Source organism: Patagioenas fasciata, chromosome 8 (genome assembly GCF_037038585.1).
Source record: "Patagioenas fasciata isolate bPatFas1 chromosome 8, bPatFas1.hap1, whole genome shotgun sequence".
NCBI lineage: Eukaryota > Metazoa > Chordata > Aves > Columbiformes > Columbidae > Patagioenas > Patagioenas fasciata.
This window is the reverse complement of record NC_092527.1, coordinates 39829479-39951374: the sequence shown is the minus strand read 5'-3', so window position 1 is coordinate 39951374 and position 121896 is coordinate 39829479. Positions and strand designations below refer to the sequence as shown.

At 39.8% G+C, this 121896-nt stretch overlaps 5 protein-coding genes across 12 annotated transcripts; 3 read left to right on the top strand and 2 right to left on the bottom strand.

Moving 5' to 3' along the window:
• Positions 1-1541: 1541 nt before the first annotated feature.
• On the top strand, positions 1542-25438 carry DHX32 (DEAH-box helicase 32 (putative)). The gene is made up of 11 exons (XM_065843409.2): positions 1542-2281; positions 4898-5091; positions 6590-6962; positions 9129-9374; positions 11510-11609; positions 11754-11912; positions 19984-20175; positions 21460-21609; positions 22693-22883; positions 23773-23954; positions 25217-25438. Exons 1-11 carry the CDS (start codon positions 2015-2017, stop codon positions 25407-25409), a joined length of 2247 nt encoding a protein of 748 aa, XP_065699481.1. The 5' UTR covers positions 1542-2014; the 3' UTR covers positions 25410-25438.
• Positions 25439-25638: 200 nt separating this feature from the next.
• Positions 25639-36326, bottom strand: BCCIP (BRCA2 and CDKN1A interacting protein). The gene is made up of 7 exons (XM_065843410.2): positions 36158-36326; positions 33012-33086; positions 32313-32393; positions 31102-31194; positions 30374-30561; positions 29121-29298; positions 25639-26052 (listed from the first exon to the last, which is right to left on the bottom strand). Exons 1-7 carry the CDS (start codon positions 36269-36271, stop codon positions 25882-25884), a joined length of 900 nt encoding a protein of 299 aa, XP_065699482.1. The 5' UTR covers positions 36272-36326; the 3' UTR covers positions 25639-25881.
• Positions 36293-55339, top strand: UROS (uroporphyrinogen III synthase). 8 transcript variants are annotated; one of them, XM_071812233.1, is made up of 13 exons: positions 36293-36503; positions 37492-37551; positions 39900-40003; positions 41397-41471; positions 42580-42669; positions 43424-43507; positions 44430-44526; positions 46229-46303; positions 46874-46948; positions 51597-51680; positions 52015-52100; positions 53876-53974; positions 54559-55339. In XM_071812233.1, the coding sequence occupies exons 5-13, from the start codon at positions 42607-42609 to the stop codon at positions 54703-54705; spliced, it is 810 nt and encodes a 269-aa protein (XP_071668334.1). In that variant the 5' UTR covers positions 36293-36503; positions 37492-37551; positions 39900-40003; positions 41397-41471; positions 42580-42606; the 3' UTR covers positions 54706-55339. The 8 variants fall into 8 exon arrangements, with proteins under 8 accessions (XP_071668334.1, XP_065699484.1, XP_071668335.1 ...); XM_065843412.2 differs by having other exon boundaries at positions 39827-40003; XM_071812234.1 differs by having other exon boundaries at positions 37292-37551.
• Positions 55340-58055: 2716 nt separating this feature from the next.
• On the bottom strand, positions 58056-82053 carry EDRF1 (erythroid differentiation regulatory factor 1). Its single transcript, XM_065843957.2, has 25 exons — positions 81908-82053; positions 80890-81098; positions 79403-79469; positions 78484-78609; positions 77855-77979; positions 77241-77400; positions 75891-75992; positions 75478-75599; positions 74718-74829; positions 73837-73984; positions 73654-73762; positions 73205-73316; positions 72415-72675; positions 70939-71010; positions 70673-70823; positions 68249-68437; positions 66974-67174; positions 66394-66612; positions 65032-65255; positions 64447-64605; positions 64013-64162; positions 63226-63379; positions 62819-62934; positions 61750-61913; positions 58056-58854 (listed from the first exon to the last, which is right to left on the bottom strand). The coding sequence occupies exons 1-25, from the start codon at positions 81971-81973 to the stop codon at positions 58683-58685; spliced, it is 3690 nt and encodes a 1229-aa protein (XP_065700029.1). The 5' UTR covers positions 81974-82053; the 3' UTR covers positions 58056-58682.
• A 2917-nt stretch (positions 82054-84970) lies between these two features.
• TEX36 (testis expressed 36) lies at positions 84971-93874 on the top strand. The gene is given in 5 exon segments (XM_065842854.2): positions 84971-85180; positions 86750-86881; positions 89372-89452; positions 90744-91436; positions 93819-93874. Coding segments are annotated over 4 exon segments (672 nt in total). The 3' UTR covers positions 90993-91436; positions 93819-93874.
• Positions 93875-121896: the final 28022 nt, after the last annotated feature.

Below are 121896 nucleotides of genomic sequence, written 5' to 3'. Positions count from 1 at the left end.
ATAATGTAAAGTAGTTAACAACCCGCTCTGGTAAAACATCCATTATCAGGAAAGGAATACTAGCTTAATAACATTTGGTTTTCAAATAGTAAAGGTTCTTTTTGATTTGGTAACTTATTTAAATTTGCTTTCTTCCATTATAGGTACCCAAAGGAAAAACAAAGAAATTGCTGCAGTATGACCATTCAGATTTGTTCAATCAAGCAGAAAGTACTGCTGTCCAGTTCCTATGTTTTGAAGAAACAAGCCTACACTGCAAGTGAGGAAAGCAGAGAGCACATACTGTGAGTGCTGCTAAGCACATGAAAAACAAACTAGATGCAGCATAACAGCAATTCACCTGTTTGTTTCATGTCATCTTAAGGTGGATTTCACAAAAAACAATGTCTGTAGGATAGCGCTGTCAGTCCCCTCATATGCCTGAGTGATTTCAACCACATCCGAGAGAGGCAGAGATCCCAATGGCAGTGAGTTTGCAACAATAAATACGAAGGATGCAACAGAAAATCAGATACAACAGTAGACATCAAGGGGTCCACTAAGGTCACAGGAAAATCGACTTTCAAGTTCAGCTGAATGTGACATAATTCAGTGTCATCTTCACAGAAGTCATGACATGTCACCCTACCATCTTCAGAGATATCAAGAACATCCCACTCATGGTTAGTCCAAAGCCTATTTTGCAGTACTGTAACAGCAGACAGATAAACAAATAAATCCTTTTGCCTTTCAGAGATGCTCTTCCAGAAGATCATATTTGGTTTTGGCCCTGAAAGCAGGCAGTTTGTCGGTCTTTGCTGCCAGCCGCTCTAAGTGCCGATAATCAGCCTGTTCTGTGAGCAGCGTCTAATTAGACCGATCTCATTTGGATTGAGATATTCAGACTGTTGAACAAAAGATTTTCTCCTGCTTCTCTTTGCTGCTGTCATCAGAGAATGCATTAATCACATTGTAACCAATAGCTATGACACAAGGAAAATTTGTAAGAAAAAGCAGTAACTTATTATATTAGTACAGAAAAAGCTTAATACAGAAAAGGCACACAAGCATTGTGCTCATAGTTTGTTCATCAAGGCATTATCAGCACCACTGTTCAACAGAAGACTTGCCAAAAAAAAAATGTTACCTAATATTTGTGTTTGAATCCAGATCAGACAAAATTAGGAGACTATTTTGCTACTTTTGAGTCCTAAGACTTGGAGTTACATCAGTAATTTGTTCTTCCCCCATGTTTCAAGGTCACTTCTGGTGCCTTTGAAGGATCAGAATTGGCATCTGCTTTTTTTAATATATTCGGTATATTTTAGGTTGTTAATTGCAGCAAAAGCCATTAAAGCCATTAATACACAGAGTGGGTAAAGAGGTACTTTACCGCCTTGACTTTCTAAAACATGACAAACAACACACAATAAAAACATTGGCCCTTCCTGACACTTTGGGGCAGCAGCTCCCCCGTTAACCACTCGCCCGCAGCCCCTGCGCTGGTTTTGCTGCACCCAGGGGCTGAGCCCGTTGTGCCGGGATTAGCAGCCTCATGACCATCCCTGCCATCACAGCAACCGCCCCATCGCTCCTGTTCACGGCCGCCAGAGTCAGAAAGCCCAGGCTCAGCATGTTCTTTCCCAATTATTCTCCAGCCCGGCTGAGCAGCAGCAAAGAGCCCGAGCAAACACACCAGCTGGTGCCCGCAGTCTGGTTTTAACATGCGACTAAAACCTAAAAGTTACTCAGCTTCTGTTTAACATCTTGAGCTTTAATCGCTGCTCTTTTGAAGTGTTTGGATCATTTTTTAGACGTATTTTCTTGCGGCTCACACCTGAAGTGCGGCAAAGAGACCACGAAGAAGGCAGCTGGAGCCCAGGACTGAACTTCTAAACCAAAGAGCTGGGAAATACTAATCCTGACGCAAACAGAAATGGATTTCCCCTGGTTCAGGGGGCCTGAGTGATTGATCAGTACCAAGAACTCCTTCATTACTCATGTGCTTTTGCTGGGAATAATATATGTAAGAAAAATGGAATTTCTAACCTTTTCTCCAGAGATCCACCACTTTTCAGAATTACTTGACTGCAGTGATGGTGACGAAGAAGAAATATTAATATGTGGAGATTTAGAGCTTAATCCTTTTGATGGCTTGCCTTACTCTTCCCGTTATTATAAACTTACGAAAGAAAGAGAAGAACTTCCCGTATGGAAAGAGAAATGTACTTTTATGGAAAGTCTCATTCATAACCAAATTGTGATTTTGTCAGGAGATGCAAAGACTGGCAAGAGCTCCCAGGTCAGTGCAACATACTTGGTGGGGTGGTTTTATTATTTTTAGAACATTTAATATTGTACACTTTTCTGAGTTATTATTACCATTTTACTAATATTACTTATTTTTAAAAGAGAAGAAACTTTTTGTCATCAATTTACTATTCACTGCTCTTGCCCTTTATTTGTATTAAGCACATCAATCTCCAGATGTAGATTATACTTGTAGCTGGCTGCTGTTTCTATGCTGAGTGCTGTATAGGATTGCAATAACATAACAGCAGTTCAGAGCTGCGGTGAGTTTAGCAGTTCTCAGTGCAGAAACAGATGTGCAGCATCTATTGTAATCTGAGTTATCAGAGAGGGAAAGTGACACAAAAAATATTAATGGAGTCAAATATAGATTTAAAATATATGTATAAGTATACATTGAAATACCTTTCTTCAAATATTCACCAATACTTGATGCTTACTTTATATTCGTCCATTCCAAGCCATTTTTATGTAGTTGATGATGCCTTTTGGGCTTCAGGGTAAACGGAGTACTGGAGAATACCGCTCAGACTGCGATCATCCAATACAGTGTCATAAACAACTAACAAAAACCTCAAACTACAACTTTTTACATACTAAATGCTAATTTAAAAAAATATCAGGCCCTTTCTGAACACAGAATGAAGAGGATATGCATTAACTACAGCAGTTTAAAATCCAGAAACAAAAATACATATAACCTTAGAAAAATTCGGTATAAAATACTCTTCTATCTATCAGCATGACTGTATTTTTTTCTTTGTATACCAAAACATCACACTTCAACCGGAAAACCTGTCAACCATATACTTTCAAATCTATTTATCAGACTATTTCAGCTAAAATCCTTCCCTACTAAAATTACAGGTGTATTTCCACTGTCTTCAGAGAGGTCAACCCTAAGTGTAAAATACTTTAGGGCTTATTTCAAGTCATTTTGGTATTTTATCAATAATTATTCCATCTGCATTTGGCTGGTCACTATTTTATTCCTATTGAGAATTTTATTTCCTCCTTCCTAATATTGACTGAGCTTGTCATTTTATCCTCTTTCTGCCCATCGTCACATTGAACACCCAGTGGAAATGGTGAACTCCGCAATGCCTATGTTGGATTGAATGCATATTCTTACTTGGAAAGTGTATTTCAGTTCTGATTAGTGCTATATCGGGAAAGAAATACAGTGGGTTTGCAGGCAGGTCGTAAGAGAAGGTGAAAAAAGTTCTCAGGGAATGAAAGATTGAAATCAGTAGTGCTGTTTCTCAGGGAGAAGTAATGGTCCTTCTCTCCCTTCAGCCAAGAGCAAATGCTTTGTCCAAAAATACACCATTACTTTACAGAGCTCCTGTTAAATGACTCCACTGAAGCCAACATCTCAGTTGATTCTAAACACATAAACATCCACCAGGACTATCAAATTCTGTTGTAATAATATATAACAACCTAAGTCTGTTACCACAGGAAGCAGAGAAGGATTTTCCAGCCGAAACACGATTGTTTATGACAGATCAGGAGAAAACTTTCCTGCAGGTAAAGCTGTAGGATAATTACCGTTGCAGGGCGTCTTGTACCTGCCAGACACTTTATGCTGGACACTGCTAGAGACCATATATTGAGCTAGAGACATCATATTTCTAACTGAAAATTCCTCTGTTCCTATAAATGGATACACACTCACCTGGTGCCTGGAATATTTTTTTGGAGTGCAAAGTCTTCACCTGTTTTTATGACTGTAATTTATATAAAACAAACTTGGTAGAATGATAAACTACTTGCTAAGAAATGGTAGCTTTTTAACTTGTTCTCAAACAAGTTTTATAAGATGTAACACATTGCTGGCTTTTTTTCAAACATGTTTAGAAACATAAATAAATATACAGAAATAATGACATGGGGCTGATGCACCTTGTTTGTAAATGTTGATTAAGTAAATAATTTGATACCTAATACCTTAAGTAAAATAATATTTATAATGTAATTTTACTTCCCCAGTACAGTAACACATTATTTTCTAATGTTGATTTTCTACTGTAAATTATAAATCAGAGAACTACTGCACAAGTTTCTGGAGCAGTTCAGTTTCACTTAGCTTTGTTTAGAGTAATTAATCTGAAAATTACATCTATTTAACTCTGGCATTTGTCAGTTTGAAATCCTCTTCTTCCTAGGACATGTTTGTCATGTCAAGTACTTGAATGTGATACGGCACAGGCAGCTTTACCCCTGAGTCAGCTGAGGAGCCCCTGCCAACAACTGCACTAACATTGCTGGATCAATCAGCTGGCGCTTAAAAATGATTCTGTCAGTGTCACCCGCTCCCCGGAGGCCTATTCTGTCCTTTCTGCAATATATTCAAACTAATCTGAGTCCAGTTGAGAAGTCGCCAGGTAAACCTTCTAGCCCGTGTCACTCCAACTCCTGACTGTTTGGGAGATTCAGGGTTCTGACATTTATTGAGGCAGATAATGTCTGTGTCAGGTGCAGCTCATCCAGCAGGAGCCAAGCAGACAGTGAGCAGCAGGTCTTCCCCACCTCCTACTTCTTTGCATTACAGCCTCTGCTAAATGTGTTAAATACCAAAGATATCTGCTATCTTTCTTACTTACAGATTCCTCAGTGGTGTGCGGAGTATTGCCTTTCTGACCACTATCGACACGGCGTAGTCGTCTGCACGCAGGTACACAAGCAGACAGCGGTGTGGCTGGCGCTGCGCGTCGCTGATGAAATGGATGTCAACATCGGCCACGAAGTGGGGTATTTTGTCCCATTTGAAAGCTGCTGTACAACAGAAACCATCCTGAGGTTTGTGTGTTCGGGTTTTAACGCCTTCAAACTAAGACATAGCTTAAAGTTCTTCACAAGTGCAAAAGTTTAATGCTCCAGTCCTCAGGCTCTTCATTGCACCGCTCCACTAATGTGGTCAGGACAGACAACCTGACAACTGTGGGGGAACAGTGCTAGAGTTGCAAAAGATTTTTGCATACAGTGTGAAAACAAAACAAAAAACCCCAAAACAACAACAAACAAACCAAACAAAACCCCCACCAACCAACAAACACCAAACCACACACACCACAAAACCAAGAAAAACTCCAACAATGCTTTAGAAATTTTCATATAACGTTTTAAAATGCAGATATTGGAGATTTTCTGTAAAAGGCCTGAAGGATGTATTTTGTTCTAAATTGCAGTAAAGATTTGAACAAGCAAGGTTACTGCCTGTGCAAAGCTCCATAAAGCACCTCAGTAACCTCCATTCTGCTTTTTCTTTCTCAGTTTTTTGGCACAGGAGTGTTTATAACAATAAGAGAACACGGGATAATCTACCACAAACTAAAGCTGGAATTTAAAATCATGGATAGAACAGGGTATATTCAGTAACAAGAGAAAAAAGCACTTAGGAGGATTTTTAAGAGAGAAGAAATGAAGTTAATGTATTAAATATAGGCAGGTGACGGTAGCAACACAGCAATTTAGATTTTGAGCCTCTCTCAGAGAGGAGAGTTATTTTCTCTGGTTCCTTAATATGGCAGGAACAAACTATAAAATCCAGAGCATAAGCCTCTTCCCAGCCATGTGGGGTCCCACTGATTCCCAGTGGAGAAGAGAACACTCACCACTTCTGAAAACCGTGTTCAACTGCTCTTCCTTGTGCATGCGCTTTCTCTTTCATGGAGAACTACGTAACGCTCATCCTGCAGCACATCTTCCTGCAGCTGCTCCTGACGTGAAAGGGACATTAATCCTATCTCGTCACACATCGAAACCCGGTTCAAGAGGATTCAAAGTCCTGCTGAGCAACACAGAAAACATAATATCGTTTTAAAAACCTTTCAGTAGCAGGAATAATAGGGATAAAAGTGAGGAGGGTATTACAATATGAATTAATCTCTCATTTTGGTTCTGGCACTGCCTCAGGTGTGCGTGTGCACCTTGTTTTCCTCATTTGAAAGCATTAGTTCCTCAAAAATAGGTTATGGCATGCAATATGCTTAGATAGTTCGGAAGATGAAAAGCAATCAATATAAGTTATGATCTTAGGGCAGAAGTACTTCTTCTTTTGCCTAGAGTATCCTTTCAACCATAGTGCCATTTAGTGTCATCGAATTACACTGAGTTTCTAGCTACTTAAAGATTAAACATGTAGCTGAGACTGTGATACTGTCTACAAAATAGACTCTCTGTTCTTATCCAATCTTTCTTGTTAGAACAGAAAGAGCCAAGCTGTCCCCAAGACCCTGCATTAATTTCTTACGATCAAATCTAAATATTCCAAGAACATTCTGACTGTATTTTGCAGATACTGCACAGATGATATGCTCCAAAGGGAAATGATGTCTGCTCCTCTTCTGAACTCTTACGGCGTTATCATCTTGGATGATGTGCACGAAAGAACGGTTGCAACAGATGCGTTACTCGGCCTTCTTAAAAACGTCTTGGTATCAAGGCCAGAACTGAGGCTGGTCATACTCACTGCGCCTCACATGTCCAGCAAGCTGCAGAATTACTACGGCAGTGTCCCCCTCCTCAGGGTGGAAAACAAACACCGCGCAGAGGTCGTGTACTCTTGTGGCATTCACAGAGACCACTTTTCGTCTGCACTGACACTGCTCTTTGAGATCCACCACACAAAAGAGAAGGGTGACATTGTGATCTTTCTGGCATGTGAACAAGTAAGTTATTAACCGATTTCAGTATTTCTGATTTGAATCAGGAAACAATTTGCATCTGTGTTTTTATATGGCCTATAAATACCTTGTTGCCAGTATCTAAGACACTGGACATTGCCAACAGGTTTTATCAATTCAGGCTTTTCCTGCAAATAAGTTATGGTATACATAATGCTGCATTGTATATATACTGTGTAAACTAATACAAGGAACTATCAGATTTTGTGTAGGCTTGAAGAGAGGCACCAGGTAGACCACACTTTGTGTTAGGCCTGTGTTGCAGGAATGGACACACGTCCAGTTTGCACAAATGTTCAGCTTCACCTGAATGTTTTTATCTTAAACCTGCTTACAAGGTTTCTCCACTTGCATTCTCCTTTGTGGCTGCAAACTCCCCAACCATTTGTGCACACAACAGCAGGAGGCAACTATCGCTCTGGAGATGCTGCAGAGAATCCAGGAACCTGTATGGGCCTGGCTGTCGGAAAGAGAAGCACCTTTGAATCCCCAAAGACAGCAGAGATGCCCTAAATCCACTTTATAGCTTTATTCACTTTATAGCTGCCAAAGCAGTCTCCCATAAAATAAACATTTTAAGACTTCAATTTTTTATAAATCATTATTATTATTATTATTATTATTAATTTCCTGATAGTGATCTTCAACTTTCCACTTTGTATCATTAAATCTGCTTTAGAACAATAAACTCACCTTCGCAGCTCCAGGAGATAAGGACAAAGATAAATCACCATAAAGCACCCAGGTATTAATGCTTTTCACTGTAAAGATGATTAAGAAATGCTTCATAATGCTAATAATCGGTTGTAAACTTTATAAACACAGAATTTTTTTTAATTGGCAAGTCCTACACAATACTAAAATAATAATTTATTTCTTGCTGAGAAGACAGCATTTCGTTCTCTCCCTGACGATGAACAAAACACTCATTATGAACTGTTACCACATAGTTCCCCTCCCATGCACTCTTGTTTAAATCTTCCCGTTACTAACTCAACGTTCCCCAACACTCAGCTGTGTTTTAAACTGAACAAAAGTAGGAATAAACTAAGGACATTAAGATTTATGTGTTGTCTTGGCACCAGCCTTGCTATTAGATGCCACTGTCATATCTTTATAAGAATGTTTACTGAATACATTCAACCTAGCAGCACTATGAATGTAGTGGCACTCTCCAATAGAAATTCAATCCACTTTTTCAATTTTGAAAAATGTCTGCGAATAAAAAGGTTTTAAATACCCAACAAAATCCCTTTCAAACTGAACAAGTCTACAGCTGATTTTGGTATACCTTTAAATAAATTGTTCCCAACAAAAACTATTGTATATATTTTAAAAAGACTGAAACAACGACAGCTACTACTACCTTTCATAATTTATAGTCGACCTCTGAATTTCTGGACTGTTTTCAAGGTGATATTCCATTAGCACAGCTTAGGAACATTTCTTTGACTTTATGACTTTATGAAGTCTTCACAAAGTTTATTAATCACTAGGAAAAAAAAAACAAAGAAACAAACACCCAAACCTTTATAATATTTATATCTTCTTAAACATAATAACTAAGGTAAAGTAGGGAACGTCACTCGGGCACCCCACGTGAATAACTTTGGTTCCAGCAGAGAAGAAACCACTCTGGGCACACCAGTGGGGTACCCGAGTAGCTGCTACAGCATTGCCAGCCCTACACACACCAGAAATTTGCACCAGACTCTTGGGCACTAAATCACTGATATAGATGCATCCTATGTGTCCTATATTTATAAAGTTCAGTAACCTCTTTGTAATTTCTCAGCCTTGCTATTCCTACACTGTATTTTTGCACATCTGTCTTCCCCTGGAGGCTGGTTTGGATATGATTAAAATCAGAGAAGATTATTTTGAAAATTGAAGAAGAGAAAAAGATATTGCAAAAAACAGCTTGGTGTTCCCCTGGTCTGTATTTTGCGGATGCATTCAGTAAATTCTCATGCATAGTTCCGTTTCCTTTTTTCCCCTTTAATTATTAATCATGTAAAACTTAAACGTTGTTATAGTTTGATATGTAGTTAACATTAATTTTAGAATTTAAAAGTTGTTTTAAAATTAAATATTGATATTTGTGTTCCATACTCATGAGGAAAAAAAACCCAATCTTTCTCCTGATTACAGGAAATTGAACAAGCTTACCAAATGATCAGACAGGAACAGTCTAACTTAAATCCTGACCTTGGAGAACTCATCCCTGTTCCTTTATACCCCACAAAACAAGACCTAATTCCTAAGCCAAACCAAGACAAACAGAAATGCTGCAAAAAATACAGAAGAAAAGTGCTACTCACCACAAGCTTTGGAGAACCTTTGATTTGGATTAAAAACGTAACCTTTGTCATTGATGGTGGTGTTGAAAGCAGAAAGGTTAGTGAAGTTAACCACAATCAGAATGCCAAAAAGAATTATGCATAAGCCTTTTTTACAGGGTGGGGGAAAGGGAAATGTACAGCTAATAGACTGATGCAAATGGTTTCTAGAGGATCAAATGCTTTTCTATTCTTTCATAAGCCAGACTCTGTGATATTTCTGACTAAATAACTTTAATGGATATCTCATGTGAAAACCAAGCAAAACCCCCACAATTGCTTCTTAAATTCAGTCAGAAAACATATTTAAAGTTTCTAAAGTCAGATTAACACTCCCACCTGAAACCGCCACTCGCTTGGGCACCAAACTGATGCCATTTTAAACTCTAACCCACCTTAGTTTTGGCCTATCAGTCGTAATTATGCCTTCAGTATCCTGTAGACAGTGCAAAACACAGTCAGTTCTTGGCTACCTCTTGGCAGACAAATTGGTTTAGTAGATTAATCTCATCCCTTGTTTAATAATTAAGTAATAAGCATAGTGCCACAGATCATAGAACAGCCAGAGACGCTCACACTGGGAACCACCCAAGCACCTCAAAATGCTGCAATTTATCAAATCAACCTTTGAACTTCTACAGTTCATTCGAAGTATGGCCCCAGGTCTTGTTGTCTAGATCATCCTGGGAAGGACTAGTGCAGCTGGGAAAAATACCTCTTCTTTCTTTCATTTATACAGAATTGATGTCCTAAAGAGTCACTGACTATGTAGGAACAAGGCATGACATGAATTGAAAAGCTGCACTACTACAGGCTTCCTAACTGTCCCACGTGTTTGACTACTCAAAATAAATATTCCAGTAGTAGGCAAAAGAAACAATATAATTGAGTTTCTTTATATAATCCAGAATGGAATCAGCAAATTGAAGTGTTCCTAAAAGTCTGGATTGGGGAACATTAATCCTTGGGAGCTACTACTACTACTACATCTCATTTTCATTGCAAAAAACTGTGTCTAACACTGTCATTTTTAAAGGTTCCAAAGGTTTTAAAGGTTTCTAAAAGGTTTTAAAGGTCAAGAAAAAAGTGTACTTTTGTGTGAAACAAACAAAAGCCTAAAAGCAGTTTTCAATTAGACCACACATCATTTATTTCTGAAACTCCAGTTGTCCTGTGTGATGGAAATGAATCTCACTTCCACTTCATCTGAAGCCCAAAGTAAAACTCAGCGCTTCCAGACCTCTGTGAATCAGAAAGATGAAGCAATGGGCACAAACCAGTTTCAGCACAGCCCAGCCAGCCATCAAGTCACCTCTATTGGTTGTACAATGTTTACCCTTTAATTCAATTATTTTTTCCTAACAGCTGAAGTTTAGTCCTCTAATATTAATTCCTCAGCAGTTCAAAATCACCTTCAATCCCTATGGCTGAAAGTCAGCTGAGCATAGAGGGAAGCAGCAAAGTTTTGTGCAGAACAAAATTCTGGGCAACTTTTGTAGTTGGGATACATCATTGTTACCCAGAGAAAAATAAATTTGTCCCCTGCACTGAAGCACATTTTATCTTTTTTTATTAAAACCCTGCATAGACAAAATCGATTTAGATGACATGACCGGAAAGTTGCCTTACCCAGATATTATATCTCTTGCCGTATATTTTACCACAGAAGCTTATGGACATCATCTGGTAGTCAGAACAGTGAATGAATCAGCTCCTCGGTTCCATCAAAAAAGTACAATTAAGAAAAAAGAAAGCAAGGTGTGTTCCACCTTTGATATAGCCCTTGTCTCCTGTACTGAACTGACAGATTTCAGTATTATGACAAAAATCTGGAGTTATGGGAAAAAAGTTATTAGACAATGTTGGTATTCTGCCATTGGACGAGAGAAATAATCTTTTTGATGCTTTTCTTGATGATACCATAGATACACATTTTGTGCTTTAGTAAGGTACATTTCTTCAGAAAAAGACACTTATCTTAGAGTATACTTACAGAGTTATTGCAAAACCTGTCTGTCAATTTATCAAAGTGCTGACTGCTCTCATTTCCAAGCCGGTGAAATATGTGGTATAAAAAGAAATGAAACTGCTACTGTACTTTCTGCAAAATGACCTAGACAAGAATTCAATACAGACCATTAATATTTTTGTAGTCTTCACTTATCTGATGCTTAATATCTCTTTCATTTAAAGGTGTACAATCCTAGAATCAGAGCAGACTCTGTTATAACGCAGCCTATCAGCCAAAGTCAAGCAGAGATGCATAAACAAATTCTGGGCATGTCTTCAACAGGTAGAATTATTAGCTCAAAATTTAAATCCATTAGCACAAATTATTAATAGAATCAATGTGGCAATGCAAAAAAAAAAAAAAAAAGAAAAAAGAAAAAAGAAAAAAAATGAAAGTAAAAAGTAATTTTCTTGAAATCTCTTGCAGGAAAACTTTTCTGCTTGTATCCTGAGGAATTTACACAGAAAGAAATGAAACCACATCTACCAGCCAAAATACAGGAATCAAACCTCACCAGCACGGTTCTGTTCCTCAAGAGGATGGATATAGCAGGCTTAGGACACTGTGACTTCATAAGCACGCCAGGTAATGATGATGCACCAATTTTCCATATTGTTATTATTATTTTGGCAGTTATTTAAAGATTAATTTTGACCTGTTATTCACAGTACCATTTTTTATTGAAGTACTTGTAATAATATTGCCACTGCTTTTACCACTTGCCTGCAAGGGAAGTTCACAATACAACAGTTGCACTTAGAAAAATGGTACCACGTATGAACTGTTTGCTCTGAAAGAGGCCATAGAGTATCTGAATGGAATTGGAATAAAAAACCTGAAAAGAATACTAATAAAAAAACACCAATATTCCAAATATCTGCTCATCTAGGTTCCATACTATTTTCCCAGAACCCACAAAGAAAATTTGTGCCCCATTCTACAACGCATTGTGCTGATATCTAACAAAATACATTCCTTTAATCAAAAGTTTATAACCCAAATAAACCACTGCTGTTACCCAGGCAATATATTTGGAGGAAATCAGCTGTCTTCATATCCTCCAGCATCTCCCACTTCAAATTTACAATAAGCTGTTTCTTAGGCACAATATTGTTTATAAAATAAACAGGAATAAGCTTTCATTACTCACAGGGAATACTCTGAATTTGGAGGTAAGAATGTGAAGACAGTGGCTGCTGGGTTTTTTTAACCATTTTTCTGACTCCTTATTTTAGAGCTTTTCCTAAAGAATTATATTCTCCTGTGTATTGAGCTGCCACAAAACCCAAACACCACTGCAAATTCTGCTGTTGACTTGGCACCAGTTAAGTGAGGGAAATAGCACTGATTTCACTGGTTTGGGTATCATGTGACCTATCACTAGTTTCATTTGTGATAATATTCCAGTGCAAATAGGAAGAATTCTTATATCATCCTCCTTTTCCTTATGCACCAACCCAAAATTAGAACAATTGCTTGTCTTCTATGTGTTGTGCACCATAATTAAGTGATTAGTAATAAAGACTTTAATTCCCACTGTTGGATGTTGTGATAGATTGTAAGTGGAATTTTTAAGTTGTAAGTGGAAATTTTAAGTAGAATTTATTCTGCTTTTCCCTTGTCCGCCTGTTGAGCAGAAACATGCCTAAAGAAATGTGAAAACCTTCACTAGCCTGAATGTAACTAATTCAAGAGCGATGAGAATCGGAGTATTTCGGCCTTGTGAGTGTTACTCCTGTGTTGAATCTAAGAAGCCTTCATGGAAAATGGATATGGGAAGCAGTTGGCTTCCACTCAGATTTATAAAGTATTTTAAAAAATTAAAATAATTAGTCTGTAATGTCTTAGTGCTTTTACGGGATATGAAGCAAGTTGTTCTTGAACTGTAGAATGAATTAGTAAAGTTACATTCGGAAGAGCATTCAGTATTTTTGGATTTAAAGGCACAATGGAGACATTTGGTATTCAGAGAAAATTAAATGCTAGAGGCACTTAAGGATTTCACAGATGTAAGAATTCTAAGATTTGTCTGGATTTTTGAGATAATGCAGCTGAAAAGAGCGTCTGGCTCATGTGTACAAAATTGTAAAGGCATTTGATGAATGCACCAGCTCTACTTGGACGGGCATCAAATAGGAAAAAGTTTTTGCTAAAGAGATCAAAAGTCCGAGGTCTGTGTATTGAAAGGTTTGAGGAATTACTGAAACAGTGTGAGGAACGTTAGACAAACTGTTCGAACAACGCAAAAAATCCCACTAACACTGTAGGGGGTCCACTGAAAGGAGATGAGAAAGTCTGCACCATTTCCTGGTCTCCTTCCCATATTAAGGCCCCACGTAATTAAACATTTGAAACATTGCTTTAATTGTCTAGTAAAACTCCTTTATCCTCAGATAGATCACACGTCCGCTTTCTTTGCCTTGGGGCTTCCTTTTTGCCACTTCTGAGCAGGCAACAAACCTCTTTCCTACTAAAATGTAACCTCCCTACCGCAGTTCTCCAAAGACGACTGTAAAGCTCACACAGACAATACAGAGAGTGTGAAATATGTTTGCCTGAAAGAAACAGTAATACTGAAGTCAGCAAACGTGGAAGAGGAGTGAGTTATTCTATTAGACCAACTGACAGAACTCAAAACAGATGTCAAGCTTTCAAGCACATAAAACTTTATTTTGGGCCCTTCATCCTCCTGGGAGCTTCGGGTCAATGATTTTGGCCTGTGAAAGCCCAAGTTTTCTCATTCCGTGCACGCTCTTAATATCTTGAATTAATCTGTACTTGGCAAGTACATAGGATCATAGAATCACACTCAATGCCACAGAGCTCTCCAGTGGGTAAAGCTGCACGACATCTTCCAGCAGCAGCAGGAAAGCCCTTGGAGTCCTTAATGGAAAATCGCAATACCTCTGGTACCCAGCTAAAGGGGGGCCCTGAAGCTTTTGACTACTGGCCATAAGATCAAACAGATGTTACACCTTTCTGGATGACAGACCGCAGAGCAGCACTGCGAAGGAGGCAAAGAGAAGAGCCATCAGAGATGGAAAACATCCTTTCTTAAGCGAGAGATTTTAGCTTTCCAAAAAGGCTTCACTGTCTTTGCTGCAGTCATTCAGCTGCATAAACCTTCTGTAACCTGAAGTGATGAAGAAGGCTGAGGAAGAGGAGGGGTCCCTGAGATGAGATTCACAACCTAAGTGATAAAGATGAGCAACAAAACTCACAAAACAAGCAGTGTGTGGCTTTTCAAACCCTAAGGAAACTCCTGGGCATAACAGAATCATAGAATCATTTAGATTGGAAGAGACCCTGAAGATCACAGAGTCCAACTGTTACCCACCCCTGGCACTAACCCGTGTCCCTGAGATCCTCATCTCCGTATCTGTTGAGCCCTCCCAGGGATGGTGATTATTTTCATCTACTAACAACGTACACAAAACAATTCGCCCACCCTCAACCAAACGTGGCAAAATATCAATTGGATCCCCAAACCCCCACAAAGGAGCAAACAAAAAGACACAGCAGTAATTCCGAATGCTCCATGTGACCTGGCCAAATGAAGTGCTATTCAGAGCACACAGACACTAAACCCCAAAGAGCCTTTCTGTTTCTGCCCAGGACAGGTTGGCCTGGGTTTGGCTATTCTGTGTCTCTTCATCTCCTTGGACTCCATTTCCCTTTGATTAAAGGGAATAAACACACGGCAGCAAATCCCACGTGCCACACGTGCCACAGGCTTTCCTACGTACCCTTCCTGCTTGGCTTGCACTTGCAAGTTTTCTTTGCAATTGAAACAGATGGAGGCTTCGGGTTTTGTTTTTTTTTTCAACCCAAGGCAAATTTCTCCTCAACAAAATAATGAGAGATGACAGAGCAATGTATGGACATGAACTGGTGAACAAACAGATCAAAAGCCCACTGAAATTCATAGCAAGAATTCAAAGACAAGCACTTCACAGTCTGTTCCCTGTACATATAGTAGAGAACTTAGAGCAGATAAGTAAAAAAACAAAAATTACATCAGTAAAGCATTTTATTTCTGCTCAACAATGTGCACAAGTTGTTGGGTTTTTTTCTGCTGCTCTTTGAGGAAAAATAAAAGCGTGGATTAACTCTGACTCATTACTGCATTATGAAAGCAACAAACATGTCAGGCTTACAGCTGCTGCATTTAATTCACGCGATAATCGAGATGAGCAAATGCAGCAGACTTGTTACCCTTTTTAGAATTCATGAGCCATATGAAAATGTATTTGGCACTGCAGTTCTGAAGTGCATTATTTGAAATCCTGTGCCACTATAGTCGGGATGTCTTTACATTTTTATCAGCTAATCAGTTAGATCTTTACTGTGTTACATAATGGAACAAAAGAACTCCCTTCCCTTGGATTGCAGCAACATTATGTATTCTTGTCAATCACTGGAAAATCCTTATTTAAACCATGTAAATCAGTATAAAGATGAAGCCATGTGAAAGCAATGTGGAAGCATTTTGGAGGTTCTGCATTCACGCAGAATTACCGTAAACAATTTTCAGATTAAAGTATTTGTTGATGGTCACAGGTACCATGACATTGGAGAGCTACGCCATTATAACCCCACTGAGAATATATTGCCACAATATCCATAACAACAAGAGTTGTTTCAGAAAGAAAATCTGTGTATTTTTTCGTTACAGACTGTCAAAGACAGAAACCCAATGTGCCACATAGAACAGGGTATCACAAAGAGCATCCTAACAATGGGAAGGCATAGCCCTGTACTGTGAAAGCTGAACTACTCTCATGTCACTAACTAAAGAATAACAAAGGAAACCAAAGTGATTAAAAGATTTTTATGCCATTATATAATATTCTTTACATTATAATCTTTGTGGATATGTTGCACAGTCATGTGCATGCTTTGAGGGTGACACAACACAGATAGAAAATCAGCTTCACTGAACAGTCAGTGCTACCGCTGGTGTGTGGCTGCAACTCAAGATGTTCATGGTGGGAAAACGCAGGTCAGGCTGTGTCCTGGCCGTCCCTGCTGACACAAAACCACAGTCTGGTCCATTACCAGCCAGCCTGGAGGGGTGAGGAAGCAGCATAAGGGGAAATGGAAGGACCGCAAAGTGTGAGTTTGGAGAAGTAATTTGAAATGACCAATTATAACTATAATTTCAGAATAATAGTTATAGAATTGGTAGCACTGGAGCATGGCAAACTCAAAAAAAGAACAGAAGCTATAGGGGAAAAAAAGAGAATCCAGTTAAAACCTGCACACAGAAGCTTGCAGAAGGAAAATCTATGCATAACTGGCACTAGATTTCTCCTTATCTTCAGTTTGCTATTCATGGAACAACATTAAAAAACAATAACAGAAAACCCCATTCCCCAGAACTGTTCTTCCCGCAGTAATGACTCTGGCAGTTCTTCCTGCCATTCATCCTAACAGAAGCTGGCAAAACTTGTGATTTGCCAGGCAGTGAATCAGCTCCTTAAAGACAATGTGCCTTCCCCGACATTCATTTCAGCTCTAACTTTATGACAGTTATTCCTATGGAATGAAAAGTTCTATCAAAAAGCAGGTATTTTACATAGTCAAAATTTTCACAGAGCAGGAGACCAAAACACAAGCCTTGTGATAAGCACGATATGGCAGTTAAATGGACGATTTAATAATAATGAAATTTACGTTTTGTTCCTAATACTTTTGACAAATCGCTAAATCAGTTGCTTCCTTATGCAACAAGAACAACAGTTTTGCATTTATTTTACCACACTGTGAGCGCTTCAATTTCAGCCACCTAGGACTTGACACTGAAAAGATTAAACGTGCAGCCGCATTTAGAAACATAATTTGTGTTGTTCGTGTCAGTCACAAAAAGCAAAGAACTTAAACTTAAATCAACTTGAAACCCTCGGACAAATTATTTCAGTGCTACCAATAACATTTAGCTACATATTTGCTTTAATAAGCCTAAGTATGATCAAGAGTGGGATCTTATTTATATAAAACTGGTCAGACAAGTCCAGAGCAACCCAGTCTTAAGCAGCCAAAGAACAGGCAAGGGAAAGAAGATATCACATAAGGAAATACCTTTTTAACTCCCAGGGATGTGACATTTTCTTGTTGAAAGCACAGGACACATCTTGAGAGCTTCTTTTTAACTTTGCTCCTGTGCAAGCAGCAGCTGAGTCACAAAGCGTTGGGGTTTGCCTTGATGGCACCAGTCGGCAGGGTTGCCAAGCAGCCCTAAAAATAATGATGCTTGCTTGAAATCATTATAAGACAATGGAGATATCCGTTCTCTAAAGAAAATATCTAAACATTTACATTACTTTTATCGTAGTTTTTATTTAAACATGAACCATACCATAAAGAACTCTCAAGTGAGCATTTGATGGTTTTTATTGAGTTTGCACCTCAAAATGCAAACCTATATCTGAAAGCCCCCTTTTTCTTTTACTGTTCCTTCACCTGCTTAATCTACATTTACTGTCTTGTCCTTTTAACACAATAAAACTCCAGAAGTCTTTTTTTTTTTCCTTAGGCTCATAGTAAAATAGAGAAGTAATTTGTGCTTATAAATCTCAAGGCAACTAACTCTAGGGCATAAAAATGTAAATTACTGATGCTACCAGGGGATTGAAATTGGCTGCCATATAACCATAAATTTTCTAAGTTCTAGCACAAACTACTTTGTTGATTTCTGGAAATTAGCTTTCCATGATTTCCTAGTAAGTACTATATGTCTGAAAGAGCACTTTACTCTCCCAGTATTTTCAATCACTGATACTTATTTCCTGTCACTGACTCTTATTCTTCATCCACTGTTACTTTCAATTCTTTAAACACCCTAAGTACTTTCTTCTCAGACACTTCAGCTTTTGCAAAAGCTCATCTTTTACCCCATTAAACCTCCTATATCTGACAATGAATGTTCTCTCTCTCTAGACAGAAAGCATTCACGTTGTACAGGCAGAGATATGAACTAATACTGAAATGAAACAGGTCCACAGTTTTGACTGGAATTCATAAGCGCCTGAGAGAATTTCTCTGAAAACCAATAGCATTTTGAAATTAAGGGAAAGCACAACACTACCAGATTTACATGGTGGAGAAGTTCTGTAAAAGCTCATGTAATGGGAATTAATAACCTATTTATCCCTTCAGACATTAGTAACAGAAAATGAGTTAAAAACAAGTGTTTGGTTGCTTCCCATTTTACTTTTTTCTTTAGTTCATTGTAACTAGTTAATTACAGAGTGATGCTAATAAAGTACCAGTTCACTCTCAATGAAGTAAAAACCCAAACTCAACAATATTCTTGCAGGAAGGCAGGGTGCCTCAAGTGGGGTGTTACAGCTAAACGTGACCTACCAGCTTCTTCAGGCTTTCTTGGCTTTTAGTCTTCATGACGCACAAGTAGTCTGTCAAATATAAGTTCCTGTTCATAATGAATTCAAGAAAGAAATTATTTCTAATCATCTAATAATTAAGATACAAGAACATACACACACCCTGCCTGTGTAGGTAGCTGTATTTGTTGTTGGTTTTTTTCGGTGGAGGGCAGGGGTGTGTGTGTGTGTTTGATGTTTGTTTTTTTAAATTTAGAGATTTATTTCAACATTAATCTGCAAACTGACAGCAGCCTGCAGAAGTCTGGAAAATTGAGAGTGCGGTCATCAGTTTCGCACTGCTGAGTGTGCTCGGCTGGGGAAGAGGCCAAGTCCTGCTGTACTGGAATTTTTGCCACCAACTTCAATGGGACCAGAATATAAGTCATTATCCATAAAACAGAGAGAAAATATCAAGCAGTTCATTAAAGTGGAATAAGGAGAAAGTTTCTGCAATGATATGAGAGCAGTTATGAATTTAAATTATCTGGCACTCATAAAAGATATTGACCGTTACAATAAGATCTGGAATAGAACTTTATGTTTGAAAAGAGCTGTGAGGAAAGAGCCTTCACACTTGAAGAGTTCCCCAATTTCCACCACTGTCTTTCATGCTCTAGCAACTACTCTTTGGAGTGTAGGCTTTACAAGTTGTACTCAGCTCTCAGGTTCACTCTCTTTGGCCCCAGAACTGTAGTCACCATGGTCGCACATAATGCTCTTCTATGTTTATTTTGCCAAAGGGAGCCACTTTCATCAACAGCAGATTTCCTACAGACCTTCTCAAGTTCTCATTTAAGCACTGATTTGCTTAATCCTGGCCTTTCAGACATGTTTTAATCCTCTTTCCTAGAGCTGTTGTGTATCTCCCAACACCCCTCAAAGGTGAACACCCCGCTTTAAAAAGAACAAACACGAACACAAAAATCACCTGAGGACGGCCAACAGCACAAGGAGTTTTTGCTGTAGCCTGGCTGCATTACACTATTCAGCACCCACTGTGTCTTGACTTCTGACAAAAACTGCTCTGAGAGAAAAAAGATCAGTTCTTTGCAGCCCTATCATTGTTACCTCTTATTTTCTTCCTTCAGAATGATCTCAGCCTTCCATTCATCTCATTTATTACTTATTCTTCTTATCAGTTGTCAAATGATAGAAAATGACTTTATCATTTTCACATAGGAAATACACAACTGAAATATTATAATGAGAATTCAGGCATTCATTTATATGTAGCCATTCTCAAGAATTTGAATTATCTTTCCTTTTTTCAGCTCCTGAAAGCCTGATGCAGGCTTTGGAAGATCTCGATTATCTAGCAGCCCTGGATAATGACGGAAACCTTTCTGAATTTGGAATTATTATGTCAGAATTTCCCCTGGATCCACAACTGTCAAAGTCAATTCTGGCTTCGTGTGAATTTGAGTGCGTGGATGAAATGCTCACCATTGCGGCCATGGTAACAGGTACTCAGAAATAATGTCTTACTGCACAGCTCGTGGCACCTGCCAAATCCAGCTAGATACTTTCAAAGTCTATTCACAAGGGCAACCCAAAGGCAAACTTTTGTTATTTGCATCCTGCTTTTTTCAAGGAAATTAATATCCTTGGCTGTTTTAGTCTTTACTTTAAGCAGGCAATGACACACAAGTAATGAATTCATAAGGAGCACTCCAATTCCATGCTTCAGATGCCCCATTAACTTCCAGCCTTTTGTCAGCAAGCGTACACAGAACATCCCTTCCAAATGAACCTTCTTGTCTCATATTCGTATACATTTGTTACAGAACCAAGCAGTAAATTAGGGGAAGTTCTAATTACTAACAATACTGAACTGTTGACCTACAAATAATTACTTTGTGCTTATTTTTCTCCACTTCAAATATTTCATAACGCTAACATAACCTTAAGTCTCCATACCATTCTGTCCTGATGGATCCCTCTGCTCTTACACGGCACTATGAGACAAACAGCTAGCACCAAACACTGGACATGTCAAATCTGAAACAAGAACATTTATATTAGAAGGTTACTGTAATAGCTATAGAACTTCTTTCATTTGATGTGACAGAGCTTTCAAACCAAAGCATAAACCGCAGATATTTAAAAGCTATTGATTTGGTGCAAGCTGCTATTGAAATATTAATATATCAAAGACGCACAGAATCAAAGATTTTAGGATAACTGAGAGGAGGGTGACTCCAAAAGTTCAGATAGCAAATAATGACAGTAACTTCTCAGGACCTCACCTGAGAGTGCAGCACAGAGCTGGATTTTTTCAGGTCTCAGTGTTAGACCGTGATGCTGGCTCCAGCAACATTCAGCTGTCTCCCTTCTCTCCACAGCAGCCTCCTACCCATACAGCACAATGCTACTGGGTTTTATGGCATAACCCTAGTACAGGAGCAAATTAAGGCATTACATCCATAGATTTCTTTCTACATTAAAGAAACCGTATGCTGGGATTCCGGATAAACTGGATCATGCCATTATGAAGCATTTTTGGCATCAGTGTAAGAGAAAGCTGCTCACCTTATTTTGTGTTTACTGCACAAATGAACTAGAGACTGAAAGAACATCCATATAAATAAAACCTTAGTCAATGCAATATACTCAGTTCTCCAACAGCAATCCAACACTGAAGGTTTAAGGGAACTGAGAAAGGAAAAAAACCAAAACTATCAGTGGAGTTACTATTACTGCATGCACTTACATGTCTTAATAACTGCGGACTTGATTTTTTTTCTAAGCTCCTAATTGCTTCTTACGCACACCTCCTGGAACAGAAGAGATTGCTCTTACTCGCTGGCGAAAATTCTCACACCCGGCAGGAGACCACTTGACTCTTATCAATGTCTTCAACGCCTTCAAGGAAGCCAGTGCAAAGCCCCCAAGCCAATGTGAGTGTACCCATACCAGACCGAATGAGGCACGTTGTAACCAATTTGGAAAAAAAAAAAACAAAATAAATGAATATTATTGGCATTTAGTTCATAAACCTTTTCTGAAAGTTTCTTTCTGAAATCTGCAGAGAGAAGAGAAACCCAAGATAATAGCTATTACAATTACTAGTTTATTAACTAATTGAAAGTGACCTAGGACAGCGTACCTCATCCAACAAGGATACAAGCACTATTACGATTGTCATTTGAAATGATGATGTACAAAATCAGAAAGATGGTTCCTCCTGTAAGAGCACATAATCTGGGTTTAAGATGTGAAGTGACATAAACACAGTTGAGGAGGGACTTGATTCCCCCAGCAGACTAACAATTCTGGTGGTTTTGTGACAGTTGTCAACTAAAAGGCAAGTTGAAGGGAAAAAACTGAAGGTAGTAAGGTTCACATTTACAAGAAACTAAATAAAAGCAGCGGACTGCACACCAGACAGCAGCTCTTCGCAGCATTCTCCTGTGCTCAAACTCTGGTTCATTTAGCCTGGGTTCAGTCCTTAAGACACTGAAGTGACAGATTTGTATGTACCAAGCAAAAACTGAGGCCAGGAGGGTAAGATTGTTTCACATTTGGTCATGCTGAGTGCTGGAGGGGTCCAAGAGAACCTGCTCTTTACCAGCATGCAGGATCATCACTGGCATTACAAATGTGATTTCAGTTCCATATCCTGTCCTGAATCCAGAAAGCCTGAAAAAACAGTTGCTACTCATTGTATTTAAAGCTACTACTTTTTTTACAGACTAATTAGGGAATTTTGAAGGTTTTTATTCAGAAAAATATAGTTAAAATTCCAATAAATTAAGGATATCAAGTATTGCCCACTCACTTAGCAAGTAAGATCAATGAGCCTAAGTTGTCCAAATAGCTCTGTTATCAGAATTTCAGGCCGCTTTGACACAGCTACTCAGTCCAAAGTGTTTTTTTTATCTATTGCATGATTCAAAGAGCATTTTACAGGGCAGAACCTGTGGACAGTACCTATCAGTAAGACTTTGCTTTAACTCCAAATACGTTTTTTTCCTCCACAGACTACAGTAATGAGAAATGGTGTCGTGATTATTTTCTAAGCTGTTCTGCACTGAGGATGGCAGAAGTTATCAGAGCCGAACTAGTAGAGATTATGAAGCGTATTGAACTTCCCATTTCAGAACCCGACTTTGGATCAAAAGAAAACATACAAAGCATTAAGAAATCTCTCTTATCTGGTTACTTTATGCACGTAAGGAAAAATATTGTGGTTTCGTCTTACTGCATTGTTAACTTACATAGAATGCTTCCAGAGAACTTCAGTTTGGTAGTGAAATCTTTTGATGGTCAGAAAGGATAAAAGCCATTTTTCCACAGTGCACCAGACAAACAGTTCTGCCAATTCCCGTCTTTTCTCTGGGGTTCAGCTATCACAGCACTAAGTCCACACATTTCACTGCGAGAGGAAAATTGTCAATATGCCTTTCACTCTAAGAACTCTTTCACCTCAAAAACTCTTTAGCTTGTAATATTCTCTCAGGCATTATTTCCTTTTTGAAGATGTTTTTGTGAAAATACCCTGGTAACAGAGAATTGACTTGCTGGGTATATTTAGGTTTACATGGCACATAGCTTTCTTCACCTTAACAAAATAAGGCACTTTAACTGTAACTGTAAACTTAAACAAGAAAGATTAATTTATCCACATTTGAAAACATGTTTTCCTTCACATCATTATGCTCCAACTAAATACGAGAACAATCCCTCTAAACTACACTACTTCAAGTGCTCGGCCACACATCGCGTTTTAAAGTCTCAGAATTCTTTAAGAATACATCTGTTTTCACACAGACCCTCCAAAGCCAAGCTCAGATACTTACTGTATCAACCTGCCCTCATTTGCTGCAGACAGTTTCCTTTCAAATATGCAGATGGACATTTTCTTTAATTCTAAGCCTGATTTCATAGCATCTAGTCCCTAACTTTCCTGGGGAAATCTGAGAAAAGGTTTAAGCTCTCCAGCTGAAAGTATCTGAATACAAGTTTCATTCCTGTTTTTAACAGAATACGCAAACACTGATCTATGCATCTTGTGGTACACATTCAATTAAGTAATGGATAACTCTTTGCTTTTTTTTCAGATTGCTCGTGATGTAGATGGCTCAGGTAACTATTTAATGTTAACACACAGACAAGTGGCCCAGCTTCATCCCTTCTCATCATATTCTAACACCAGAAGGATTCCTGAGTGGGTTTTATTCCATGAGTTTAGCGTATGGGAAGACAATTCCATCAGAGTCGTTTCTGAGATATCACCCGAGCTGTAAGTTAACAATGACGAAACTGTTTCTTACTCATAGCTCTACCACCAAAGCATAACCTAAGTCACAGGCAGGGTAGGAGGTGTGTGTACACTGAGAGCAATGCTTGGAGAACTCAGCCATACCCATCTTCTCATTTCCTTCATCTCGGTCATAAAAATAGCTATTTTCTGGTTCTGCTGAGAAAACATTCCAAGTATAACTGATTCACTCTAGGTAAAGATATTGGTTTACAAAAACAAAATTTAAAAATTTTTTAAAAATCAGTAAAATAAGTGTTAAAAAGACAATCTTCATACCTAGGCAAACAAGAGGAGCTGGCATCACTGGGAGGGTGAAGAAATTGTTGGTTTTCACACTTTTTATATTCACGAGTGAACATACGTGGAACAGATTTTATTTCTTTGTTGCCATTTTGTTGTGTCACTGCGTGTAGCTTTGCTTGGTATCTTCATTTTCGTTCAGGACACTCACTGAATTAGAGCTCAGAACTATCAAAAAAGGGAAGAACTGTGATCTCTCACCCTTACTACTCTTTTCATGCAAAACTAAACATCATTTAAGTCAGCCTTTTGTATTTCTTAACATGTTCAGGTACTGAAGTAAGTCTCAGGGTCTGCCACTGTAATTGTGATCAATTAATCCATTGAAAAAACACCCTACAAGCAGCAAAAGTTCTTCTCAGGTGAAATATACAGGAAAACAAAAAAGGAAGAGTTAACACAGCACTGTCCTCATAGATTCATCCAGCTGGAAATTTGTTTGTTCCCTGAAAAGCTATTTTCCAGCAAACTTTTTTCTTGACATGTTTTATGTACCCAGCAGCGAAATCACCCCATAAACTGTTTATAGATTCAAGAAAAGAGAACAGTCTTTCTTCTGCAAAAATCTCTTTACACCGAGAATATCCATTTCACTGTCCTATCTTTTCTATTTTCAATGTTTATAAGAGAGTTCTTTCATATTTTTATTGAACCAAAAAAATGTTCTAATCCAGAAAAAAGTACTATTTAATGCAATTGGCAGCACTGAGAACTGAACGCCAATCACCTCAAGCGTAGACTGAGCACATTAAGTGCAAGGGTTATGAAAGCACAAACTGCTGCTACATCTTGCAGAGATTTTTGGGTTTGAGTTAAACACAGCTTTGTAGCTATATGTATCAGCATTTGCTGTTGTCTTTTGCACAAGCCTGGAAACAGTTATTCAAACATTGCAGAATTCAATTAAAAAATAATGCTGCTTTGTCTTATTTCCTCACCAGGTTCATGGAGCTGGTACCTCAGTATTATTTTACCAATCTTCCTCCTAGTGAAAGTAAGGATATTCTGCAGGAAGTGATCAATCACTTGTCACCTGTTTCAACCGTGAAGGAAGAAGAGAAAACTAACAATGACAGCAAAGAAAATGAAAAATGTCCCCAAACTCCCACTGAACAAAGATGTGTTATTCAGTGATTTTAGACTGAACTATCATATATTGGACAAATATAAATAAAACCAGTCTATACCGTATTAGATGAGTTAAGATGAAGATGTATTATTTTGCATTTTTGACGTACATATATTTAACAGAAGAAACATATAGAAAAAGCACTTTTCTTAAGAAAAGGAGTTGCATGCATTCTTTTGTAACAAAAATATACTATTTAGGTTTGGTTGTAAACACATTGACCAGATCTTCACGTTTCCTTGTAACATTGTTTTATTATTGACTGCTTAATGATGATACCAAAATATAATAACATACGATATTTAAAAATATTACTTTGATGGATATTTTCTGTTGTACCACCTACTTGTCTTCTAAGTGTACAGAGGAAGCATTTGAGCAGCACAATTCCATTAATTCAACTGCAGTCTTCTGCAAATATTGTGAAGTCACAGTTCTGCATGGCTGCCTTATAAAAAACGGGGTCTCCAGGAAAGTTCAGAGTGAGAGATAGTCTCTGAGTTTCTCCATGATTACATCCATTCCATCAGCTGGAACTATCATAACAGTCCTCCAGGGTTTCATTGGGACATCATCAAAGGACCATCTGCCACCCAAACAGGTGTCACTTTCCTCCTGCACAGAGTAGTTGAACTTCAGAAGGGCTTTCTAAACAACAGAAATAAATGCGCTCGGATTAAAATGTTTCATTAGCATGAAGATAATACACCATCTAAACAAGTAAAAATAATGAACTTATTATGCAGATGCTTATTAAGAAGCCGTTTTCTTCCCTCTCAAAAGGCCCACCAAAAAAACCATACAAGAGAATCCACTACCAGGTGTTTTAAACTATTTGCTTTTCACAGAATTTATATAATGCATATTAATTTCTAAAATGTTTGCTATCATTATGGTTTAATATTGGAAGAAAGACCTTACGGGGGGAAAAAAAGTCCAATGTCCCCTTTATATGGTTACTGTGCATCATTTTAGATGGTTTTAAAACAGACTCTCATTCCACGTTATCAAATTAAGAAATGTCAGCTTAGAAGCTGTTGTGCCAACTAGCAGGGGCCTTTGACCACTAACAGGAATATCAGGCTCTTACTAGACATTTAACCCTGGAACAAGAGCAAACCACGAGCTGTGTAATTTTCAGAACTGGCAGATCAGGCAAAACCCAGACAAAATGAACAGTGAGAGAACACAGGTAGCACAGAGCTTGCATTGAAGATGACAGCTTGGTGTGGAAAACATGTAGAAAGCCTGCTCTTTTCGTGGCCTACTCTAAAACTGCTCAAACTTCTAAAACTTAACGTACCTGTAAGTATACGTGCTACAATAATCCCCTCCTTTACACTGCCAGTAGAAAGGCTATATTAAGGGGATGGGCACTAATAGGAATCCTAGGCAGAACTTCAAAAAGCTCTTGGAAAGCCTTTAGAGGGCTGTAGCCACTGGAAGACAGACTTATAAAGGCTGCTTCTTCAAATAGGTAGGTTGTCCTTAATGTACATTATTTCTTTTCAGTGATACATACCGAGAACCGTTCGTTTTGACTAGCTTTCCAAGACAAAATGTCTGATGCATAAGAAGAGCTTTCCTAACAAATGTTCCTAGTTCTCGCACAGGTCAGATTAAGAAGCATGAACAGAACTCCTAAGTAGAAAATCTTATCTAACCTCTTCCCTTTACAGGGAAAGTAAAGATCCAGTCTCCCCTTAGGATTGCTATTTACTATCACAAGGTTGTAAATTTACTTTTGGAAGGACCATCAAATTAACTGAGTGGTTTTGCTCAACAACAAACAATTTGAGCAATGAAGGCCCTAAACCTTTAATCAATTTCAAGTCTGGTTGTAACAGAACTTCTCTTCTGCTCCCTCACTAACATTTTAAGGAACAGAATAAAGCACAGGGAACTGACAAGTACAAAAAGGCTTCTCTCTGGTTTATATGGCTCTAAGTGCCTGCCTCACTGCATTTAACACGATTTCATGGCAACCTAATTAACGTTATGTGTGACCAGGGAGGATATGCACTCCAACACTAATTTAACACATATACATTATTAAATATAGAGACACACTTAATCTAATATCCTCCATTATGTTTAAAATAAATTGGTTAAAAACACTAGAAAGATTGTTAAAAAAAAAAGAAGTTCGGTTTGAGTCTGAAAATTATTGCAATTCAGATAAAAGCACAAAATTAGTCTTTAAAATGCCACCCAAAATAACAAAAGAGAGATAAATACAAAATAGGCCTTCTAGAACATAACACCCATGGACACACGGGCACCACAGGCTTCTCCTCTTCAGTGGTTCAATAACACATTTACATAGAGTTCAAGTTCAGTTGGTAAAGCTGCTGTGGCACGAACACAAAAGAAAATCCCAAACTTCTTACCACGTAAAGGCTGCAACAGCGTTCCCTACAGCTCCCAATGAATGCACCCACTTACATTTTTCTTCTTCCCAAGAAATAAAATTACAGCCATATCATAGCCTCCAACAGAGAATGTCATGAACGATTACACACAGAAACCTTCGCCGTTAACCATATGATACACATGCAAGTGCTCTAGCCTGTAGGCACTGCCAGAAACGAAAAATAATGGGCTCTTGACAAAGCAATAATATTGCAGAATAATATTTTTAAAGCTTTTAAAAAAATAAAGAACAATGAAAAAGTCTTTGCATTTCAAAATACATTTTTAATTTACTGCATCTTCCTCTTTCCTGATTTGGCTTGCGAACAGCAGAACTGTGTAGATGGGCTGCCTCACAAAATAGGAAGTAACATATTAATCTCAGTATTTAGGCGCTTTTTATTAATATACTTGTCCTGAGTAGAACACAGACAAAAGGGGAGTGATAGCTGCTTGACTGGATCTTCAAAAGGGGTTTATTCTGAGCATTTTCTAAAGTAACAGGTATCCAAAAGCAAACAGATAAATCAACTTTACACATAATACAACAACAACGTCACAAACGCAGGGCTTTACATCTGTTAAGTTTCATGGGAAGAGCCCTCAGAGAAATGAGAGAAATGCATTGAAACTGCATTACCAAACATAGATAGAGCCTCAAAAGCAGTTTGTTTTTTTTCTGACACAGGACTAACTACATAGGGGCATTTGATCATGCTAAAGATCTGGGCATCTCATTGACCATATTTCAACAAGTCTGCCAATTATTACATTCAGTTCAATCTCTTCAGCATTGCTATGAGGAAAGAGATAAAGCTTGTTAATTCTTTGAGGCCAAGACACTGGCCTCAAAACAAAGTAACACCTGATCTTTCTCATGAAATCTCTGCTTATTTCAGGTATTCCTTGAATTTTTCTTTTATCATCATAGCACTGGAGATCCTATCAGGTAGTAATGCTGCTACAGGTAGAACCTACACCAAACCAGCTTATAGTCAGGTTAACTGTGACCTGATACAAGTAACATATTAGTAAATTCATACCAACACAGAGGATTAATTTAATAATTTGGACTTATGGATGCCAAACGTCTCCATGATTCTCTAAATACAAAAGGTGTTGTGTTCAATACACAAAACCAGGTTGCTTACTCATCTCAGTACTATTCTAACAACTCCTAAATTTAATATAAAAGATACGTGATCTTATCTTTTTAAAAGCCCCCTTGAATTTAAGGTGAAACACCTTTTTTGCTAATATGTAAAGAAAAATAAACATTTTAAATTAAAAGAATCACGTTTTACCTCATAAAAGAATTCTTCCTCTGCATTTGCAAACATTAACTCTTCCTTTTGCTGACTTCTCCCTTCCTTCCTCTTAGAATTGCTCTTTGTGGCTTCTGTAAAGGTCTTGCTGACAAGGAGATAGTAGTGGCACTTTCCACAAGGTTTGTTTGTTCTCTGTGCCTCAGTCAACTCTTTCCTAAAGATAAATACATGTTTACATACACAATTTAACCCCCCAACAAATGTATAAGTAAACTTTATAATGTATTAATATAGAAAGGATATTCATATTGCAGCCTATTCTTTTACGAGTGACACAGAACGTAGACTTTGCACACACATTCGTAGTACTTAAACATACTATTTGCCTTTAAAACAATAAAAATATGGATGTCTTTCCACACCTCACAAAATAACCCTTTTTTCCCCAAACCCTGTTCATGGTAGAGAGTCTGAAAATTATTCTAAGTGCCTCATTTCTTTCTTTAAAAGCCTTCCTGACCAGCTCTATCTACATGTTTTCTTCCATATGAAAGTAGTAATTCCTAAAGGTCTGTTTTATTTTTTCAATGAGCCATGACAATAGTGAACTTATTCTGATTTCTAATCTTACCTCCATGAGCAAAAAGAAGAAAAAAATCTTCATTTAATTACTGGAGCTCCTTATCTAATGCAATTTCCTGGTTCTCAACATGGCACTAAAACAATGTAATGCTGCATGTCGGTGGATTTATCTACTTACTGTTACCCAGCGCATGATATAAATCCATGAACGAGTAGAGATCAAGCAGCACTTAACCTCCTTCACTCATTTACTTGACACTAATCAAAACACTGCATATGGTTTTCATGGGCCAAAACTCCTGTCCCTCAATCCAAATCTTCCATTCCAGAGCCAGACATTAACACATGAGCAGAAACATCCAAGTTGCTCATTATTGGCATGCTACGAAAAGTTCTCATTTTTAAATTTACTACATCAACATGAAAATAATCTGCAGCACAATCTACAATACACACACAACTATTTCTGCAGTAGAACAGCACATATTCTTAAATTATCCCCTCTGTCTGGAAGTTTAAATAGTTTGAAAAGCATAAAGATATAAAAAATATTTTAAAATTAACTGAAGATCTTATATCAAATGAAAATATTTTTTTTCTGTTCATGTCTTACATATATAGTATCACCTGTCTTAACATAGCTCTATATAAATAAGATTTCTGCAAAAATTTACTGTTCAACATCATGTCAAAAACCCCAAACTTACTGAAGCTGCTGATGCATGGGCAGAGCAATCTGTGGTGGGACGTTAATGAATCTTTCACTTAGTAGAAGACCCACAGGCTTAGTACCGTCATTTAGGATCTTATTCAGCTGTTCAACTACATGTTGCTCACAACTCTTCTCACATCGACTTAGAATCAGCTCTTTGATTTGTTCAGCACACTGTGTACCCTAGAATCAAAAGGTATATTTTCATTACATTACAGAACAACTATTTACACAAGAAAACCTTGAACGTGAACTTCAGGTGAATATTCTACAGGCCTACTGGCAATTCCCTTAAGCAGTCTCTAAAGCGCTGTATGATTTATCTGAATTTATTTACCAGTCCTGAAGCTGAGGGCAAACAAATGTTCCTAACTGACAGGAATGCAGCGAGGAGCTGCAACATCAGTACATTCAACAGCAGAACTCAAAAGCTGCAAAAGATGAAAGCAAAGAAATATAAGAGGCTGACAGCTCAGTTACCCTGGGAGTACTTATTAGACTCAGTTTTAACTCTCTGTTCTACTCTTTGGTTTATGTTTGACCTTCAACAAGTTATGCAGGACTAGATTCAAAGGAAAGCTGAGTGATGTGCAGCTTTAAGACCATAGTCCTCTATGGAGGAATTCAAAATCCTGATCCAGTTGTCTAAGTTTGTTACACAAGGCAAAAAATCAGGATGCAGGTTCACTCATTACTGTCTAGATGCTAATGAGGAGTACCAACCTTCCTTTCCGTTAAGTTTAAGCAGCTTATAAAACCAAAGACTTCATCATCATCTTCTTCATCGTCACTACTGTCTTCTTGGACTTCTGCTTGCTAGTTAATGAAAGAAAAAGCAACAACTCACATTGACATTCTATTTCCACTCTCTGCAGCAAGAAATGTTTTTCTTTCCAGAGGATGCTCAGCAGATGAAAACCGTCTAGGTAATCTGTACAAACAGGCAACCTACAAATTCTGGTTACGGTTATGAAAGTGCCGCATCATTGAATGTCTGCATACTCAGAGCCAGCTATGCAGAGAGCCAGGTCATGTATCTTCTACAGCAGGATCTTTCAAGAGACACTAAAATTTGATAGCTCAAATATAATGAGCAGTATCTCAGTACAACGGATGGCAGTATCTTAAGCAAAACCAATTTTCTTCAGTTTCTAATGTAGGGAAATAAACCTGCAAAGTCTTAAAATCCATAGGGCAATAGAGCTTTGATAGAGAGTGAAATAAAAAGCTCAACAAAACCCTGCAATGAAAATTTTGGGGAAAGAACTGGGGTCACGTAGTTGTAGTATAATGATCATATTAGACTCGAGTGGAAAAACTATTGGCACAGGACAAAAAGTGAATGTATAGCAAGTATGTCATGCAACATGGCACAACAGCACAACTGTGATGTGGGGGCAGCTTTTTTGGGTTTGAAGGCAGCATGGCCATGGCATGTTGAGCACTCAAGAGCACTGAACAGCTTCCCTGGTCAGGAGTCACTCTGGAGCCTTGGCAGAGTGCTCCAGTGCCATGGCAGAAGTTGCTCAGAATTCATTTTGGGATCCTTACCTATGCCCAAAGAACTGCACAAAAGGAAACTGCATGCAGGACATTTTTGATCTATATCTCTCCACATACAGGGAAATCACAAGGTCCTACTTCTTACAGAGATGGTAACAAACTTTTCTACAGCATTTACAGCATTATTACTCTACTACACCATAATTCAAAAAGAAAAGTGAAATGCCTTCCACATGTAAAATAATCAATCAAATTCCTTGTTTGGTTGAAAGTAGGCACGAAAAACTTCAGCTCCCATAGAAGAATTATTCTCAAAGCCAAAAGCAAGAAAGCATTTAAATAACAAAGACAGGAACCCCTTCTGAAAGTCTGTTATGTCATTTCAACAAAAAGCTATTGTACTTCATTTAGAAAAGTAAATTCTGTCTTACCTTGATAATACTTCCAATATGATTCTGTTGTATTAATATATCAGTTAATTCAGCTGTGTTAACAGGAGCTTTTAGAAACAACTGGAAAATAAGAAACAAGTATGAAGAAGTTTTAGACAGTAATAAAGACAGTAATTTCTCTAAGTTGTGATGCAACTCTCTGTTCCATTTTTAATATCCATGTAGCGAGTTTGTTTATTTAACTTCCTTCAATATAATACTGTAAAGATTAAAAATCAGCTCCTTGAAGTGCTTGCTCCTGTACCCTTCACAAGCTGGCATTTGGCAGAGCTGGCATCCTTTTGAGTTTGGTATGATCTGAGTGCTTGCTGAGCACAGAAACAGCCAAAAGAACAGACACATTACTTGCCTGTCTGTTTTTTAAGAGCTGTAATTTACCAAAAACCCTCCGGGAAATTGATTAACATTGAACAAAGTTTTCTAGGCACCAACTGATACAATGAAGATGGGAAGATTATACCCACTGTGGAACAACAGCCCTACAGTCCATTGGGTAAAGGTCCTGAAACCATGGTGAAGGGGACACGTTCACTGTGGCTGTAATTGTTTAATCTTCATGAGCTGAAGTGCAGTAAAGTATGAATCAATACAGATAACGTGAACTGATGATTTTGCGTAACTCTTCAGAGGTTATTTATTAATGGACATATCAACCAAGCTAACAAGAAGTCAAAGTACCTGTTGCAGTAATTTCTTTATCCCATTGTAGTCATTGTCTGACATGGAATGTGCTTCAAATTCAATATTCACTTCCTATGAAGAAGTAAAACAGAGAAAATCAAACGTACTTTGCAAGAAGCTATATCAAAACAAAGTTAAACTACAGGAAATTTGAAGATAAGTAATGGTCAACATCAGAAATGGAACATATTTCCATATTTCAGAAATGTCAGCAATTGTTACAGTAATAATTTCTTCTGGAATCTTTAGAGAGCACTTGTGAAAATAACTTTTAAAAATTAACTTACAAATTGTGCTGTGAACAAATCTTTAACGCTTTATTCCTGCAATCTGGTTCACACAATTATGTTTACTGTACAGAGGCTTGATCCAGGCAGTTAAACACTTAAAACTGCAGGACTGGAGTGTAATGCCTTGGCTAAAGATGAAGACTGCTGTGGACATTTAAATAATTACATCCAAACCCATACTTCTGCTATTTCCTCAAATCCTAATGGTATCATTAACCCCACTCTGGAAGTCTGCTCAGTAGGCACAGGATGAGATTCAGTCACAGCAAAACCAGAATGTGAACTCCTGCTTCTCCTTCCAGAACAAACACTGTGTGCCTACCGAAGTTTTACTGGTATCCTGTGCTAATAGCACCATCTGCCAAGGTTGCCTTGCCTACCTGTTCTTCTGTGAGCCACTACTCGAGATCATCCATATTTACTTTGTCTTTTAATTGTCAGTTTGGATTCTACTTTCTGAACAATCTAAATAACTGAGCCTTACTTTTGTCACCAATTAAGACCATAACTCCCCCTCCAAGCCCACATCGAGGTCATGGTCTTTATTGTCCACTGGGAGAACAGTGTTAAAGGCTCATTTACAATGTAGAAAACAGGTACACAGCCACTTAGGGGGTAATAAAAATCACGAGACTTATTTGGATATTCTTCTATGGTCTAGTAAAACATGGAAGCTCTATAGAGGTAATCAAGAACACATAATTTACTTGAGAAGCTACCTATATAAGAACACAGACTGTATCTTTGGTGCACACAGCATCCATTCCTGCCATCCAGGAACCTTTTAAATGCTTTAAAATTCAAGGCTCCCACTGAACGATTAAGCCAGTAAATTCTGAACAAAACACAGTTTACAGTGGTTCTGAACGCTGTGCAAATCACAGCCATAAAATTGATATAAACCACAGACGCACTAGATGTTCTAACACTGGTTTTGCTTCATGGCTTTTCCACTACCCAAAATAACACCCTGGTATGAGAGTTCACAAACCTTCCATCTTTCATCTATTAAAAAAAAACAAGCAAATCAAGACTTATCATATATTTTGGTGTGTCCTGTCCTGTTACTGTGCAACAATACTCTGCTACGTACAACGGTACAATGATACAGCAGTGAGCAAAGCTCTTTCACAGACACCAGGCCCCATTTGGTGATCATATTGTTGTTCTTAGATTGACAGAACTAACACACGGTCATTATTATAAAGAAAACATCTGCATAAATGAAGAGACTGTCTTTTTACGACCTGAAGTGGAAGGAGGGGAAGGGAAAGGTTAATACGGCAAAAATTAAAATGCTGAGAATTACACAGAAACGTGTACCCTTTAAGCACATGACTGCACAAACTTCTAAGTTTGTACAGTTATAGATGTTTAGCACATTTCTTTAATATTAGCAACGCGCACCTTGGTGTCTTATACAAGGACTGAGGGAAACTCAATATATCTTTATATCAAGACTTCCAAACTGAAACAGATGTAATAATGATATATCAGCTTCAAAAGCTGGACCACTGAATTAAAATAATTTATATTGCAAGTTTTACCTGGTACATACACAATTGCAAATAAAACATAGCAGTACACACCAGTACAGGATACACAGAAACCATCCTCAAACTGAAGAAACTTCATCCACAAACACTACAATACATATAAATACTATATATATATATATATATATAAAATATGCAGGAATGCTGAACACTTTAAAAAAGGTATTATTGCCATTAGCCTTAACTTCAGTGTCTAGACACCAGTGCAACATGTTGTATCAGTTTACAAACACTGAACACGACACAAAGTACTAACAATGCTAGTCAAGAACTTCATAAACATATGTCAGTTCAAACTAAGTATCCATTTAACATGGCATACATCTCTAGCAAACTGGAACCGCTTTTCCATCACCTTAGTATGACTGATAACACAATTAAACCCTGAATTCTTATCACGACACAGTTTTTTTAAGAGGCAGGGTTTGTTCGGTTTTATTTGCTAACATAAGCTAACTAAGGCCTCATCTAAAAAAAAGGAGGATAATTAACTCAAAGTGAAATGGTGGCTAAGTCAATTAAGGTAGCAAAATATTTAACTTGAAATGTACCAAGTTGAAATCGACAGATATTTCTATTTTTTGCCCAAATGACATATCACCTTATCTTCTGGGGATTTTAATAAGAGTTCAAAGTCAGTGCATATCTCTTCCATATCTCTTCCTTTACTACAAAGGCAACTCCTCTGTCAGTGTTGTGTTTCACAACTACATAATGCATTAGCACATATGTGCAGGTATGGATACACAGAGTGCTCAGAAATTAAAATTTATTTCCTTGACACCTAGCGTTTTGTTTTTGTTTTAATTTTTATTTTCCCTCCACCCATTCTTCCAGCAAAAGGAAATAAAACCAAGTTTTCTACATTGAAAGCATTATTTTCTAGGGGCTGCCTCCAGTCCCACACAAGAATGGATGTGGACAGAACACACCCAAGGGCCAAGAGTGTTCAAGTGATTGTGGCCTCGGGGATTCCAACATTCAAAAAAGAAAAAAATTAAGACTCTCCAACAACTAACCGAGCACATTTTACCTCACCGATTAACGGCACACACTTTGCCACAGGAACGGCCCCCCCGGCCCCACGCTGGGCCCGACCCACCAGGGGCTTCACAACCCGCTCCCCAACAGCCCCGGTCACGGCCTCCTCAGCCCGGCTCCTTGCTTCTAGCGTTTTCCAGCTGATTTTAGTCACAGTATGTCAGGGGACGGCCCTGAGAGGGGACACCCGGGGCCCGTGAGGGGAGGCCGGGCGCAGGCCCCGCGCGCCGCCCGAAGGCCGCGCTCCCCCGCTCACCTCATCGATCCTCTCCTCCTCCTCAGAGTCCGACTCCGGCTCCGACCCCGACTCCGAGCCGCTCTCCCCAGCCTGGGGCTGCGGCTGTGCCCGCCGCTTGGCCGGCGTGGCCATACTGGGCTGGCGCGCAGGCGCTCGGCAGCCGGAAGACCGCGGCGGAGGGAGCGGCGGCGGGCAGGCGCGGTGCCCGCTTGGGGCGGCCCGGCCGCCGGCCCTGCGCGCAGGTGGGAGCCGGGGCGGGCGGGCTCTGCTGCTCCCGGCTGCACCCGGACGGAGCGGGGTTCGCAGTGGGGCGCTCCGGTGTGTGGTACCGTAGCGCGGCAGAGCTCTCCAGGCGGGAATCGGGGTATGTCGTGCAGGGAAAGGTTGAACTGCGGAGGGAGCTGGGGAGGAAACCCGGGGTGTGTGGAGAGCGGTGGGGGAGACACGTTCCTAAAAAAAACCGGGATTCCCCGCTTTGTGCTGCTGATGCCACCTGCTTTAAAACAAGGAAGAAATTTCTTCCCGGTGAGGGTGGTAGAGCCTGGCCCAGGCTGCCCAGGGGGGTTGTGGAGTCTCCTTCTCTGCAGACATTCAAACCCGCCTGGACACCTTCCTGTGGAACCTCAGCTGGGTGTTCCTGCTCCATGGGGGGATTGCACTGGATGAGCTTTCCAGGGCCCTTCCAACCCCTGACATTCTGGGATTCTGTGAGAATATTCTGGGAGAGTCATCTGGACTCTGCCGGGACTCAAAATTGTAGGAAACGACTACCTTGCCAGTATAATAGGCCCAGGCAGATCTCTCAGCAAAGCATATTTTATTAACGATTAACCGGGTGTTCTACCTAATGGCAGGCACAAGGAATAGGGCAGAAAGCCCCTGCTTGTATCACCCTAATCCTGGCCTCAGTTTCCCTCCCCTGCTCCCCCCCCTGGTTGGTACTGCAGGGTTTACAAACCACCCGACCCTGCCTCAGTTCACCTGTCTTGTTCGTCTAATTCTAACAACCCCTTCCCCCTTATTGATTTATTTAAAATATGGGTTTCTGGCTCTCTGGCTACCCTTCCCCCTGGCTTAACTTTTAAAACTTTTAAATACAGTTGTCAGTTTGTGCTCTGGAATTAGTTCAAAGAGACTTTGTTTTACATTAAGGGTCCATAGTCGGATGTCTCTCAGTCCTTCCCTCCTCTGGGGTCAGGTGTCAGATCAGTTCTAAAAACAACATTCTTCCTTCAATGGCTCCTTACAAAATATACTTGAAAGTGATACGTGGCAGTATATATCCATGTTAATTCTGCCATGCTGAAGCGTCCTGTGTTTAAAAGAAGAAGAATAATTGTTCTGTGCAACAGGTGTCCTCACATTTCTTCTGTCCCCACCGCCGCTGTTCTTGGCCTGTTTCTGCTGAACGGGTGAGTTGCACTGTTGTAAAGAAAAGGGAGCTAAACAGGGGCTGAAATAGAGTGCTGGGGCCTGTGAGTCTGTCCTGAACATCTAATCAAATTACTGAAAGCTAAATTAAAAAGGAGCCATGTGCTTACAGCTTACTTAACAAAATAATTCTCCAACTAGTTATAGAGAATTCCAGAACAGAAACCAGCAGAAAAGGGAGTGAGGTAGAATGCAGGAAGCACAGTGTAAATGTGGCCTTTACAAAAAAAGTATAGAAGTGGCCATTGATGTTTGAGCCTCATTCATGTGGACCATGTTCCATTTAAGTCTTCCTGTCTGGTTAATGAAGAAGCGTAGCTGTTAATGAGGTCGTTTGAAGAAGACTGGGTGTTCACTGTTGCTGGCCAGAAGAAATGCAAGGCACAGGGCCTGGGATGTAATTTCAGCTTTATAAATACATCCAAATAGGTTAGAATTTGCATGTCCCTTTAAAGTGTAGAACACGTCTGTGTTTATTTTTTTGAGAGCTGTGTCTGTTCTAAGAGCAGGTAGCTCATTGCCAATACATGGTACACAGGGAAAGAATTCCATGTGGAAAAAAGATATATTGGAAAGCCCTTTACTGCTGCAGTAAAACTGCCTCTGTAGGGGTGCAATCTGTGCCTATATACAGTTTTACATTTTATTTTTGGAACTGTATCAGTTGGGAATGAGATGAATTACTAACATTGCTTTTGGTAAAAATCCATGATGTAGTAGAAGGGTCCAAGTCCTTTTATTCTTCTCTGGATTGCCATGCCAAAGAACCAGTTCTATTGTTTTGCGACATAGACACCCAAATAGTAGGAATTATTGTCAAATCTTTTGTTGTTGTTAACTGATGATGCATGTATTACATCATCTCTGAGTGTGCTGGATTTCTGAACCATACTTCATGGCAACCTTACAGTTTTTTTCCTTCTCTGGTTATCAAACCCATGTAATTGTAGTAGAAGAACATTGGTAAGAAATGCACAGCATCAAAAATCCTAGCCCAGGGATTTTTACAATTTTTTTAAAAATCATATCTCAATTGTGTGTTATAACTCATCTCCATTTACATTTATGATGGAACACCTTTTGCACTTGGCAATCAAACCTTATTTTCTGACCCATACAGTTGATTATAATATGAATAGTATTGGAGAAGTTTAATGTCTTTTGCAGCTCTTGGTGTCACTTGGCAGCAAGAAACAAAAGGACCCTTTTATTCCTTTTTGCAAGCTGTCTTCTGTGTTAAAGATAGTTCGCAATTAGTTTGGGGACAGCTTTTGAAATGGAAGTTAAGTGACCCACAGAGATGTCCTTTCTGTACAATGCTCTATACAAAAAAATCTGCAAAGGGTTTTTGTTTCTGAATATGAGAGAGTATTGCTCATCTTTACTAATATCAGGTATAGCCATTGTAATCAGCTTTAGATTTTAATTAACGGCAGAGGGATGTTGAATTTTACTGTGCGATGCTGTGAATGGGAAGCATTTCAATTATGTCTGTCAGCAGAATATTCTGAATATGCAATGTGACCTAAAATTACCCCTCCTCTGAATTAAGTAAGGTAGACTTTACCTTAAGTTTTGTGGACTCAGAAAAATGGCACCAAGCTGGTTTTAGCCATGACGTAATGCCTCTTGTAGTTTGTTATCAGAGCTAACTGGATGGTTCCCAAGCCTCAGACTAATGTAATTTATTTTTCATCTTTGTGTGCTCAAGACAGAAAAATCTCATGTCCTCTTAATAGCGGTTTGCAAACCTAATGGGTTTTAAATGGTATTTTTTTAAACATCTGAAGAACCATTTTTGCAGGGTTGTTATTGGCACTCAGGCAAACAAAGTGCTGGTTTAGTGAGCCAAAAGTGGGTGGCCGGCATCATCCTATAAGCAAAGACTTGGCAGTGTAAAACTTATTAAGGTCATTCCTACACATTTGGTTTTCCAGATACAGATTGAGCACTGCTGGACTCTGCTAAATCCATTCATTGTTCTAAATAGAAGCTTTTTATGGTTGTTTAGAATTGTGTGCCTACCTCTCTTGATGAAATATTTAAGATATAATTGCTAAATAAAAAATATAAGCTATCTAACATATATCTTTGTCTTGTAAGTACGCCCTCAGAATACATCAAAAATTACAAAAAATGCGGCTTGTCTTATTTATGTGTTTTTTCTTAATGCTCTTTTATTCAATAGGAATGTTTGTCAGGGTTCTTGACTCTACATGTATTTAGGAGAAAACTCACTGGACAATTGCATTTCAGTTATTTGTAGGGCATTCCTTAGGAACATCTCAAGGACACAAGTAAACCATTTCTGTTCCCGTTCCCGGTGCAGTGGGACCTTGGCATCATTGCAGCAAGTCACACAAACTTCCATGTATTGTTTGTGCCCACAAGAAGAATACAGCGTAAAGTTTTAACTTCTTTGTATGTGCAGTGGTAAGTTTTTGGTTTGAAAATGTGCTCATGTGTGCTTGTTCCTCTTAGGCGTCTCATCTGCCTTTTGTCCCAGTTTACAGCGATGTGTCTGAAATGGGTATATTCCACCAGTTTTTGTTCGGTCACACCTGTCACCAAACCCACATGAACCTGCCTGAACTATGATGACAGAAGGAACAGAACGGTCTGGGAGGTTTATGGCTGCGGGAAAAGAGACTAATTTTTTCAGCAGTAAAACCAAACAGAGGGTAGTTGCAGATCAAAACACACGTTATTCATGAGTGCACAAACCTACAGATTCCATAGGTTAAATTTGTCTCCTGGTGGACACTTGTAGCCCCTTTTTGGAGCGGATTAACGAGCTGCCTTCTGGTGAAATTGAAGATAAGCCAGTGGCTACTATGAGCAACGGGGCTGTGCAGTCTTGCTCTTTATAATAATGAGCCAGATGGCTGAACCCAAAATACAGTCTGTATCATTGCTTTGTACAGGAGACAGGTAGGTAGTTGCATCTTGTGGTAGTTCATTATGTTTTATGACTTTGTGATTATTCTTTGGTTTCAGTATATATTTTATATGCAGGATCTCAACAAAATAATTACTTTGATTATTGTAAGTCACCTTGTTAAGCGTGGATGTTTACCCATTTCTTATTGTTATTCATTACTTGACACAATACTGAGGCATAGGATGGGAAACTGATGGGTTTCTAATTACCTAAAGTAATTAATTAGAAGTCTGCTTTCCCCAGGTGTACCTGAATTAACTCTCATGTTATCTAGGGGATTTATTACAATGCTTTTGGAAATGGCTTTATCCAAAAAGCATTATTATAGAATCATTGCAGTTGGAAGAGACTCTGAAGATCATTGAGTCCAACCATATCTGGTATTACACAGTTCAGAAGGACTTCTTTTCCTGTATGTTTACATTTTGATGACTTTCTAATGTTATTAAACATTATATATTTTGGAAATAGGGAGATGTGGTAGGTTAGAGTTAACATCATTTTTCTTGGTGCTGTTCGACTTTACTAGTATGTGTATCAGACTTAGAGCATAAGCACCAAAGGTAGAGTTACAATAAACATAGCAACCTCAGTATCAGAACAACAATCTATGCTACAAAGAACTGTGCGCAAACTAGATTTTTACAAGAATGTTGGATTTTTAAAGACTGTTAGAGTGTTAAAGTGACTGAGAAGCCCCTCAGCCCTACCTTCTTCAAGCTACTAGTGACTGGATATTCCAGAGTATTTAGGAGTCTGACTCTTAAAAGCCATGGATGGGATCTACTTTGGTGTTTGCTCTAGTTTGAAATCATCAAGAATTATGTTTTTTGAGAACACAGCCCTTGACAAAGTCCCCGTTTCTTCTTCTTCACGTGTTTTCAGGCCTGCGAAGCCCTGCCGGTTCCTGCGCTGTGACACTGAGTGCTGGGCAGTCTGTGAGCCCTTCCCTGCCTGCTGGTAAGATGGTCAGAATCCAACACCTGAATCGTGACATCACATATTAAAACCTAGGTTGAAAAGTGTAGTTTAAAAGCCACAAAACTAAGGTAGTATCAGAGTGAGATAATGAGTTCCTAGCGTGGTGCTTTGGGTGCCCTTTTCCACCTGCATTTCACAGTGTTTGTGGTGAATGTGTGACCCTGAGCCCTGCTTGCTTGTACCCCATCCTGGTTTGTCCACTGTTGTCTGAAGCTGCCTCCATTTCCCTTGGCATTTTTGTTTGAATGGGTTTTTTGTCTTCGATGAAGTTTTGAGGGTGAACAAAATTTAAGGTGTTCTCATTTTAAGGAGAATTTGCTCATGTGTGATCAGGAAAGTAACACAGCTCATTAAGGCTCTGTGCAGTTGGAGAATGGCTTTCTGTTTGTAGTATTGCATTTGTTTGCTTTGGTCCTTGGTATATTTGCTTACGTATTATAACAGGCTTTGAATTCAGCACCAAAGTCAACTTTTAAGGAACTGAGAACTATCATCTCCCATTTTAATGGCTGAATACATTTTTTCAGTCTTGCCTTGTTTACTATAGATATATCAAAGAAGGCACATGAATATTACATGTTATATTCAGATGCATGTTTGTATTTTTAAAAAACATTTTGAAATGCTGCCCTGCACATGTTTTCCCCCGTTAAAAGGGTTAGACCCCAAATGCATCAAATTGAATCGCTTGGTACGTAAGGCCTTGCATATTCATTATGGTGAGCACAGCGTGGAACTGAAAATAATAGAATGTTTTTATAGGTAGGAGCTTATTATGTTGCTGAACATGACTGCATTGTAGGGGTTATTTCTTTTACAAAATATTCTCCTTTAAAATGTGCTCTCCTTGACAACTTCCATTGTAGTTTCTCCCTTAAGCAGCATTATCTGAAGACACCACGTTATTTGTTGCTCTTATCAGGGTGGGTATTCATGCCCAGAGAATGTACGTTAACTGCTTACTCATTGTGTAGAGAGCAGCACAACTGTTAGCAACCCAGTTTCTTTGAAACGGAGCTGTTAAAGTCACTGTTCAGTAGCAAGTCCTCTAGATCTAATTTAGATAAATTCCATTATTGTATTTCAGAGTTCTTCTGCAGTTATTTGGTAAACAATGAAGGTTCTGTTGCTGAAGGATCCCAAAGACAAAGAGTCTGGACCAGATCCGTATATTAAAGTGAGTAAACTTTTAAAATAGTAGACTATTGTGTCACTTCGTGATTAAATAATAGCATAATGCATTAAGCAACATAGGTGAATTTAACTGCAAAAGTGAAAAATGTGCTTCATCAAAATGAGACTGCATGTCTGAAATTATGCGAAGAAAAAAATATACCAGAAAATTGGCAGTTACTGAAAAAAAATATTTTAGTTATGGGGCATTGGGACAGAATTCACTGTTGAAGCTCTCAGCAAAGTACTGATATGAAGATAATTTCATTTTAATTAGTTAATACTGATTATGTTCATAGGGATACGATTAATATTACAAAAAGTATGAGTAGTCTTACTGGAAATGCACTGTGGAGAAGAGGTGTCCTGTTGCTGTGGTCCTTTCTGCCACTGCCTTTGCTTGTGTGGCAGGTCTGACTCGTTAGAGCAGTTCTACTGACTTGGAAGAATTACAGAGATGTACAAGAATATTTGCAAGATTAAGTGGTCGGTTGTCACATAGGGATTTCAGAATGACGTGCTGCTGTGTCCTGTAACTATTCAGTAGCTATGTAAGGATCCTCAGTCCCACAGCTGTTTAGTATTAGGTTGGAGTACTAAATAACTTACGAAACCAAACTAGCTTCACCAGCCAAAGCAAATGAGATGCCTTTCTGTTTTACTTCAGTAAAAAGAAATATTTGTGCTGAGTCCATTATTTGAAAACGAAGAAAATACCATTTGTAATCTATTTCAAGGGCTGTATTTTTTTTTAATAGGAATTAGAATTACACGGATTTGAAGCAACTTTGATTCCAGTTTTGTCATTTGAATTCGTATCTCTTGAAAGCTTATTTGAAAAGGTAAGTCTTGAATTATTTCAATTGTCTTATTTTCAACAGAATTTAGACCATGGTTGCCATGTCTTATCTTAATGATGCCCTTTGTGGTACCTCCTTTTGTGCTTCCACACAATGGTACAATATTGTATAGAACACAATACAGTATTGTATCAAGTTCCTTGCTTATACTTGTGGAAGAATTAAGTTAGTCAGATAGAATTCACATTTAGGTTGGTGGGCCACAGGAAGTTACATTAAAAAATTAGAAGACTGTAGTGACAACTGGAGGTTCACCCTTACATTGTACTGAAAGTATGTACTGCATCTCCTGGATACACGGAATAACATTGCATAGTCAGTGGTCTCCTTCTGCTCTTTCTTCTATGTATATATTTCATTTTAAAAGGTTGAAAAGGTGTTCTGAGGGAGGTTCCCTTTATTGACAATCTCCAGGAGCACTGAACTTCGTTAGGTGGTGGAATGTGTCATGATCTGCGTTTACAAGGGATCCAAGAACATTTCTCCATTTTTTGTACTGATTTTTGAGAGTCCCTCAGTAATTTTAACTGTTCTTTGGGGGACAGGGAGCAAGGGGCTTTCTGGGTGGAACCTCTGTGTTCCTACTCTCTGCTCTTGTATGGCTTTGTAAGTACCTCCTGTGTTGCACACCCATCCTTCCAGCTCGTTGCAGTGACAGGAGTCCTTGTCTGCTCCTACACATTCTCAGAATTAATATCATCTCTGCAAGTTTGGTTCTGAATTTGAGATTTGTTACACATTTCTCTCCTAAATACTCTGGCCACTGATAGTAGTGACGTACTCGCCCCTTTTCAGACATTTATTGAAGCTGGTTTGTTCTTCACAAGATTATAAAGAATTGATCAACGTAATTTTTTAACTTATTCACTTTAATTTTCTTCTTGACTTTACTGTTTATAAATAGCTCTCTCATCCAGAATGTTATGGAGGCCTCATTTTTACCAGTCCGAGAGCATTAGAAGCCATCAAGATCTGTTTAAAAGAGAGCAGTAAAAACGAAGGTAAGTGCGTATTTATATTCTTCAGCCTTTCTGGTTCAGTAATTTGTGAAGTTTGTCATTTTATTTCGCCATGAGTAGGTGTTTAGAATATGCCTTTTTTAAAAAAGCTTTATCTCTCAGTTTCTTGACATCATAAAGGTGTCGTGCTAAATCGAGCTGTTAAGGGTTGGGTTTTCCGCACTTAACTTTATTGTTAAATATGAAAGGAAAGAGCTTTTGGTGCCAATTGCTAATTAGCGTGAGCTTTTTCAGTTGTGGTTATCGCATGCGTAAGGAATATTTTGCTGCAGTGCTTAGTTTTGCTCGCTAAATCTTTTCCCGCCTTGTAGAGAGGAGCGTGTTACAGAAACTGGCCAGTGCTGCTTCTGTGCCTGTTTAATTCATATGAAGTCTTACAGAACAAGACATTTCTCCATCTTTAATATAAAATTTCTCAAGTGAATTAAGCATTAGCTAAAAAGCGGTGAAGAAATGGTGGTACATAAAAGCCAGCAGATTCATTGTGAGAATCCTGCGGAGTGCTAACTAGAAATTACTGTACCAGGGATCTATAAAATCCGTGTAAACTCTTCTGAATTCTTAAGCTGAGCTATAAGGTCTGGCTTGGAGTGTATTGCTGTATCTGCTGCATATTGGGGAGCAATCGCACTACTCCCTGTGGACTGAGTAAGGTCACACTCTGAGAAAGCAGTAAATACACTAAGATTATTCACTTACTTTAGCATGTTCAACAGCACAGGACTGTATTTTAGGATCTTTGGTCAAACGTAATCTCTTCTCTAGAGTTCGTCCCTATTTGTGACTAGGAATTTTGGGAGCTGCCAAAATATGTATTTTAATCAATAAAATGAGTCTTTAGCTCCCACTTGGGTTCCCTTCAAAGGTAACAATTATCTTTTTCCTTCATTAGAATAGTTTCCTTGTTTCTGCTGTAGTTTCTAACGTTTCCCCCCAAGAATACTAGAACGGAGCTGCATGTCCTCTGCTGTTTTCAGACAAGACAGTGAAAGACTTAGTGTCTGTATTTTGAGTCATTAGGATTTCAGACACAGGGATGAGGTTGCTGGAACCAAGAGGTGTCATTTAGAACCCACTTACTGCCTGCAGGAGGGAAACCATTTCCTACCAGTTATATTTTGGTGTCTGGTGCATTTTATTTCTGAGCTGATAAATTATTCTTGCTGTAAGTTTGATATATAATCCATTTCTATAATCTTGTATAAGATGGAGTTGTGTTACAGAGAACCGTAACGCTTGGGAATAGATTTTTTTTTTACCCTTTTATTTGTTGTCATATATATTTTTGCCTAAGCCTTGAGTTTGAAACCAGCAGTTTGTACAACTAAATCTGCCTTTGTCCTATGAGCTTGTTTTTCCCCATGAGTTCTGATGCTTTTTTAAAGTTCTTAATGCCTAAATGGAAATGATCTGGCATAGGGCAAGTGTGCATTAAAAAAGCTACTTAGCAGAAGCGGCTAAGAACTGTTTACCCAAATTAGGCTTTAAAAACATGTTGTAGACTGCTGTTTACACAATGAAAAAATACATTAAAAATTCATTGTGTACACCCGGATTTGCCGAAATATGTAGCGGAGTATTAGTTGTTATTTTGCTGTATTTTTAGGTTAAACAGAAGTCCAAATACTCATTTAGCATTCATATTTTGTTGCTGCGTGCTTAATTTAAACTAAATGTTTTTCAGCCTGGTCGAAATCTCTTAAACAAAGGTGGAATTCCAAGCCAGTCTATGTGGTTGGAAAAGCTACAGCTTCTCTAGGTAAGCTGGGGTTTAAAGGATGAAATCTTAGATAAATCTGTCGTGTAAGTAGAGTTTTTGGAGTATTAGCTGCTGTTCAAGGGCGCTTAGAAGAAAATATAGGTAAGATTTATAAATGGAAATATTTGAAAACAGGTAATGATACACACATTAGAACTATACGTGCTTCATCTAAGGATCTGGCTTCTGGGTTTTCATGGCTTTTATTGTAATGTGATGGCAGCTGCTTTAAGAATTTGGTCAGAAAAGAATGAAAACTGGAATTGCAGCCCGTTCAGCACAGACGGTGCTTTTTGTTTCACTGCTGCAGGTGCTAGAGCTTAAAAATAGCTGCGAACCAGCTTAGCTATCCCCAACGTTCGTATTTGTTTCATGTGTAGCTTTCTAGAGCTAAAATTGAGTTTTCGTAGCATGTTACTACTTCAAGTGCTCTCATTTTTTTGCTGTTTGAAGAAGTTTTTGTGTGTGTGGATGAGGTTGGGTCTCCCTTTTGAACCCTTGTTCCTGTGACAGTAAATCTGAATTGTTCTCAATGATGCCAATGCTTTTCTTACCTGCTTTTGGTTATAGTGGAAGAAATTGGCCTTACTCCGAAAGGAGAACAGTCTGGAAACGCTGAAAAATTAGCTGAATATATTTGCTCAAGTAAGTATCTAATATCTCCTATTTATTAAGCTAATGTACTTTCCATTGTTTCAGAATTTCCTATAAATAATATCAAGTGTACACTGAAGCAGAGGCGTACGTACTGCATATATCTCATATGCAGAACCTGTGAATTTAACTTCTGGGAATATGAGTGATATTTCTAAAAAACAATAAAAATACTTGGAAATACATATATAAAATATAAATCTACATGAAATCTTAGACTCTGTAATTGATTAAAATACCATGTGACCCAGTAGGCAAAGTGTATTTTACTCAAAATCAAAGCTGTAGTGGCTGGAAATTGCTGCCTAATGGTAAGATTGCAATGATTATGAGCTGGTCCTCGCTTCAAGCCAGTTGGCGCTGGGGATTTGTCACTGTTCATAGCTCACAGTGGCTGAGGGGGGCTCCTGTCCTCAGAATGACCACCTGCTTGCTGAGGAATCTCATTTTCGGCACCAGAAGAGGGTGGTTTTGAAGAAGTTGCAGAGCAGTGTCCTGTCCCAACAGATGGGATGGGGGATGCGTTAACTCTGAATGCGACATGTGCCCTGACTCAACAGATGAGACCGGGTGTGAGTTAACTCTGCGTTAATTCTGTGTGGTTATGTGAAGTGAACGACAGTCACTCCCGGGGTCCAATTCAATGATGAGTTTTACTAAAAGTACGTGTTGGAATGTTAGTTACAGCGAATAGTGGCTTGGCAAAAGTATTTTATGATGTCACAGAACTTATCAATACATTAACAGCAAAAATCCTACTATGAGTGATATATTGGCAACCATTAATAGCTATAATACAAAATCCAACAGCAGAGCTGAAGATTCTGTTACTCTTATATGTTCAAAAGGAAAAGAGAGAAAGATAGTGGTAAAGGGGGAAGGAAAACTAAGATATAAGAGAAAGTTATAAAGAAATAGGGGTATAGAAGAAAAACAAGAGAAGAGCAGAAAGAAAGGAGGAAAGAAAGGGGTGAGGGATCCAGCCACTCTTACGGCTCCGCAGCGTGGATGACAGGACCTGTACGATGATGTGTGACCTCCGGTCCCCCTGGCGAGGATGCTGGGGTTTTAGTTCAGGAGCGCAGCGTCCTCTGGTGTCTGGTCCAGTTTTCCCATGGTAAGAGTCCTCAGGGTGCTGTGTTCCCCACCAGTGCTGGGTTGGGTGAGCTGTTTTATAGCTCTCTGAGTAGGGGGACGTCTTGGGGGATGGAGTGATTGTGAAAGATGGACAAGTCTCGGGCCACCTTAAGGGGTCTCAGCTTTTCCCCTTTGTGTGCCAGGCTGGGCATATCAGAAGATGGGGCTGTGTGCCCTCCAGCACATCCTCCGGTATCGGAATGGCCAGCCGGCCTGGGCTGCGGCTCCTTAGCTTGTCCTTGATACGTAAATCACAGTTCTGCCTATACTGAATGTGTCATCTGTGGCTGGATGAACTGGTTTCACCACAATGTTTTCAGCCATGATCCTTATCGATACACAACAAGAGGGTTAGGTAAAACGATATTTATGTTTCGTTTAGCCATTTTGTTAATGGTTAAAGCTGTAATTCCAATCTGTTTGCTGCTTTTAAATGCATTATCAGATTGTTGGGTAATTTTAGAAGTCTGGTTTGTCGGCTTCCTCATTTTTTTTACTGTAATTAGTTAGAATTTCCAATAGTAACAAACATTTTCAGGCTTAGGGGCCGATGAGTTTTGCGTGGCTGGGTCAGTACAAGCTGTGAAGAAAGAGGCTGAATGTGAGCTGGGAGCTTCTGACGGACGTGCCGGTGCCACAGCGGATCCAGGACTGAGGTTCCTGCTGCCTGCAGAGCGTCCCCTGAAAACACATCAAACCCAGGCAGCAGCATTAGTCCCCAGGCTCCAGGAGAAAATCACCCCAAAGGTTCAATATCTCAGCAGCAACCTGTTTGCTGGGAGATCCTTTATAGCCCTGGGTACGTCCCCGCTCATCTGGGAACGCAGGGAGCTGTATAGTGGAATTTCAACCTCAAATCTAAAAGCAGAAAGAGAAACCTACATCTAGAGGCTCACATGGTGTGCACTGATTGGACAGAGAACGAGCAACGCTGTGAAAAGCTGCGTTAGTCAGCCAGTCGAGGTAAACACTCTGCCTTTGGCTAACGCTGGGCAGAGAAACAAATGACAATTAGACAATTATTCTAGATATCGGATGAATTATTGTGTCTGCTGGTCAAAGCGCCGCTGCTGTCCGCACTTTCTGAACTTGCTGAATAAGGTGCTGGTGCTTCAGTGGTGGCTGTGATGTCAAGAACCCTGACACGCTGGGTGGGGCTGGTGGGCATAACGAGACAGGAAAGAGTGTTGATCAGCAAAGTGTGCGGAATAGCAGAGATTTATAGCTAAAAGAAAAATTGATTGGAGCTGGCAAGTATTGTTTGTAATGGGCAGAGTGCTCTGTAACTCATTGGCAAATATTTTAGCTATATGTAATACTTAATGATAAAATGATAGCTGTCTACACAAGATTAAATAATAAATCCTGCAAATTAAAAATGAAATTTTCAGCGCAAGAATGCCGTAAGTGACGAATAACCAACGTCTGCTCTTTGACAGATACTTTAAAGCAAAGGATTTTAGCTGATTTTTAGTGCTAGGAGCTCTAGTTGCAGTGGTGAATTAACGTTGGCCAGTTTGCAGATGGAGGCTTTTTTTGAGAAGGAAGACAAGAAAAATACTGCTCTGTCCTGTTGTGTGAATGGGAGAGAAACTAGGAGCAGGTGTAAAGAAAACAGCGTGTGTGATACTGGGGGTGGAAAAACCCCTCTTCTTGGTTATTTTCTCAGCCCAGTTGAGGAACATCCTGGCTCTTTGGTGACAACCAATGACAGGACGAGGGGCAATGGGTTCAAACTGGAACACAAAAGGTTCCACCTAAATTTGAGAAGAAACTTCTTCTCAGTGAGGGTGGCAGAGCCTGGCCCAGACTGCCCAGGGAGGTTGTGGAGTCTCCTTCTCTGCAGACATTCAAACCCGCCTGGACACCTTCCTGTGGAACCTCAGCTGGGTGTTCCTGCTCCATGGGGGGATTGCACTGGGTGAGCTTTCCAGGTCCCTTTTAATCCCTGACATTCTGGGATTCTGTGATTCTTTCTTTCATTATTCACTTTCTGTGCTTTCAGCATAAGTGATTGGGAAAATAAAGGGATTTAGTCCTTAACTGGCTCAGCAGCTTTAGTCTCTTTTCAAGGCAAATATTTGTTGGTTTTATTCCAGTGTTGGTTACAGGAGCAGGGAGACCATGAGGCCCAATGCTGCTTGTGTTCTGCAGACCTGCTGAGGATTTCTTCTGTGCTCTGTAACCCAAGTCAGAAGGGATTAGTGTTGTGTACAGACATCACACCGACATCTCCATTCACTGACAGCAGGATGGATGCTGACATATTTAGGTTACCGTATTTACATTCTGTCCCAAGTTCATTCTTCATTACGAATATATCTATGGCTTCTAATAAAACTTCAGTGTGCCATGAGGACAGTCAAATAAATCCATGGTGACTGCTACCAGGGTCTTTCCATTTGATTTTTACTATTGCTGTTCTTTGTTATTTTCTTTCGCTGAGGCATCTCCAACACTTACTGTTACAAACTGGGAATCTACTTGCAGCACTCAAAACATTTCTTTTGCTAGTGGTCGCCTCTTAAACATACATTTGAATTAGTAATTAAATAGTGTTTGGGGGAAGTCCCATTTATTTTGGCAGGTGAATGCAAAGCTGTGTGGAATTTCATCTTGAATTTGCAAACTGTGCAAAAACCCCTCTGCTTTTAAATTCTCATCCAAAAATTAACTTCTTCAATTAAAATGCTCGTCTTGTCAGTGTTTGCGCTTTCCTGTCTCCGGCACGTGGGCACAGGGAATGGAGGAGGCGAAACCCAAGAGGTGGCAACAGGAATTAATACCTGGTGGTATTTTTTTAAGCACAACTTGTTTTACCCTGCTGATAATGTATTAGAAACATGAAAAACCTGTGGAAGCTGCATCCCGGGTGTATCACGTCCTGTTATAAACAGCCAGGTATCAAAGGTCCTTCCAATGTAACAATATTAAAGCTGGAGATTGCTCCCATTTTCCAGGAGAGGAGCAAGGGAGGATCTCCACTCCCGCTCTGGCAATGGGAGTAGGATCAGTTTTCCTTGGGGAGGTAAGAAAATAGAGCTTTGGACAGATTGAAACTTTCCAGCTTGGTGTTTCATCCTGTTCTTCGTGTGCTGGAGCATCTTCCATAGCGAGAGAGCTGGTGTGGAGAGCGCCGCTCCGGTTCCGATCTCAAATGGAGGAAGGTTGTGTTTCTGAGGAGGAGGAGACGACTTGCACAGTGCTCGTGTTGCTCTGCAGAATGCTAAGGGGAATGGAAATGCAGTTTATCTTTTGTGAGATCTTTTTAGCCAATGTATTCATATTATGGAATATTTTTTAATTTACATGCTAAGTAGCCTCTGTGCTCTGAGTTGCGGCTGCAGTTGCACTGCAGATGTTTGCAGTTATCTTTGCTGTGTCTGTGCTGAAGCATGTGGCATTTACTGCAGCGTTCAACCTTTCAGGTGTATTAAATGTATCATGTTTACTCTTTATTAAAGACATAAGTTAATTAAACTTCTTGTTTGTGTGCTTACAGGAGAGAAACCTAATTCATCACCTCTTCTTTTTCCTTGTGGAGCCCTGAAGAGAGAAGTCCTTCCCACAGTGCTGAGAGAAAAAGGTTGAGCTTCCCTCGGAGCCTCCTTTTAATTAGTCAGTTATGGGAAAAGTTGTATCTAAAGCTTGGGAACCCAATTCGGATAAGTAAACATGGAATTTGCTGTTTTCTTGGCTAGAAGTTAGAGGATGGGAGTAAAAACTGTGCAAGGTTTACCAGTTTTCCCTTTAGTACATCTTGCAACTCCAGCAATACCTACAAATCCTTCACAGATTCTCTTCTGTAACTTTTTAGCCTAAATCAGTACACTTAAGTGCAATTAGTATGTTGAGAGTGTTTTATTGAAATGCTAGAAATGAATACAACCCTGTTTAATTAGTGTCTATCCCGATTCCAGGTGTGCCTCTGGAAAGCGTTACTGTTTATCAAACAACCCAGCACAAGGACCTGCAGGGATCTTTGAGCAGATATTTCCAACAACAGGTATTGGATGCTGATGTAGTGTGAGATTTCTGAGGTACATAATAATACTCAGTAATATACTCCCTTTTTTTCCCCTGTCTGTAAATGCTACTTGTGATACATGAATATCTTGGTTGGGTTTACTGTTGATTATCAAGGGACTCCTCCAGCAAAAGTTTCAGGCAGGGAGTGAGTCCCTCAGCGACTTATGGCAATTACTTGCAAAATTCCTGTATGTTTCAGAATTACTGGGAAATAACTGCAGGTATTAATTCTATTTTCAGTTCATTCCCTTGAGCTGGACAAGATTGCTTTTTAAGTAATACCATGTCAGAAATTACATCTAGTGAGGATATTTATTAAACAGCTTTATTAGTAGTTTTTATTAGTGTAATTGAAGTATCACCGGACATCTTCGCTCTGTATTACCAATCAGAATCCACTAGGAACCTGATCTCATTTGAAGTGATGTGCTGTTGAGGAGCATATTTAGATACACCGTGTGTTTCAAAAAGATGGACCCAATTGCAGAGATGCGGTGATTTCAGATTGGGACCATGTTTTTGAAACACCCTGTATTTGCTACAATTTTTCTCCTTTTAAAACCATCTAGTAAATGTCATCAAGCAAGGATCAGTACATAGTAAAAGATTAGAATGCACTAATAATGTCTTTTACTGAATTTTCCATTTGTGGAAGCTTATATGATATCCAGGATTAATTTGATTCAAAATGCAGACTTTGCTTCTTACAGAAACTTGGCCTCTTGGAGCATGTCGCACCTCTCTTTAAATTCTGTGCATTAACATCTTGTTAAATTACGTATTGATTTTAAAGTTCTTTTTCAAGAGGTCCTAAAAGGTTATGGGATGGTCAGTCTAACGGATAAATTGTATCCTGGTGTTCTCTGGGTGGGTATTGCAATTCTGAACCTCGTGATATTTAATTTATAGCAGATATAAGAGTAATTAGTACATATGGACTTTGTGACTTTCTGAACTCTTCTTAGGAGCTCCCTGCTCTCTGCAATTAGACGTTTGTTTCAGTGTGAAGCTGTTAAAATGTGTTCTTCACGTCCTTTTAGTTCTTAACTGATGATACTGTGGTTATATATTTAGCACATGGAGAGCTGACATAGGTGACAAGTGTTAGAGCCTTGTGAGGCTGAACAGCACTGTGTTAAACCGCCAGTCTGGCCTCCCTGAGCCAGGCCTAGCTTCCAAGTCACGCACTATAACAACACATGTGGTTTGGGTGGAACCAGCGTATCTTTCTGGTCAGACGGAAAATGGTGCTAAAGGAGGCGTGTGCTTTGGGTCTGCTGCTCCAGACAGAACTTTGCTGTTACCTTTTGGCTACAGAAGGTTTGTGCTGCTTTTTTAAGGCGGGCTTGTTCTGAGACACAAAAAGCCCTTCCCGGGGGTTGCAGTTTCGAGGCATCACCTCGTCTTTGCCAGAGCATCTCAGGGCGAGCAAGCCACGAACAGGGAAACAATCTGCAGAATGGACAGAGATGGGAATGGATTTAAGGAGATAATTTGCCTTACAGCCTAAGAACACTTTGAGTACATTTATCACCAAGCACTTGTGTGACAAAGTATTTGGTTCAAGTCCCAGCTGAATTGCAGCATTCTGTGGTGGAAAGGGGCTTTGCCCCCCAGGAAACCCTTTGTGTGGCTGAACTGCTGCTTCTCATCAATAAACACACTTGAGGCCCATAGAGAGCCAGTTGAAGGGATTTCCGTGACCGCGACGCTGCTGCCAACAGTGACTAATCTGGGGTTGCTTTTACTCAGGGAGTTCCTGCAAGTATCGTCTTCTTCAGCCCATCTGGTGTCAAATTTTGCCTCCAGCACATTCAGAAGCTTTCAGGGGATTTTATCAACCATATCAAGGTATGTTCTCTTTAAAAGTGGCGAAGTGCAATAGGGAGTCAGTTTGGGATGGTGAATGAGAGATGGGAAAGCTGCTAACACCCATTACAAACCTTCATTTTCTCTTTTGTTTATATTTCTCTGAAAAAAATAAGCTATAGCAAATACAAATGTTATTCTATAGCTGAGAGTCTTTATTTTAAAAAAGGTAATTGTTTTCACTTTTTTTTTGCAATTAACTTACCCAGTTTCCACTGGGAATGTGCTTTATTTTCTCTTCATAATACGAAGGTGTGAGCAGTTCCTGTTTGAATCCACAATTACAGGCTGAGGCACATTAAAATCCATTTTCCCTGTTTTGTGGGACTAAGAGCTTTATATCTTTGTAATGGTGAGATAAACAATAATCTTTCCTAAGTAATGTCTAAGTAGCTCAGTTGATGGGTGGTTAATATTAAAGACTTCGACCTGAAAGGGTTAGTACAGTTTTGTAAGCTCGGCCATGCAAGTTGATGCGTTGACAATGTCAGTGAAGAAGGGAGGGCATGAAGGAACGAGTTCAGAGTTGATCCCACACCTGTTATAACTCAATATTGTCACCGCAGTTTGCTGCCATCGGGCCAACGACCGCGGAGGCTTTGGAAGCCGCGGGACTCCCGGTGAGCTGCACCGCACAGAGCCCGACCGCCCCGCATCTCGCCGCTGCCGTCCAGAAAGCGCTCGGCTCGCACAACTGCTCCTTGTCCAAGTAAAGCACGGCGCACTTCCAAAGGCCAATATGGTGCTGTAGGAGGGTTTTCCAGTTTGCAGGCCTGTTGTCCTGCAGGAAAGGATTTTTCAGGAATATGCAATATCCTTGTTAAGGCCTGGTGGGAGAAGCTTGTGTCTAAGTATCTAAGAAATGTGGAACTGGGCCAGTATGTTTTCAGCATCTCACTGTTCCCCTTTTTCTCATGTGTGCAGTGTAAATATTTTATGTGGATGTTCCTTGAAAAGTAGTTGTGAGAGGCTGATCTGCACCAGAGGATGATGTTGGAATCACTGTGTCACCTCAGGTACCTCTGGCACACAGGGCAGGGTTTGCATTTCTCTCTACAGTCAGTTCCACATGCACCTATTTTTCTTTTGTAGAAGGAAAACATTCTTACAATGAAGTATTTTCTATTGTAATTCTTAGTCATTCATTGTTTGCTTTTCAAATATTCGTATTTAAATAACGATTGTAGATTCTCAGTGGAATGGGGCAATTCTTGCAGTGGAGCTGCAGTGTATGGAGCTCATGGCAGCTCAGCTGTGCCCACTAAATATCTCCACAGTTTTTGGTTTCTGCTCCTGTAAAGGCATATTTATAAACAGAGAAATAAACTGGCGTATCATGGTTAATAATGGTGTTGGAGTTGTCTGGTTTATGCTTTAATTGTTTATCTGTGAAAGGAGAAGTAATCCTATTTTGCACTAATGCTACCTTGGCAAATGCTAAGAAATTCACAGAAGATTTAAATCATAATGTACTCAATTATAATCCTCATGAAATCATTCATGTTGTTAGTATGAGAAATCCTCATTTGGTGTAAAGTTCTTTATAGGGAGTATATGACCTGAATTTCCAATTAAGGAAGATGCTGCATACCTAGAAGAAGAGTCAATCTGAACCCCATTACATTAATACAAACTGAAGTAGTTTCACATTGTCTACGTGGATTCATGAGCCAGGCTGGGCACAAGAAGATGACCACTTAGCTTTATAAAGCACTTCAGTTTCTTGAGGTGAAATAGAATCTCACAAGTACACTAATTACAGAAGAGGAACACTTCATCACGGAGGAAGAGCATCCTGTGGGACAGCAGGGTCCCCATGGTAACCAGCTGGAGCTGCAGGATGGTGTAGCCATGGCCAAGGAGAGGAGGACAACAGTGACACAGCAGTTAGTGATTTCTCTGCCTTTTTTTCTTTAAATTAAGCTGTTGAGCGTTCAGATTCAGCATCATAACATAAGAGCGTGTGGTACCATTCATATTCTCATTCAAAAATAAAATCCATATCAGATTCAGGATTTGGAATTCTGCTGACATCCCCTGCAGTGCTGCTCACGGCTGAAATGGGAGATGGGCAGGAGAAGGTTTGTGGGAGCTCCCTTGTACTACACTAGCACTTCGCTATAAAAGTCACAGAGTTGTTTGGCTCACGCAGCAGCTCAGACCAATTTCTACATCTTCCCAGCAGAAACTACCAGTAGCCATCATTGCCGAGTACCATGTACTTATCACAATTAATATAACAATATTAAAATGAGTCTGCAAAGGGCAGTGGCAGGAGATGAGGTTGCCAAGCATCTGCTGCCACAGCCAGCAAGCTCCTGGAGCTGTGGCAAAGCGTAGGGACCTCAGCAGACTTGATCTGCAGAAGTGGTTTAACCAAGCGAGAACAGCTGGTCTTTGCTGGAGGAGGTGGAGGCCACACAAACAGTTGCTGTGACTCAACTGCTGGTACGTCCAAACCTGCAATTCACATGTACTGTTCATCAATGAAAAATACCAGCTCTGTACCTTGGTTTACGGTAGTATTTAGTAATATATTTCAATACAAAGAGAAAAGGGAGTAAAATTGCAGTAATTGAATGGTTTTTTATCCCTTTGCAGGCAGATCACCTGCTGGACAGGCCTGGCTTGGCTTTATCCAAGCAACCTTTCCACGGCTTCAACAACCACTCCCTGATCCCTTTTGCCACTGAGCTCCCCCAGGCTGAGAAATTCATCTTTTTAGCAGATCCATACAATACACTATAGGATCAGCCCTTGGTTATTTTACCTGCTACCACCCTGCCCTTAGAGCACTGCAGGAGCCTGTTCCCTATGTACAAATGCTGCTCTATAGCACTTTTGTTTTTTAATTACAGAAAAACCTCCCTACTGTTGTTTCCTGTCTCTACCACCTCTCTGTCCCTTCCTCTTCCTCCCTAAACCACATCTGGTACCTCAGGTTTCCTCTGGCCAAGCAGTGTTAGTGAAATGCACTCATGCAGGCAAAAATATCTTCTAAAACAGCCCATTTAGGCACCCATGAGGACCAGAGATTATGCTCTAGTGCCATTTTCTTTGGGACAGACCTTGTAGACCGTCCCTCTTGCACAAAGCAAAGGCTGCAGGAGTGCAGGCACTGACCTCTCGGATGAAACAGCTAAATCACATCCAATCAATGGGTTTTGGCTGGAATGTCCCCTTTCCAGCAGGATTCTGCCAGCAGTGCGCCGATCTCTCCAGCGTTCTCTGTTCTCAGCACCTAAGCCGCTGTTACTGATCCAGCAGACGCGCTTGGTCACCTTCACCTCCACGCCTCTGAAGAAAAGATCTGTCATGAGCGTATTTCTTGTACCCCTTGCACCCCGCTAATAACTATTTCAAGCGCAGCATTCATCATCTCACATCAGAAACTGGCTGCTCCATGTGCTGCAGCTTTGGCCTCACGAGTAGGGGGAGGTGTTGGGGATGTCTCCAGCTGGAAGGCAGGAGGAGACACAACTTTAAGCCTCCAAACTCCTTTTTCTCCAAATCAGTCATTTCAAATCAGCAGTGACAGAAAAGACACGGCCGCCGCCTCTCGTCTTTCATCCTTTCACAAGGCGCTTGTGCTGCTTTCAGGTGCGCTCATGCTCTCTGTTGCATCAGAAAGATCCCGTTTCTTCTGAAGGCAGATCTAAGGATGCACTGGTAAAACCAGGTTTAAATTGTCAGGATAGACATTTCTACAAACTGGGGTTTTCCAGGTGAAAACATGCCCCACACAAAAGAGCATCATTCTGTATCTCACCATGAGAGTAAGAAACATCTCCTCAAAACAAGCAGCTTAAATAGTTAATTCACTACTTATGTCTAAATATAGAAATATTTTAAAAATATGCATACAAGCACATGTAAAAACTCGCTACCTTTAAATAAATTCTGTTTAGTACAATAACGAACCACATTCATTTATAGAAAAACGTTAAGATATCAGATGTTATTTTGTGCTGCCTTTCAAATAGTTGAATTCCGTCAAGCACTTCGCTTTTCTGATGAGCATCCTAACAGTCATAACTAATGACAAGGCAGACCAGTTCGTGAGTTTATATTTAATAAATAAATCTTTATTTAAAAATATGCTCTCATTTATTCACAGTTTCAAGTCTGAAAAAGATAATACTATTCTTGATCAATCCAAAACAGCTAAAACCATTCCCTTTCTGGGGAAAAGGAAGTCCCAGTGATGGCTGCTGTTTGCAAGAGTCTTGTGTCAAAGTTAGCAAGGCACAGGGTTTTGTGCAGGACAGTAACTCTACTACAAGTCGTGTGTCCCTGCGGCCAGGTATTCAACACAAAGTTACCAGTTCAAGTGTTCCAAGGAAGCCTCACTTACAAAGTATGTTTCATTAAACAGCAAACCGGAGCAACTGTGAGATTACATTTTAATGCAAAACATTTATATCACTGCAAAGCCCGGAAGAGAAAAACCATTAATTTCTCCAATATTAAAAAAAATCTGTTAAGTTTATATCCAGAAGCCCCATTTGGCATTTCAAACAAAGAAACGCTACCAACTGAGCCACTCTCACAGGATACAAAGGCATTCCTGTTCTTTCCCAGACGAACAGCGGAACAATGTAGGCGATATTATCACCTTCAATAAATACAAATACCACATGGGATCCCATGCACAGCAAGGCACTGATTCTGCTGTTCTGCAGCATTTCGGTCACTGAGTTCCTCCATTGTTACCTTCGTTATTTCGAGTCAGCTGTTCCAGCAAATTTAAGATCACCTCTATTCGTTGGAGCAGAGTCAGACTTTTGTTAGCAGTTGCACGCAACAGCAGGGAGTAAACTTGCTTGTTTGTTTTAAGAACAACATCTTCTTCATTAATGCCCCTGAGAAGGAAACAGGTAATACAGATTATTAACCTGACCACAAGATTTTATTCTGCAGATTATCAAAACCATTATGAGATAGAATAATGTCAAATCATACAGCTGGTGTTGTGCTTTGAGTCTCTCATTTCCTTCACTCCTTTTTCCTACTGTTTCCCAGCAGACAGAGCCTCTGCCCACACTGCAGGAGGGACAAGGTGTTCCAAGTTTGGTTCACCTCCAGTCTGGTCAATTTATTAAATTATAATCCCAAATCACATCGTAAAGCCTCTGAATCCGGGTCTCTTGTGCCAAAACTCCGTACTTTTCTCTAAGTTAGTGCCCAGTCCGATGGTGCCAAATGCAAACAGACAACTGAACACTGGGAGATGTGGTTCTTTTGTTCCCCTGCCATTACCTCTTCCCTCTAGAACACTTTTGGGCATTATTTTCCATCCAAGCCTGAAGCCCAAGATCCTTCTCTCATTTCTGTACATCTACGGTATTTCCCTCCAGATAGAGACTGTTCCATACTCAAGATCTCTGCACACAAGAGCTTTTCCTCTTTGCCAGTCTACAGTCTGAGCTCCCACCGATTTGATCCGTTTGACAAATATTGTAAATCACTTATCGCACATGTGCTGGTCTGCTGCTTCAGCACTGTCACCCTCCTTCCCACCCTGCTCTGCTGCCTTTGATGAGCAAGAGTAACACATAAGTGACCCAAACTAGAAAAATGAAGAATAAAAAATGCTGCTGTTAACATTATAACTAAATTAAGCATGTATGTGTGCAAGGAGCAGTCACTTTAGTTGCAAATGCTTTGGGAATTAGCAAGAAGTGGTAAAGCAAATTAAATTCATAACACTTGGCAGAAATCAGACAGGCTCATTTATTAAATAGAACAGATTGTCAATAAAAAGCCACTGAAATGCAAAGTATGTCCAGCATAAGTTACAAGAATTCCCAGAACAAAGCATTACTTTCAATCACTTCTTTCCTCTGATTTCCATAGCCAAGTTCAGTTACGCTTCTGCCTTCTACTTTTAGAGGGTAAAACTGATTTCATCCAGTTTTACTGCCAGTCTGCGAGTTTCACTTTCAAATGTGAATTTTACCACATGTTCTGGTCTCTGCCAAAGTGCAGCTGAGACCCTGAAACAGCACTTGTGAGCTCCAGTTTCCTCTTTTTCAGCCTATTATTAAACTAGAAGGCAGACATTCTCCTCCTACTCAGCAGAAATGTCCTCAAGGAGCACACAAGGTAGGGGAGAGGTTAAGTGAAAGGTAATTCTAAGCATAGCCTCAGCCCACCATGGTTTGAAAGTTTAACACGCTACAGCAACTCTCCCATTTGACAGTATTCAGATTAAAACTAACATGTGCCCTATATGGAATCATCAGGACAAAACCCCGTTTGAGAGAGACAAGGGTGAGAAAGTAAAAGGAAAAGCCACAAAGCAAAAAATAAGAGTTTTTTTGCTTTACAACACTTACCCACGTAACAGGATAACAGAACTAAACCAACTGACTCGGTTACTTGGGACCATCTCCTTGGTTACACATCAATTACACTTTAATCCTCTGCAGCCACATATCCAGATTGCCACCTTGTGGAAGCTCATTTTTAAAGCATGAAAGCATGGAACAGCGCACCTAACGCACTGTTGACAACGCACATCTTCCCCTTGTCTCAATTTTTGTTCACCCACCTCCCACCGTCAGCAGACAAATTACTGCGCAGAATTCATTCATTTCACGGTTTAGCTTTAGCAAAATCGCACTTGCATCAGTGGTGCTTCGATCTGAAAACGATTAACACAACTTTGCACAACAGAAGAATCCTCTAGAAGTATATACTAGAACTAGTGCCACACTTCGCTAAATTAACTTTACACGGTGTCAGAACCAGCAAGGTTGCTGCTGGTGCTGCTGCAATCAAACACGTTTACTGCTGAGGGAATAAAAGGTATATTTTGGATGCCAAAAGCAACACTACACATGTTGAAATGCAAACAGCAGAGGCGATAGTGGTGTAAGGGGTTACACTGCCACACCTAATGCCAACAACACAAAAAGAAGAAGGCACGTTTCTTCTGAATCCCAGCAGCAAGACAGCAGATGATCACTTCACTGCACTCCATGAGGGCCAACGAGCATCTTCCCACATACCCCTCTCTATTTATACCATTACTGACATACCTGTGTTTATTGTCAAGTGTTTTGCTTGCTCAACTCTGCTGTCACTGGTGTATTTTATCAGAGATCTATCAAAAGATCAGCAGTACACCACAGTTTCTCCCTGAATAACTTTCCAGTGCTGTCACAGCTGCAGACCAATGTCAGTAAGACAAAGGACACACACACACCTCATTCCCTGAACTAAGAGTTAGATTAAAAAGGTAAATGAAGACAATGAGATATACGTCAGCAAAAATACAGCAGTGCAAGTGAAACTGCTTGGTGTGTGGATTTATACGTAGGAAGGACATAGAATTTATATCCTCTGAAGGAAAAGACATCTCAGAGAGCACAAAAAAGCATCAGTGATTCATAACTGTACCCTGCATTTCAGACAACCATTATAAACTATTCTTTTCCTATTTGAATAGAGCCATTCAGCCAAAATGGTTTGTCCTGGCTCAGTCCTGGTCTGCGATCAGGAAAGCTGAGAGGAAAAAGCTGCCTATGCACCATCAGTCAAGTAGTTTCGTGATCACTCCCTTAATTATGCACAAAATCACAGAAACTGTTCAAAATTTAGATGATGAAGGCATTATCTCAGCTCCTTCTCCACACAGAAGAGTCACCTCCATAAACAAATACTACATGCTCATGGATGCTCAAGAGTACACCCTTGGCATGGATTTGTGGATGAGAATCACATCTACACATGTGTATTAAGGTTCAACTTACCCAATTTTTTTCTTTGTTGAAGTTAACAATTTAATGGATTGGAGGAGAAGGAATGACATTCTGGACTCAAAAATACCAAGCAGTTTCAATACTTCTTCTTTGTTAAGGCCAGCAGAGGAGTCATTAGGTGACATATTCTCAGCGTTACCTTTATCCTTGCTTATCTGCAAGAAGATGAAAAGAAAACCTATTTCACCCAACTCCACTATTAAAACATACCTCGGTTAGGTCAGACAACCACACCTGCAGGTTAAGCTCAGCCTTTAGAGGCACAGCACTAACATCACAATTGCTATGACACCCTGTTTATGAGGCTTTGGTAATTAGATCATATCAACACTACACACAAGTTATGCCAACTGCCTATGCTATATATATGTATAGTAATATTTACTTTAAAACATGAGGGAAACTTGTCTGTAAGCGATGAAGACATCATGAAATACAGTGACTTGTTATTGATTTAGGCATTTAGAACCTATTAGCACCAGCTACGAATACCTTCCACGTATTAGTATTTCAATATTAAATGTACTACAAAGACAGAATTCGTATTTATGCTGTACATACATTCTTAGGTTCTTAAGGATGACTTTTAAGGGATAACACAGAGCACCATTCACTCAGAATGAGTCAATGTGTCCATACACAAACATGTTTAAATTCATCTCTGCAGAGCAATTCAGAATGTCAAACTACTTCTGAAAAATTGTGTCAACTTCAGTGGTGTTACACAAAACACTTGACTGAAGTTACATGGTGGGGGGAGATGCAAAGAGGTGGGGGAGTATTGGAGAAATTTATAACTAAAAAATAATCCATAGCCAATTACAACAGTGCTACACGAAGGAGGTGGAACTTTGACACCACTTAGAGAAATCTAGTCTCAAGAATAGTGGCTTTTTTTAATCCACTTCCACCTAAAGACTGAAAGTAAACTGCAACAGGTTCAAATCCTGTCCACACTATTTAAGCTCTGCTGAAAAGCAACTAACACCTTAATTGCCAGCTTTCTGTGAATGTGAATACGCAACGGAGCACGTAATCCCACCACTTGACTTTGGTTTACCTGTTCACTTTCTGCCACAAGCTCCTTTCTGATGAGCTGGAATGCACCTGTGGTTTTCGCCATTATATCTAGGGCCCCAAACAAAGTCTTCAATTTCCCAGCACTGCTGTTCTGACCTAAAAAAAAAAAAAAAAAAGGAAAAGTAGTAACAATCAGGAACACAAATGGCTTATGTTACAGATTACACTTTTTCTTCCACCCATATATTTCAAGAGTTCTCATGAGAAAAGAGCATACCGTCCTAGTCCACTAAAAACCAGGAAGATACAAATATCTCTTCTCTCTAAGATAGTTCTGTTCTGAGAAGCACATTACTGCTGCTCTCATACATAAAGTTATCTACAAATGAAATTAAATAGCTAAAGGTAGTTGGAAAGCTGTTGTAGTAAGACAAGAGTTCCACTTACTCGTCATCTGGAACTCTGCGAAGGCCACTCTTTCCAGCTGCACACGAAGGAACTCGCAGGGCGCATCCTTCAGGAGCTGGAACAGCCGCACTGCTTTACTGTAATGGAGATCCGCAAGGACACGGTGTTGTTTCCTCAAATGTTCATCACCAACCTGCGCTCGAAGTAGGGCACAGAGTAAATCCCAGACAATTTGTATGGTCATGAGGTAACCATTAGAAAAAAATGCTATGGACTACACAATTGTACACCAGCTCATTTCATAGTGGTTCATCTAAATATCTGTACGTTTCCAGACTACATCACCAGCCTGCTGCCTTTGAAGCTATTCTAATTTCATAGCTAATGCTAACAAATTCACAGCATAAAGAATAGTAATTTGGAAAAAGAAATACCAGAAGATGACATGTAAGTCCACAGTAAGGCTTTAATAAGCCATATGCTATGCTCTAGCAGAAGGTTGCCTGCTTAATGTCAGAAGAGTGGCTTGGACACAACACCAAGCCCAAGGAAATATTTGTCATCATTGACTTCTATTATGAGAGCATGGAAACGCTAAGAGGAGACAGAACCATAAAGCTCAATACACTCTATAAAGGACAGACTACTATTAAAAGTAACATATTTCATAATGATTTGCAAATAAACCACCTCACATTTCTTTGGTAAAATCATTTAAATAACTACACGTCAACTACAGGTAGAAGGATAAATATCAATCCCCACACACACTGGGCACAGCAAGTATGGAACCCATACAGAAAAGCAGACCAGTTTGGATGAATACCTGGTTTCTCAGGCAGCTGTGGTACATGGAAGCCAGCCTGTGGTGGATGGTTGCAGCTCGATACTGGCAGAGAGGCTGCCGGGCAGACACGGTATCAACATCACAGTATTTCAAGGACTTCATCATGGCTTCACTGACTTCCTTCTCTATCTACAAGGCAAAACAAAAAGATGTAGTGTGATTGCTTTGAAACTAGAACACCACTATGTGCAAGTGTAAGGGTTAAATCTCTATTTGTGGTACTACCTTTTCATTAAGCAAAACCTTAACACAAATGACTAAAGGTTTTACAGTTTGCAAGAACCTCCTCACAAAAGTTCTTCAAGCTATTAAAGGTTTATGAGTTTTTCCAATATCAAATTTGCTTGCCCTGTAGTTTTTCACAAAGACAGAAACTCATTTTACCAGATGTTGCCACAAAAGCTCTTCCTTACCTGCTCCTGAGCCTTTCGAGACAGCGGAGCGTAATCCTGCTGGAGCGTCGCCATGGTGAAATAGGTAGTAGACAGCTCCCAGTTAACGGAATCCCAGACAGCTGGATGCACGTCTCTCTGACCGAGCGATCGTAATGCCTTCAGGTAGTAGTCAATAGCCTACAGGTTATAAAACAATACATGTACATGGTTACTGCTGAAGCTTACAGCAACTAAAAATTAATTTTCCTTTACTCATTCTCAAGGAAGAATTCCAAAATAATGTCTGGGCCTTCTTCTGTATTTTCCTTGCACACGTTTTGGTCATAACTTTAATCCTGACAGTGCATCTGTCTCCCTTGTGTGCGGTATTGCAGTCTGCTAAACATCGATCTGAATGTCACAGAACTTTGCGTATCAGCGCAATGAAATCAAACCTCAACAATACCAAAGCCTGTATAGCAAGGATCAGGATAATATGAAAGCAGGAGAGGTATCCCAAGTTATTACATCAAGACTTACAGATTTTTACCAAGATATTTACAAGTATTCTACAGCAAAAGGTATATTAGGGTCTGGGCCATTCTAAAAACAGCATGATGTTACCTTATTATAATAAAGGGCCTCTTCTGGGGAAAACTCTCTTTTGAAGTCCCCCTCAGTGGCACAGTGCGCTTGAGCACAAATTCGCATCAGTCGGCCTGTGTTGCAGAGCAGGAGAGCAGCGTTGGTTGCATCGTCAATTGACTCAAAATTCTGAATTCCTTCTTCAAAGCAAGAGAAGCTTTTCTTCCAGAGCTGCTGCTCCGTCGTCGAGACGGTTTTACTCACTAGGGTTAAGAGACAAGGTTCATTCAAATTGTTGAAAGATACTGAACTAATATTTCCACTGTTATTTGTCTCATCAACCACCTTTTAGAATTTAAGGGTGGTAAATGATTTCAAAGACGCAATTCATGGAAAATACTCCTAAGAAAACCTCAAACGAGAAAATTTTCATACCTAAAGTGCACTTACACTTTCTAAAGGATTGTGATAACATGACACACAAAACAGCAGAAATTAACATAAAACACAGATTATTTTTTCCCTACAGTAACATTCAGGGTACTGCAGTTACTTCTATAAACTTACTGTACGAAACAAATCAAAAGTGCATTTTACAGACAAATGAAATGCAGTATTTGACCTTCACTTCAGCTAAGTAACAGTTCTGTGAAAACATGATGATGAAAAATTACAAAATTACAAGTCCAACCCAAAATCCTTCAAATATGAATCGGGCAAAGGTCACAGGAATTTGCCAGTGTAAACTGGAGCTATTAACACTGAACCACCAGCATCTAAATTGTTCTAGTTTATGTAACTTTTACTTGTAGATAAGGCATTACTCGTTTTTTGCTTTCAGAAACAAAAACCCACCAAACACCTTGTGCTACAAGGCAGCTTAGGCAACTTCCATTTCCAAAAAAAAACAAACCAATCCCTCAAAAAAACACCAAAACCAAACCAAAAGCAAAGCCTCCAAGCATTTACTTAGCAAAAAATTCATAGACTGACTTCACTGAAACTATTCTTACATTTAAATTAACCTTATACTTGCTCATGCTGGGCTAAACCAAACACATCGAGAACATAACATGCCCTCCCTTTTATAACAGAGTTGGTCTAAAAGTTTCCATCATGTTTTTTGAGGGCATTCTACATACTTTTAAATAATTTGTCCAAAACTGCAGATTTCATTACTCAGTTTAGGCTCAATTAAGGACAGCGTACAAGCCACAGTGATCTCTTGCGGAGAGACATTTACAATGGACATCAAAGTTACATAACACCAAATACAGAGAAGTATTTATACTACATTATTTAAATGTCTTCTCAGAAATACTCAAGATTTCTCACACTGAGTGAACATAATCATAGTTGTAGCTCCATGAAATAGTAAGAAGTAAAAAGAAGAACACTTGCCCACTCTCTCAGTCTGCACAGCAGCAGCCTGGTTCATGTAAAACACTCCGATCTCATTCCTGATATTGCCCATCCTCTTCAGCACCTGTATACGCTGCTCTGGATTTTGGTTTTTTAAGTTACTGAAGAGTAAAATTTCATAAGCTGCTTCATAACATTTACAGCTGACGGAAAGCTGGCATTCCAAGTCTGTAGACAAATCGGTAGCCCAGGCAAACACTGGAAAACAAAACGCAAAGCCTGCACGTCAAACAGGATTTCCACTTGATGGTCTCATTTTGGGCATTCTCCTCTAGACCAAGACCCACATCTGAACAATCCCACAATTTCTACAGATAAGCACAATTTACCCATTACTTAATTACTGTCTTTAGTTATTTACAGCTTCAGGTGTGTCATACTTGACAACCTCCTTACATATGACAGGCACAGTGAGCTCTCCCTGAAGAAAACAGACCTAAAGTGTAATAAACCCTTCTCCAGAAATTGTACCGGTGCAGAGTTTTGGAGAAGCACAACAACATTACTCATGTCTGTCACATAACTGAATTATGGCAGTTATCTTATATCAGTATCATACCTTGGCACCTAGATTCTCTGTGAAGGCTGTGTAGTATTTCCTGATCTTCTTTTGTCTGGTAATTATATTCTTCAAGATACGCTGCTCTGTTGTTTGCATTTTGAGCAAGCATTAATTGGATATCGCCACAAAGGGTTAAACACTGACAAAGGAATACTAATACTTCTGGAAGCATGCTGGTGCAGAGACAACAGTAGGTATCTATTAAGGAAAAAAAATAAAATAAAATAAAATAAATCACATGGATGAGATAAGAGGAAGCAAAAGAATTAAACTCATAAGGTTTGTCACATACTGACAATATAATTGGTTTTTATGTTACCTGTCACACTTGTTCTCCTTATGCAGACAACACATGTTCTTTTAAGAACAAACCTATTTTGAAGTCATAGTTGCTCTACAGAACTGACAGTTTCAAAAGAGCAACTATGTTGTCCAAGATGAGCAGCCAATCTGGTAATTACAAATGCTAATCTCAGATTTGACTGAAGAAAAAACAACTTTCTGTAAATTAACTCAAGTTGAGATGTCACCTGAAAAAATAATTTACAGAAGGTAGAGTTTAAACCTGATTCTCAAGTCTTTAAGAGACTGAAAACCAAAGAAGGCTTTGAGCTATTGATGCTTTGTGTTAAGATCAAGTGTTCTTCCTTTAAAAGCTTCTCCCTGCCCCAGGCCCTACAAATACTGAAGGAAAACAGTGGTACTACAGTAGAAAGCTAATGGCATTTTCCAAATAGCTATTCTCATTATTGTAGTAATACTCTAAGCAGCCTGATTTTACTTCCTTCATTTTCCTCAGTAATACTTAAAGATGCATTTCATTTTAGAGGAGTATCCAATTCAGTTGCTGAACAAGTTTGGTATTTCTGAGAACAATAAATCTGTCGCAATGAAGTGGGAACTACCAGGTAGTTCCAGGGAAAAAAAAAACCACACATTTGCTTGCAGTGACAGCACTTAGACCACAGAATTCTGTGTCTTGCCACCAGGACCAACTCTCCCAATTTTGAGTGCTCTGAAGCTCCAAACCCACGCTCTTTAAGTTTCCCAATCTATTAAAACGGGAGCATCTTTCTACCAGAGACACGAAGTATTCTTACGATAGAATTCCCTCCTGAATAATGAGCCAGACACTCAGTTTAACTAAACACATGCTTGTCAGACAAGTCACCACATGCCACTAGGATAAATCATGCACAAGAGAAGTATTTGATATTGTGAAAGGTATATATAGGCGCTGCCATGGATGACAAATACATTCCAGCAACTTACCATGGCACTGTAAAGCCAGTTTGATGTATCGTAATGCTCTCCCGTATTTCTGTAGAATCATAGCAGCATCAGACAGGACGTAATAAGCCTTTGATGATTTCAGAATGAGCTGGAGTTTCATTTTATATTGCCACGATCCAGGAATCATTCCTGACTGACTGGAATGCTTCCCCTTCTGAAACGAGCCCACTGTAACAGGAACAGAACCTAGTCAGTAAATCACATCTGCATAACATATGCCAGAGGTTGGACACAACTTCATCAGCACACAGACAGAACGTAAATCGCCTTATTACAGCTCTGCGCAAGGGGAGTTATGCCAACTTGTCTGCCGCTACATTTTTCATCTGCAAAATGGACCCAACACTTGAACTTTTCCACGTAGTCCACCTCACAGTGGGATGCTCAAATACAGTGAGCACAGTAACAATGCAGTTAACTTCTCACACTTGGAACGGCTTTTGAAATCCAGGCGCAGTGGCCAAGACTATCCTGTTCGGTAGCAGTAGAACACAAAAACTGCAGGCATAGTTTGTCACACTCTCAACCAAATCCTTATGATATATGCTCTGTTTCTGTATGAACAATTTCTAAGTGAGAAAGTCTCCATTTGGGGGTTTAGCCTCCAGCACAGAAAGAACTGGATAACCTGGTCCTTTCTGCAAGGAAAACCAACGTCCTCCTCACACCAGTTTCAAGACATCCTCAGCGTAAGATTATGAAGGTTCCTCCTTTGATGCTACAGCAGTTGTGGAACCAGAAAGAACAGGCTTTAGCCATACCAAAGGACAGAATTTTGTCCTGACAACATCTGCACACAGAAACAAGTCTCTTGCTTACACATGGACCTACAAGGCCTGCCTTACAAGCCCACTATCCTCATTGTGTTCCAGAAGAACTACAGGTTTTCATTAAGACAGAGACATCTAATACAGTAACACCTCACACAGTTAAAGACACAGAATGCATGTATACTGTAGTCATATACTATTCAGAGGAAGTTCTCTCTTCAGGTTGGAAATTCAAGAATTAAGAGTACTTATCCTTTCTGTACATAAACATACACATTTACAGATAAACTACAGAATGTGTATCACAGAAAATATAGCCACACAACAGAAAAGCAAAAGTTTCTCCACTATGTTTAAACTATTTTCTTGAAGTTGAATTCAATCCTTACGAGCTAAACAAGTAGCAGCATTGCTACTTCAGGGAAGAACTCCAGCACAGCTCCAGAAACCAACTACAATATTTTTTTCTGATCTGTGCAATATTTATCTCCCACATCCCCTAGGAAACACTTGTTTCTAAACAGAAAAAGTTAACATGTGGACACTGTCCTTGCCAGCTGGCAAGTGGCTGCAATGTGTCATCAGTTCCAAATTGTGGAGGCTGAAGACAGAGCCTGGCTGCAGGAGAGCTGAAATCAGCACAGTGCTCTTGCTGAGCTGACCTAGGCATAATTTCTCAGGAGATCTTGGTAAAAATTAGCCTCACAGTCCATATTAACAGCAACGTGCGGAATTTATGCAAGCTCAACACACTAACTTTCTGACAGAGGGGTTAAAGTCTGTGGTCCTATATCTGAGAGAAACTAAGAAAGGATACATCCATCACCAGGTCCTTGACATTCAGGAGACAACCATAAAATTGGAAAAGAAACATGAGAACACTTAAATGAATAACTCAAAACTGAAATCATTATTTAGAGATTTTCAAAGGGGGAAAGGAAGAGAAAGGAAAGAATAAAGAACTGTAAAAATAGGCAAAACTTAAGTTTCTTCTTGGGTTATACTGATAGGGCCCCTTGCCCTGCAGAGAACTCAACTATTTTCAGAATAGTCTTTCCTATATGTTTTTATGCCACTCCAGAGAAAAATACAATAGACTACAGTCTGAAATTTCTAGAGTTTGAGTATTTAAGCAAATAAAATGTCCTTTATTTGCTGCTTCCATGCACAATTGTAGGGGTACAAGAAAGAAGACAAAATCCTAGTAAACATTTTATATGCAGTTCAGCAGCAAGAATAACGAAGGATAAAAATTTGTCAGAAGTGAGAAGTTCTTCCACAAAACTCCCAAGTCACAAAAGAAGAATGAAGACTCTTAACAACAATCCACACACCTTATTGTGCTCCACATACCAAACCCCAAAATATTGAGCCCTTACGGAAGTCATCTGTAAGCCACACGTAAACGGGGTGCAGTAAAGTGATGTGTTTACTAATAAAAGATGCTTTGATATGCAAAAATATCCCAAATGACCTATAATTATTTAAAAAGGAACAGACTGTTCTCTCATTTTTAGTATATTACTATTGCTTATGCAATAGTGTAATTAGTGACCTCTAAGTGCACTGTTATGACAACCAAAGTAAAGCAGCAGTTTGGAAAAAGTCTTATTTCCATAACAATACAACTTACTTTTGTCTAAAAATAAGGCCATCTGTTTTTCCAGACACTCGGGACCACCACTGGTAGATTCATCTTCATATTTCAATGGGATTGGTGTGCTGGGGTCAGCTGCAGGAAGGTCACCCTCTTTTTTAACACTGCTGTCAACAGACTTCAAGCCCTGCAAAAAGAAGAAATAATTTAATTCAACTTGAAAGCCATGTTTAGCAAATGCAGAAGACACCAAGAACTGGGTACGAGGTGAAACATGATTAGAAAATTGTTGGTACGCTTACCTCCAGGACGTAATTGAGCACCAGCCTGCAGCGCTCCTCAGTGCCATGGCAGACGGGAAACGCACAACTGGGCTTCATTGGGAGAGAAGGAATAGGAAGAGAATAAATGTTCGGCATAGAAAATGTCAAAATTACTGGCTAGAAGATGCGAATAGAACATCTGAGCTCTGCACTAAGAGGTGTGACAGTATTTCTTTCCTCTATCTCAGTAAGCAATTCATATACCTGGTTATCTACACGTGGTCTCTCCTGGCAAGTCCAAAGACAATGCAAAGAGAAGAGAAGAGATGACTGTTCTGTGACAGTAACGACAAAAGCATGCACTGATGGTCTGCAACGCACACCCAGGAAGATAAGGAGACTCATTACCATACAGAGTTTTTTTTCCTTTAGCCTTTATATCAAAGCTGCACTTTCATCACCTTTGAACAACTCAGGGCCTCAAAGTTTGAATTTTTGTTTTCTTCTGAGGAGGAGTAGAAGGGGAAATAAGAGTGGAAATGTAGTGTTCCTGCACTTGTACAAGCTGTGGTTTTAGCTGATGGATCATGAAGTCTTAGAAATTAATAGAGCAATAAGAGTTACAAAATACTTTAGGACATCTTGTTCCTTGCTGCTCAGCACAGATATTAGAAAAATAGGTTTAGATTTTGACCAACAACAGTCATTTCATAATCGCATCCCTGCACAGGCAAGACAAGTAAAACATCAGCAGAAACAATTTTTTCCCTGATCTTCCCAGTTCCTTGTGTTTCTCTGTTTTGTTACAATAATAAGGCACAGAAAGTACAATGAAGGCAGCAGTGTTACACTTCTGTGGATTCCTTTATGCAGCACATGCATGTCAATGAAGTTTCAGGAATACTATGATTACACACCCAGCTGTCCCCTCAGACACAACATGTACAGAGCAAAACTTCATCTCTTTTTGAAAATTAACTACAGCCAAAATTCTGCTGTATTCTGACCAGTTACCTTGGAAAGCCAAGTCAAACAGGGAAACCAAAGACTAACACTGTGGATCCAAAGCAGCTGATGCTCACAGGGGAAAAAAAACAAACCAACCAACCAACACAAACCAAAAAACATAACAAACAACACAACCAAAATTAAAACAACAAAATACCCAAACAAACCAACCAACAAGAAAAAAGTACTAAGACAGCCTGGGTATCTTGTAAACTTGTGGTCACCTATGCTCTTACACATGGTCACAGTTGACAATATTTTCTCTGCTGCTGTGACAGGAATGATTTTCTGTAGCCAGCTATGCAGAATCACGCCATCAAGGAACACCGCAAGATGATTAAACTATACTTTAAACCTGCTATACTGTGAAACTTAAAGTTCAGTTAGCCTGAAACAAACACATGCCGATAGCTTAAGACAAAACTAAGAGGTAACTGAATTTCAATAACTTTGCTATATCAATTGAAGCTTTCATGAAAACCCTTAGAATTCCACAGCCTCACTTACACGTATTCGATGAACAGACTTGTATTTTTCTGGTACTGATAACTCTCCAACAGATTTGATTATTGCCACTGCTTTGTTGTCATCTGGTGGATCAGAACTGTTACTGTAAGAACCATTTTCATCACTGTCTGGCATTTCTTCCTCTTCCTCACTATAACTTTCATCAGAATTTCCATTTATAGGGAAGTCCGTACTGTCTTCTTTTTTGGGTTCATCCAACTGAAAAAGTTCTGATAACATGTAGTTTGCTGAAGCAATAATCTTTTTAAATAAGAGAAAAAACATTAGTGATTTGTTTTCAAGTTATGTTTTTCATTTTGAGAAGCAACATGAACATAATTTGCCTTAGAATAAGGAATAAATAGTACATGCAAGTAGGTATTTGATAACCTGTAAATACAGCCTGTACACACACACACTGTATAACCACATTTTCAAGCACTGAATTTTATTAAGCCCTTGCAATCAAGTTTGCCCACGTTTGGTTTTACCCCCACCCCATCTTACAAGGTCATCAGCTCTTGTTTTGTGAGAGCAAAAGAGCAAACGTAATGACCAGCTCCTTTTATAGCAGGACAGAAGACCCATGCAGCAATGAGGGGCAGGGAAGGTTACTAATTCAAAAAAGTCTGGGATTTCTTTAAACGTATATCAATTTCTAAGATTATAAATAACTTAAATTCACTCCCTTGCAGGAGGCAGAAGTACCACACAAAATACAGCCAGGGGCATTACCATGACTGCATTTCCATTATATTTACACAAAGCTACATGAAAACTTAGTTCTTACTTGAGGATGTCTGCCATTGTCCAGTAACTTCAGACAATTAAGGAGCAAGGTTCTGATAGTACCGTAGTGTTTCTTGTTCTGGTTTTTCTTCAGCATCATATTGCAAGCAACTCTAAAAAAGTTGAACAAAATAGGAAAATAGGAAATTCCTGGATTTTTTTGTTTCTAGCATAAAAAATTAGCTTTAAACAATACTTCTGCAAGCATAGACCTCCCAAACTTTATGATGGGTCTACAGGATTTACTCAGCAACAGTGTAATTTACATGGAGGGACAATGAAAATACGAAAGTCTCTTGATTTAGTAGGACTAAGGCTTACCAAGCTTACCTGTAAAAGAAGACTTTTCATTTAATCCATCTTCATACCCTCATAACTTCTACTCTGTATTCTTAACAAATGCAATAGCAACAGGAACCAAGTACTGCAACAAAAATGATAAAAACTCACTTGTACAGAAGAATTGCCACTGGCATCGTAAAAGGATTTTGGTATTTGTCTTCTGTCTCTTCACAAAGGGTGGTCAGGTCGTAGAGCTTTACTATATCACTCCCGCTTGCTGAAAGATAAGACCTTTCATTAATCAACGTGACATTTAGATTCATTTGGAAAGATCTATGTTAATCTACTTACCCTTAAATAACCAGTAAGTATGTCCTTCTTTGGTGCAATTTGATTTCAAAAACGATAAGATGTTTTGAGCAATATCTTTTATCACTTTGGTAGAAAAATTCGAGTTCTCCAAATTGGGAATATCTTCAGTCTTAATCATTTCATATTTCTGCAAGGAATATACGTTAAAACTCAAGGTTAGGAGGGTTTTCTGCCAACTACCCCCCAAAAAAGAATCTAAAGATCAATGTTTCTATCAACTGCTAAAAGAAACAAAGGCTGCTACTACAGTAGAGTGTCATGATAAATGTAGTTCATTTCCAGAATTTACTTTAAAAGCCAGCACATCTCGATTACCAGTTTTAAAAACAACTCAGTTCTATGACAAACATGGTAAGGTTAAAGAAGAAAAGAGTTGAAAAAACACATGTGCAACATCTATTTACTACTCCAGTGAAACCCTGTCAGCCTCATAAGCAACCATATGCTACCAGTTCCAACAGAAACTCAGCTGGTATGTGTGGTCTACCATAGAATAATAAATACAAATAAAGGTTTAAAAAGCATCTGTCTTGGCACGTGAACATTACAGATTTTAAGATGCAAGAAACTGATGTATTTCAAGAAACTGATGTATTTCTGCTGCTACATTTTTCTATTTTTGCCTTCATTTATCCATTGGGGGAAGCAGTAATTTTGCATGCATGGAAGAGAGAAGAAAAAGAACACATTATTTTTGGCTGACTCTTGCTAGATGCGTACATGTTTCTCATTCTGCAATAAAGGATTTTTGTCATCCTTCTGTCAGAACAATAAGATTACAAAGACATCTGTTACAACTGGAGCAACTTCAGAAGCTGAAGAACAGATGAACCGGGCATAACGCAAAGCACCAGACTTACCTGAACAATTCCATTAACGTGAAAGCACATCACAAGCTCTGGTACATTGCATATTAAGTTGTCCAACCAATAGTCAATTCCTGTTAGCACATTTATTGGCTTGTTGTTATCCCTAAAAACAAACATTTCTAGTGTTATTTAAATCTACTTACTCTTCAGAAAATATTAGGGATGTTTACTAATGGGATTTAGATTTAATTCACCTGAGAGTGGATGGAGACTAAAACAATTATTTGTGAACTGTTCTGTTTTAGAGAGGCAAACAAAGAATCATATCAAACAAAACAGATGTTTTGATCTCTCCAAATACACTCTCATGCCCTGGGTAGTTTTGAGTTTTTGCCCACACATACTGAAACTTTAACAAGCTTCAGATGTCTCACTATCACCGAGAAAACAAGTTCTAAAGTAATAGCAGTATTAGCTGCAACTCATTACAGCTCAAGCCTTCTCCCAGACTTTCCAAAATCCCTTGCAAAGCAAGGTACTGTTGGTTCCTACATGTGTCTTAAAAAGATGACAAATACATCAAGTGATTTTCAAGTCTTTGGTCATTCTTTGCCTACAGGTAGGCAGGAACAGAAGAAACAGTAATCAAGTGATCAAGATAAAGTAGGACAGTCAGAACTTAGAACTACTACAGTCATGAGTTTTAAGTACTTATGAAGTACTCAACTAGCAGTTATTGAAATTCAAAAATCCCAGTAAGAGAAATATTATAAAAAGCTGGCATATAAATCTCATTAACTTCAAAACTCACCTGAGACGCAAGCTCACAGCAGGGTATCTCCCACCTCCAAATATCGGCATATTTGATCCTACTAACATGTGGATATCTTCAAAGGTCCACAAGATATTACGAACAAAGTCATTTTTAAGTCCCTTCATCAAGAGAAAAAAATTGGTTTATAAGTCACTGTTCTGAAACACGTTCTCTATGACATTCTGCAGAATTATGAGAAAGCAACAAGCAAAAGCACTAAATAAAAGACGGCACATAAGGAACTACGCTACGCATTCACATTAACTTAAAAGACTGAGATCACAGATGCCACAAAAGCTACTTCTACAGTGGGCTTAGTTTTTCTCTTGGTTCCAATTTAGACCAAATTTTCAATTGTTTGATTAAACTGGGGGTTCAGTGTTTGAGCTCAAATTTCACATATAGCGTACCTGACTGTTTTCCCCGTCATTGAACAAAGTAGTCAGGTTTTGTTCTTTGGGGGCTGAGGCCACATGCCCCACTATATATGAGGGTTCAAGAGGCACATTTCCCTGTGAAAAGCACAAGGATAAGGAGTGATTCTCCTGCTGAGGTACAGTTAGGCCATTTAAAAAAATCTGAACAACAAAAGCATATAAGGGAAAAACCTTTACCTCTAACATCTTTTAGTAAGTACGTATTAAACGACAAAAAGCCTCTAGTCAGCAACTAGAATACATATTTTTTTTATAGCTAGTACCAAATTTTTGTACTTTATATTCTCAGAGGCTCTCAAAAGAAATCAGGAAGTTTTTAATCAAAGCTCTTTATTACCCCAGGGCCAGCACCAGATTATCAGTCTCCAGAAGAAAAACCTCTGTCCTGATGTCTTTGTAAGTTAAAGACAATGACACTACAAATGTACAACAGCTCCTTTATGATAAGGGGTCTGCCGTATTGGGCAATATTTCCTCAAGAAGGTAAACGACAGAAGTAGCCCTTTTTCTAAAATCTTTCAAGTACGGAAATATTTCTCCACTTTAGAATATTACAAACACCACAATACATGCAGATACGGATAATGTAGCTTAGAGCCTTCACAAGTCAGTTGAGCAGGTCATCCGGCATACCAATGGGTAATACTGCCTCAGCATAACTACAGCATCATTATATTAATGTAGATGGAATACAACAGATCCTTCAATCACTCAAAAATTTAATCAAGTCCTGTATTGTATTACTCAAAATCCAGAGGAATTAACAGTTTTCAGAAACAAGCTTAGCCACAGACTGAAACCCTGGATTAGGGCCTAATACTAATTATAGCTTGTTGCATAATTACTATAAACATCTTCCCCTTCCACTTGTGTAATCTCATAGCAAGTATTATATTTATAAATGTTGCTTAACTGTTTTGCAAATATTTTACAGTTCTTCATTTTCCCCTTCACCTCATAAATTCAGGGTCACAACAGGTTCATTTTAATGACAGATTTAAAAAGAAAGGCCAAAACCTTAAGCTTCCATACACACCTTCTGAATAGTAGATTTTCCTGCTTTTAGGTAAAGTCATTGATGACTGCTCCTAGCCAAATGTTCTGTTTCTCAAAAATACATAGATAAAGTGATCAAAAAAAAGATTCTGAAATTCAGAGCTCTAAAACACTGGCACAAGCTAAACCACACACACTGCCAAGTTCTTCCGATGCCTGATTTCATTTCTTTCAGCAAAACGTACTGCAGCAGCACCTTTGAAAACCTCTGAATATATATGCCCCTACAAAAACTAAGGTGCCATTGAAACCACTATATACACCAACCTGGTTCGAGGCACCGGGATCTTCAGATAACGAAGACGGCATTTCAAAAGGAGCTGGCCAGGAGGCCCTTCCTGCTTCATCACTCTCACCTGAAACAGGACCCTCCTGGTGCTGTTTTGAAGTGGAAGGAACAGGCTGAGCAGCTCCATCACCATTAATGCTGACAAAGCAACATTAACAAGTTCAGCTGACACTATGCAAACACAATCACTTTTAGAATTGTTGTATTTGATGTGCTGTTCTCAAAGAATGACTTTGCTAATACGCTAAAAGATTGTTATATTGATAAGTTGTTCATTACTCAAACTTTACAAAATTACAGCAGTTGTCACAATTTACCATGAGCATTTCAAGTTGTTCTTCCCTCATACCCAGAAAAATTGAGAGATGCAGTTTATTTTATTCTTTAAATCTTTAATTTTACTTTAAAAGACTTTGATTTCTGCTAAAACATTTACACGTTATTACCTAACTTCATCCCTCAATTTCCTCTGTATAAGGATAAACCAGTAAATAATACAGATCATAATGGAATTTTAACATTTACTTCAAGACAAGAAACCATGCAAAAGTAAGTGGTGCAGAATTTAAGATTCATGCAGACATAAGGTTACCTGTAATACAAAAATTTAGAAAGTATAGCCTTCTGGTACCAATGTTCTTTACTCTTCTTTTTTCGTTGCCACTTCTGATCAATCAGCCTTTGATAAAACTCTTTCAGCCATGTCCAGTCCCCTGTCTAGGCAATATCATAAATACAAAATTAATATCAAGAAGCATCTGCAAAGTAAACCAAGTACCTTTTTAACTTACAAATACTCAGCCACAACAATAAAAAAAACACAGAAAATAACTTCATAGCTAAAGTCTTGAATTGGTCACTAATTGAAAAAGTGTCTTCTAATAAAAGTTATGTTCTTACTGAAAAGTTGACTTCATTGGCAAGTCAGATACATGGTTAAGAGGTTACATAGTAACAAGTACTTATTAATAATAAAATTAATAAAATAGTATAGCAATACTGAAGTAGTTAAAGGAAAGTAGGACAAGGAATTTTAATCCTACGATACCACAAATATAGGACATCAGATGCATTTCATGGGTAAAATGATTGCCGCAGAACGGAATACCTTTTGTACTTGCATATGATACTCAGGAATTTTGATACATACATGCTTTCTCGCTGGCTACACTATTCTCATTTTGACAATAGGAAATACTTAACAAAAGACAAATGGTTAACCTGGGATGATCTCATGAAGAGTTCTTGAATATCCAGCTCATCCAACAAAAGCGTCCTCCCAATGCGATGTACCGCCATGCTCACATGGGACTTGCTGTAAGGTATCTTCAGAAGTTTTTTAATATTCTTGCAGGATAAAAAAGAGCAGAGATAAAATTCAGTACAGTTATACTGCATTGCAAGACAATCCTTAGGAAACGGTAAGCAAAGAATACGCTATTAACGTTGGAGAGGCATGGGCAGGCAAACAAAACCTCACAGTGCCAGTGATTTTAAGAGGGCCATTCCACAAGAAATTGTATTTGCTGAGGTCAGAGAACATGAATTAGAGTGATAGAGACCAAGCACACAGTATAAACCACATACATGGTTTAACCACAATCTCTCTTTGGATCACCACAACCAGCTACCATCCAAAGTGACAAAAATGCAAGTTTGGAATTTAAAAGCTTTATTATATTCATCATGGGAATACCGACACCTTGTCAGATATCTAGAGGAATCTGGACAGAGATCTAAGTCTGAATAAAAATCTGTCAAAGTATGTATTTATATCTTTCCTCTTCCGAATAGCCTCACCTGGAGACACTACCAGCACCAAAAAAGCTGATGAAAACCAGAGGAAAATAAAATAAGACAACTACATTGCAAGACTGGTATGCTGAATTCACTGAACAGCATATTTTAGTTTAAGATTATTTGTAGAAATTCACAGGAAATAAGATTTTCTCTCTACATTTCTTATTCAGTGATATCCCTTAAATGACCGTCAAAAGTTAAGTGATCCATTTGGGTTTCATTAGGGGATCTTTACTTTTCATCGAAGGACACAAAGATGACAGAAGCCATGACAATATCTTATAATAAGGTTTATAAAACAGAAGAGTTTGAATGATGGTACTTTAAAAGTTCTACATACCTCTGAATCAGACACAACATCCACATCATTTCCAACCGAGTCAATGAAGTCATATGCCATCCCAAAGCTATTTAGAAAATATTACAAGTTAAGACAAATACAGTGTGACATTAAATAGAGACCTGTTTTTTCTCCAAAGCTTATTAATGCTTTTAAAGCTTTTTTCTTCATCAAAACATCAAGTCCAGCTAAATATTACCAGGTGTAATGAAATCTTGAGTTAATTAACAAAATTATTTTGACATTCTACAAGTTTTCCAAAGGTATCACTGGAAGTGCTTAGATGCAATTTCAAGACATTCTAAAAGGTAGTTTAAGTTTTGTTGAAACCAGGAAAATCAGAGATATTTAAAGCGTTTTTAAGACAGCTACGGGAAAGGGAGGTTAATTTTCAGAGACTCTGTCTTTAAGGCATTAAGTATGTTAAATGATTTCATTTTAACAGCCATCATTTAGTTTAACTTCTTATTTATGTTTTCTGAATTGGCTTACATGTTTCAACAAGCATATCCTTGTAGCTTTACCCTCATTAAGGCCTCTCTAAATTACAGATATTTTAACTAGAATATTTTGATGTACAAATCATTATTTTAAATTAAACCACATATGAGTACAACCCAACCGAATACATGATATGTAACCATCCAAAATTATGCATTCACTATTAGTTTTTTAACACTGACACAAGAGACAGAAAGATAAAACTGCCAGCCTCTATTTGATGAACAAACACAATATTTAAAATAAACAGGAAAAGTTCATAAAGCCCTGTTAACCTGCTCAAATATTTACTTCTCCTATAACAGATTATGAAGACTTAAACACAGACCCTCCACAAACTGTTAAATTTCACTAACTAGTTGACTTAGTGTGAATTTGCTTGTTCAGCACAGGATTTAAGTCTGTTATTCATAGACAATATGAACTCAACTCATCCAACTATTTAATAAACATCCACACTGAAAGGTAACACTGCTTTTTGGTTTTGCTCCTTATTTCACCTTCTGTGTTCGCTCTTGACATGACTATGAAATTTCTTTTGCCATCAGTTAGCAGGGTCCAGTCTCTAAAGATCCAGCTGAGCTATAAATTGGCTCCGTAACTTTCAAGGGGAACCATATTTGTTCCCTTTTCCACTGTTATCAAAAGCAGAAGAGCTGGCTGAACCAGTCTCGCTTCATTTTGGCCAACCGAGAAGAGCCAACCAGGGAACAACATGAAATCAGTTTGACTGTCTCAGGCAAGGTGTCAACATGCACTTAAAAATAATAATAATCAGCAGCATTACCAGCATCATTAATCATTTATAAGGGTGACAAGATTATAGCACACAGGCAAGAACTAAGGATGAAAAAGCGGCAGGAAAACGGTTAAGAAAAAGAGCTAGCAAGTTGCCATGGTAAAGTCTGTACTTTATATTATGAATTACATAGGCTCCAAGTTCACTGTTAGAATTATTCTCAAAAATACAGCCTGCTGTTATTTACCTTGAAAATGGTTTACTTTTTTTGTTGTTGCCAAGAATGGTTGTACCTGCTGGTCCCAGCTTAGCACTCTCCCGTAACCAGTTGGCAGGTGGAAGTTTCAAGTCTGTTTTCTCCTGCAGACGGGCAAACGCCGCTTGCGGTGGGGCAGACGAATATTTCACCACAGCGCTGCTTTTCACCTCATTGCCTCCAAGAAACAAAACTGACCCCTGGTTTTCAAAGAGAAATTAGTCTTTCATTTATAAAATAACACCAGTTAAAACTATCAGACTTGCTCTATGATAAGCTCTGTGATTTTAATGCTAAGTGGCTGAAGTCCTGCATTTGCTTAATAAGTTTCTCCTGCCTGTACTCACGTGTATTTCAATCACCCTGATTCCAACACTTGTACCAAGTCTATGCCGCACTTTTTAAGGCTCAAGTGTTATTAAGGGCAACTCCTTGTAGAACATAAAATTACTTAGAAAGGCCAAAACTAAAATAAAATTCACATTAATGCTGCAAAAGTTTGTGAAAGGAAGTGTTCGCCAGCAAACACCAATACTAAAGCTAAACACGTTTCTGCCTTAATAAATAAGCCTTAGGATTGCATATTTTTTTTTCAAATACAGCAAGCCACACAGCTGTCACACTTAGGAGCTTTGAACCGATACACGTCAAGGGAAAAACAGAACCACAGGACACTATTTATGTAAATACAACGCAGCACACGGCACTTAAGCATAACAACAAAAACACTTTAACAATTAGAGCTTAATCATAATTACTACGCTCCCTACTGCACTGACAGCAACGCTCCCTCACTGGCCGAACTGGAAAGCGGCTGCAGCGCTATGAGGTAACTTAAAACATGACTCTGGGCTGTGTTTACAGCCCCACGCCCGCCCGGGTCCCGCCGCCCGCCACAGCCGCCGCACCCGGGCCGGGCTGGGGAGGAGGAAGCGCCGGGAGAGCCTCAGGACGCCCCTCAGCCGCGGTTAACCGCGGGAAAGTCGCGTCCCCCCCTCACCGCCACTACCTGCTTGGGCTCCTCCGCGTCGCCCCTCACAGGGGCGGCAGCTCCCGCACCGCACAGCTCGTCCATGTTCCGCCCGCCCTCCGTGCCGGCCCGGGCGGGTGAAGGGGGGCCAGCCCGCGCGCTCCCTCAGGCAGGGACCAGGGGGCACCAGGCCGCTGTCAGCGCCCACTGCCGGCCGGGGGTGCGTCAGGCCGAGAGCAGCCAACTCTCGCGAGATTTCCCGAGAAGTCCCAGGAGGTGAAGGCGAGCTCTGGCCAATAGGAGAGCGCGGGCGGGGCTCGCGGGCGGGGCGGGCCCGAGCCGAGGCTAAGGCGTGAGGAGAGAGGCGGCAGTACAGCCATGGCGGGTGTTGGGTTTTGGTGTGGTGTTGATTTGACTGTATTGGGGGGCTTTCAGCTCCCCAGAGGTGCTGGGCTGAAGCAAGTGGTAGCGGTGGGGCTTCACCACCATCACCACCAGCAGTTGGTCCTGCCACTTTGCTCTGTACCACAGCAGCAGAGTGAGGTGCTGCCTTATGGCGTGTGGTGGGGGCTGCTGAGCAGGCCCAGTGCTCTGGATCCCGGCTGCCTGGGTTGTCGCAACCCTGTCCTGAGGAAGGACTGGCAACGAAGATGATTTGCAGAGTGACTAAGATGCTGAAGGGAGTGGAGCATCTCCCGTGTGAGGAAAGGCTGAGGGAGCTGGGGCTCTTGAGCTTGGAGAAGAGGAGACTGAGGAGTGACCTCATTAATGTTTACAGATACATAAAGGGTGAGTGTCAGGAGAACGTAGCCAGGCTCTTCTCAGTGACAACCAATGATAGGACAAGGGGCAGTGGGTTCAAACTGGAACACAAGAGGTTCCACTTACATTTGAGAAGAAACTTCTCAGTAAGGGTAACAGAACACTGGAACAGGTTGCCCAGGAGGTTGTGGAGTCTCCTTCCCTACAGACATTCAAACCCACCTGGACACCTTCCTGTGGAACCTCAGCTGGGTGTTCCTGCTCCAGGGGGATTGCACTGGATGAGCTTTCCAGGTCCCTTCCAATACCTAGCATTCTACGATGATTCTGTGTGATTGCCCTATTCGGTAGCTTAGGTGATGGAATGAGCCATTACGACTTATTGATGGGTTCTGCAGACATGAATAATGACTGAGACCTCCGTGAAACCTGTGACCATTTGGTGATGGGGCGACTCAGAGTGTGGGGTGATCAGGAATTCTACTGTACTGGCCTATGCTTGTGCACCGGATTTGGCAAAGGCTTACCCGTGATGAGCTAAGCAAGCAAATGGTGCCTTGAACAGTGTCCCAAAAAATAATGTTTCTTGTTTTCTTCTTATATGATGATCTTTATGCCACAAAAGATGGTACAGTTTGTGACAGGTCAGGATGTACAAATGCTGATTGCCTGTCATCATCCTCCTAGATTATATATATACATATAGCAACTGAGCCAGTCACTGCCTTTCCTTACTGAGATACTTATCTGTCTTGCCATTGGTCTTTATGGAGCTTAGATGATCCAAGTTATCTTTGAAATTCTTTGCTTTGCTCCAAGTCGATTGAAAATGGCCTGAAGATTTAGAAATTATGAGATCTTGGAGACAGAAAGTGCGGTTGCATAAGCCTTGTTTGCTTTGTAAAGCAAACTAAAATTCTTTTGCATATTTTTACTAACAGAGGGCATGTTTTTTAGCAGTAGCCACAATATTATAAATACAATAATACGCTTTAGTATTAAAATATACTCACTGTATTTAAGGAATATAATTAAGATGCTGTTTTAAAGCAGCTTTAGGCAAAATTTTATTATATTGCACCTGTGCCTACTGCTGTTGCAGACTGGCACAACTCTTCCTTAATTTGTTTATTCTTTATGTTCCTTTAGAATCTCTTTATGTTGTTAGGAAGGGAGCTTTTTAGGTTTCATCCTTAAGCTCTTTTCAGCTTTACCCGTATCTCACTGCAAAACAGCAGTAAACACAAAACTGTTGCAGCCCTTCAGAAAAAATGATACCCTAGTGGAGTAATACTTTAAAAGACAAAATGCTGTTTGAGTTTGCAATAATGGGCCCCGTTATTGAATCTGAAAATGAGTAGCATGGATTGAAAACAAATTGTAGGTTCCTCTGCCTGTTGTGCTTTTTAGCCATCCTTAGTTGTTTCTATTACTGGGTTAGTCTGAAAAAGAGCGTGAGTTATCTCAGAGCCTTCTGATCTGATCCTGGCACATCAGGCCTTGGTACAGTTCATTAAAGTCGAGGATGAGATGCCAATGCAATCATGAAAGTGTTTAAAACATGTTGCTCTTACAGCTTGTTTACAATTGTTGGTTTATTTTTTTCTTTAACCAAAATTATATTGTCTTGAACAGCTTATTTTTCATAAGCAAGGTTTCCAGTAGCCTGTGGAAATCATGATGAAAGTCATCTACTTACTTTTGTACCTAACTCGTAGCATGGCATCATTAATAATAACATCCAAATAATCGCTCTTATCTGTGTTATCAAAATTTCAACAGATACTTAGAGAAACAAAGTAGGTCGTTTAGAAGAAAGCCTTGAAAAGCTCTGTGATGGTAGCTGGTGTTCATAATACTACCAGTGTCTGATAGTAAGATGGAAACCTAGACTTTCCTGCAGAAACTTCGCAGTTGCCTTTAAAATAAATGACTGTGGCTGTTTGAATCATTCACACTTGACTAATACAAGTGCCATATTTTTTCTTGTTCCGTTTGGCTGCCATGGTATCCGATTCCCACCTCAGTGAGCTCTGAGTATCAATATACTGGAAAAGAGGCCAGTTGCCATGTGAGTGTCATGTTCTTTACAGTCTGTCAAGGCCTGGGAGGGAAAGTCTTGGTTTGCACTTGATTTAGTGAGGAGTTCTGCCTTGTCTGCAGCTCACCCTTGGGTTCATTTCATGATAAGCAAGGACTTCGCGCCTCCGTTTTGATTTCTGTTAAATAAGCGTTCCTTATTGATTAGTTCTCCACTTTCCCATCCAGAAAAAACATGTTAAAAATGTTATACATGGGAAAAAAAAGCCTGCTAAATCCATCTTTGGGACTGTGTCTGTGATGTGAATGAATGGACTTGAGACTTTTCTGGCCAGCAAGGCAAGTGACACAGTGACAGTGATGTCCCTACTCCAGCTGTCCCCAAAGTCCCCAGTGGTCACAATCCCCATGTGCTTCCCTGAAACCCAGCCCAGGCAGGGCTGCCAGTTAATTAACGTGGATGGTGAAAAGTCATTGTGCAAAGGCAAAATATCCTTAAGGTGCCATCAGGTTTGGTTGGTTGGTTCTGATGTTGGTTTTGGGTTTTTGTGGTTTGTTAGTGTGTGTTTGTTTCATTTTGTGTTTGGTTTTTTTTGTTGTTGCTGGTTGGTTTGGGGTTTGTTTTGGTGGTGTTTTGTTTGTTTTGGTGGTGTTTTGGTTTTTTTGGTGGTGTTTTGTTTGTTTTGTGTTGGGTTTTTTGTTGTGGTTTGATTTTTTTTTTGTTTGTTTTGACAGATATTGTTTGCATGTAAGATGTGGGTATGTGTGAAGTGACTTTAAGAAGAGTGTGAAGTGGCATCTCAATAGATCTAGTGTCCTTGGTTTTTTCTTCAAAAATGACCCTACTTCCTTCAGATATTGCCATTCAGATTGTAAAGTGTCATCATTGAAGTAATTGTGCAGAACTGATTAATTTTCAAACAGAACTCCATTTCTCCCCCATTTTCAGACTGCTTTCAGTACTTTTACCAAGTTGTTGGTGTGGTGGTGAGTTTTGGTTTGGGGGCGGCGGGAGGGGTTGGTGGGGCTTTTTGTGTGGTTTTTTTGGGTTTGTTTGGTGTGTATGTGTGTGTTTTGTTTGTTTAGGTTTTGATTTGATTTGTTTTTCCCTCCTGCGGTCTGTTGGCAAAGCTCCTCTGCATGTCTCTGCACCACCAGACTCCCTCGGTGACACATCAGGGAGGGTGTGATGTCACCCTCTGTGACCAGGACAAGGGGGCTCTGGGGTGTTCGGTCAGAGCGGCAGGGCCAGCGGTGCAGAGCAGAGCGATGCCCCGGGGCAGGTGTGCCCAGCCCGGTGACCAGCGCCCTGGCGCCTGGGTGAGGGACCAGCTGGGGCTTTTTATCCTTAAACTCTTGAAAAAAACACTGGGCTAAGGGTCCTTTAGCTGGAAACTTGGTTTCCTCTTCCTGATGTTTATGAGGAAAAGCGCCCTAGGTATTCAGAGGAAGTGTGCTAAAGCAAACTCTGCCAGGATTTGTCTTCCATCCTTCCAGCAGTGCTGAATGTCTCTTATTTTATGTTTCACCCTAGCTGATTATCTTCTAGAAAATGCCAGCAGATGTTTGCCTTGGTTCTGGCCCTCGGGAGAAATGCCAAGGTCCTCCTCAGAGGTCTTGGGCTGGGACATCTGGGCATCCCAGGGCACAGCGACACACACCTGGCACAGGCTGAGCTTCAGTGTCTGAGCCTGACCGTGGGCTGGGCTGTTCCTCAAAAGCTTTGGGCTTTCAAACATGTGATTGTACAACAGGAGGAGCAGGGGGGGGAGGGTGTGGAGGAATAGATATATTATGGCATAAGTGGTTTTGTTAGATGGATTATTGCTATATAAACAGGTTTCAGAAAGTTCCTGGAAGAAATTATTTTCTTGGCTGTTTTACTATCTACATAATGTTTTTATGGTAGCGGTTGTGTTGTGTGGGGGAGCGCCCTGATCTTTCCAGAGGCCACTAGGTGATGCTGCAATCCAAATAATAAAAACTACATGGGAAAATATGATTTTGCCTGCATTCCTGATCTGATTTGTTGTTGTTGGCTTTTTTTTTTAATGGATCACAATTTTAATTATTTTCCAGTTTGCTCACGCTGAAGTATGCCAGAGTCAACCTGAGTCAACTACAAGCTCTGCACAAAAACAGGTCCGGGACTTAGGAGAAGCTCAGCGTATAGAGGAGAGTTTGCCGCTAGCATACAAAACTCGGGAGCAGGTGGGTTACTGTGGCAATACAGACCATTTACAGAGCTCCTTTTTGCACGATATCACTTGCTAAGTTGTAAGAATAGCACTTGCTGTAGTTAGCAAGGCAGTCAGAGCGGACTGGCAGACTTTGTGCCTCAGGGAGTAAAATGATTGCTGGCTGTGCTAAGGGAGAAACATATTTTGCTGTTACTCAGTTCTAATTTTGAATACTCAAAGTCCTGCTGTAGTTATTGCTCATTTCCAGCAACAGTTACTTTTCCCCTTTATTAGCTGTTATAGCTGCTTGAGACACACTTATGTGTCAGAATATATTATGATCAATCTCAGTCCAAAACCTGCCTGTAAAGCCCTATAAGAACGTTTAATTGAAATCTGTTTTGGATTGAATGTCAAAATTCTCCATATTTAGGCAAAGGATTATTTTTTTGATCCTTAGAAAGTTAGAAGCTTCCCATTTGAAACATTTTTAAAGGATTGCTTAAAAATGAGGAGATTTGGGACAATTTGGGAAACAAAATACTGGTTCTAAGAGTAACGCATATTTAAGATGTTACAATTTCATAAGCACGTTTTTATGTCCTTATTTTATCATTGCAGTGAGCTTTGCTTTACCCACCCACTTTGTGCACAGAACATTTTCTATTTCCATATTCTGTAAGCATAGCAATTATATTGAGTTAATTTCACAGATTTTGCTGTAATGAAGAGTAGAAATGGGATAGGAAGGAATATGCAAAAGGGAAGTTTGGGGCTAGTGAAAAAAAAAGGCGAAGATTAGATTGTAACATGAGTGGACATTATTCTGATATTAATGATACCTTTCTGTGGAGCATCTGGCCTTAGCCGCTGTCTGAAAAGGAGAACCAGGTTCGATGGACCTTTTCTCACCAGTAGTATGACTGTTTCAAATGAGTTAGTGGAATTCCTGTCTGTCATAAATCAAGAATTAAAATGAGGTCAGTGATGAAAGTAGGAAAACGAATTAAAAGCTAAAATGTGGCGTTACTGGAACAATCCGAGGAAGTTTGTTTATGTGACATTTTTAAAAAGTGCTGATAGAATGTTGGAAGCTCGCTGCATGGGAAGCTGGATGTCTCTGCATGAGGGAACTCGCTGGCTGCGAGTTAATTAATTTTCTCAGAAATGCAGTACCGTCTAAGCTTATATTACCTCTTATTTCTTCCTACGTGATAGTCTTATAATGATTCTGTAATAGATATTTTTTTAACCGTTAGTTAATAGGGGGAATCCTTCCAGGAGATGATATTCAATATTTACCATTTTGGTTTTGAATTCTGCAGTATATAGGCACTAGTAAAAAATCACTGTTCCTAAAATGTTGAGATTGATGTGTCATTTCAGTGGGATATTATAGCAAGTCTTACATTTTACTGACTTAGAAAGTATTTATTTTTGAACACATATGTGAGAATGCATTTGTTGAATTTACTTATCCATTGAACTACCATCTGGTTGAATCTGTATGAGAGAACAAGTGAACTTGTGGCATCATACCTAAAAAGATGGAGAATCTGTCTGGTATACCAAATACCCTAAGGTACCATCATGCAGCTGACTTTGTGCAGGCAAATGTTGTGTTTAGTGATTCTTCTTGCTGGACCAGGCGCCCAGTTACATTGATCTTTAGAACTGATTTGGATTCACTCACTCTTGAAATAAGTTCTAAAAATCGTTTCCCATTAAAACTCACTCTCCTGTTTGGAGGTGAATATCGTAGTTGGAAGATGAAAAACGTATTCCACAGTGTTAAAAATAAAAATTGCTAGAGCATTTACAGAAAAAACATGAAGTTCCCAACATGAGGCACGGAAATAAAGCTTGGGGATGAACAAAGGCAATCTAAGAGTCCAGAAGAGTTTTCGGTGTTTCAGTTTTTAGCTACTCTCATAATATTGCCATGATATTTAATAAACAAACTTAAAAACATTAATGTTAAATTACTTTTCAGTATTTCTTTTGTAGTTGTCTTTTTTTCTTTTAAAACTCTAGTTTCATTGTAGAGACTGCAAGAACATTATGTTCAAGAATCAGATTATAAATTAGTTATGCAATTAATACATCCTCCACTTCCCCTGCAACAAGCAGTGTACATGACATCCAGTACATAAATCGTAGATTAATTCAGTTTTGAGGTTCCTTTTGTAGTTCATTTTAATTAGCTTTAGGCTTACTAGGGAATCAAACAAGGCAATCTTGACATGTATCTAGTGTTTTGCTGCTTGCAGCCAGAACGTATCATTTCTTATTTGAAAATTCACACTTTTATATTAGTCATGTATATATTCAGCAAGTCAAGGGCATGCAGAGAGTCCACATTACCCTTATAAAACTGTGTGCAGTTGAAGATTTAATATATGACTACAACTTCTGTGTTAGAGCGTTGGCAGCTGTAACTTCAACATAAGAATTTAAGAACTAAGACAGACTCCAAACTATGTGAAAATTCATATTTTTTTCTATTATTTCTTTCTTCCAGAAAGCAGTGAACAACAATTTCCCGTTTTCTTCTCATGACAACAGACACTGTCTACAGAATGTTGGAGAGTACTTTGATTCCGTGAGTACCCAGCAAGTTCATATCGCTCAGTCTGCCAGAGTTTAACACGGTATCTTTCATCTCCCCTGCAAAAAATATAGATGCTAAGAAGTATGTGAAGAGAAAAATGAAACCAGTAAAGGAAAACACACTTTTTTTAGTATAGGGATGGGTCTGGCATGTGTGTACAGCAGCACACATGGTCATTGGGAGTGGCAGAATTCAAAGGAATAAAAACCCCATCTTTTGGGTCTCTGACAGGCATTTTCTAGTCGACTTGTTTTTTATGTCTCAACATGGTTTTGCACCCAGTTTTATGTCCTTTTAGTCTGCTAAAAGTGCTTGATCATGTAATGAACTTTGTACGAGTCTCAGCCACCCATAGTTCGCAGTTCCACATATTTGGTTCAGACTCATCTTTTATCAGAAGTTTAACCAAAATCCATAGGACAGCCACAGTATATCTCCAGAATGTATTTTTTTCCAATACACATCTCTTTATAATATACCTGCTTAAATATATGTCGCAGAAGTCACAACTTTGAGTAGAATTTAAATCGGTTTGGGCTTTTCTGTATGTGCAACTGTTGCAAGTTTTTCTGCTTGTCTTAGATTGTTGTCATCTTTCTTGGCAGCAAAGGAAATGGTGCAGTTCACAAGATAATGAGTAGAGGAGGAAGCAGCGGATTGTGATATTGGAAGTTTGCCTGACCTTGGGCTCTCATAGAACTAGATTTTTTTGGTATTCGTTATTCACTGAGTAACCTCTGTTTCTGTGCACTTTGTGCCATGTCTCATAGTTTTAGAGATACTGATCAACCATAATCCAAATAAATTTCCTGCAAGCTACAGAGTGTGAAAACCAGGCTCCGTCTCTGTGTTTGGACACACAAGGGATAGCTTTGAAGAGTCAGATTTCACGGTCTGTCTCCGTATCTTTATTGCAGTCCGAGCATAAAATTATTAACCTATTTCTTTGGGTTACTCTGAAGATTAATTTAGCTGAGTATAGCTAAATAGCCTTGAGTATATACTGTGCTACAGAAATGCAAAGTCTTAAGTAGCTTATTAGTACTAAGAGATGGAAAGTCAACAGATTTCCCACTATGTATGCAACTAGAAATGTTCATGCAGGCAAGTCTGACAATATTATTTTTAACTTGCTAAAGATCAACCGTGAATTCTTGAAATTGCTGTGGTAACAGCTTTGTTAACTTCCTAGCGGGCTAGTGACTGTTACAAGATTGATTTGTGAAACTGTGATTGTCAGTCATATGTTTACATGAGGTTTTCTTTCCATCTTTTCTCCTAGGGTATGGGCAGAAAGAAACCGCCACCAGAGAGACGGCAGCAGAACTCACATAACTTCTTCCTATGGGCTCATGAATCAGTTCCCAGCAGGGAGGATGGCTTAACCGTTTATCAGACATCATTTGTGAAAGGACAAAGTATTGAGCAGCCATTTTGTAGGCGGTATCCAAAACAGCACTCAGAAAAATGGTGCACTGGCAAACCTGCTCCTGGGAACGAAGAAAACCTGCAGCCAAAGAAGTCGTCTTAATCATAGAAACACCTTTGTAGCACTGACTTATATCATCAGAGCCTTTTCTCGAGATCAGAACTACTTGTTACTCAAATGGATGGTGAAATAAACGCTTGTGTGAAGTGAATGTGGTGGTGCAGTCGAGAGTTCATTGAAATCAGCAATTGTATGTTCTGAAGACATACTTTACCTAAAAAATTTTAATGAAGAGGAGCATTATAAGGAAAAGCATGATTCTATGCACTTTTAGAAATACATCTGTTAGGAGGACAGAGATAGTGATTGTACTTGTGTTATTCGGTACTGCTTGACCCTCATCTTGATACAGAAGCTCCTTCACCTCCAGTATGAGCAGCGTGGCTGTACCTCCCGCAGCCAACAGCGTCTGCATTGACAGGAGTACTTAATGGAGCTGGATCCTTGAGGGTTTCCTACAACAGGGAGCCACAACCGTGTGCTCAGGTAAGAGGAAAGTTTTCTGAAAGGTTTCATGGCTATGAAGACAGGTTACTAGTCATTAGAGAAACTAATTAAAAAAGGAGCTGTGTATTAGATTGCTGTGCAAAATAACTGTGGTGGTTGGTTACAAAACAGCAGTTGTAGAAGTAAAGAAAGGAAGGATGTTGGAAACAGTGTTTGCCTGCCTGTGTGTGCCCTCACAAAATGTGAGTGTACATATGGATGTGTCATTCATGGCGGTGAGGGGAAAAAACGCCAAAGTGGAAAGCTGCGTGAGGGTTTGAGTTGGAAAGAACTCATCATTTTAGAGTTGCGCCTACCTAAGGAAGTGAATTCAGAACCAATCGTCCAAGCCCTCTGCTCACAGAATACTTACTGGCTTTAGGATAGGAAAGGTATTAGAGTCAGACCTTCAAATAATGCGTTTTCCTCTTGTGGATAATTTCCATTAATATCAATAAAATAATAAACCAAACTGTATGTCTTAAAATATACAAGAAATAAGTTTGTTGCTATGCAAAATAACATTGACTAAAAAAATTTAAGCATAAGTTTATGGGATAATTTCCTTTGTGTACGAGGTAAATGGATAAATAAACCCTCAACCCTTAGAATCCTCTGCATTGTAAGACGTGGCTTGAAAATGAGCTACATTAAGAAATTTCTGCCTTTCAGTGAATATATCTTTTTGTATCAGCATGCAATGGCTGACCTTTTTTGTGTGCCACCAAAATAGCTTGTATTAGAATATTTCCCCAAACATGTAGCAATTTTATTACCGCATGCTGAAATAATAAACAACATTTTATTTTTTAATGAAGTTCCCCCTACTAAAGTTCTTGGGGTGCTGCACAATGCGCAGAAATGCAAAACATTAGCAAACAATGTAAAAACAGATAAAATGCCAAGTAATATAGTGTTATTAAAAAGAATTATTTTTTCTCAAAGTAAAGACAGCCCGCCTGACAACTCTGGAGTCAGAATTTCCAGAGCTTTAGCCAACAATTTCATCTCCAAACTGATTCAAAACTAAAGCGTGTGCCAATCAGATGGTAAATGAAGTACCCCATGCTGTTTGGCATACTCAAGAGGGCAATATTGGACCTCCATCCGAAGGAAGAAACACATTCTTGCTGCATGAGTAATGTTTATCTGTGGTTTAGCATTACAACTGGATATGGTGAAATAAATTGCTGTGTTTTGTTATGCCTTTAAACGCTGATAGAAAGATTCCAGATTTCCCCCTCCCCTCTTTTTCATGTTTTTATGCAAAAATTGATCTTTTTAAAACAAAAAAAAGTAACTGTGGAGTAATAGATGTTCTCAACAATAATACAAACTGAAATACACTGTGCTGGGTTGAACAAAACAGGTGATTCCCACGTATCTCATGCTCTGGCTGAATTTCTTGGGTAAATAATGTGAGATACAATACAGTGAATTTCAAAATGAAAGACAAATGGCTCAGATAAATTCCAGAAAGTCATAGCCTTGTGTACTTTGGATAGAAACCATCAGTTTTGTTTAATCTTGTGATAATAATGTCTCTGAGAAGAAGGCCCTATTGAGTTAAAATGTTTTTGCAATATGGCTTTTTTTCCCATCTCAGGGGATGGAAGAGAAGGGAGGAGGGTTAGCACCCCCCATAGAGGTTTCCTGGGAGTGCTTGAAAGTGCTTGCAGCTGGTGGTTAATTAGGATCAGGTGTGTGTAGGTGGGCTCAGCAGAAGGAGCAGGCTATGGGTTAACTCAGGTGGTGCTGATAAAGATGGACTATTTTGAGCCTTTTGTTATTAAAAATCAAAAACCCCCACAAACAAAAAAAACACCCTCACAAAACAAACAATCAAAACAACAACAAACACAAGTAAAACAAAAACTCCAAGTAAATTTGCTGCAAAATTTGCTTTAATAATGTTGTCAACAATTTGAGCACAGCTAAAACCTCTTTAGAGAAGCAACCAGCTTCATACTGTCATCCTTTCGAATGAGCAGCTATTGTTGCCCTTTGTTTTTTCTCCTGAGCTTAAATCAATTTAGGGACTGTCTATACAGCTTTCTTAAGAAGTCTCTTTCCTGTTAATTGGAAGGAGCTTTCAGTATAAATTGACAGAACTCAAGCAAAACGAAAATATTAAGCCAGGGGCTGGGCAGACAGATCCAAGTCTCTTTGGTTTAATGAGCTGCTACTCATCAGCTGAACCTCATAAGGTTGGTGTTGAATAGGGCTGAGCTGAAGAGTCAGCTTGGTCACTTTTGGTGCCCTGGTTAAAGACAAATTGCTTCTTGAGTTGCTTGTGTCTGCATGCTTATGTCTATTTGTTTAAAGTGGTTTTTTTTTTGTTTGTTTTTGATTTTATTCTTCTGCCTGGTTGCTGATAACTAGACCTGAGAAGATTATTGCACTCCAAGCTGCTGTCTCTTGGACCTTGTGGCCTCCTGGTAAGCTAAATGTCAGCTTTTACAGCTGTTTCATTTGAAATGTTGTGAACTATGAAATGCTTTTAATGGTCATTTTGACCCTGATAGGGAAACCATGGATGTTGTATGGTAGCAGACTGGTTTAGGTACAGTAGGAGGCAAAATTTAAATTCTGCCTTTTGTTTGTCTGGTGTTTAAAGAAGCCTAAAGAGATGCTTAAAGCCTGAGCTTCCTGGCTCAGGGGAGGGCTGGGTGGAAGCGGGAATGTTGCTGCTCGTGGAGCTTGGAATTCAATGGGGATGCAGCAGCTTGACTTCCAAGTCATCTGCTGCTAATCTAATCACTCTGTGTTCATAATTGAATCAATCCGTGTACCTGAAATGTTATTTCTCAGCATGTGCTCTCAAGGTTAGTCTGAGTGAAGTAACTTGATATAAATGTTGTACTGAAGATGAGCCATTCTCTGGGCTACACAGTTACATGCTAGCAATGCTGTTGGATATCTGTCTAAACCTAAAACTGATACTGATTTATTTACGGTGATATAGTTAAGTGTGGTTAATATTAGAATCCTATCAATGTTCTTATACTAGTTTAACTTTTCCCTAGATGAGCAAAATATTGGTATAACTGTGATGGTGCTGATGTTGAACTGAAAGTATAGACCTGTATTGAATAGAAATGTTTGTGTTGCTACAGTGGCTGTGTTTGTTGACAAGAAATGAAATTTCTGAAATGTAGCAGAAACTTTGCATTAGGCATCTCTATTTTTAAATCAGAGTCTGCAAACTTTTAAAAACTATTGTTGTTATTCCTGAAGCTTTGCCTGCTGCTGCTGCGTTATCTCATGAGCAGTAGATGGCAAGTACAGAGACCCGTTCCACTCTAGAGTGGGAAAGGACTGTATAGAGCTGCCTCATCCCAAATTTCTTGTTTTATGCCTGTCTGCCCCACGAAGTAATAAAATAATGAGCTGTTAAAACATTATCTCTGGAATATCTAATCAAAGAGAAGTCTATTCAACAGGGCAGTAGTCCTGACTGACCTTAATTTGGCCATAGTGGGTGTGACTGAACCATTAGAGCAACCAATTTATGATTCGGGCAGGCAGCTGTGTAGCATTTATGAAAAGCAGGTTATCAGCTTGCGTTCTTGTCTGATCATGGTTTGTTATACTTCCGTATATTCACGTGGAAATGAAATATCTCCAATTATCATTTCTTGAATGTGGTGTATGGAAAGAAATGTACTTTGAAATAGGCAAGTTCCAGCCTGATAGAATCAAAGAGGTGCTGGTCGGAGGGGACCTCCGGGACATGTCTAGTGCAGCTTCCCGCTTAGGCCAGACCTTGTCAGTACAGGATCAGCTCAGCCGTGGCTTTGTTGATCTGAGTTTAGAAAGCCTCCAAAGAGGGTGACCTGTTCCAGCACTGCAGTGAGAACATCTCTGAGCCTCCTCATGGGAAGTGCTTCTCAAAACCTTAATCTCTCCTGAAGCTAATGGGTTGAAACTATCTGTTCGGACAGTCTGTAAAACAGGTGCGGTGTATTGTTGTTGGTTTGTGGTTTTTTAAAAGAGCTGGCCGAGCTTGCATTTTCTGAGGATAACTAATTCTGTTTATAGCAGAAGTGGAAACTGTAGAATTTGCAGAGGCTGTATATATTGGAACTCCTGTTAATCTGGTGGAAGATGCTGGAGACACTCAAGTCCCAGAAGTCTTCCATGAGTGCCTAAAATGCTACTTCTGGACAAGTCTAAAGTACTTCAGTCTTGACAGCACCAAGCTGAAGCCTGTATTGGGGAGAAGATCCCCAAAGTAATTACTCTCATGTCATCACTGTGCTTTAAATTGGTAAAAGCTCAAACACATCAGGTTCTTCAGAGGGTACATGAAGAGCAGCTATTATCATGTCTGTGTAAGAGCTTAATTACTACAACACTCATTTGAAATAGGTTCTATTCTTTCCTCTGTTCTTGCATTACTTCAGGCAAAGGGTTATGGCTTATTACACAGTGGTGCAAGTTTTCTTTACTTTCTTCTCCCTGAAACCATCTCATACGTATGGAACGTTTAGATGTTCATTAAATCAGCAAGAGAAAGTTCATGTGTGTACACGAGAGAGCATGATGATCGAGCCCGGGTGTGGACGCCACCAGGGAGAGGGGGCTGTGTGGGTCAGGGTCCTTGTATGGCTTTTAAATTAGAAGTAAACATTAACTTAAGCAAGGACTGGAACTGAGGTCTGCCTGCTCACAGATGAGTGCCAGACAAAACCCTACGTTTGCTTTCAAGCCCAGTATTTAACTATTTCATCCAAAATGTGGCAGCTCTGGCAGGGCAGGAGGGGTACAGAGTGGGCTTTTCTCCAGAATACCTGAACCAGCTCAGCAAATTAGAAGAATTTTAGGAATTCTGTGCATAGATTTGCTACAGATTATTTAGAGTTTTACTGGAGACCTTGTTGCCTGCCAGTGTATTATTTTAAGAAACTAATGACTGTGTATATGTTTATATGATCCCTTTCAATATTCTATGGAATGAGAGACAAATTTTGTAATTTGAAGCATACTATTTCTGAAACAAGTGGGTTTTTTTTTAATTTAAGATGAACATCCACTCTCTCATTCTCATCCTGCCACTCCCAAAAATAAAACTCATGTTGAGATTGTCCAGCGTATTCTAACACCTACAAATGGCAGTGCCTGCAATGCAAACAGTCAACAGAAGTATCAAGTACTGGGCTCAGACGTAAATTCTGGTGAGATCAGGCTCTATAATACTAACCAGACATTCATGTCTCAAATGGCATTTTAGGCATACATTAATGACCCTAAGCGACAGACCTTCTCATCTTATTGCTTAATTAATCAATGACCCAGTGGCACATTGGCAGTGCTGTTTTTCAAGCTGTGCCTCCCCTCAGATGGTAATCAGATGGTATATGGCTGTATCTGCTTATGGGAAAGTCAAAACCCAATATATAAAGTTTAATTTCCTGATTCCCCTGGGATATAGTGATTCTTTTTAACAATGCTTCTTCAGTTGAGTTGAAATTAAAAAACAGCATGATCAACATATTGTGTAATATTTCATGGATGGAGTTAAGTACCAAGTTTAAAGATTTAAAAGAAAGAAGAGAACTGGGGCGGGGGGAGACTGGTACAGAAGCAGAATATTTTCCATCAAAAATGCCTTATTTTTGTTAGTGGTGTTAAACTCTTGAAGTGATAACTTTTAAGCATTACTGTGAAGGTTTTCTGTGCATGTGTGGCATTAATTTTCATTCAGAATTAAGCTTGATATCATTTGGAACGGAATTAACGTTTCATCTTAAAAATATCTTGTAACTTGCAATGCAGCTCAGTGCCGTAGGAGGGCAGATGTGGTGAATGGCTTTATTCTGAGTTATGTTAGTGTGAGCTCTACTGTAGTGAGTTGAATTATTGGATTTTTACTGGTATTGGTGATCTCTCAGTCATGTCAGAGGAATACAACAACTTGACTCAGACGCAAAGGGAAATATGTAAGTCTTGTGGGTTTTGTGGATTTAAGTATCTTTTTCCAGTTGTTCATTTTTGCTGCTTACAAAGTTCAAAGATTTTTTTTCAAGCCACAGTTATTTTGCTTTGCCTCTGAGAACCTGTAATCTGACTACAGTTGCTTATTTAATCACTAACAATATGCAGCAAATTAACAAAATTTGTTCTTTAGTTTACTACTTAAATGGAGCTTATTTTTTTTTTAGCGTCAAGTTTTCAAAATGTGCTACAGTTTTCTTTATGCTACAAGTTAAATTCAGGCTTAAATTTAAAAGAGCTTTAGCCTCTGGGTTAAATAATACCTTATGAACTTTGAAATTCCATTCAATCCATATTTGCCTTTTCAAGCGAGTGGAAAAATGAATGATGCTTGTTTTGCTAGAGGAAAGATGTGTGTCTTGCGCTTTCCTGGCTGGGAAGGTCCCTTCTAGCTGAGTAATTGGGAGGAACCCGCCCCAGTGGTGGGTTCCTACATGCTGAGTTTGTACCAAGGTCCCCACTGACAGGCTGTTGAGATTCCGAAACACCTTCTCAGAAAATAGTAGTGATCTCCTCAACCTGACTGGTTCTGTTGTTCCTGACCACCGAGCATCGCAAAAAGGAGCTCCGTGCTGAGTTATGGAGTAGGGGCTGTCCTGCAGCCTGGGCAGCCTGCTTTCCCATCATGATTGTAGCACAGAAGCTTGCAATGGGCAATACTATTTCTTCTGAAAATAGAGAAAAATTTCCAGCATCTTGAGCTGAAAGAGTGAGATGCAGGTTTCATTTATCTCCTCTAACGAAGTCCCTGAAGTAGAAGAGGGCTTGTTAAGCAGTGTAGACATTAAGAGGCACAATTTCTAAGACAAATCCAGTCCTTCCCATGCAGGGATGACCGTGTGGCAGCCTGACCCTTTCTTGCTGTTCAGCTGACCCCACTTCTTCCCTTGGAGACTGGCCGGGCCTCTCTCCAGACACAGGGCAGGGCCTGTGGAAGGGATTCAGCCACGTTCCCTGGAGCAGGATGCAGCTCTGAACTGCGGAGGGAGCAAATGGGCTGTGGGGGATGATGTGGAAGAGCTGTTTTCTGCTGTGCCCAGCCCTGGCAGCCCACAGAAGGCAAACCCTCCTGTGCTCTGCAGGAGTTGTCGCAGAGTCTCTTAGCACATGGGCCAGCCCTGGCTCACAGAAGTGGAGACTTCGGTTCCGTATTCTTCTACAACATGGCTTCAAACTATGGAATTGTCCCAAAGCTGGGTTTGGGACTATACATTAAGGAGGAAGCTCCTCCTCGCCTCCATCCTCTCCCGTATTCTCTTGTTGCTCTTATATTTAAACTATCTAGATTTGGATTTTGCTGCCAAAGTGGATATCAAAAGCCAATCTGGCAGCTGTCTGTAAGAACAATTCATGTGTCAGAACACAGGCCATCTGATAATCTTATTTATCTTGATGTGCAGGTGTCTTGTTGGATAAATACAGAATAATCTTGCTCTGCTGCCCAGTGTGCAGTCTGAATGTTGGTACCTAAAATGTGAATATAAGCTGTCACAACTGTCCGTGTCCTTAGTACACTACACATAGGAAACCTGTCTTTGCATTTTCTTTGCATTCTTAATAACAAGTATCTGCAGCTTTCTTTGTATGATAAAAACCTCTCTCCCATTTTCCCGAGCGACGTGACTATAGGCTGACGTGCCAACGTTGCTCTTTACAAAGATGCAACAACTTTTAATAGCCAGCTACGTTTTGCTGTTTCTTCCCTACTTCTTCCCAGTTTGCTTTAACTCCCCCCAGTAGGATTTTTGCAATATGTTCCTAGAAATATTATATGCACTCTGACACAAAACAGTATCTTCAACAGTAATAATAAATTAGATGCAGTGGGAATTTAAACTTGTTCTTTTGTCCAAGGTGATATAATGGAAGTCATTCATAATGAAGAAAAAAGTAATTGTTATGCAGCGTTTTTGTATTAAACATGCCTCCCCAAATTATCCAGAGTATAAAAGAGAATGTTTTTAGAGCTTTGTTACAACCGTGGTTGAGCAAAATGCATGTGAATGTCCTCGTATTTGCATAAATAGGATTTCTTGAAATACAAACCATTCGTATTGTGTTAAGCTCCCTCAAGCCTCGCTACCTCACAAGACGTATCATAGTTTTATCATTAATCAAAACAAAGCCAAAATCAATAAACATGCATAATCAGGAGTCTCTGATTCCACTGTGCAAATACACTACATATTGATGAAATGTTGCTGAATCTAAAATAGTTTTATTCTTGTTTTTTTCCCTCCAGAAGTCCCTGAACCTTTTAATTTTAATATTTTATGTATTACAGTGCAAACAGTATGAGTTCATGTATCGGAGATAACAAGTTAAAAGATAAATGTTGAATGAATTTCTCAGTAGTTTGTGTTTAGTTTGTGACTTTAAAGGCAGTTTATGCTTCTGAAAGTCTGGTAATTACTTGACCTTCAACGGCCTGATCCTGCCCTTGGCAGAAGCAGCTGCTCTGCCCTGCGCTTCCCGGCCGGGCCCTGTGCCAGGGCCGTTTGTTAATTAGCGAAAATCAGTTGTTCCTTATGTGTAGGGTGATCAAAGTGTGACATTGCATGGGGACAGAAACGATGTTCGGTCAGGATGGGCTCGTGTCCTTGGTGTGTGACCAGGATCCTGGTCAGTACCACGGCTCCAGGGATTGGGGACACGGACTCTGCTCCTGGTGCTGGTGGAAGCTCGGCTCTTCTCACACCCTGGTAGATCATGTACATTTTGACACAAGGAACATTATCATCTGAAAGTGCACCCAAGATTAACATTTCAACAAGAGACTCAAGAATTCCATAGATTTCAGTGGGGCTGTGCTACTACAGAAGCTCTGTCCGTGCATGGCTCACATTAATGCTGCAGATTCCTTTAATCTGAATCACAGATTTCTAACAAGTGAGCTGTGATGGGGTAAATCTTACCAGCAACTACTGCTCACCTCGTTCTGAAGCTGCGCACATCCATAGCAAGTACAAAACACACGGCACGTCAACAACCAAAGAATTAAAAGAGTTCTATGAAGACCGAAGTTAAAGGAAAAGAAGGATGAAAAAGATCAGCAGTAGAAAAGCCAGGCTGCAATTAAGTTGAAAAAGTTCCTTGTTTGCTAGTCAAATAATAAGCTGTGTCAGAGCAGTGGAATTGGCTGTTCTAACATAATTGCATCTCTGGTGTATCTGTGGGACTCTGCCAACCACAGGCACCGTCTTCTCGTGAGAGCTGATTTATTAGCAACGGGAAAAGCTTAAAGGTGTGATATTTGTTTTATATCGTAATAAAATAAGTATGGCAGTGATTGTAGATTAGGAAGCACAAGTTTCAAACTGTGAGAGTCTTCTAAGTTTATTGATTTGCCATGGATGGGTTTAACAATGCATATGTCTATTCGCCAAGCCATGCTTATTTATACGTGCTCAATGCCTTCGGTGGGAATAGGTGCTCACCTGAACAGAAGTAGGTAGGCCCCATGTGTAGCTGCACTCCTTCTTTATAGAGTTAGCCTTGCTGAAGTCTACAGCATCTTGTGTGTGTGTATCTGTGTTCATATATAGATGTATAAAGTGTGGGTTGCACTGAACTCAGAGTCAGTTACTTCTTATGTTTGCTACAAGGATGATTTATGGGAACCTTCTCAGTGATGCTTTTTTAATTGATTCTTCAGTAAACCGATATGAAGCTTTTCTTTTAAAAATAGGATAGAGTTTTAATTTTTATGACAAAAGCCTGTACCAAGCAGTGTATTTGGCAAAGGGAAGAATAAAGCTTACTGCAGCCATGGGTTGATGATCAAGAGGACCTGACATTTCAAGCCACATCATCTCTTGATGTTCTTCTTCACTTAAATTGCTTTCCTGCTGCTGCATAGCACTTGGTGCGTGTTTGCCTGCCTGTCTGTGCCTCAACCAGGCTGCTTTTCAGAGGATGGTGTGGAACTCTGTGTGCTAGCAGGAGATCCCTCAGCATCTCTCTGCCTGCTCAGTTTCCTGAGCCAGCAAGAGGAGTGAGAACTGTTTATCTTTGTTTCAGCCTTTGCTTATAACAGTCTGGGCTAGAACTTAACCTCTAACCCTTTCTTTCCTGATTTTGGTAATTGTAGCACATAGCTGCTGGACTATAACAAGCTCACAGTGGCTGTGACTGCTTTGTCCACCATCACATTGCATGCATAAGATATAACGTTGAATCTTCTGCCTGTGCTTGTTATTTTAACTGTAATTTGTAATTTTGGTAGGTCTAAGGCTAATGAGTAATTGTTATGACCTGATGTATGCGAGTTCTACATTTACATCTTTTTGTACTCAGTTATTTTCAAAAAGGAAAAAGAAAAATCCATCCGGCAAACCAGGAGAAACAAAATATAAAGCCTGTCGGGTTTTGGCAAGGATGGTAGAGGAAAATACAACTGAGGACATTTCTTTATTGTTTATGGAAGGTTATCAAATAAATAAGAAACTAGATAGAATGAGAGTACTGATGAGTGATTAATATTTTTAAAGCACTTGGATTTCTTTGGCTCAAACTTTTTGGAAAAAAGGGTGGAGTATCAACATTAATCACAAGCAAGGACCTTCAGTCTCCAGAGCTGTCAGCCTGGCTCCTCCTTTCATCGCTGCATTTAAAAAGAAGGGAATAAAAAAATGACATGCAGGAACATTGCAGAGAGTAACAACTTGGGGGAGGTATAATTAACTACTTGGCAAAGGTAGGACTGGAACCAAGGAATCCCCTCACCTTTATCTCCTGGCCTTGCTCTAAACATTTTCATGACCTTTTTTGGAAAAGTTTTGCTAAAGTAATACCAGAGGACTTTTTTCCCCGTGTCCTCCTCTGTTTTGTTGCACAGTGTAGTCTGTTTTAAATAAGCACTACAGTGCCATCATTTAAGGAAATGAAGATATTTCATAGCACGCTCAGCATTTGCATTTGAATGTAGGCCACCCTGCTGTTTGATTAAACTGGAGTTTAAGACAACTGTAAGAACCGAGGTTCATACGCAGTGCAGTATTTCACACTCAAATTGCAAAGGTTGTTGAAGGAAAGAAAAAATGATAATATCCTTGGAAGTACATGACTAATGAGAATATATATAGCACTTCTGAGACAGCTCAAATATATAATTATTGTCAGGATTCCACCGACACATAAATATAATGATCTTCAGCTAAGTAAATTGCTACCTACCAATGAAATAAATATGGTCCCTTCAGAATTTGAAATAATTCAGTACTGTAGGTGGTGGGGAAATGATTCACCTTAGCTGTTATCTCTGGAACAGTAATATAGAAATATATCTGCCAGTACTGTTACATTTACATTGTTCTTCATATCCTGTGGAGTTAGTCAGATCATCTGTGGTCCCCGCCGATTTCCACCCCCTTATTTTGATAAGGCTCCTCACAGCACGGCTCAGCAATGGGATGGAGCAGCTAATATTGTTTACCACAGTAGGCATCTCAGCCATAATATTTTTCCAGGAAACACTGATGTGTTTAAAGGTCAGGTTGATACTGATTTGACTGCTAAACATAAATTCATTTTCTGGGAGTAGAAGGGTGTACATGCCTTGGGATAAAGGTTAAACTGTTGTTTATGCACTCAATAGGTGGAAAACACAAGGCTTTAATACACAAATCATAATAGCCTATTCTGGTCAGTCAGGGAAATGTGGTGCTTCGCGGTTAAATGGAAGCTGTGAATCCACAGGCATTTTCTGACTATCGCTACAGAAGAAAACTCACTGGAAACTTCAGTGCGTGCCTGGACTATCTAGACTTGCAACCAGTTTAAAATGTTCCCTGGGTACCACAGTCCAGACCTCATGCAGGTTTTTCAGCAGCTCCTGGAGAACTGAATTTTGCTGATGAGATGAAAGAGACTGGCCGGTCCTGCTGTGGCAAGGGGAGTGAGGAGGGAGGGACAGATGGACAGCTCTACAAGTGTGCATTGGCCGTTCTTGCCATCTTCGGTGGACTGGGAGTGATGTGGTGGTGTCTGCTTTTGCCAAAAGGAAGGTCACCTCCCCGCTTGTAGCCACCACCTCTCCTGTGTCGGTGCCTCTTACCCTGGCAATGAAATCGTGGTCAGTAGGGCTGATTTAGCCACAGGGATTTTTAACAGGTAGCTGCATTAGACACCTGGATTTGAAGGAAGGTGTGAGGTGTTCCCATAGCTTCAGCTTGGCTGGCTGGGCTCCCCAGGAAGGCAAAACTAAGCCAGGACATGCTCAGTTCCTAATTTCTTTGAGGTGACACGCCAGATGGAAGCGTGAGCACGTGGTGCTGAGCTGTGTTCTGTCTGTGCTTGATCCCTGGTCCTCTCCAGGCCAGGAGAAGGTGGTAGCACACCCCAGAGCTGAGAAGGAGCCTCTACAACACAAGTACAAACAGAGCAAGGATACCCGTGCGCATCAGTGTAGGTGTCCGTCTCATCGTTCTTTTCTGGCTTCCATTTTCCAGGTACTTGCTCTTATTTAAGCATCATTTCCTCCAGCCTCTGAGAAATGATGCAGCTCTCGAGAGATTTGAATGAAATCCCATGCTTGGTTCTGTGGCAAGTGATATTTTTCCTTCCATCAAAGGGTGATCTTTGCCAACAGTCTCCTTTCTTTCTTGCATTGTGTCCAGATCAGTCCTTTACCATTCCTCTCATTGCTCTTACTGCAGCCTCTCAGGGTCAGAGTCACCTCATTGACCCATCTTGTCTCTCTCCTTCCAGCTTTCTTCTTTCTGGAATGAGAAAATCTTTAATGTCAGGTTAGAAAGAGGCAGCTGTAGCCATGTGGGAAGCTAATGTATTTTCAAATAAATAACCAATGCTCTCTGATCATGTTATGTATTTCCTTGACCACACCTTTTGGTATTTTGGGATGGAGTTTTTGGGGCTGTGTCACAGGTGCTCACCTGGTGCTGTTTTCAATACAGTATTCAGCTTCTTTCTTCTCTGGGGCAGCAGGATGCCTCTGCAGTACAACATCATCAGCTTTAAAGGTTTATTTTAAGGGAGTTTGGTTAAAATCTCTCTTGAGAGCAGCATAATTTCCCTGTTTGTTTTAACTTGCATTGATTCCGTTGCGTTGTAAACTCTGCTTGAAAGCCTCTGAGTCCATCCAGGATTTTTCCTATTGAATATAGATGTTTTCTAGGTTTGTTTTCATATTTTATTTCAACACATTTTGTCTCTGCAAAGACTCCCGTCCTGGCACAGCAGCTCAGGTCACTTCTTTGATCTGGTTTTCAGTGGGATGTTCTGACACCTTGACCATCTTGGCATTTGCTTTGAGAACAGATGGAGCAAACAGTCCATAATGCGCCTGTTGGCCTAAGCGCAGAGAGTCTAGTAGTGCCACGAGTGGCTTGCTGGCTGACATCAATAGCACAGGATGCTGTGTTTGATTAGCTTTGCTTTCACAAGAAAGACCCACTGTATTGTTTAGAAGAATGCGTTCGGTTGTTTTAGCAAACTTAAATATCCCCCGTGGCTACGGAAATAGAACATTCAAGTAAAAACGCTGCCATACCAGGGATAAAAAACCTTGCAAAATGTTCTGTCTCCTGATCACACTCAATCCTGAAGCTGCATCAGTTCAGAAACAACTTCTGGATTTCTTTTTTTCTTTCATCTTCTGAAAACAGATAAATCTAAAAAGCTGCAGGAGGATTTGTGACTTAGCAAATGGAACTCGACTGCATTTTGGGTTGGTATTTTAGCTCAACGTTACGAATACTTGTGTCAAAGATCTTGGCTTGAATCCTGGAATTATTTCAAATGCGATGGTGTGATAATAAGAAAAAAATCCTCCCTAGGCTTTCATGCCTGCCACTTGTTTCTGCCAGGTTGCCATTACTCCCTTACTGAAGAGGGAAAGCAGACAAGCTAATGTTGTATTTGTGGGGTTTCTTACGGGAGGATGATTTCCATGGATGTTGTGTAAGGAAACTCCTTGACTGTTTTCAAAAGGAAAACACGGCATAGAAGCAGCAAGAAAAGGTCCACTTGAGGAAAAGCAGCACTGGACTGGGAATGAGAACTTTAATTTTCCTTCTGCAGAATGTTTTTGTTCTTCCACCTCTGCTCCTCATGCCAAGGCAGCGGCCCATGACCCCTGTTCCCATCCTCAGTATTCATCATCCCCCGGCACTGCTATCTTCCAATGGCGTTCTTAGGAAAACAACTCTGATTCCTCATCCCTTAAACGTTGATCAGTAGTGACAGCCACTTGTAAGATTAATTCCAGATGTGTATTTTACAGGGATAAGCCTGTATTTCTTAAACATTTTAGTAAGTGTTCTAAAGTACTGTATCTAATATCTACTCTTGTTGGTCTACTTAAGGAAATCAAGTGAGTGTTTACATTTGGTTGTTATTTTAGAAATATAATCCTACAGATTTTTGTAGACATCAGTTGAAAAATATCAGATAAATATCATTCTGTGTTACGGTTGTTTCAAACCAGAAAGAAGGAGGAAGAAAAACTTAATCTGTTAGAGAGATGCCAGGTTTCTTTTCCTTTCAATAGTAACAGCTATTTAGCACAAAGTATTAGTTTAAAATATTAATTGTATAATACAAGATAGAGGATACAGTTTGATTTTCAGTTTATTGGTGACTTTTATATCGTTGTCTTTACCACAGTGTCTGGTTTTGAGTCACCTTTTAAGTGATGGAACTGATGTGTCGTAGTTTTCGTGTCTCTTCACATGCAGAATTGCGTATTCACATCACACTTTGGGTTGATATGTCTTGATTAGGTGCTTCCATTCCCCCTGAAATGCCCTTGCCGGGCAAATAAACCACATACCAGGTACTGAAAGTAGATCGTGACGTGTAGGATGAATTTTTGCATCCTGAATTGATGATCAGAATAGTAGGTCAAGTGATGCCTTGAGTCTGAACGCTTTCTGGCTTTGCGTTTGTTTCTCACCGGAGTATTTATCATCGCAAGATAAACTCTCCCTTTAATGGAAACGGAGCAAGCATAATGGGTAAGAAAGGCATAAAAATACAACATAATGCCTGGTTGTATAGGTCGAGACATTGTATTGCACAACCAGATTGAAAGTGCCTTGAAAGGAACTAAATAACCCAGTGCTTTCTCAATAATAGCACAATACAAACCTTTAACTACAAGGTGTTGCCTGGGCAAGTTTAGGGCCTATTTCATAGCAAAAAGCAAACAAACATCTCCAAATTAAAAAGAAAAAAAAAAAAGTGAAAAGGATGTGGCTCTCGTTAATAGTATAAGGCAAGGGTTGTAGACACCTTCAGATTAAAAAAGGCAATTAATATTTATTTCATATCAAAGTAGATTGCTAATTAGGGCTGTGCTCTTCCCATCCCCCGGGGAAATAATCATCTGAGTGAATCTCATCTGGAAGGTTCACATATGGCAATGAGGAGCTCATCATGAAGATAAAACCAGCAAAGAACCTGGGCGACCTGATGAGACGTTCGGCCTGTCTCATAGACTTGGTTGTCTAATGGGGTTTAAAAGACCTGGTATTAGTGAATATATTTTACTGGTTTTCTGGTGACACTTTCTAAAAGGCCATGATTATATATAGCTCAGTCACTTGTCATTGTCCTTTCATTAACATGCCTAAAGAATCTTAATTGCTCAATCAGAATAGCAGATTTTTCCTCTGCTGGTAAAGATTAGGAGGTTATTCAAGCCAAACAGAGAAAATGGAAATGCTGCCCAAATGGATCCAATAGAAAGAACAAACTATTACAGGAAAAAGTCAAGCAAGACTAAGAAGGAAATTGAAAAGCAAATATCTCTAGATAAACAAGGCACTATTTCAAATATACCAAAAGCAAGGATGGCAGGGAGTAAGGGACAAAGACAGTGCTGGATATTGATATGTCAAATATTACAGAGCTAAAAAAACCCAGAAAAACAACAGATAAGCTAAACTAGATGGACTGCAGCATTTAAATCTTTGAACTGTTCAATAAAATACCCAGGCTTTTCTATCTGCTGAGTGCAATATGTACTGTGGGCATTCCATAAAGATTGTGTGTACCTCTAAGTAAGCACCGGGTGTTAAAGTGAGCCTGTCGTTCGTATCGGGATATCGCTGGAAATGATGGGTAGGAATGCCGTGAAATTTTCTGTTAATGAAGAATCGCCTCCTTTTCTTATTTTGCCAAAGTCTTGTCTGTGTCTGTGCAGAAGCAGTTTGCTTTCCATTGGAAAATATTGGTTCTCGTCAGCCTTCCTGATAGCACCAGCAGGGTCCTCTCCATTGCAAATGGAATGTTTGGGGATGAACAGTTCATCTTTGTCTTTAAAATGAAATTCTTGGGGAAAGGTTCCTGTTTCCAAGCAGGTGTAATCACAACTGTGCTGGAAGATGTTTGGGAAGAATCTGTATTTTTTTAATATCATGCCCTTCTGGTCTAGTAGAACTTTATGGTGAAGAGAATAAATTTGGACTTAGAAATGCCTGTGATAATCTGGTTGAAGAACTAAATTGTCAGGGAAAGAGTGAATTTTTCTTCAGTTTTATAACTACTTTTTAATCTGAGAAGAAAAAAGAAAATCAGAGCAACAGTCAACTTAGAGTGTGATGAAAAATGAGCAAATATTTACCCCAAGGATTCATATCACGTCTCATTCAGTTTCTTAACATTCTGGATACAGTGTGGAAAAAAAGATGTTAAAATTTACAGGTGAAATAAATGAGCTACTTACTGAGAGACTGATGAAACTTTGGTGGAATCAATATGTATTGGTGTTTGGACATTATAAAATAAAACAAATTAGGTGTTAAAGTTGCGTTAAAGCATATTTAGAAGAATCGCTATAACTGTGACCACTTGGATACAACACTCCAGACCCTCAGGAAAAAGATGCAGATGCCCCTATAAGAAGATGAATGGATAACCTTTCCGATGGATACCTTCCTGTAGTTAAATATAAGACTGTTTTCAGAAATGCACAAAACTGAACTTTTATAGCGTCTTCTATCGATTCTAGGCATGGCATTACCCAAATTGCTTTCCTTGGTTCTGATCAACCTCTATTAGAAAAGATTGAGTTGAAATAGACGCGCTAACATTACAGCTGTGGGGGAAAAAACTTCCCCGAAGAACTTGAATAATGAGTAATAAAGCCAAGTAAACAAAAGGCTTCAAAATAATTGAAATAAAAAGTGGTAAATTTAGTAAAAGAAGCATGCAATTTCCGTGACGTTTTCCTGTGTGGGTGTGCACTATTTAAACTTCTTCAAATTGATTCTTTGATGTTCTGTGGCTAGTATTATGTGCTTTGAGGTATTTGTGTGAGGAAAGGTGAATAGCTGTGATTTTTTTTCTTTCCTTTCTTTAAATGCCCTGTTTGCCATTTCAGCTTTAACTGAAATCCAGCGATTGTCTCCTAGAAGCTTCATGTTATTAAACTGGCAGCTAGTTGTCTGACGTGCTTTGCCATTGTTCTTAAAAAATAATTAGACGGTGTAGTGGAGTCAAGCCCGGTGAAATACAGGTATATCTGCTTTATAACCTTTAAGGCCTGAGTCTTAATTACACCATGGCAGGAGTCACTTTAGCACTTCAGTCCATTTCTCTGGATGTTGACATTACTAAATTATCTCATGTTCTAAATGCAAAGTAGCTGATTTTTTCCTAAATGCATTTCTTGGCAACCAAGAGATAAATTGGTCTGGTTCCATTTTTAAGAAGGGCTTTGTCCTTTAATGGTCCTTAAATTAATCCTGATAATTCCAGCTGAGAGGATGGCACTTATAGAAAGCATAGAACAGAATCATGCATTGTATTGCATGTGCATATTTACAAATGTTCTGTAGTCTGCTCCTGTTCACACAGAAAGGAGATTTCTACAGTTATTGAAGAACTGAGATACAAATAGATGAATGTTATTAAAGAGCAGCCTTCCTGCCTTGGGATTTAATGGTAGAGCTTTAGCTGAAGTGGAGGACGGTTTGTCCTAGAGGATTGCAATTCATTTTCAGCAGAACTAGATCCCTTAAATGAGTTGATAGCGCCACATTTGTAGGTATCCATCAGAAGAGTTTTAATGCATCTCCACCACACATTTCTCAGTCCATCTTAATTCTTAGTGACCCTTTCAAATAAGAGACTGTTAGTAACCTGTTTTGTCTCGTGAACTGATAAGGATCAATATGTGGGGATCTACATCTTGCTCCGTTATATAAGGCAATTTTTTAGGTACAGAATTTCAGTGACTATTCCAAGATCAAATGTATTTAGGGGAACCAGAGCAGAACCCAAGTCTCACTTGTTCCCAAGGTCTCTCCACCAAGTTTGTGTTGTGCTTTTTTTTTAATCTTTGATCTCATAGTGTCTTCCAAGTATTACTTCGGATAGAAGTGGGTGCTGTGTTTGTTTAATGAAAGGGAAGCCAAACTGTTGTCAAACTTTTCCTTTCTTTGCTTTTCTGATCCGTAGAAGGAGCACGCGGGGGGTTCTCCGGTAGATGGTGCTGCTGTAAACTTTTCCATAACAACACCCAAGTCACCCCTCAGGTCCCGAAGGGGCAGTTTGTGTACACACAGGGTCTTCGGGCATGGATGTTCAGCACAAATTTCCCAAGGAGACGTTTCCAGCTGAAAAAACTCCAGAACAAATAGCTGCCTTTACTTAACATAGCATAATGTGTTTTGAGCACCATCATTATAGCTGTATATGCCAATTAAGAAGTTAAGCAGTGTAAAAAGTTACTCAGCAATATACCAGCTCCATCATTTTAGATCAGAAAGACATCAGTTTTGGTGCCTCCAAAGAAAGGCTTCCTTTACTGGCCACAAAAAGGAATTAAGTCAATATAAACAAATTATTAATAAATCAGAAAAAAGAAGGGACTGTACATGCTCCCTTTCACTTCGTGATGGTGTCAGAAAATCTTTATAGTGTGGTGTACAAAAATAAATCCTTTGTCCAGTTTCTAATTATTTACAATTCTGTGGCTCCAGACAAAGACAAATAGGTGGGGTTAATGATGGTAGTTCACACTCTCTTCCTGAATGGTTTTTCTCAGAAAATTTTAATAGCGAATTTCCATCTTTGCCACCCAGGTAATGAGGAAGGAAAGAGTTCTTAAAAGAGCTAAACTTCCGATTCGGTGTCTGAACCTTTATCTGAAAATCCAGGGTAGTCAATGGAGAGGTTTAACACTGTCTTCAATCAGCAGGATCCTGTTCCTTCTAGAGACTTCAGTGAATTTGGATTTGAAACAAGAATATTATTAGTAGATTAAAGTGTTGCCTGCACCAGGCTGTCACAGTTATTGTAGATAAAGTTAGTATGATATGCTGCTTTTAAATGAATAAGCTGAGGTCCCATCATACCTCACTTTGAACAAACCTCCTGTCAGAAACCAAGCCAAAGCGCCCATGAAGGACTTTGTGTGTTTGTCTGCCTGGTTATATTTGGTGGGATCAGGGCAAGAATGTATTTCACAGCAGAGTTAAAGTGGTTTAAGGCCCTGATGCTGCCCAAAGGAGTGATCTGGGCTCTGTCCTGGTTCTCCTGGCCTGTCTAGCATGGAGAGCGGTGTTTGAGGTCAGACACTCGTTTCAATAAACCGACATTGCTGCAGACACACTCATCTGAGAAGGGAAAAGGCAAGTTTTGTTTGTTGCGGGGGCTGCTGGAGCTGAGGCAGAAGCAGGCCTGGAGATGTGCACTCAGCGTGGATGGAAGGCCAGGATCAGCTGTTTCAGAGCTAACCCGGTTTTAAGTGTCCTTCAGCTGGCTGCCACGCTGTACCCATAGGCACCGAAATATGAAATAGAATTGATTTGCTCACTTCAAAATGGAGTTCCCAAAAATGTCAACTTCCTGACTGTGTAGACTTGAAGATGCCCAAGTCTTTAAATGCTTCTGTTCCTTACCCGTGTTTGCTCACTGCCCAAGGATCCTCCTTGGTCTGAGCATTGGCTTTGCTGAGACCAAGTGAAGAGCTTCCAGCATAACTCAGACCTGCCCCCAAAAGGATTTGAAGCTGTCGCTGAGTGGAAGGAGAGGAGGAGGGGAGTAATCTCAGCACCAAAATGTCTGGCAAATAGCTGTGATCAGAGCACTTCTACAGGTAAATGTGGTGTGTCCCATAGAGGTGGATGTTCAGTTTCTTCCTTTGAACAGGGAAATTCAAATCTTATCTCTCAAATGATTTATTTGAGTTATAGAGGGATGGGACAGGAGCATTACTAGTTTTCCCTGTTCAAGATTCATTATTCCAGCAAACACCAGTAAGTCCACAACCTAGTACAAAGGGCACTTGGTTTGAAAGGGAAAGGGCTGAATGGGATCTGTCTTAAATCCGATGACTGCTTGGCTTGACGTACAGAGGAGGGATGCTCAGAAGGCAGTCTAAAACCTGTTATAGATTGAACCACTGTGTCTCTGGGAAGTTATCAAATCTTATTCATCTTAAAATCAGACCTTAACGTGATCTATTGAGTGATCACAACTTGTGCATTTATCTGCTTGTCATACTATTTGCAATACAGACCTCTGTCTTTTTCTGACCCTCTGTGGTGGTGTCATCTGACCAAGAATATAGCAAACTCTTGGACAGAATGAATGCTGGAAGTGAATTTTCTGCCATCGTGTGTGTGAGTGTTGACGCTGTAGCTGAATTAGCCACCTACCAGGACAGCAGACAGCTGGAAATCTCAGATTTCAGGCAATCCTGCATGAGAAGTGCATGTACAGAAATGGTTTGGGTTGATTTTACTGAAAGATGATTTGGTTCAAATCCAAACAGTAATTTCTTTCTTTGTGCTTTGGGAGCATTGCTTGAGAGACTGAGGTTTGAGGCTTGGTTGGTTTTATTTATGTGGGATAAAGACAGAGGAGATTTTAGAAGGAATGGCAGTATACGCATGATGATATTGATTTTCTTACAAACCGAACTCTGCATCTACTTCCAGAACATAACAAAAATTGAGACTCGTTTTTCCCTTGATTGTAGTTAAATAACTGCCCCATGGCTGCATTTCTGGTGTTGAAATTAAATAAATACATTTAGCTTTGCTTTTATTGCAACTGCCAAGTGAGCAAGTCGCTAATAGTAACGAAGCCATTGTGTAATCAAAGCTAATCCTTGCTCGTGGTAAGAATCGGAGTCAAAAGCCCGTGATCGTACTGTAGACTGCATTCCTCTGGAGGCTTCCTCTTAGTATCTCTTCCTTTTTGCTCCTTCTGAACAATTTTCTGTATTTTTAGAATAAATTCTTGACTTGAAACTTGTATTGTTATTTTATATATATATTTTTTTAATGTATGTTTTTCCCATGAGGAATGTGTTGCTTGCCTCTCCATCGCGTAGCCGCCTGCCTTCATGTCTTCAGAGACAGTCCCAGTACTGGCAGCACTCACACGTTTCATTGCAAGCCTTGCTGTATTTGCTGCATTGCTCACATTCCAGATTTTAGATTCCTGCTTGATTTCTGAGAGTCTCAGCTTTTATTTAATAAAGACAAAATAAAGACAAAGTCTTTGTGGCGGTGGAGAAAGGTCTACCATGAAGGCCTATGAAAGAGAGAAAAAGAAAAGACCTTCAAATTCAGCCCTGTGTTTTTGCAGACCTGATTCAGAAGTTTTGAATAGTTCCAGCTCAGTATCTTACCATTTGGTTTACAATGGGTTGTGGTGAAGGGGGACATTGTGCACATGCACACGTAGGTGTTTGCAAAGGCTTTTCCCCTTTTCCCGTCGCTGAACGAGCGCAGCACAGTTCTGTGCACTGAGCTGTTCATCGGTTTGTGCTTCTGCTAACAGTTGCTGGAGATTAATTATAACTCTGTAGCGCCTGTATGTGCTGATTTCCTGATGTACCGAGTTTATCAAATCGGTAATTAAAAACTAACAGCTGTTCTGTGGCTTCTTGCACAGGGTTGAAAAACTCACATCAGTTGTGATCCCCAACTTTAATGTGCAGCTTTGGTGCCTGTGCTGGAACGGACTATAGATCCATCCAGTTTGGTACCAGTCTGCAACACCTCAAACTGGGGAAAACACACCGCAGGCAAACCATGGTGCTCACAGGCTCTGCTCTGAGACCTGGCACCATCATCTTACAGCCTGGAACCTGGGACTGAATACTTGTTATGGTCTTGATCTCTGTCTGTGCATCTCTGACTGATCCAGGTAATACGGGAAATCCAATCCTGAAGCGATGACCGTTTAACCAGTGCTGGTGAGGCGATCCCTGGACAGGACCTGTGTCCCCTGGGCTGCCTTTCCTCTTATCCTTTGTGTATTTGGGCTTGGTGTGATTTTGTTCTGTGGAACTTGGCCTAGTGGGTTACTGGCAGGGTCAGCCATGTGGTGCTGGAAATTCTCAGGTGAGCTTGACAAGGACAGGTGGACCACAGCTCTAAACAACACTTAAGCCCTAGATCAGACCTTCTGAAATCGCCAGAAGTCAATTTATTGTTTTTTATCTCCTCTTTACCTTTCTCTCTTCTCTGTGGTTTTTTTTTCCCATAAACTACTCAGAGTTGCTCATTTTCCGGTATTTTTCCATTCTGAAACTTCATATGATTATTGCAAATATAATCCTGGGTATTGAAAGACACTAAAAGGAATCACAAACCGCTTTTTAGCCAAAGAATAGCCAGCGTGTGAAACAAAGCAGCTTTAAAATCTTATTTTCTGCCTACAATTTAAACATGGTAAAACTGCGGGGAGACTACACTGTTGATCAGTGGTGCACTGAATGAGGATGTTTATAGATGGACATGCACTGGTGATTAATTTGATCAGAAACCAAGATTTATCACCAGTCTCCAGCATACTCATACTGGTTTAAATGGTACTGAAATGATTTAATTTTGTATTAAAGTTATGTAATGCTGGTGGAACTGAGATCAGTATCTGTTTTGAGCTGCTTGTTTTTCTTCCAGTTGTTGGAAGTGGAAAAGAATAGAAATAAGTTTATTTATGCAGTTTTGAGCTTGTTAGAGCTTCAAGTACCGAACTCCCTTTTGGATACAGTGCCCTGCTCGTTCTTTCACCTGCAACAATCAACACTTCATTATCACTTCCCTGATAATCTGGGAACTTAATTACTACCATTAATTACTACCACTGAGCAACAATTTCCCACAATTTATCCTTCCCTAACACATGTGCTGAACTCTATGCTCAATGTAGAAATTACAGAGAAAACTTTCCATGGAGTTTCAGACAGGTGTTTTGGATCTGTCTGTCCATTAGAAATATCCCGTAATACTACAAATTGTTATATGCCGCCTCTTATTTCCAAATAAACTATGGTAGTGAAGTGTGAAACCAAAACCACTTGATACACTGTGTCTTGAAGTCACAAGGAATTGAAAGAAAAAGCTTTATTGTCTAACAAAGAATACTTATTGCTTGTCATCGGCAACAATACAATTTTTCCTTGCTCTTAGAGTTTGAGAATCTCTGCCAGTAGACAGCCATGAATGAAGAGTTTTTACACAGACCAGCTTAAGCTTTGTTGTTGTTGTTGTTTTAAATTAGGGGTTTTGTCTGGTTTGGGATGCAGGACTTCACTTGAAGCTTTATTTTAAACCATTTTAAGTGTAGAGGGGCTCTACAGAATGAGTGGTACCCAAGGCTTTGGAGTAGATCTTCTAGAGGTTGTGGTGTCTCCATCTGTGGAAGCTGGCCTGAGAAGTTAACAGGTATCACAATCCTTTAGTGGCTTGGGATGCACTGAATGATCTCAAAAAGCCCTTCAAAATTCTATTTTGTGATTAAGCAGTAGCTTACCAAAGTTAGCTCTCATATATATCTCATATAGACCCAGACTCATGCTACTCAAGTGAGATGAGGCTTTATACCAGAGTGGCTCAGCAGCAATATTTAATAATCACCGATCCTACAGAAACACTGAATTAGAGGGAAGAGAATTTCTCTTGAAAGCAGAGACTGTGTGTGCCACACGGGTTCTTTGTGGGTCGGGACGGTGCCCCAGGTGAGGCGAAGTGCTATTGCCACCAGTTTCAGGAACTGGTTGGTAAGTTCTTGCAAATTCACATAAATTGTATTATGTGGAATCATACCTATTAAGGAATTTTGGGCTTTTTAGTTACAAAGTCAATAGAATCCAAAAGCAAATTAGTAAATCCTGGAAAAATCTAATGGCAGTTTTCTCTTCTAGCACCATGTTTGATTTTTTTACTCCACAGTCTTAAGAGGCAATGAAAAGAAATAGAAGATGCACAACCATAAATATAGAGTCAAAGGGAAGACGCAATGGATGGGTGGAACAAATGGCAAAAGATGACTTAACAGGGAGGAGCTGTCAGCATATATTATACATAGGAGACAAATAGCTTTTGAAAATCAACAGTTTATTTTGCTGAACTTTGTTCGTTGCAAACACGTAAGCTAAAGGGTCAATAAGAGTTAGAATGCATTTTATCTCTGTTAGCATCTGATAATAAAGATTGAGTTGGTTAATATTATGGCGAGTTTCCACCAGTTCAATTTGTTACCTCTTCTGTCGCATATGTTTTCTAAACCATAGAAATTAACACTTGTGATTCTAAACAACCCCCTTAATGTGAAGGGTTGGGGTTTTTTTTTAGGATTAAACTGAGTTGCATATATAATACATCTCTTTTTGCAAACGGAGGCGCTTTGAATAGCGATAAGCATCCTGTTCCTGCTGTCAGGAGCTCAGCCCTGCGCTGTGTCTTCAGCCTGTCGCTGTCTGCCTCTTGTGTGATGGGGGACACAACGGGGGTTCACTCGCTCTACAGACAAAGTGCAACGCTGGGATCCCGCACCAAACAACAAAAGTTCCACCGCAGCCTTTGCAGCATTTTGCACAGATTCCAGCTCTTGAGAATTGACCAAAGAGTCGTTTTGTATTTAAACTACGCAGACATTTTGAACTGGCTAAACCACTTTATCTGTCAACATTTGTGCCTCCCATCAATGGCTAAACCTTGCCCTCCACTGCAGCCGCAATTTCCTTTGAACTATCGCGCGTTGGCAGAAAGTAGATGGTACATATGCTGCTTCTGGCAAATCTGTTACTTCATTTAAGCCAGAAAGGGTCGTTAGGTCTAGTTTAGTCTTGCATGTAACATGTGCTCCAGGATTTCACCTGGCTATCTTATTTTTGCCTGCAATCATTGAGGAGGAAGAATCTGAGTTCCATTTATTAAACAGTCCTTGTTCTCATGTAGGAGGTGAATATAGTCAGAGATTATCTCTTGGTTTCTTGATATTCCAGAAAAGCGGGTTTGCAAGCGGGATGGAAAAATCAGGTTTTTTCCTCATGAAGTTTCATTTTTAATTTTTTAAGTGATTGGGAAATATGAATAAAAATAACTGGAGGAGGTCATGCATTTGTGATCACCGCAAACTTTAAATAAATTACAGATGGCTTGTTTATTAACAAAATGTTCGAAATGCCTCAATTGACAAATATATTTAGCCAGAGCGTATGATAAAGTGCCGAGCAACTCACCAAAACAAACCAAAAATAAGAGATTGTTCTCTTTTTAGAGGGTGCACACAAATCGCAACAGGTGATAGAGCAGCACAGCCATCAGAACCAGCAGATTAATCTGCACATAAGGAGGATGAGGCTGAAAGCAGGAGGAAGGGTTTCAGTAACAATGGGAGCGTTGTTGGGGGAAAAACAGAGCAAACCCATCTGCGGAAGACGTGTGAGGGGAACGCAGAGGACTGAGCATCCCGGAGCAGAGCCCAGCAGAGTCTGGGCCTCCCAACACCTTCCTCACGGGGGGGAAAACAAAATCTAAAAAGGAATTTCAGATAAAAAGTTCCCGCCTGTTCAGTTGACGGAGTGACCTTTCCAGAAATTTTTACAAATTTCCAACCTCTGAGTCTTCGGTTTGAAATATGAATTTAAAAGGGGGGGAGGTAGAAGGGGAGTGTGTCATTTCTTTTGGTATTTTGTTTCCAGCCCTATCCTTTGATCTCTGCAGCAGTGTAGTTCAGACAATCTGTAGAAATATTGCAAAACCAAGTTACTTTGTTATATTTTACTTCAGCCATTTGTCAGCATATGCCATAAAAATTTTAATTTTCTCTCTTGATCTTTATCAGAGATTGCTGTTTCTCTTTGATGTCTCCTTCCTTATTTGACATTTGGGTCTGGTTTCCCATTTAATTATCTAACTCTCCATTGCTATTTTAGTTTAAAAGTTCACTGCAGTATTTTACCCCTCCTGTTTCTCAGCCCGTTCCTCTGTACTCCAGCGGGGGCACAAGGAAATGCTGAGGGTTGTCACTGTGTCATGAGTGTGGTGCCTGAGCCCTCCTGTGAGCAGAGCCCCGTGGCCGGTGAGTGAGCTCAAGTGCTGCGTCTCCTAAATCAAAGTTTCCAAGGGCCGTTCTTTAATTAAATCGTAAAGTTGGACCGTTTCGTGGAGGTTTGAAAGTCTGAAGTGTAAACAGCAATGCAGTCAAAATAGCTCTAAAATATGTAATTTAATACAGGCACAGTTGCTACGAACCACCGTGTGAAAATATGGTCCTCACTGGTGAGCTGTGTCGGAAAGCAGAAGGGATTCCTCCCGTTTTGTAGCCTGACCAAGGAGATTTGCCCTCAAGAGAGACAAGTGGGGTCGGCATTTCACCTCCCCTCCGAATTTCCAGCTGTGGACTGGACCGGTTTGGAGCTGAGACTCAGTGTGACAGTTCAGTCCGTTCCATGCAGAGCAATGTCTCGTAATCGTTAGCTCTTCAGAACAGCTGCTTCTTGGAGCTCTTCTGCAACCCATAGGCCATTGAACCTGGTGGGGATGATCAAAGAACGAACTGTGACTCAATCTACTCGGTTTAGTGCTGCACGGTGTGACCATGCGAATGCGATAGATGGGATGTCTGTCTTCTGGCATGGGTGGAGAAGTGCATGTATAAAAACCTTCTCTACCTTCGGGGAGGTGGTTTTCAATAATAGTTTCTTTTCCTTGGTGTAATTCTCTTCAAGTCCACTTTCTGCATGTACAAAATGCCTCATTTCTAGTGGGCAGTGACAACAACACACCAGTGACACAGAGAAACCCCTTTTCCACTTAGCACCTCAAAATGCAGGAAATCTAAATCTCAAAGATCTCAAACTAATGAGTTGTCCCACTTTCGGGTCAAATTTCATCTCATCCCTCCCAATACACCAATAAACCTTTTCCTTCTCTTGCACACGGATCTTTAATAAGTTGGAGTTTTGTGTGAGGACCCGCAGGGGGGCAGGAGGAGAATTTGGGATGAGGGGTCACTGGTTGATCCCCAGGGGGGCAGACAGAGAATCGTGCGGGGGGGGATTGATTGATCCCACCATTGATCCCCATGGGTGGCCCAGGGGTGACATGGGTCCCCAGTTCTGCATTTTGACAGAACTCCCTACTTGCTCTACCAACTGGCTTTGCATCCTCTGCATGGAAAGGATAACTCAGCTTCAGGTGCCTGCAGGCTTGTATTTACTTCTGTGGCATCTTGTGTGTCACTATGGAGAAGGGAGTTTGTATTTGCTTTGAAAAGACCGCAAATATCTAAGTTAACTTTTAAAGTTATCACAGGGCGGGGAAAATAGACCTAAGGCATTAAGGACTTTACACGCTTAGAAGGACAGCAGCAGAAAAACAAAGAAACTTAATCTGGGATACACAAAGAAGCGTGGGGGGCTTGGGCGTGATGTAGCGATAATGAGAAACAGCAAGATTGACACGAAAAGGATGGGACAGGCAGCAGAGTATAAATAGTAGCTGCAGTTTATTTGTAACTTTGATTTTTTTAGGTGGGGATGATTGACACATGGATGGGCTGGATGAAGGTAACCTCCCTGATCTTTAACTTGTGGGTCACATGGAGAAAACTTTGAGAAAATACTCCAACATGTAGATGTCAAATTGAGTGACAGCCGCGTGTGAGGTGAATTGCATTTACTGGCTTTTTTACATGCATCACTTCACAGAAATGATGGCTGCCATTTGAACAAAAAGACATCCTTCCCGACCGGGGTCAACAAACTGACAGTGCCCACCCATTAATAGAAAACACTGTCATTTAAAATAAAATGCGATGGAGAAAACTTCAAAAATCTATTAGCCAACACAGCGGATAGTATCAGTTTCTGCACATGAATTACTGTATACCATTCCAGTGTTAATGTACAGCACAATGTGCGGTACAATTTTCATCTGTAACAATATATATAGAATGCCATATGGCTGACAGCATGTACTACACATGTCAGGCTCTTCTGTTTTCTAGCTCTTTACATCTTATTTGCTTCTGTCTAATTATCCTGTTCTGTTGAGGGGAGGGAAAGAAAATAATAAAAACCAATGAGAATGCAAAAATCAAGGGCAACAAATAGCGCCGGTTACTTAATTCCCGTGTTAATGTGTTTCTGCAGTATTTCTTAAAAGATGCAATTGGACGTCTGTTGCTCGAGGTGGAACACGGTGCTGTAATAAAGCCTGTGTCTGTGGCATTTAAAACAAAAAAAAGCAAATGAGAAAGAACAGCCCTGCTTTATGTTGTCTGCTTATATTGTTTAATTCTAGGCATAATTTTTCCAGCTGCTAGAATGTGCCCATGTGTTTTCCTATTCATAACTCTGTCTAAAAGTAGTATCTGGATTTTTTTTCTCCCAGCAGAAGCACAATAGTGCTGAAAAGAAATGCTATAAAATTGGACCCGGGCATCTGAAATGGTCTGAGAAGCTCCTCAGCAGTTTAAGCCCTGAATTTAAGTTTGGGGTTTGTTTTTTTTTTTTTTTTCAAAGGGATTTTATCTTGTTTAAAGGTCAAAGCCTCAAGATTTGTCTTCAGAGTCCTGGCTCATCTGTCAGTCACTCTCACGCTCCTAAAGGCCAGCGGCGACTGGCAGCGTCCCCCCTCGCCGCGCTCCCATCGCACTGAGCGAGCGCTCCAGTCAGAAATACCATCCTGGCCTGGGAGGAGGACGCTCCGGTCTCTGCTAGAACAGGAGCTGCAGACAGAGAAATACAACATGTGCCAACCACCTGCTTGCAGAGATGCTGAACAGAGCAGAACGACCCCATCCCCTCTGCTTCTCCTGCAGAGATGGAGCTGGAGGTTGTTTTGGGAGGTTGCTTAGAAGGGATGGGGTGTCTGGGTGCCTGGATCCTCCTTGGGTTTTCACCCACATTTCATGTGTGAGGGTAACCTATCAAGTACTGAGAACCTTGAGGTGGTGTTGCCGAAGTGTGGAAAGAACCAGAGGGGTTGGGACGGGCGGCTGCTGGAGCCTTCAGGCTTCGTGTTCCCACAGGGATATGAAGCAAAACCCTGAAATTCAATGGTTAGAAATGATTGGTTGGTCCACCGTGAGCTTAAAATAGTGACATTTTTGGATCATTAACTTTTATTGGCTGCTGCTTTCGAAATGAAGCTCAATGCCATGCTGAAAAGTCAATATAGTCAGAAATGAATTATAAGATTGGTCAGGAAAAGCAAACGACATGAACAACTGCTTGGTGCGCCGATTTTAGGCTGACAGATGCTAAATAGTACTAGTTAACATTAGTCTGCGTATATAATAGGTTCATGAGTTAGGGGCATGAAGTGAACTCCATTTCTAATCCACAAAGCATGACCTTCCAAGCAGAAGAAAAGAGTTAATCCATAAATGTGGCGTTCAGAGCTACCTTGGTGTGATACCTTCAGTCTATGGGACTGGGCTGTTCCAAAAGGGGTCATTCTTTGACCAGCAAGGCAATTTTTCCTCAATGTTTTCAACAGCAAAATGTTTTTCGTAGCAGAAATCTCATTGAAAATTCAGGCTGCAGCCAAAGTTAACAGCACTCTGCTCTGTTGTGTGAGGATCCCTTGCCATATTTTCTCTTAAACCTAATTAAACATTGCTATCCATTTAGAAAAAGAACCCCTAGTATCACTCTCCAAAAGTTTTCTTAATTCAATATATTATTGCTCTATACCATGACATTTTGCTCAATGATAAGGCCATTTCTGCTCAAGTTCTAGCGTGATTGCAGCTGGAGTTTCCTGCTTGCAGAAATGTTTGTTCTTCCTATGAGCTGTTGTGATCTTTGTATCGATTCCAAGTACGTGATATTTCATTAACACACATTTCTTCTCGTTCGTATTTTTGTTGATTTTTGTCAGATTCCTTCTGCACAAATTCCATGGTAATTATGAGGAAGAAGCATGTTCCACGCTCCCATTTTGGTGTGAAACCTGTTCCAGCAAATGGCATGTAGTTCTTCTCTCCCAACTTTAAAGTGGAGATTTAATTTTCACACCAGAGGTGTCTGAAATTCCAAAATAGGGGTGTAGTTCAGCAAGGCAGAAATGGAAAACTTTTAACATAGAAAATACAAGTATATAATATCAACTATCCCTTCATGAGTAGTTGATGAAGATGTGGTAGGAATAGAAAAAATAGCTCATTTTTCCAGGGCAAATTACAGGATCAAGTTCTACTATGTCATTAGTGCGATCCATCGTACTTCAGTTATCATTTCTCT

What these genes read in the sequence shown, in the direction of transcription:
- DHX32 (XM_065843409.2), top strand. Translation starts at nt 2,015, where the DNA reads ATGGAATTTCTAACCTTTTCTCCAGAGATCCACCACTTTTCAGAATTA. An exon ending in TCTGGGCATGTCTTCAACAG is followed by an intron (nt 11,610 to 11,753) that starts GTAGAATTATTA and finishes AATCTCTTGCAG; the next exon opens with GAAAACTTTTCTGCTTGTAT. An exon ending in CATTGCGGCCATGGTAACAG is followed by an intron (nt 20,176 to 21,459) that starts GTACTCAGAAAT and finishes TTTTTTTCTAAG; the next exon opens with CTCCTAATTGCTTCTTACGC.
- BCCIP (XM_065843410.2), bottom strand. Translation starts at nt 36,271, where the DNA reads ATGGCCACGCCGGCCAAGCGGCGGGCACAGCCGCAGCCCCAGGCTGGG. An exon ending in AGGAGGAGAGGATCGATGAG is followed by an intron (nt 33,087 to 36,157) that starts GTGAGCGGGGGA and finishes ACTTCTTCATAG; the next exon opens with GAAGTGAATATTGAATTTGA. An exon ending in TAAACTTAACGGAAAGGAAG is followed by an intron (nt 30,562 to 31,101) that starts GTTGGTACTCCT and finishes TTTTGATTCTAG; the next exon opens with GGTACACAGTGTGCTGAACA.
- UROS (XM_071812237.1), top strand. Translation starts at nt 42,607, where the DNA reads ATGAAGGTTCTGTTGCTGAAGGATCCCAAAGACAAAGAGTCTGGACCA. An exon ending in GACCAGATCCGTATATTAAA is followed by an intron (nt 42,670 to 43,423) that starts GTGAGTAAACTT and finishes TTTTTTTAATAG; the next exon opens with GAATTAGAATTACACGGATT. An exon ending in CACAGTGCTGAGAGAAAAAG is followed by an intron (nt 51,681 to 52,014) that starts GTTGAGCTTCCC and finishes TCCCGATTCCAG; the next exon opens with GTGTGCCTCTGGAAAGCGTT.
- EDRF1 (XM_065843957.2), bottom strand. Translation starts at nt 81,973, where the DNA reads ATGGACGAGCTGTGCGGTGCGGGAGCTGCCGCCCCTGTGAGGGGCGAC. An exon ending in TCTTCATGAGATCATCCCAG is followed by an intron (nt 77,980 to 78,483) that starts GTTAACCATTTG and finishes GATATTGCCTAG; the next exon opens with ACAGGGGACTGGACATGGCT. An exon ending in ACAATGGCAGACATCCTCAA is followed by an intron (nt 72,676 to 73,204) that starts GTAAGAACTAAG and finishes TTATTTAAAAAG; the next exon opens with ATTATTGCTTCAGCAAACTA.